This window comes from Cetorhinus maximus, chromosome 6, assembly GCF_964194155.1.
Source record: "Cetorhinus maximus chromosome 6, sCetMax3.hap1.1, whole genome shotgun sequence".
In the NCBI taxonomy this organism is placed as follows: Eukaryota; Metazoa; Chordata; class Chondrichthyes; order Lamniformes; family Cetorhinidae; genus Cetorhinus; species Cetorhinus maximus.
In genome coordinates, this window is record NC_135884.1 from 59,818,436 (window position 1) to 59,962,614 (window position 144,179).

General features: G+C 42.3%; 1 protein-coding gene across 1 annotated transcript; it reads right to left on the minus strand.

The window, feature by feature from the left end:
- Window positions 1-29,180: 29,180 nt before the first annotated feature.
- lmcd1 (LIM and cysteine-rich domains 1) lies at window positions 29,181-89,327 on the minus strand. The gene is made up of 6 exons (XM_078543752.1): window positions 89,147-89,327; window positions 75,201-75,286; window positions 66,074-66,329; window positions 41,783-42,157; window positions 31,539-31,754; window positions 29,181-30,358 (listed from the first exon to the last, which is right to left on the minus strand). The coding sequence occupies exons 1-6, from the start codon at window positions 89,186-89,188 to the stop codon at window positions 30,197-30,199; spliced, it is 1,137 nt and encodes a 378-aa protein (XP_078399878.1). The 5' UTR covers window positions 89,189-89,327; the 3' UTR covers window positions 29,181-30,196.
- Between the last annotated feature and the right edge of the window lie 54,852 nt (window positions 89,328-144,179).

A 144,179-nucleotide genomic window follows, 5' to 3' on the forward strand; every position in this document is an offset into this window, starting at 1 on the left:
AGGACTTGATGATCAAGGTGTATTGATAATGCAGCCAAACAGGTTGACTATCAGCCTGTAAATCCTTCCAACATACGCCAAAGGCAGGCGGTAAGACTGGGAGACACTCCTGGTTACCCATGTGATGGAAAGAAAATTGGAGCTGCCACCATCATTATTCATAGTTCTGGACTACAACATACATGTAAAAGTGCATATTACCACAGCAACTTGACAGGACCTGTCTCTTTGCCCTAGCAAGGTGGAGATCATGGCACTGTGGGTTGGACCTACCTTTGGGTAGAGAATAGAAGAAGATATAACTAATAGGAAACTAGTGAATTAAATGGGGACAGAGTGAGGGATAGGGATGAACTGGATTACTCTTCAAAAGAAGCAGCATAGAGTTGATGGACTGAATGGCTTCCTGCTGTATTATGATTCTATGATTAAATGCAACTATGCTATTCACCTCCGTATCTCCATGGGGTAGCAAGTTCCACATTCTCATCAGTGGTCTCTGGGTAAATACATTTCTCCTGGATAACTTGTTGGATTTATTGGTGAGTTATCCTATACTTATGATCACTAGTTTTGAACTCCCCCATCCCCACAAGTGGAAACATTCCGATGTCTACCCCATCAAACCCTTTCATAATTTGAAAACTCTCTGTTAGGTCACCTATCTCTTTTCTAAAGAGATCTCCAGCAAAATGATAAATATTTCGGCAAAGTTTGGGCCTTTGATTAGCTGATGAAGAGAATGTGGATGCCATGCAACACGTAAGCATGTGACCTCATGACACAAGTATACTGACTAAACTGAAGAATTGTGCGGAGCAAGTGAATCTCATCCCAGTGGAGCCAAAAGATTCTGTTTTTTCATTAAAGTAAATGTCTTGTGTAACCAGAAATGTGCTATCATTTGAATAATTGAAGTATATAAAAATATTCTTTACCTGGCACTTCATAATTTCTCACTTCAATATCCTTTCAGCTAAACCTACTTTCAGATTAAACATAAAGCCTTTGCAAAGTGTTGGATCTTGGCATCAAATTTAGCATGGCAGTTTCATTATTTGGGCAGTGGAGCAAGCAATGGAAAAAATAATCCCCTATTGCTGAGTTATTTTTGTAGAGGATGGTCAGAATTTAGCTCCTCCAAAAATCCCATTTTGCTAAGCTCAAATTTGCTGTTTGATGTTATTATTCCTTCCTATTCTTTTTGTGTCATTAGACCTGAATCTTCTGTGCAGTAGTAATACTGTAGTAGTAAACACATTGCCACTGCCCGTGAAGATTTTCCCAACCCAACACTGCTGCCCATTTCTTCCAGGATCTCCCAATCACAGCTGTCAAAGAAATGTGCAGCACACAGAGACCAGACCTGTGTGAGAAGGGCAGCGGTGGCAGGAGATAAAAACTAACGGCAGAGAGCCCCTTCAACTTGTTTCTACCTGTCAGAGCCGAAGTGCAACGTCAAAGGAAAACAGGTAGGTGATTGGTGGATATCTCTTCTGTGTCTCTTTTGATTGGCCAAGTGGTTTAACCCAGGAGATGTTATTACAGCTGAAGAGTACAGTTAAGAAATTAACTTCTAAAATATTTAACATTGAAATTAATTAATTGAAAAGAATAGAGATAGCTGGACAGGCAATATGTTGCACCTATAGTATGTGGGAGCTGGTGGACACTGGTGCGATCTACAGTGACCACCAGCAAGTGTTGGCTGCTCGAGGAACTTCAGCTCAGAGTTAATTAGCTGGATTCTGAGCTGCGGACACTGAGACACACCAGGGAGGGGGAGAGTTACGTGGACACTGTGTTTCAGGATAGTCACACCCCTTAGATTAATTACATCAAATTTGGACCGTGGTCAGGGACAGGAAGGTATGACTGCGAGTGAGGCAGGTATGGAGATCCAGAATTTTGCTTGGGAGGAGCCTCAGCCGATGCCCTTGTCCATTAGGTATGAGGTTCTTGCTCCCGGTGTGGATGAGGGCACAGACTGCAAGAAGGATGAGTGAACTGACCACAGCACCGTGGTACAGAGCGCCATTCAAGTGGGGGGAGATAAAAGAAATGTAGTAGTAATGGGATAGCATAGCTAGGGGAATAGATACTGTTCTCTGCAGCAAAGACAGAGAGTCCTGAAGGCTGTGTTGCCTACCTGGTGCCATGGTTAAGGACATCTCTTCTGAGCTGGGGAGGAACTTGGAGTGGGAGGGGAAGAATCCAGTTGTCATGGTCCACATAGGTACCAACGACATAGGTAGGACTAGGAAAGAGGTTCTGCTGAGGGACTAAGAGAAGCTTGGGACTAAATTAAAAAGCAGAACCATAAAAGTAATAATCTCCGGATTATGACCTGAGCCACGTGCAAATTGGCATAGCGTAAATAAGATTAGAGAGGTAAATGTGTGGCTCAAAGATTGGCGTGGGAGAAATGGGTTCCGACTCATGGGGCACTGGCACCAGTACCGGGGAAGGAGACGTTGGGACGGGCTTGATTTGAACCATGCTGGGACCAGTGTCCTGGTGAATTGTATAACTAAGGTTGTAGATAAGATTTTAAACTAATTAGTGGGTGGGAGGTTTCAATGGAAGGGAAGTTTAAAAAATCAAAAAGAAATGAGAGAGCAGAGGTGCAGGGTAGTGATGAGGTGAATGATAATCAAAGTGTGACAGAAGGGGCAGAAAATATAAGCAGAAGAGTGTAGCAGAAATTAGAGCTAGAATGAGTAATAATGATGTAAAGTCAAAGCTTAAGGCTCATTATTTGAATACACACAGCATTTGTAACAAGATAGATGAGTTGATGGCACAAATAAAAATAAATGAATATGGCTTGATAGCTATTACAGAGATGTGGTTGCAAGGTGACCCAGATTGAGAACTCAATATTCAAGGGTATTCGACAGTTCTGAAAAATAGGAAAAAAGTAAATGGAGGTGGGGTAGCTTTGTTAATAAAGGAAGGAATCAGTATAGTACAAAGGGGCAAAGACTTGCAGTAGTTGCGAAGTTTCTTGCTGGGGATGATGGTAATCTCCTCGCAGACCCTTTTGTTGGTGTGGAAGTCTACGGTGAGTAGTGATATATGTGCAAAAATTGTCATGTGAAATCAGTTTGAGTGGAAATAAGGAATAGCAAGGGAACGAAGCCACAGGTGGGAGTTGTCTATAGGCCTTCGGAGAGTTGCCTCACTGTAGGACAAAGTATGAATCAGGAAATAATGCAGGCATGTAAGAAGGATGCTACAATTGTCATGGTTGATTTTAAGCTGCATATTGACTGGACAAATCGGATTGGCACGGATAACATGGAAGACAAATTTGTAGAGTGAATCAGGGATTGTTTCTTAGAGCAATATGTTGCAGAAACTACCCAGGAACAGGCTATTTTAGATCCAGTAATGTGTAATGAGGTGGGATTAATAAGAGATGTCATAAGATCCTCTAACAGGTAGCAATCAGAACATGGTACAATTTCAAATTCAATTTGAGGGCGAGCAACTCGGGTCTCAAGCCGGTGTTCTCAACTTAAATAAAGGCAATTACAGAGGTATGAAGAAAGAGTTGTCTAAAGCGGGCTGGGAAAATAGACTGAGTGGAAGGTCAGTGAATGAACAGTGGCAGATATTTAAGCAGATATTTCACAACGCTCAGCAAAAATTTATCCCAGTCAAAAAGAAGGACTCGATGAGAAGGATGAACCACCCGTGGTTAACAAAGGTGGTCAAGGAGAGTATCCAATTAAAACTAAGGCATACAAAGGGGCAAAAACTAGTGGTAGGCCAGAGGATTGAGAATTTTTAAGGAGCCAGCAGCTGATGACTAAAAGGCTAAAAAAGAGGGAGAAAATTGATTATGAAAGTAAATTGGCAAGAAGTATGCAAACAAACAGTAAGAGCTTCAATGGGTATATAAAAAGAAAGAGTGGCTAAAGTGAGCGTGGGACCCTTGGAGGATGCGACTGGAGAATTGATAATGGGAAACCAGGAAATGGCAGATAATTTAATCCAATATTTTGTATCGGTCTTCACAGTGAGGACACTATAAACATCCCAAGGATATCAGATAAGCAAGGAGCTAATGAGAGGAAAGACCTTGTAACAGTCTCTGTCATGAGGGACAAAGTATTTGACAAACTAATGAGACTAAAGGCAGACAAGTCACCAGGACCTGATGGTCTGCATCCAAGGCTTTTAAAGGAAGTGGCTGCAGAGATAGTGGAAGCATTGCTCAAAATATTCCAGAACTTACTGGATTCCAGGAGGATTCCAGCAGATTGGAAAAACCGCTAATATGATGCCCATGTTCAAGAAGGGAGGGAGACAAAAAGCAGGAAACTATAGGCCAGTCAGCCTAACACATGTCGTTGGAAAAATGCTAGGATCCATTATTAAGGAAGAAATAGCAGGACATTTAGAAAAGCTTAACGCAATCAAACAGAGTCAAGATGATTTTGTGAAAGGGAAATCATGTTTGACAAATTTGCTAGAGTTCTTTGAGGATATAACAAGCAGAATTGATAAAGGAGAACCGGTAGATGTAGTGTATTTGGATTTTCAGAAGGCATTCAATAAGGTGCCACGTAAAAGATATTGCACAAGATAGGAGCTCATGGTATTGGGGGTAACGTATTAGCATGGATTGAGGATTGGTTAACACACAGAAGACAGAGTCATGATTAATGAGTCTTTTTCAGGTTGGAAAGATGTAACTAGTGGAGTGCCACAAGGATCAGATCTAGGGCCTCAATTACTTACTATCTATATTAATGACTTGGAGGATGGGGCAGAGTGTAATGTATCCAAATTTGCTGATGATACAACAATAGGTGGGAGGGCATGTTGTGATGAGGACATAAGGAATCTGCAAGGGGATATGGATAGGTTGAGTGAGTGGGCAAAAGCATGGCAGATGGAGTTTAATGTAGGAAAGTGTGAGGTCATGCACTTTGATAGGAAGAGTCAAAAGCAGACTATTATTCAAATGGAGAGAGGCTCCAAAAAAAATGCAGCACAGAGGGACCTGGGTATTCTTGTGCATGAAACACAAATGGGAAGAATTTTCCAGTCGCTGAGTGGGGGTGGAGCCTGCTCATTGATGCATAAAATGACACGCGGTGTCATTTAGATTTTCAGTTTGGCGGGCAGGCAGTCAACTTGGCTGCAAGCCTGCCGAATTGTCAAAGGCCTATTACGGCCTGTTAAAAACTAATTAAAATAGCTAAATGAGCTGCCTGTCCAACCTTAAGGTTGGCGGGCAGGCGAAGAGCCCAGGCGGCCTTCACATTTTTCATGAAACCTCATCCATGGGCGGGATGAGGTTTCATGAATTGTTTAAAAATTCAATTAAAATTTTCAAAAAAATTCTTTGACATGTCCCAGCTCATGTGGCACTGTCACATGAGGAGACATGTTTTAAAAGTTTTTAATTTCTTTAATTTGATGTTTAAAACTTAAACAAATCTCCCAGTGAAATCTCCCTTGAACAAATCTCCCTGTGCCTCAGGGAGATTTCTGCGTTCTTTCGTGTGCATGTGCGAAAGAGCGCAGGCCCTGACTCAGGGACTTCCCCCCGCCACCGCCCGCATAGGGTGCGCTCAGCGCTTCTGGGTGTGCGTCATGCTGGGCGGGCCTTAATTGGCCCGCCCACGTAAAATGGCGGTGTGGCCCCAATTGGGTTTGCACCTACCTCCGCACAACCCCCCTCGCCCCCCCCCACCCAAGGGGGGGAAATTTCTGCCCAATAAGTTAGCATGCAGGTGCAGCGAGTAATTAAGAAGTCAAATGGAATTTTGGCCTGTATTGCTAGGGGTTTGGAGTTTAAAAATAGGGAAGTCTTGTTACAATTGTACTGGGTATTGGTGAGGCCACACCTGGAGTACTGTGTACAGTTTTGGTCTCCGTATTTAAGAAGGGATATAATGGCTTTGAAGACAGTTAAAAAGAGAGTCACTAGGCTGATTCCTGGGATGAAGGGGTTGACTTATTAAGAACAGCTAAACTGGTTAGGCCTTTATTCATTAGAGTTTAGAAGAATGAGGGGTGATCTTATTGAAATGTACAAGATTCTGAGGGGGCTTGACAGGGTAGACGTTGAAAAGATGTTTCCACTTGTGGGGAAATCTCAAACTAGGGGACATAGAACAAGGGACACTCATTTAAAACTGAGATGCAAAGAATTTCTTCTCTCAGAGGGTAGTGAATGTCTGGAATTCTCTACCCCAGAGAGTTGTGGAGGCTAGGTCACTGAAAGTATTTAAAGAGGAGGTAGATAGATTTTTGAAATATCAGGGAGTCATGGGCCATGAGGAGCTGGCACGAAAGAGGAGTTGAGGCCCAGGGCAGATCAGCCATAATCTTATTGAATGGCGGGGCAGGCTTGCGGGGCCGAATGGCCTACTCCTGCTCCTATTTCTTATGTTCTTATAGTGTCTCCCGGGGAAGAGAGGTCACACCCCATTTTTATGGCACTAGCTGCCATATCCAGGTAAGTTTAAAGGTCCAGTCTTTGAGTGTGGGTTAGTGTACGGGAGGATGGTCTTGTGGCACAGACAGTCCCTGTCTCTGAGCAGAAGTCTAGGTTCAAGTCACATTCCAAGGCTTGATGGCCATGAAAATTGTGTCCATAACGTGGATAAACATTGTAAATCTTTCCAATATGCCTATGGCAGGTGGTAAGAGCGGGAGATTCTGCTGGTCAGCCATGTATGTTGTAGAGTAGGGCCCCTCAATCTATAGTATCTGGTGACAGGCTAGCAACCTGTTCCAGGAAAAACTAGCTATGGAAACAGGCATTAGAATGTATTTTGTCTGCCTCATGTGTCTCTAGGTGAGACAAGAAAATGAAGAAATGAATAGGAGAGTTCGAGAGTGGTTGGGGGTGGTGACTGGGGACGAGGGGTGGTGGCGCGGGGGTCGGCAGTTGTGGAGTTATCCAGGTGTTGACTAGGTTTGAACTGTCTAATATTTCCTGGGTAACCTAAGTACCCCAAAGCTGTCCCAAGTTTCCCACTCTAGCTCAGAGTCGGAGACATTCGCGCGCTCTCCAGGGAGCAGGAGAATTTCCCATCGGAGTTTAAACTTCTTGGCCAATTCCCAAGTATGTCAGAGCGTCAGGACAAATGCAGGATACTCACACACATCTTCCGTCGTACAGAAGAATTTGGCCATTATTATTTGACCTATCACTGACCTGTAGATGAATTTGTACAAGCAGTCCAATTCCTTTCGAAGAATATTTCATAATACCTGGAGTGGGATGTTTCTAATTACTTTATTATCTGTATTGTTGATATCACTGACTCAATAGCCAGTGCCTTCTTTTCTCCTCCAGTTCTTTGCTGTCATTTCAGATACTGATTGAAAACAGTCAGAAGGTTTTACCTTTACTGCTCGGATGCTGCTGTCACAGTTTCTGGAATATTCTTCCGCCGTGTGTCGGTCTTCCGTGCTATAGGTCTTTGGTTCCAGTTCTTAGATTCATGTAGAAATGTAAATTGTATTCATTCGTCATGGAGCAGTGCTAACATATGCAAACAATTGCTAAGAACATGGCTGAAATGCAATGTAAAGCAAGCTATGCTTTTAGCACAAGTAGCACAAGCCAACACTTGCAGCCTCACTTCCTCATTCTGGGTTTGGTTCCGTATGGGCATCTGCAGTTTTCAGTGCCTTGTCTAGGTGAATACTCTTCATGCATGAGCCAAAGATAGCAAGTGGGGGAAGGCTTTTCTGTTGCTGGGGGCTTGATAGCTCAACCTGATCATATTTTCACATGACATCCTTGTGTGGATGGTGCAGTAGGGGCTCAGTGGAAGATGAGCGGGAGTCAGGAATGATGACTAATTCTTCTGCTCCCACCATCTTTCCATTCATTGCTGGTCTAAAGCTGCAGTCAAAAAGAGCATAGGGCAGAGTGTCAGTGATGTGCTTGGCCGGCTCACGCTGCAGCCATTTAACAACCGTTGGGCTGTTAATTGTCTTGAGGTGGACCTTCTGGCCCATCTGGGGAGGAAGTCCCATCTCTGAGAGCTGCCGGACAATCAAATGGTCCCTTGACCGGACAGTGGCCTGAGCACTGAAACCTGCTGGGTTGCGCACTTGGCGTGATCCTCTCCTGCAGTGGGTAAAATCCCAGTGGTGACAGGAGGAGGCCCTTATGTGGCTATTAATTGGCCATATAAAGAACTCAGTTGGCCCACAGGCTGACAACCTTCCAATGCCTCCCCCGCCATTTGAGAAATTGTGGTGGGGGCTGGAATGGGAGTTAGCATATGTGCCAGAATGGTGAACATGGCATGGCACCCAATTTTACGCCCCCCTCCTGCCAACTTGGGGTATAATTTATACCCTGGGGTATAAAATCCAGCCCATGATATGGCATTAAACAATATAGATCAGAGGCATCCGAATCCTAGTCAGTGCTGAGTTATCAAGTCTTATTTGAGACAGGTATGGAGGTACAACACTCATCAATGATCTTTCTCTCTAAGGAGGGGAAATGTTACTTCAGCATCCATTCCTGATCATTTTTCAACAACTCTTTCTTAAAAAATGCACATGAATGGACACTGGTTAGGACAGGACTGAGCTAGCTCATGCTCCCCCACCACTGTCAGTTATTGTGATGATTGATATTACCATCTGGATTCACACAAGGAGAATGACTGTTTGGGTAAAGTGCCAGAGGATGTCTGTCATACTCTACCACAGCATGGTTCTCTACCTTCAGGACAGCAGGCAAGAAAAGAAAGGAACATGGGAAAAAATGAGTTCCTAAATCTTCGCTTTGAATTTTGTGATGTTCTATTTTGTGAATTGCAATTTATAGCTTTTACCTCACTGTCATGCACATAAAATGGTTATGTGGTGGAGTTCTCTCAGCCTCAGTAGAACATCTTCCAACTTTTTATATGCATTGGTTCCTATGAGCTGCACAGACCGTTCTTCCTGTAATACAGCAATAAACTATCAGTATCTAAGTATCTATCTATTGGGCAATGCATCTTTCTTAGTTTGCCTACTTGTGTGGGAAGTTGCTCAGCTGATCAACAAACATCTCTTGCTATAATATAACATTGGCCCAGACCTTCCAAGGAGCAGCAATCATCGTCGGATTGCCACTGCATCCGGAAATTTCCCTGACCCAATGCTGCTCTGCATTTGATTCCTAGATACCAACTTACCAACTGACCCCAAACCTTGAATATCATTATAATGAACGAAGGTCAAACTTAATAGCTCTGAAAGAAGCCAACATCATCATACTTCAGCAACACTGATAATGAAGAGCTTTCAAGTTTTATTTACAAAGTACTTATCAGGACGGGTGATGGGAGAAAATAAAATGCAGATTCACTGACAAAGATTTTATTGGGAGGCTTTTGAAAATGGTGATGGGGAGAATATCAATTAACAGACAAACTGTGGTCGAACAAACCACATTGCACACTAAACGACAAATGCGACCAATACTGATCCCATGGATTTCTCAGCAACCCACCCAGACATCAGTGACCACAGTGAGTCACAAAATCTTGGTAAAACTCTGTCCTCCTCATGAAGGATTTCAACTTTCCACTTTTGAAGATCTAGCTTCTGAATTCCCTTGAAAGCTGCTCTGATTCAGATTACCTCAATGACTGCTCACCTTCAATGGCTCAATCTCTTCTCCTAAGACTGTGTTTATGGGATTCTCAAAGCTGCATTCCCTCCTCTAATTACCAGCATGCTTCCAGCTTTTTCTCAGGCTGATAGCTTCACTAAGCTGGCACTGCCCCTGGATTTCTCTGAACTCCACTCTCCTGTCTGCATTGAGCTATAAATGGCCCCTGGGTCTTCTTCTGAGCCATAACCCTCTTCAGCATGGAACCAGTGATCTTTTTCCACTTTCACAGCCCCCTATAACTTCTTTAGAGTTCTAACTGCACCAAATAGCTCCCAGGGCTTTTCTGAGCTGCGAACCACATGAGGCCCAAACTGTAAATAACCCAGCTCCCAGCAAACACACAGATAAATTGAAACAACAGAGCCATCTTAAGCTCCACCCATCTCCATAACAACATAGCCCGCTTTGATCTATCCTCAAGCCAATTACCCCTCCATTACAATTTCTCCAGCTAAGTAAGACCACCTGCTCTTTTATGGCTCTTACCTTTCTAGCTGTTAACCCCTTAAGGCAACATGCCCCCAGCCTTTTAAGTGTAATAGACTCCAAGCTGCTTTGATTGCATTTATCCCATTTTCTATAATTAAACTTTAATCTTCCTTGAATTAAAAATTACCTCTAAAATATTAACATGAACTATGAACTAGATATTCATCATAGGATGACAATATTGAGACCAGGGAGTTAGTCGAGTTTGACAAGAATGGAGATGATGGGTGTGTGGGAATGTTTGGGAGAGGACTTGGATTGCATGCTTCAACATAATAAGCAGAAAGTATTTCATGGTCAAAGATGAGATAGGAGAAGCCATATTAACTTCCTCTGCCTGACAGTAAAGTGTAATTAGTTATAAATGTTTACAGGATGACTTGAGATATTTATCATACAACATTGCTAGCTATGACATCATTTCTCTTTATATTGGGATACCAAAATAATCTTAAAAGTCTTTTAAGTATTGCCTCATATTTGAAATGATTTTGATAGATCTAGTAAATGCTTGAAAAAGTATAATTTATGAAAGATTCAAAAAGGAAGACATAGTTAACTAACCTGCTGGAGGTTTTTGAATACACAACTGCTACACTCAATGGGGGAAAATACAATTTATACAATTTGAATTTTTAGAAATCTTTTGACAAGGTTTATACATTGAGAAGTGTTGTCATTATACAAAATCATGAAATATGAAGCAAAATGTGGGCTAATGAAATAGTTGGCTTTAAAACAGGAAATATACTAGGCATAAATGGAAACTTTTTGGCTGGAAGGAGGCTATGAGTAGGGTATCTTGGCTCAATATTTGGATTCTTACAATCCTGTGCATGTACAATGACTTGCACGAAGCGGTCACCAGACAGTATTCTAAATTTGCAAAGAGGGACAACAAATAATGAGGAACAATCCATCCAGATTCAGAAAGATATTGATTTTTTAAGTAGCTGGGCAAATAATGACGTGATAAAAATTAATAAGCTTGAGAAGGTATAGATACGAACAGCAAAGATTGACAGTGTCAGATATTTTGATGAAATGGAAAGGTCAAGAAAATCAGGTTTATTTGTTTTAGAGGAAATCTTAAATCAACCTAGTACCCCTGTAGAAGGTTTGAAGATCATTACACTGAATTATTCCATAGAATTTATAGCACATAAGTAGACAATTCAACCCATTTGGCCTACACTGATGTTTATGTTCCACACAAGCCTCCTCATGCCTTACATCATTTAACCCTATCAGCATATCCTTCTACTCCTTTCTCCATGTATTTTTATCTAGTATGAAGTAAATGTTCTTGGCAAATTGTTCACTTTGCAGAAATCACTTAAACACTTTGGGAAGCAGGTTAAAATTGAACAGTTGAAAGTAAGAAAGGAATTCAGGCCAGGCTTCTCACCCCTATGATAGAAGTTGTAGAATAAGTTACCAGAAACATTTGGCAGGATTTTCAGGTCGTTGGGCAGGCAGGGTGTGTGGGCCCGGGAGCAGCCGGGAATCGGCCCTTCGCCTGCGACCGGCCCCCGACCGCGATTTCACGCTGGCTGGCCAATTAACGACCTGCCAGCGTGAAATGCGCGCTGAGAAGCTCATCCTTGCTCGGTGGGGGTGGCAGTGGGAGGAGGGCAAGCACTGAAATCAGTGCGGGCACAGAGGAACGCAGAATGAAAGCTCCCAGAAGGCAGAGAGATGCCTCAGGGAGCTGAAGAGTATAAAGCCATCGAATAAAGATTTTTAAACGCAGAAAAAATTGTCCACACATCAGACTCACTCACCTAAACATGTGCATAATAAAAATCCTGACCAAACATTTAAAAAAAAATTAATTTAATTACGGAAACCTCATCCCGCTCTTGGATGAGGTTTCTTGAAAAATGCACAGGCCGCCTGGCCAATTCACCCAACCGCCAACCATAAGGTTGGATGGGCAGCGAAAAATCGCCGTTAATTAATACTTTAATGGTCTTAATAGACCTTTTAATTGTCAGCGGACGCGCTTCCGACTCCTGCGCAAGTGTGCGATGATGTCGGGACGCTCGCCCAACATCGTTGCCTGCTATTTTCCGCCCGATTGGGCCAGGTGCTCGCCCGCTGGTGGGATGTAAAATTCTGCCCATTAAAACTGACATAAGTTTATGAGCTAATTCGATACATTTCTGTAGGTAAGAACCTAAAAATTGTTGTGAAAGAGGGCAGGTAGCTGGGGCAGAAGTGTCAATAGATGAACTTATTTTGCCTAATAAGCCTTTGTATTCTTTCATCATTGCCTGGACACACAAAAAGAATTTGAAGTCTACAAGCATTTTAATGAAAACTCTATTAATGATCCTATGTGAATATGCTCCAGAATTCCCTTTTGTTGTTCAGAGAAAAGACTTTCTATCAAAAGATCTATACACTTGCCCAGAATAAATGATCCATTTTCTCAAAAACATGATTATCTTTGTGCTCTTCTGCCCAGTCATCAGCATACAATGTCATACATTCATTAATATATATATCTTGTTTGTGGTTGGCTAGGCACTAAATGTGCACAATAGCAACCAATATCTGATTGAGCATCATAACGTATTGCAAGAGCTCAGTATTCTGGCCTCGTAATAATGTCCTATGTGTGATGCATTCTCACAGTGGCAAAATAAGACTAAAAATAAAGCACCCTGCACTAGCTCATTTGTTCCCTAGACCTTCTAATTGCTGACTTCCCCCTCTGCCTTTCCTTTCTCTTAAAATCTACAGGCTTTTAAAACCCAGGCTTAGCATTGCCTAATCACTATTTTGTGCAGTACCCTGTCTTTTGCCAAGTTTAAGAATTTCGGAAATGATATCCAATAAGATAATTTAATTGAAGTCTAGGCAGCTTGCTTACAATCTGCAGAATGTTCTATCAGCTTTTGGTCAAACTTTAATGAAGCTTAACCAAGCCAAGGAAAGTGCTCCCAAGCAAAGATGTTAGGACTCCTTTCTCGCAAAATTATTATTCTACAAAAAAAAGTGAAAATAGTGTTAGTACACATTGGTGCAAATTACATGGAGCTGAAGCCTGAAGAAATGTATATCTCTATAGTATATTATTCCAAAACATTTTTAAACCATTGGCAGGCTATAAGTCAATATTATCAAGAAGACTGAGACACAGGAAGGTGATTTTCATCCCATTTCTTGGCAGGAATGAGGCAGTAACAAGTCAAAAATCATGGTGCGTAACTTAGCACTCGCTTCCCAATGCCCTCTGACCAGATATGATTTTAGAATGCCTGGTTAACAGATGAGCCCTAATGGAAAATCAATCCCCATGTGTTTCATTTTAGTAACTGGAGATTATTATAAAAGGGCATTAATTCTTTAAGAAGCAGAACTGTATATATATAGAACCATGGAAAAGTTACAATGCAGAAAGAGGCCATTCCCACAAGTGGAATCATCTTCCCCATGTCTACCCCTTTCATAGGAAACCCCTTCCTAATTTTACGGACCTCTATTAAGTCGCCCCTTGTATCATTTTGACCAACTCTGAATGTGGTATCCATATTGGACAGCTGATTAATAAAGTGAAGTCAGGACCTGGGTTGGAAGAAGGGGACAAATTTAGAAGAAGATAACTATTCAAAGTATATTAATGCTTTCCAGTCACCTTAACTCCTGGGATTCTGATGAAGAATGTCAGGTTTGTTCACACCCAAGGCCTTTACTCAGCCTCATGGACATGACTGGTTAGGGCATCTCTCAGACCTCAGCGCAAAGCCAGGGCAAAACAATTGTCACTCGGTAAATTTTTAACATATGATCCATTTCATATTAATTCTCCCTCCTGTAACCCTCTGAAGATAGTGACTCTTGCTGGGCTTACAGTCCCATAGTTTCAAGGTGCTCTTCTGTAGCATTCTACACACGGTCACCACACACTCACATGCACATACCCTCCAACAGGGTTCATAACAATTTCCCTCTCTCTAACCCAGAGGTGTGGAGGGCAACTACATCAAAGAGACAACTGACTCAGCGAACATCAGCAAGTTTATCTGAGGAGGGTGGGGCTGTGCTCAAACCGAGTGTGTATAATTCCTCAGACACGCATGAACTCACTGGGATGTCAGGTGAGTGAAATCTCCCTTCTAGAAAAGAAATTCCAATACAAAAAGAACCAATTGACAGCCATCTTTCAGAGATTTCCAAAGAAATGATGCAGGTGGGAGATAAAATCTTTTATTTAGAATAACACTTTTAATGTCTTATTTCAAAAGCATAACAAAAGAGTCTCTGAGCTGGAAGCTATTTAAGATGCTGATGATCAAGTCTTCACATTGTTTCTTTACTGGCTGTAAATAGTAAGTCATCTAGTGGGTTGCCTCCATAATTAACAAATTCTGCATAACCATTGTGCTGGCAAGTTTTGTATCCCATTCTGACAGAAGGGTCAGGAATAAAGCAGAATGATCAACACTTTTCTATGACCGTCCAACTGTAGACTAGATTAAAAGGTAGAATGTAGAGGGGCTGATCTCTTTACCTTGCAATGTACAGAAAAGAAAAAGACCATTCCACCCAAGCAGTCCATGCCAGCATTTATGCTCCACCTGAACAACCTCCTGCCTTGCCTCATCTATCAGCTTAATCCTCTATTCCCTTCTTCCTCATAAGTTTGCCTAGCTTCCCCTTAAATGTATCTATATTGTATACACACACACATATATATATATATATATTTATGTTTACATATATATATTTTAAAAAATTATTGCCAGTGTGTTAGCATCAAGCAAGGTGAAATTGTAAGTCAACAAGTTACATTGTTGTAAATTATTGGCAATCAGCTATACACTTTAACTGATGCCACTTAAAATGAAACATCTCTTCTTGTTGGTAGGGTCACTGGAAAGGGTTATACTATTCAAGGGATGTTTTCATAGTACCAAAGGCCAAGATCCATATCATGTTCTTTAAGGAAGTAGTGTCTGAAAAACCAACAATGGTGCCACCTTGTGGTGATAACCATAAAACTGTTTTACATGAGATATTTGAGTGTGAGTAGGCCAAATAGCCCATCGAACATGCACTGCCATTCTATAAGATCATGGCTGATCTGTGCCTTCAACTTCACTTTCCCACCCAACCCCCATATCCCTTGATTCCCTTAGAGTCCAAAAATCTATCGATTTCAGCCTTGACTGTTCTCAATAACTGAACAACCACAACCCTCTGGAGTGTAAAATTCCAAAGACTCACAATCCTATTAAGTGAAGAAGTTTCTCCTCATCTTAGTCCTAAATGGCTGACCCCTTATCCTGAAATTATACCCTCTAGTTCTAGACCCTTCAGCCAGAGGAAACATCCTCTCAGCATCTAGTCCTCTCAGAATCATATATGTTTCAATGAGATCACCTCTCATTCTTCTAAACTCCAGAGAGAATAGGCCCATCTCTCCACATTGGACAGCCCTATCATCTCAAGAATAAAGCTAGTGAATCGTTGTTGCATCCCTTCTAAAGCAGTAACCATTCTTAGGTATGAAGAACAAAACTGTACACAATATTCGAGGTGTGGTCTCATCAAAGTCCTGTACAATTGCAGCAAGAGTTTTTTTTATACCCCAACCCCCTTGTAATAAAAGCCAAATACCATTTCCCTTACGAATTACTTGCTGCACCTGTGTGTTAACTTGATGTGCTTTGTGTGTACAAACACCAAAATCCCTCTGAACACTGACATTTAACATTTCCTCACCACTTAAAAAATATTCTGGCTTTCTACTCTTCATACCAAAGTGAATGATCTCACATTTCCCCACATTATATATCTGCCACATTCTTACCCAAATAACCTGTTGACAATTCTGTGGACAGAAATTTCCAGCCCTGTGGAAGTACCTTTGGAGGCGGGGTGGGGAGATGGGACAGGAATTTTAGAGAAAACTGTGCAGGGATGGCTTCCGATGTGTTCCCACCCATTCACAATTTTTTCGGAGGCAGCGTCAGGAGACGACGGCTAAGCCAATGAAGGTAATAATTGAGTCAATTAGTTGCTATTATTAGACGAATTTGAATTCTTGCCATAGGTGCGTGGAACCCCTCGCTTTGTCTGCAGCTCACCTTTTCATAGGTGATGAGAACAGAGTGGGAGGTTGGAGCAGAATCACCGGCTTGCAGAATTGTTACAGCACAGAAGGGGGTCATTCAGCCTGACGTGTCAGCTCTCTGTAGGAGCAATTTACGTAGTGCCACTCCCCTGCCTTCTCCCCAAAGCCCTGCAGTCTTCCTTTTCAGATAATAATCCAATCCCTCTTGAACGTCTCAATTGAACCTACCTCCACCACACTGAGAGGCAGTGAATTCCAGATCCTAACCACTCATTGTGTGAAAAAAGTTTTTCCTCACGTTGCCACTGCTTCTTTTGTCAATTACCTTAAATCTGTACCCTCTTGTTCTTGATCCTTCTACCAATGGGAAGTTTTTTTTTCCCTATCTACCCTGCCCAGATCCCTGATGATCTTGAATACTTGAATACCTCTATCAAATCTCTTCTTAACCTTCTTTTCCTCCAAGGAAAATAGTCCCAACTTCTTCAATCTATCCATGCAACTGAAGTTCCTCATCTCTGAAACCATTCTCATGAATCTTTTCTGCAATCTCTCTAATGCCTTCACATCTTTCCTAAAGAGTAGCACCCAGAACCGGACACAATTCTTCAGTTGAGGAAAAAACAGTGCTCTATCCAAGTTTAACATAACTTCCGTATGCTGTGGTCACTTTAAAGGACTAGATTGGCAAGCCTCAGGCCATCCACCTGCAAAGGCTTGTAAATTTATGTGTTTCACCAGCAGATGGATCCACCAGATAGTGCTGGGTATGATGGATTGGCCAGTCCCAACATCAGTACCACACTTCCATCTTGTGCTCGCCTCTCCTGCTCCTTGCAATGCAGCATTGCACATATTTCACAGTGGTGCTGCAGGTTGTCTTTTACTTTGGGCACATCCTTGAGCTGCCCACCATCCTTATTTGAATGGTGAATGCAGAGGCAGCTTGCTAATTAACTGCCCCCGTAAACGTATCCAGTGGGCACACTGTGGCAATGAGTGAGGCCCTGACCAGGAAATGGTCCCACCTCCTGAATATTTTCAAAGTTGGGAAAATTTAAGTCCTTCGTATCTTCCTCACAGCTTACTTTCCCAACAAGCTTTGTATCATCAGCAAATTTGGAGACATTCCACTCAGTCCTTTTAGCTAGGTCATAAATATAAATTGTTAAAGCTGAAGCCTCAATACAGACCCTTATGGCACCCACTAGGAACAGCCTACAAATCTGAACATTAGCTATTTATTCCTATTTCTGTTTTCTGCCCTTTAGCCTATTCATACAAATATATTATTCCCAACCCCATGAGCCCTTTACATGGAAGCTTTATCCCCCCCCTGTATAAGCATGAAGTTATTTTCTGTTTCATTTTAAGGAGACTCATAATTTTTATGAGAAAAATATGATTGCAGTGTTACAAGGAGCTGAATGAATATCATTTTGGGAGCAGGATCAAAGATTGTAAAGTTAAGGGTAGACTGTTAACTCCTTTGGGAGTTATGGTGCCAATTCTGCAGGTGGGAGTGGAAGAAAATGTAATTTCTGTGGAGGATAAATCATTGGAGGCACACAATAGTGATGTAGGAATGAATAGGGAGGTTGGAGTTTTGTTTGATTACCATTGGGGATCAGGAGCTATTTATTCAGGACTTTGGTTCAGGAAATTAGAGGGTGTGACAACCTCTGTGGAAGGGTATGTTTGTACATGATTTACTGAAAAAGCATTTTCAAAGCACCAGATGGATATCCTTTTCATGCTTTCACATGCTGGCACAATAGGTGGTTAAAACCCTTTCCCTAGAAAGATTATTAGCTATTGACTGAAGATTATACAACGGTCATTACCAGCCTCGAAAGAAAAGAGCCCGAACTCATTGTACCAGAAAATTTCCTCTATACAGTGAGTGATGAAATTGTAGATCTATTTATAAAGAGTAGGATTATCTTTAATTACACACTGTAAACAGAGGAAATTTCCGCTCGCTGACTCTTTGCAATACCATAACTGTCTAAAGTACTGGAGGAAAGTCATCTTAGGTGAAGGTTATAATAAAACAAACTCTTTACAGCTACAGTTGTCTCCTAGGTCATAAAGGTGAATCTAAGTGTGCAAGGAATGTCTACACCATTCAGTTTATAATGTTATTACATGCTCCAAGTTAGAAAGGCAGGATTATATTTCTTCTAAGAAGTCAACAGCAAAATTTGTATGCAACGCTCTTGTACTTAGTACATATCTCAAACCTACTTCATTAATTTTCCATTTAGAGAACTTTTTCCCTCAAAAGAGACTAATTTAAAGAGCGTGGATAAGGATTTATACTGGAATGATTAAATGATTGACTATGTTTATCCATGCACCAAATGCTCAGAACAGGAATATCCTCGGGGGTAAGATCTTTATAAGCTTATAGTAAGTGTTAATACTACAACGTACCTTGATGCATTTAGTTGCTGATGCTGCAAGTGTTTCTAATTTTAAATACCTTATTACACAAGGTGATCTTTTGGGTAAAGTGAATAATGTATGAAAAGTAATTGACATATATGGGAGACAATCCATTATATTCTCCCTTCCTCAATTCCTGGTCTCTGTTCAAAGTTTCCCAGTGTTGTGGACATAAGATCAGGAATTTACTGGAATTGGATAATCAATGCAGTTTCCCCCTGTTCAATGCTGCCACTCACTTGTGCTCCAAGCGGTGCTAACATATTGATTAGCGGCTTCTCTTTCAATATCTGAGCACAGCACTCCTATATAGGTAGATCCTCGACAGTTTGTATCACAGTGCTTTCCCCGAAGTTGTTAAACTTGGTATTCTTTTTTGTGTGAGGTTTAATCATCACATATTTCTTCTTCGACTGGTCGATTTGTGATGCCGGGTAAGCGTATGATTTTCTAAGAACTTGCTTGAAGTGGGTGTCAGGAAAACAACGACAACACCGATTCTCCAACACCCCCCACCCACCACACTGCCGTGTCAAACAGAAAAATTCCTCCAGTAAAATTTCAAATTCATTCATCAAAATTATAACTTACACAAAATCAAAAACAGGATCTTACAATGCCAAAACAATTCAAACTTAGCTTCAGAGGAGAACAGGAAAAAGAAACAAAGATGTGCATTTACATAGCATTTTTCGCAAGCACCAGTTATCTCAAAGCACTTTACAGCCAATGAAGTGTAGTCACTGCTGTAATGTAGGGAATGAGGCAGCCATTTTGGACACTGCAAATTCCTATGAACAACATTGTGATAATGACCAGATAATCTATTTTTGGTAACATTGATTGAAGGATAAATGTTGGCCACGACACTAGGGATAACTCTTCTGCGCTTCTTCGAAATACAGTACTGCCATGGGATTTTTACATCAACCCGAGCATGCAGCTGGGACCTCAGTTTAACATCTCATCCAAAAGACAGCACCTCTGCATGGTCAGTACTGCATTGGAGTATCAGCCTTGATTTTATACATTCAAATCCTAGAGACTTGAACCTGGAAAGTTGCAATTTAGAGGCAAGAGTTCTACCAACTGAGCCAAAGCTAACACTGAAAAAAACCCCACTTCACTGCTTCAAATATTGCCATGGGATCTTTTGCATCCACCCAAGAGTGTAGACAGGCCTCAGTTTAACATCTCATCAGATTGCAAGCCTTCGACCATGCGTCATTCTCTTAATACTGCACTGGACTGCCAGCCCAGGTAATGCACCCTAATTACTGGAGTGAAACCCACAAACTCCTGACTCAGATGTAAATATGCTACCACTGAGCCATGGCTGACATACCAAAAGGACCTCACTAAATAGACTACTAATGGCTGCATTGGTGACCAGAACGAAAGGATTTCTGGATGGTAATGCAAGAGATGGAAGGGGATGTCAGAGCACCTGATTAGAGGCAGAAAATGTTTGGATACTTTGGAAGAAGACAGATTGCCTCACTCGCTGCCATTGTACATAGAGGTTACAGCCATTGAGCTCAACTGGCCCATGCCATTGTCTATGTTCTACATCAGTCATCCTCTTGCCCCACTTCATCCAACTCCAGCAACATATATTTCTATTCCTTTCTCCCTCAGGCATTTACATGTACTGTTGAGAGAGGATCTGAATATGCCACTAAAACTCATTCTGTGATGCTCCTCGTGATCGTATGCTTGATGGAACTGACACAATCAATACCCACCACTCTGGGCTCACATCCACATCTGCTGCAGCCTTTAAGTAGCAGATGTCTGTGGTCATTTTAAATGTGGTTAATGGGAGACTTCTGGCAGTTACTCTAGACACTGTTTAGTTAAACACAAATCAGGTTGCTCATGGGACTCAGTTCTTAAGGAGCTGAAGCACTCACTTAAAGTAAGGGCAAAACACTTGGCCTTTGTGTAAGTAAAAATACGAGAAGGAAAACCTGTTCCAGAAAACCCTCTTTTGGAAAGAAAGTAGGAAGAAAGTGTTAAACTAATAAAGTATGGAAATTCCTATAAAGCCCAAAAGCAAATTGCTTGCTAACCAAGAATTCATTGTTCTAGATTTTATTGCTGCTGTATTAAAGCACGCAGGTAATAAGATCCTAGATGGTTTGAAAATATTTTTTTTTTGAACACAGATGTTTGTCTATTGAGCATCTGCCAAATATAGCACTAGTTTAAACCACAACTTGCTTTTTCTCGGTAGATGGTGGCGTTGAAGTCCTGCTGTTAACAAAGATTTTAACTATTTTTCTTCAAGGGGGTGGGAAGAAAATTGGTTTAAAACTTCAGCATGAAGCTGGCATGGCCACAATCATTCTATTCATTAACTCAGGTCTGCTTTGCCGCCAACTCTGGCTTAGTATCAAGCAGAGAGGGGTGGCACCTCCTCAGACGCACTGTACACTGGCCTTCTGTTCTATAATCCCACACCCCTCCCACCCACCATACCATCCTCCCCCCCCCCCCCCTAAGAATTTATTGGTCCAATAACTAATGCAGCTGCTTCAACAAGATGTGTCTTTCAGTCTCTGCTGGCTTGTTTATTTCAACTGGCAAGGATAAATAAGCCCGCGCGCCCTCACAAGAAGCAATGATTGTCTGACTGCAGACTGCTCGTGTTTTTCTCACAAATCAATATTTTTCATTGGTGCTTACACAGGGAAACCCTGGTAATTTATTCCTGGCCGTTGGCACCTCAATCCAGCGTCGAGATGCCAGTAGACATTTTTATTGGTCTCCGTCAGCCTCTAATTCAAAGCTTTGAAGCTTTAAGAATAAATCTTTACAGGCATTCTGGAACTCAGGCCTTGAAAAAAGTGATGGAAGAATGCAAAATACCAATGACACTCAAAATTTTTTTTATGAGACAGTTAAGAATGTTCTGACATTGGCTATGAATGCATTGCCTGTTTGTCACACTGATCTAGATTCTTAGTGTCAGGTTAAATGGCAACCGGATGTTCTGTGATTTTATTTTTCAAAGTACTGTGTACTTGTTTAAAATCAATAAAACTATAAATTTATTGAGTGAATGTTTCTCTGGAAGCTATTGTGTTGTAAATATATATATTGAATCTCACCATTTAGGCTTAAAAGTGCAAATATTTTCACACTTAATATCATTTCCACTTTAAATAAGTCTGCTTTCAGTGACATATGGCTCTTAATAACCCATTTCAGCTACATTAGGCAGAAATGTTTAAGCATGCCAGAGTTCACCATTCAGCCATGAACCAAACTTAAGCTATATTAGCCATATAGAACTACTCTATTTAGAAAGGCAAGTGGTAAGGGTGATTGCATGCGAGGTGTATTTCTAGATGGGGTGGAATGAGAAGTGAGGAGTGGGGCAATGAGGAAAAGTGTGAGGATGGCCACCCAGATGAATCCTGTGTCTAGATTGGTGTTCAACTCTCAAATGTACCATTTTTAAAAAAAACATAATCTCTATACCTCTCCGTGCCCTGCAGAAACAGCAGTCTATTCTATGCATGGATGGTTGAAGTTCCTTTCCACTCTATCCCTAAACTATACATTATTGTGCAAAGCCAACAAAGCATGAATGAAATTATGAGTGACGGCAATGCCAGGCCTCTTAACCATAGAGGCATCATATTCATTTCAACCCTGTTCTCATCCTACACCCACACTGCCCAGCAAATGGTTTTGGATAGTGACCTGTTGCAGGATCTCTAGCTACTTTTCTGCTTCATTATCCAGAGGCATGGAGTCCAATGCAAAACTTTCACTGCCACCTCAGCTGAGGTTAGACAACTCTGCACCTGGGTCTTTTTGCTTCATTTTGCTCACTTCCATCCTGCCTTTATTGGCTAATCCACTGGAGGATCTGACCTTAATTACCTTCCGTGATTGCAGTCTAAAATGATCACTGCTGGTAATCAGTGAATAATTGAATATAGTCCCTGCTGAGCACACCACCTCATAGAGTCACACATGGCTGAAATCGTGTCAGTGATTGAAAGTTACTCCTGGGTTTAAAAACAGAACTGGCGCATTGGAAACATCTGGAACAATGCCAACACATAAATGTAATTCCTTCACACAGTCTGTCTCACTGGGGTTCACCAGTGCTGTGTGTGTTACACAGAATATGTCACCCCATACACATATACAAAAACAAACACGCATACACACACATATTCACTCACACAAACACACACTGATACGCATATTAATATTCGCACTCACACACTCTCATTTGCACACACTCATAGTAATACCCACTCATACACATTTTCATGTAGACCCTCTCATTCATTAACACATACATTTATACACGTACACAATTTTTTGCAGTGCATAATTTGTTAATCTATTATTTTTCTACAATGCCAGCTCTTTATTTTTCCTCATTAATCACTGATAACAGCTCTTCATTGTTCTGCTGTATTTACATAAAATACTATACATAATAGTTATGGCATTTGAGCATCAGGCAAAAACAGTCTATTCTATACACTTTGGTTTTTGACGAAGATGATCACTTGGACACCTGCACCTTTCTCTTTCCCTCAACCCAATGTACATAATCCAAAGTCCTAAACATTTAAACTGTACATTTTCCACAATAAATGCAATGCACACTTTTTCAAGATTACTAGAATCAGATTGTAAAAGTCAATGTAATCAAACTGTCTTTGCCTCTCAACTTCATCTGTTAAGATCACTCATAAGGCTTTATACCAAACTGAAGCGTTTGCGGTATCTCGATCCATAGACTTGATTATGTGGTTGCCTTGCTGAATCATCAGTTGTGAAATGTTATTTTAGAGTTTAATTCAAATCTATTTGTAATGGCAGGGTTTAATGGTTTAGTGAACAACTGCGCTGCCTGGTGTGAATCTGTCTCTGGCACATCAGAACAGCCCCAAGCTGGCACTGAATGAAGTGGGGCACTACCATTGGCCACAGTGTCCTGGGGTAAGGGGAGGGGATAAATTCAGCCAGATTCCAACTCCTGATGCCAGTCCAATGAGGTTCACTAGACAATGCCTGTATATGGATGTCAGGTGACAACACAGTTGTGCATGGCTGGATCATTGCCCGAGCATGAAGGACAGCCAGTTGGTGAGACACCAGAGGTTCAATGTCAATCATGCAACCTTCAGAATAGGTGGTGGAGGCAGTTGTGGGTGTAAAAGAAAATGAGAACTCAGGGAATAGCTTGCAGCAGCTATAATGGAAAAATGTCATGATACATGCCAAGGTCCCACAGTGGGATAACATGACATTGACATGTTCTACAGGAAAAAATACAAGAGAAGGAATGAATGCAGGAGAAATGCACCTTTTGACAGCACACCCAACACTTTTAGGGGGAGAACTAGAATTTATGAGTAACCAAGCAAGATTATTTGCAGCTGTCAGTCTGGGAAACAGTTGAGAAAAAAAATGTACACGTTCTAATTAAAAAAACCCTTACAAATTGAATTCGAAACATTCTGTTGAAGAGTCATACGGACTCGAAACGTTAACTGTGTTCCTCTCCGCATATGCTGCCAGACCTGCTGAGTTTTTCCAGGTATTTTTATTTTTGTTTTGGATTTCCAGCATCTGCAGTTTTTTGCTTTTATCAGAAAGTTCCTTCTCTGGTTACAAAGCAAGTCCAGATGGAGCAAAATGCAAAACCCAGGGGGATAATAGTGAGAAATGGTGGGCAGAATTTTATGGCCCCCTCCCGCTGGCGGGGTTTTCCAGTTCTGCCGAAGTCAACAGACTTTTGAATGGCTTTCCGCATTTTATAGCCCTCCTGCCGGGGCCATAAAATTCCGCCCTATGTCTGGGTTAAAATACCATTCACCAGGCACAAGTGTGACTCTGTAAATTATAGGCATTTCTACCATTTAGGACGAAGGATAGATTAGACTGAGGGTCTCAAGTTTAATTGTAAAAGAAATTTTAAAAATCAAGGATAATAGTGTCACTTAAATTTGTTGTATAAATCTCTAACTGGAAGGAATTGAATTGGCTATTAAAGGTGCCATGACTGGCTGATCATGTGACTCAGTTACTTGGGATGCCATGGTCAGTCAAGATGGCAGTGTGTTGAGATACCAATGTCTTAAGTTGGCACATTTGCTGCCCTGTGCCATTGTTCAGATGAGACATTAAACGAAGACCCTATCTACACTCTCAGCTGGATGGAAAGATCCCATGACACTATTTTGAAGAAGAGCAGGGGAGTTATCCCCTGTGCCCTGGCCCATATTTATCTCTCAATCAACATTGCTGAAACAGACAATATGGTCATTATCACTTTGCAGTTCAGTGGGAGCTTGCTGTGCAAAAACTGGCTCTCACGCTTCTTGCAATGCAACAGCGACGATCTCAAAAGTACTTGATTATTTGCAAAGAGCTTTGGGAGGTCCTGAGGTTGTGAACGGTGCTATATAAATGCAAGGCTTCCTTTCCTTTCATTAGTATGTGTGCGTGTATGTGTTAGAAACCCACTGGGCAGTGGCGTTTTACATTTCAACATACTTACCCAATATATTGAGACGACAAGACAGGCTGGACCTTTCACTGCCATAATAAAACGTCAAACTTTTTAACTGCAGGCTGGACAAATAAATTGACCCTAATTTGATCTGCCTCTAATATTTTCTAACCCATTGTGCCATACAGGGTCATTTTCCCCCCTTGTCCTTTCTACATATGTTCACAAGGCACCTCTTTGCAACCGGCAAATACAGTGCCATCTCATACCGCCAGCTCACATCTTCCTTTTGGGTATCTAGAAATAAAAGGCAGAATGATCGCCTAACAATTTAATTGCAAATTTCCCTCTTTTACCATGGGCCATTTCCCAGCTGAGAGATCAGGGAACCCTCACATTTCCCTTTCTCTTTGTGCATTGGTTGAGTGGGAGGATTTGGTCGATGATTGACCTGACATGAAGCCAGATCCTACCACCCTGTGGCACAGCAGGTTGAAGTGCCAACACACCAAAATCCTCAGTATAACCCATGTACAACCAATCAGCTTGATTTCCAAGGTGATCCAGCTGCCAGGATTTCAATTTGTCCTATAGGCAAGCTTCTGGAGGGAGGAGTGAAGATTCTCACCCGAGTCATGCTGTTGGCTTTCTAGCATCAATGGCCCTGAAAGAACGCTTTGAACAAGAATTTGCTAGGACAGGGAATAAAGCTAGTTGGATACATTCAAGGTAATGTGTACCTTTGAATATTACTGTGGAGCCTGCACCACAGGCACATCCCGTAATGTGTGCAAAATTGTGATGGAAATAGGTACAGCAAAGAGCTAGAACATGTTTAGAATGAAACACAAAACGGTTTTGCTTTTAGTTTTTACTTGGGTTTTCAAAAGGGTTAAATAACTACAAAAGTCTGCATTTTAACAAGTCATTCATAGCTGCACCAACACAGACACAGCCGTTAACTTACACAAACTTTATAATTTTCACATGTAGAAGAAAAAACTCAAAAACATCAGATAACATTTCCCTTCCGTGCTTTAACCCTTGGCGACAAGTTTCTGGACAGACTCAGCTCACCTCCTGGAGCACACACTTGCAGCCCTCTATGCCAAACTGTGCTATAGGGCAGTGTTGCTGGACTCAAAACACTGAAGTCAATGTCATGGAGCAATTTTAACTTAAGCTCTGTGGGGGAACTCATTTTACACCTGCCCAATTTTACTCACCGTTGAAGACAAAGGAGTGTAATGCCAGGGGGATATAAAACTGGTGTTCCACTCCTGGCAATTTTGGTTAAAATTATTTCTCCCCCCACCCCCCCACCCCACCCATGAGTCACTTGTCAGCCTAGGAACAACATTGGGAGATGTTAGCATGAACATTCAATGCATTAATACTTTGTCCATTAATTAAAAGAGGGGCATTAATTCATGTACTGTGAAGGATTTGTGCTTTTAAGCTAGACATCCATCCATGTCTGCAGAAACGCACACAGGCCGTGAACACATAGCGTCTGTAGCACATGTTGAACATTTTACAGTCAACAAAATAATGCAAGGAAATATTTTAAACTAAGGTCACCCAACATCTCAATGGGATATGGTTACCTCAGTAAACAGCACAAGTACCAAATCAATGTATAGATTCACATTGCTGGCTTAAACTACCAAAGAGAGTCTATGGAGGAGAATTTTTGGTACACGTGCCAATAGGCCCAATGGGATCTAATGGACAGAGAACCCATCATGCTAACTGAGCCATACATAGGCTCCAGTTGCCAGCATGTGTGCCTCCTTGAAGCTCTGAACCGGCAAAGTGAATTCATAACTTTTTCCTTATAGACCCAGCCGCTACATACTGACTCATCTACAACTAAGAATTAATGTATCTTTAATTTAGAAAACTTGAAGTGATTCCTATGTCAAGCAACAAGATACTCTTCCATGAGTAATTACATTAAAAAAAAATAAGCACAACTTGCTTCTGTCCATGTCTGGGGTTGAGTGACTGGTATTTAGACTTTGCTGTGTTAATAGATTGTACAGGGTCAGGCTCCACACATTTTTCTCTGAATCACCTACAAAACATTCAAGAAAAGGAGCATTAAAGGATATCACAAGATGGTTCAGACTGCTAAGCTGCAGTCATATCGTAGTAACGGCCAGGCTGTAACACTGTCACCTTATCTGCTGCAAGAGCAATATGGCTGAGAGGATGCTTTATTAGCAGCCATGCAGTAATATCGTAAACAGAAACAATCTCAGCATGAAGACACCAAGATTGGCCCCTGCACACCCTCCCCGCAAAAAAAACAATAAAATTACCCAAGAGCTATATCAAAACTCACCTTTGGAAACAATGTGCCATTCTGACTTTCTGTGATTTGCTCAAATTAAAGCTAAACTTAGTTTAGATCACCTCTGAGGTGGTAATCTTAAACCAGTGCTGAAAAGTAACAGACATGATGGCTGTATATTTTCTCTCTATTTCTCTGCAGGAAATATAGGAATATAAGAACGTAGGAAATAGGAGCAGAAGTAGGCCATTCGGTCCCTCGAGCCTGCTCCACCATTCAACTAAATCTTGGCTGATCTTCTACTTCAATGCCATTTCCGCACCTCCCCCACATACTATTACCATATCCCTTGATATCTTTAATATCTAGAGGCAGAATTTTTAGCGTGTAATCGCGCGAGATGATGAGAGTATCCCAATGTCGTCCCACGATATTTCAGTTGGCGGGTGCGCGCAAAGGTTGGAAGCGCGCCCGCCGACAATTAAGAAACCAATTAAAGTAATTAACGGCACAATTGTCTTTAATTTTACGTTGCCTGTTTAACCTTACAGTTGGCGGACAGGTGAATCAGCCAGGCGGGCTTTGCATTTTTCATGGGCGGGATACGGTTTCTGTTATTAAATGAAAGAAAAAGAAAAATCTATGGACAGCATTTTTATCATGTACACGTTCAGGTGACTGATTGTAATGCTTGGACATTTTTTCCTGATTTTAAAAACTTTATTTAATGCTTTTCAAACATGAAGCTCCCTGAGGCAGTTCTCTTGACTTCAGGGAGCTTTGTCAGCGCCTGCCCACCTCCCACCCCCATTCCAGCAGCGCTGAGCATCTCAGTGCGCATTTCACGCTGGCTGGCCGTTAATCAGCCAGCCAGCGTGAAATCGTGGTCGGGGGCCGATAGCGGTCAGCAGTCCATTCCCTGGCCAATCCCAGGCCCACCCGCCAACCTAAAAATTCTGCCCTAAAAATTTATTGATCTCTGTCTTGAACACACTCAGTGACTGAGCCTCCACAGCCCTTTGGAGTAGAAAGCTCCACAAAGATTCACCACCCTCAGTGAAAAGGTTCCTCCTCATCTCAGTACTAAATGAACTACCTCTTATTCTGAGACAGTGTCCCTTCATTCTAGACCACACCCCACCCCATCCTCCAGCCATGGGAAACATCTTTCCTACATCTACTCTTTCCAGCCTCTGTAAGCATTTTGAATGTTTCAGTGAAATCACCTCATTCTTCTGAACTCTAGAGAATACAGGCCCAGTCTCCTCAATCTCTCATTCTGAGGAGGTAATGATTCCTTTATGGGGCATGCTCAATGGATTCTGGGGCCCATTCCTGTGTCTTGCCCACATGATCACTTATCAGTTTTGCAGAGTGCCAACAGGCTATTTAACTGAACATTCAGCTATGATATCCACATAATTTATCTTCATCCTGATGTGCACCCACAGACAGGGGTTACCGGATAGTGATGTGGGAATGTGAATCCTGGTTGACTTCATACTGTACAGCCATGAAGCAGTGAGGCTAACAGAAGCGCCCCTCCTGCAGCACTAATACTAAGACAGGCTAGTTAAGCACTGACCAAACAAACAAACTATATGGTGGGCCTGTTCATTGCTATCACAAACTGAGGCAAGAGCAGATCTCCTTGGAAATTCTCAGGTTGCCTTTTGACATAAAAATGCTTGGTCAACTTAAACCACAAACTACCAATGGCTTGAATAAGTTTAATTCCAAGTACAGATTCTTTGTCAGCAATGATCCAATTAAGTGTTTACCTTTACAGTAATACACAGCTCAAAATTCAATTCCAACAGCTGTTTAATTTTAGCTCAAAACACCCCCACAGGAATGCCAATACAATGGATTCCAGGTTAATTTTTCCACGAGCCCATTTCATGCCATGTCCTCAGGTTGCTATATTTATTCTATACATAATATATACCAACATTGAAAGAAATATGGTAGAACTTCTCTACAAGATGGGATTCAGAGACTGTACAAAGCATTTTGAGAATTTTTTTCCTCATCCTGTATAAATACTCCTGGTCTTAGGTTGATGGGTTCCAAAAGGTGGAGTTATATTTTGGGCCCTGACATCCTGGAATTATTTAATTTAAAAAAAATCAGAGTGTAAACTGGCACCAAACACTTTACATTTACATCCTTCTTTTCCATTGTAAGTGGTAAAGAAAAGGCTTTCACAGCCTGACCAGAGAGCAATTAGTATAACAGGATTTCTGGGCATCAACACACTGCATGTCTAACCCATACAAACACTTTCAATGTTTTCTGTCATCCACCCAGCAGTGATCTACAGCTGGACATCGTCATCTCTACATATGTAAACCTATATCTACAACGATTTATATAGAAGTATTTCTTCTAGAGCAGTTGAGGTTGGATGTGTTTTACGAAAAAAGGTGATTACTGGGATTCAGCACTTTATACAAAAAAAGGGTCAATTCTATGGATTAAAAAGTGTCACTCAGAGGGGCATTGCAAAATAATGAACTAATAACACAAGCATCACCACGGTCTTACAGATGAATCTTGCAGAGCTTTTAAAGAATGCCCGCTCTATGGAACTGCTTTCACTCATAGAAATTGGTTCCTGTATTATAGTTAGATTTGCATCCTATGCTCTAGCTGACTAAACTTCCTTAGCTTTAATGTTTTTACTGCATATGAAAAACACAACAGGATCCTTGTTCCAATGAAAGGCCTTCACATTTTCTTGATGTTTTTGTAACAGGATGTGCACAGCAGCTTTGCCTGCTCCAGCTCATAGGACTTTCCCAGCAGTGGCTGCTCACACTCCAGGCAGCAGAAATGTTTCTTGTGCCACGTCAATCCCTCGCTTTCCAAGTAATCTTCTGAGAAAATTAACTGAAATGAAAATAAATCATGTTCAATACAGGAATTTATTTCCTCAAAGCAGCTCTCATTCATTTCCCCATCAGACCCACTCCGGAGACTTGAGTACCAATCTAAACCGTCACTTCAGCACAATGCTGGTGGAGTGTTTCATTGTTGAGTGAAACTGCTGAAGTTCTGGATTACAAGCCCAAATCCAATGAGTAGGACTTGAACTTGTGATCTTCTGACTCAGCGAAGCACATCCCTCCATGACCAACTAAAAGTAAAGAACCACAAAATTATTATGGTGCAGAGTCGTCCCATCATGTGTGCACCGGCTCTCCGAATAAGCATTATGACTCAGTGCCAATCTCCTGCCTTTTCTCCGTAACCTTGCACATTGTTTATATTTAAACAATCACCTAATGCTCTCTTGAATGCCTTGATTGAACCTGCCTCCACCACACTTCCAGGCAGTGCATTCCAGACCCAAACCACTCGATATGCGAAAAGTTTGTTCTCACATCACATTTGCTTCTTTTGCAAGTCACTATAAATCTGTGCCCTCTCGTCCTTTTCCAAGCGGGAACAGTTTCTCTCTATCTACTCTGTTCAGGCCCCTCATGATTTTGAACATCTCTAGAAAATCAAAAACTGTAGCCATACAGTTGGCCACTACTTCCGAAATCATCCCATTCCAAAAAGATGCGTCCCATTGGGTCACAGGGAATCTTTAACCTTGGATGCAACCGTTTCATTCAGGTTCTTTTCTTTGCTGGTTAGTTTATATATCTTTGAGCGGCTTATAGTTTCTCGATGTCTGTAAAAAAAATAAATGGTGTAGAAACATTCTGAAGCTGGAGCAGAGTAATTTTGTTAATGACTGACCATACAGTTATAGCTATAGAGTCCAGTAGCTCTAGGTATGGGTATTCCTTTGGACATAGCTTTTTCCTTGCTAAGTCCAGAGGAGGGGAATGAAGATCACAGGAGGTTGCACCTGCTCCTTTTGGACCCATCCAAAATGGTGTCACGACAGCATTGACAATGGTCCCCCTATGAAGTTTAATTTGAAGCCAAATACCCAAATGAAAGAACATGTAACTTAGTTTTTTCTTGTGGTGGAGGAACAGGACAGTGATATGAATACATTTTGCTACATGCCAGAGGCTTGCAAGATGTTAAACGCTGACACTCCCCAAAAACCCACCTCATCACAGGCAACACAGCGGGACTTTTCACTCTCACAGTAATGGCGACCACACAGGAGCTTCCCGCTCTTCCAGAAGTAGATGAGATCCACCAGCGGCTCTTTGCACCTGGTGCACAAAAAGCACGCTGGGTGCCAAAGCCTGTCGTACCCAGCTCGCTCCCCATATACCACAGGGCTCTCAGTGCTGACTGCTTGCTTGCAAAGCTCACAATGCTGAAACAAAGGCGAGAAACACAGATCATGAATCGTGCCAGCAAAAAGACCTCAAATAAACATTTTTAAAAAATCAATAAAACAGTTTGTAGTTTCCCTGCTCCTTGCACCTACTGAAACAATGCCTAGAAATTAATAAGACTTGAAATCTATGTGAAAAATGGAATCACATGCAGCTGCATGTGATGCTGGGATGTGTATCTGAAGCAGATCACCAGTGGACTAAGCTCCAAAGGCTGTGCTACAGCAACGGCAGCTATGCACATTTCAGTTTTCATCCAAAGCACCATTCAGTCCAAGTCCACTGAAATCATAAAGGATCCCAGCCCTCCAAACCAAGGAGAGCAACAGTCCAGAAGTCACGATATCCAGATGCATGGAATGGTTATTTAAGAATTAAAAATTAACTTCTGAAGCATTGGTCAATTCAAACCTAAAGAATTGTGAATACTGGGGCAAGGCTCACAAACATTAACAATAAGAGGTCCTCTCCAAAATACATTCCATTGATTGCGATTTTGTCTTACAGAGCTACTTCAAGTGGAAGTGGCACTGCTTATCCAGGCTGACAGTGCCGTGGCATCCACCCTGTTTATATTGCAAGTGAATTCCACAGCACCCTCAGAAGTAGCTGGATAACTGCACCCTCCCAAATGTAGACCTGCCCTGTTGGTTGCAGAAGGGCTAGACATGTCAATGACAATATGCCTACACTGCCCTGGGAGGGCAAACTGAGCCCAGTCCTAATAAATGGCAGTCGTGCCCTTGGCTGGGGCACATGTTTGGACATTTCATCGTTAATACATCATAGAAGTACACCACTTTCACGAGTAAATGAGATGAGACTTTATTCTGTTAGCTTACAACTACAGGAATGAAACTAGGACTAATTACGACCTGTGATGTGACCTACATCCCCCAAAATGAAAACGGCACATGGTTCTTCACCATCCAGACAGATAAAACAAAGTCTGCAAACATTTTTTTCTGAAAAATCTATACTGCATTTTGTATATTTACCTTTTGCTCAATTGCACATAACCAGATAATTACTCAAGAGCTAAAAATCCAGGACTTACTACCACCACTTCTGGTGTAATCATCATCAACTGAAATTGGATACACTGTGTCTAAAGCTTTACTTGGTGAAATGTTTTGACTTTCATGTGCCTTTCAACTGCCTATTCCTAAGTTTCCTTGCTGCTTGGTGTCTGGGTTCAACCAACAGTTAAATTGGCCACTGATCCGTGATTGAAAGAGGGAAGAAAGTAGGAGGGAGGGGAGAGGGGGGAAAAAAAGGAGCTGAATAGTGAATGAACAGTTTAACTGTTTTATATATCATTGGCTGTGAGAGGAATATTGGCCAGTACACAGGGAAAATTCACAACACTTCTACTAAAAATGCCAAGAGATCGTTAACACTAACTGCAGGCTCAGACAGGTTTACTGTCTCATCGGAAGGAAGGAAAAGACTAAACAAGATGGCAGAAAAAAAAAGCAACTGGGCCATCTAATTTTTTTTACATCTGCAATTTGTGCTGTTTTCTTGACAGGCTTTAGAAACAACTATTCCAACCCAGAAACAAAAATCTTTGGATTGAAGGATTGAGATAGGGGGAAGGGGTTGGGGGTGGGGGTGGGGAAACAAAATCTCACAATCTCTTCAATAGCTTGCTTAATCATCTCCACTCCCAATATCGTGTAAATAACTTGCAGCAAATACAACTTGGTCGTGAGAAAATTGTTCCTATCTATATGTATATATTACTTCCAAGGCACCATTCCTCATCTACACTCCATATCATTCATCCACATTTCCTTTAGTACCCCTCAGATGCCATCAGTGATGGATGTTCAACACCTCTGTGTTCAATATACTCTGAGAGCAGTATTAGTGCTTCAAAGTGGCAATAAAGCTGTCAGGAAATGGGAAGAATCTTTGACTCAAAAGTCTTGTAAATGCATTTTCCCCATGGCCACTCCCACTCCTTCCTTTGCCTGCAAAAAGCTTTTGGCATTATCAAACTCATTAATCAATCAAGACAGCTCATTTCAATTTTCCATCTGCCCTCTCTTGCACAGGTTCTATTGTTTTAAAAAAAGCATTTATGTCAGAAATTGGCAACAGTTGGCACCTATTGAACTAGATCAGAGAGACAGAAACATCAAATGTTCTTAACATGTGGTGTTAATATTTACCTCTCAATGAAAGTACTGGCACAACATCCAAAACCAAATTTTTACAAAGGCAACCTTCAGATGAAAATTAAAGTGCCAACATTTCCTTCACCAGCAGGTGCACGATATTCAAGCTACTTGGCAGGGCATGATCACCATAGAGGAGCCAAACTCACCTGCCTTAACAATATATAAGGCCTGACATTTTGTGGACCTGAAGAATGGTCTCAGAGACAGGAGAAAACACCAGTCATAATCATATCAGCCTCTTGGGGCAGTTAACAGAAACAAGCAGCACTCTAAATGGTTAAGGCGCAGGATTCCCGTTGCAGTACTCATGTCACTGCAGTGACAACGTGAGTGGAACTTTGAGGAAATTCCAAGCCGTGATACTTCCAGTATCATCAGCAATCATAATGCCCTTAAACAGCAATTGTGCATCGTGGCTGGGACGTGTGCTTGATGCCCTCATACAACCCACACACAAACCATAAACAGATATAAAGCAAGAGGGAAGAGTAAAATAACGAGCTCAAATATAGAATGGCAGAGGTTTATGGCACAGAAGGAAGATCATTGAGCCCATACCAGCTCTTTGCTCGAGCAATCATATGGACTGCAGCAGTTCAAGAAAGCAGCTCACCACCACCTTCAATTCAAGATGGGCAATAAATGCTGACCTAGCCAGCAATGCCTACATTCCACGAATGAATAAAAAAATCCTAAACTAACCCCATTGTTCTACTCTCTCCCTATTGCCTGCATCTTCCTCTGAATCCAAGGTTTATCCATAATAACTAAACAGCACGGTTATCCATAATAACTAAACAGCACTAACTAAACAACCAAACAGATTGTAACTAAGCAGCACAGGAAGACTTTATGGTTTTCAATTCATTAAAATGCTGACCAACAAAGCTTTGAAAGAATTGTTGACCATGGGCCTTCTCTTTACTGGGGTAACATGTGTACTTGTTTTTAAGGTCAGACCATGTTATTCATCAGGAGATGTTAGTGTATATAACATGTACACATTCATACATGGGGCATGACATCAGGTTTCTCATTTCACCTTTCAGGGAAACCTAAAAATTCAGAAGGAAGACTCAAGGCTCAGATGTTTATCGTAAAAGAATTTTTATTCAGCTGTCGGATATTAGGAAGGTATTTGGAGATTATGCAAAAGGTTGGCATTCTGGCCAAATGAAGTCAGAAAGTGCCCAGCAGCAAAACTGGATGATAATTTTTTTCCTTGCAGAGATGGGCTGTATCTGGAGAGAATTCCTGAAGGCGAAAGACACTAAATAGAAGTAAGTCTATTACATTGGTAAAAAAAAACGTATTCTTATGATAAAGGCAACAAACAGCACAATATAAAATCTTTAAACTTTTCTAAAAAGGAAGCAATTACAGATTGGCCATTATAGTCAGCTTTTTGTGTCAGATGCAGTGAGCTAGCCAGTGACCAGGGATGGTACATTGAAGCAACTTACACTTGTTTATTCTCTCAGAGTCATAGATGTTTGCAGCACAGAAGGAGGCCATTCGGCCCATCGTGTCCACGCCAGTCAACAAAGATCTGTCTACACTGATCCTATTTTCCAGTGTTTGGACCAAAACCCTGGAGGCTATGGCAATGCAAGTGAATATCTAAATACTTCTTAAATGTTACAAGAGTTTCTGACTCAACCACCCTTTCAGGCAGTGAGTTCCAGACTCCCAACACTGGGTGAAAATATTTCTCCTCAACTCTCCTCTTAGCCTTCTACCTCTTAGCTTAAATCTATGCCCCTTGGTTATTGACCCCTCTACTAATGGAAAAAGTGCCTTCCTATCCACCTTATCCATGACCCTCATAATCTTATACACCTCTATCAGATCCCCTCTCAACTTTCACTGCTCCAAGGAAAATAACCCCAGCCTATCCAATCTTTCCTCATAGCTCAGACCCCCCAGCCCAGGTACTATCTAGGTAAATCTCCTCTGCACCCTCTCCAATGCAATCAGATCTTCCTATAATGTGATGATCAGAACTGCACCGCTGTACTCCAGCATTTTATACAGTTCCAGTATAACCTCCCTGCTCTTGTATTCTACGCCTAGACTAATAAAGCTAAGTATTCCATATGCCTTGTTAACCACCTTATCTACCTGCCCTGCTGCCTTCAGAGATCTGTGGATATGCACACCAAGGTCCTTCTAATCTTCAGTGTTTTCCAGGATCCTGCCATTCATGGTGTAATCCCTTGCCTTGTTAACCCTCCCCAAGTGCATTACCTCACACATTTCCAGGTTGAATTCTATTTGCCAATGCCCTGCCCACCTGAGCAGCCCATTGATATCATCCTGCAGTTTAGGTCTATCCTCCTCACTATTTACCACTCTACCAATTTTGGTGCCTTCCGCGAACTTCTTGATCATACCCCCTACATTTAAGTCCAAATCATTTATGTACACCACAAACAGCAAGGGCCCCAGCACCAAGCCCTGTGGAACCCCACTGGAAGCAGCCTTCCAGTCACAGGAATATCCCTCTACCATCACCCTCTCAGCCAATTTTGGATCCAACATGTCAATTTGCCTTCCTCCCTTTGACAAATATCCTGGTTTCCATTTTGGAAGTCTGATTTATACAAGCAATGAATTCCTGCCTTCCATCACTTTCTAGTGCAGCTATTACAAAAAGTCATCATCTTCTGCTCTTCACTGTGTATCAACCGTAAACAGCTAGAGATCTGGGATAAATTCTCCAGCTCGTAACTTAAGCCCAGTCCATGTAACCGGTTTTAATCAGGATTGCAGCATCCGTGAACTCTGCTTATTATGGCCCACATTTTCACACATGGTCACAATTTTCAGCACAAGATGACCACTAATCAGATTAGAATCAGAAAGGAAACTGCCTGTGGAGCAGGAAAGCCTCCGAACATTGGAGAAAAGTTGACGTATTATTTGCAAATAATACATTCAGTTCCAAATAGGAGGTTTCAAAATGTTATCTTGCAACTTCTGCAACTGGTTTGTCTTTCTTTAGGAGGTTGAGTAATTTTCCCCCATCCTGCGTGGTAAGATTTTGAATGGATTGCCCATCCATTGCATCCATGCGCACAATTATTTCACTGACATGGGAATGCAAAGGTAATAAATTGCTTTTTTCCAGCAACAACAAAATTAAATCTTCTAAATACTTTTTGGTGAAAGCCATGACATTTCATATTTGCTGTCATGAGCAGAAGTTAGCAATCCAAAAATGTGTTATTTTCTTAGGGAGTTATATATTTGCAGTTTGATGTTTGAAATTATTGTACGTTTTAAAAATCAGTTCACTTCTACTCCTGCCAATTAATCTTATCAATCGGTAACTCTAGACATAACTTCAATTAAGTTAAACTCTGGTAATCCTACTTTTTTAATTAGTGGTACAGGGGAGGGCAAGGGTCAGAGTTCACATTCTGTGGTTTTATCAGAAAGCAGTTGAGATAAGTCAGGTTCTGTATTGCAGCTGGACAGTCTCAGATTTTAGCGTATTCCATTCATCATTACAAGTGCTTTCAAGTGGTTGTTTCAAGTAACTACTATATTCCCTCTGGCTACAAAGTTCAACTTCCAAGTGAATAATGCAGATCTGGCACTTTACCTAACTTTGGTAGCCATGCTTGCTCTCCTAGGAGGGGAAACCACATTGTAGTGAATTCACTGACAAGTCTAAAACAGTTACAAAAAAAAACAATCAATCTGCATGCTTATTGGTGCTGTTGGTCGATTCCCACATCCCTGAATTTTAACACTGTTGCCGAGAGAAATTGCGGGCTCAGACTATGGAAAGTGTGCTCTTCAGCGATGACATGAGAGAGAGAGCCAGCAGCTCTCTCATTTCACGAGATCACCGGAAAGAAAATTTGGTGAAAGTTCTGACCCCAGGCAACTGCTTACCAGACAATACACTGTGTGACGCAAATCACAACCTCTCTTTCTACTCTCTCGTTATGTGTCAAACATCCCTTTTGTTCCCCATCATTCAATCCCATGAGGCTCTGTAGTCGTCACTGGTTAAGTTTCACCAGCAGCTCACGTCCTTTCTCTGAAATAAGAAACTCATTGTTCCTTGATGTGTACACTTTCTTTGAGACCTGTGAGCAGGCGGTCCCTCTGCACCAAGGCTTTGTAGGATGTCAAACCAAGACACAGCTGTGCACCTTAGGCTGCTGCTCAAGGTTAACTGTGTTGAGGTTTAGGAGCTGGTGGTCCCTCATGGGAGAAAACACTGATAATGAGATTAGATGGAGTTTTGTTGGGTGCGGGTATCAAGGGTTCTGGAGCCGAGGTGGGTGAATGGAGTTGAGGTACAGATCAGTCATGGTTGAACTGATTGGCGGAACAAGGGTGAATAGCTGAAAGAGGGAGGGGGACAAAGGGATAGTTGAATTGAATGCTACTGAAAGCATTTGAATTTTTAAAAAAATATATTTCATCTCAAGTTACAAAACCATTAAAAAAATTGAATATGAGTCTCAGTGTTCCATCTCTCACAAGGCTTAGAACTGAGCAGCACTAGCTGAGCTAGCCAGGTCAGGCACATCAGGCACCCTGTGCAAGCTGCAGCTTGTTGAAACACATTACGTTGGCAAAGTTGTAAATTTATAGCATGCTGGAAGGAGCCCTTTCTTTTAAGTCTTCTGGAAAGGATCAGTTTCTTTTTACAACTCGCACTGAAAATATAGAATCAAAAAGTTCTTCAAAAAAAATGTGAAAATAAAACCCTGGTTCTCTGTACAAAGGCGCTTCAGGAGAGAATGGAGGTGGTCCAGAAACTAACATTTTTCTGTGAACTTGAGCCAGACTGAGGTGTAAAAACTTTAAAGTTCATCTCATTGGTACCAAAAGTAAAAAAGAGGGCAGACTGACAAATACCAAAGATGGATGAAAGCTGTCTTGTACAAATCATGGCCTGTTTTCCTTTCCCTTATCTCCTGAAGAACACATCCACTTGCTAGCTTACAATTCCATGGATTCTCCAACCCATTCTCATTTGGCCACCCTTCACATGTTAACCTCACTAGTGAGCATTGTCATGGAGAGATTAATGTCTATAATATTATCGGAAATTTTTTAAAAAAATTTATTTGTAGTAGGGTCTGTGTCTGTGTGTGTGTCTATGTGTGGCTTAATTGGGTTAAGGCCAGCCAACCTGGGTGTTTTGATGTATAGTAGTTTGAGATGTTAATTAGATAAATGTAAGGATAGAAGGTAAAGAATACATTTGCATTTGTTGAATAAACCATTCAAAAGAATGGGTAAAATCTTGCACCTAGCTGGGAGACACCAAGCAATGTGTTTATATTACTAATAAAATTGGTGGAATGAAAGGATTATTGTTCAGAGAGGTAAAATTAAAAAACCTAGTAATACAATGGAAAATTTACATTCAAAAGGAAAGCTAGGTATAAACAAAAAGGAGTTTGTGTAACAGAGTCAGAGGCATTTAAGATCTAACCGGCTTGTAAGCCCTACAACTGTGTCTGCAAAGGACCCAAATTGAAAGGCACCTCATTTTGAATTTGTAATGTCAAATGTGCTTTGCTTGGTTTCTGTTTAAAGTCTAGGGGTTATTGTTGCCTTGGTAAAGATTTACCTGGGAGTGATTAATTTTGGGATTTGTTTAAAAGTTATTATGGTAGTAATTTATAGACATGTATATGTGTTTAATTTCATTAAATTAATAAATGTTTAATTTGGTTCTATGTAAAGAAACCTCTTGAGGCTTGATGGTTTTATTTCTGAATTCAGAGTTGCATCTCAAACATACCAATCGAAAATATAAGTTATGACAGTTGTTTCAAGTTTCCCTCTGGGATTTAAACAACTCAGCCTTTACCAACTGCTGTGTCATAACAGCACTGACAGGCTATGTGGACATCACAGTCTGGATCTATTTCAAAGAAATAATTCCATTAGTGTATCAAACACATAGGGCAGAATGTTCCCCCCATCAGGAGGGGGGCGGGGTAGAGTTTAGGAGCACACGCATGGAGGTGCGCCTCCAATCGGCGCCCCTGATTAGGGGCGTGCTGCCATTTTACGTGGGCGGGCCAATTAAGACCCGCCCAGCGTGACGTCCACCAGGAAGCGCTATGCGCTCCCGGTGCGGGCAGGGGGGGGGGGGGGCGGGTGTGGATTCCCTGAGCCGAGAGTGCGCTCTTTTGCGCATGCACATGAAAGAGCGCACTCATCTCCCCGAGGCTAAGTGCTGCCTCAGGGAGATCGGCTCCACACTAAAAAAAAATCTTAAAATTAGAAAAAAATTTCCCTGACACTGTCACATGAGTTGGGACATGTCCATCACTTTCAAAGACACTTTTATTATATTTTTAAAAACCTACATGAGGCCTCATTCTGCCTATGGATGAGGTTTCATGCTTTTTCTAATGCCAGCCAGGGTTCCCGGCCTGCCCGCCAACCTTAAGGTTGGATGGGCAAGTCCACTAATTACTTTAATGAGTTTGTCAATGGCCTCAATTGGCCATTGACAGGTCAGTGGGCACACAGCTGATTCTGCTGAGCCTCCGCCTACCTGAAAATTGAAATGGGGTGGGGTGACACCGGGAGTTCTGCCCAACGTCATCCCGCATCATTTTACGGCCTCTCCACCCCCTGTCCCCGCTCGCCGACCGGGAAATCCTGATCATAATAAAAGTAAGTAACAATGTTTCTCCAGATACCCATTTGACTCATCAAGCTGGGAGGTGTTATAAAGCACAGGGTTCAGCTGTGATTCTCCCGGTGTTGAAGAGACCATCCAACATTATTGCCTGAGATAAATACGTGAGGAGCGGCCATTTAAGGAAAGTGCCGGAGGACAACAGTGCCTTTGGACTTATATCCCAGTATCTTCAAGAGACTATGGTGGAGTAATGGGAACAATTTGCAAAAAGTTGTCAGATCATACAATGTACTTTCATACACCTTGGCAATCCCTCAATGCACAGCTGAGGGTTGCTGCATCTCAGTCTTGTCAAATCCAAGTAAAAATTTAAATCAATTGACCACCTCTGTTCTCTTTCAAAATACCTTTGCACAGACAGTGGTGTTTATTAACAGGAAATTCAGGCTTTATAATATGTTTTGTAAATAATGGAGAGAATACATGTACTGTTACCAGATCTAGAGTGGACAAGAATACTGAAAGAGAATAGTCCAAAATCAAGTCAGTATGGTAACCCATCCTTAACAGTGCAACTACAAGATCAGTTTTTCTTGAATCTAGTAGTTTTCTGTTAAGGTAGAAAAGCAACGTTACACCTGTAATAATAATATTCATGATTGTAAATGCATCATGGTATGCTTAAGTAAAACTTAGTTCTTCTGCAATGATTAAATCAGCCAAATCATAGTGTCACTCACTAGGCCCAGACGACTGTAGGGGTGAAACAGAGACAAGCTCAAAAAAGATGGCCAGCTGAGTTATCCTTTGATGCTTGCAGTAAATGACGACTGCATGAAGTTCCGATTCTCAACATTGTGATTACTGCAGATAGTGGTGGAGCGCACGCAAGAGAGAATGAGAAAAAGATAGGAAGGAAAATAAATACATTTTGAAGACTTTCAGAGTTCACAAAACCTAAGCGTCAAATAGTTGTGCTGAAATATGCAATTATCATAAAAGAGCAACAGGAATACATTTCCTGATGTGTACCTTGGAATAATTGGTTTCACATGGGCTAAAAGAAGCTAATTTCTTTGGGGGAGGGAAAAAATACACATGAAAGTCAAATGGATCTACAAGTATCTTATTTCTTTCATATTTTGCTGAGTGACCTTACTTTTAAAGCCAAAGTACACTAATTACTCACATATTCGCTTTTTTGTTGGGCCTCTGCCAGTGTTCCATTGGTTGATGCAGGGCCGTCCTGAGGCTTCCCCTTTGCCACCTTGCCATTGGTAAATTGTCCCGTGGCTTCAGTTTTCTGCTTCTGGTTAGCTTCTTCTTTGGCACTACCCACTTGGCCAGGCAGCGCCACTTCTCCAACTCCCAGCGAGTCACTCTTGTACTTCCTGACAAACTCCTCCATGCTCTTCAGCTCGCTCTCTGACAAAGCATGGCATTGAAAGGGGTCCTGGTCATAGACTGGCAGCTGCCTTACTAGTTGCCTACGGCGATAGTAGGCCCCTTCCGTGCCAGCAATTGGCTGCATATCCTTCGGAATTAATTCCATGTAATGAATAGCCTGATGAGGAGAGACACAAAAATAAGTTTTGTGATGTATAATAACCAACATACAAAATTAATTCTTGTTAAAATAAAGCTAGAATTTAATTATAACATGCATGGGAATAAAACAGTCATTTCATTCACTTCCAACTACAAATACAAAGCTCTTTATATTTTACAAATATTTTCTTTAACATTGTAAAGTTTTACTATAAATGGTAATAATTTATTCCCAATAGTGGTGCCTGCATATTACTCATGCTGAAGCATTAATGGAATTCTACAAATAGTGTGTTGTTCGGAACATTTCTCTGCTGATTACACTGTCCATTCCTATTAAATGAAAATTCAGTTTCTATTAAAGTGTTGTTATTTATTTAGCAAGCCAGATTTATTCTTCAAAGAAATCACGCTGACTATATTTGTACGAGAGTACTATTGAAGAAAATTTTGGAATACTTTACATCTAATTAAAAGCTCAAATCTAAAAAAAAGATTTTAAAAGATAATTCTTATCATTTTAACCTGACATTTTTTTGGCAGTATGAACACCACCAGACTTATTACACATGGGCTACATAAGATTTCAAAGGAGTTGGAGTAGAGTAACTGGACAGGAATTTACTTGTATAAAATCAGGAAATGTCTTTCTTGGCTGCTGTCCAGCCACGTCGAATTAATAAATAAATAATTGGAGTGGAATTCCCAATCCCACATTGACACTTGAGCTTCCTTGGGATAGGGGGAGGAGATTAAGGCAGCAGTTTTCTATTCTTCCAGCAGCTTCTACCTGGTGTTCCTCAGGTAACAGAATACTCCTCCCAAATTGCTGGAGTGCGTCTCATGGTTACTGATGCCCTAGTGCTGAACGGTGTTGGTATTGTAATACAGTCAATGATGGGTTGCAGACTGAGCGTTGTATCCACAGTGATCCTCAGTGCAGGTTCCCCATGTCAGCTGGGTTGCTCTGTAGGTAGGGAACAGAAAATATTCTTCGCACTGCTTGCCTTGCTCTTGTGTGCTCTTCAGCAGAATGCTGCTCTGCTGACTGGAGCAGAAAGCAGCCATACAAAACGCCTGGATACTGTCCTTAACACATCAATGTAGATAATCAGTAATACACTGAAAATCAATATCTGCACAAGTGGCCCCTGGATCTGAAGAAGGGTCATACAGACTCAAAATGTTAACTCTGTTTCTTTCTCCACAGATGCTGCAAGACCTGTTGAGATTTTCCAGCATTTGTTTTTATTTCAGATTTTCAGCATTTGCAGCATTTTGCTTTTATATGACAAAAGATTAGATCCTCATTGCTGCTAAGTAAACATGTGATAACGATCAGGAATATTCCAAAGCATGTTAAACTTCTGACCTGAAATTTTCTGATATCTTGCACTGAAACAACAGCATAAGTGTGGCGTATTGCCAAATATCTGCATTAAAAAATGAGGAAATTTGGCTATGAATGACTTGTGCTCACTTATACATTCACAGAATTTCTTTGACCTTTTACACCAATTCCCTAAAATTCCTGTCAAAACTATCTCTCTCTCTGCTGCTCATGAAATTAGCTCTGTGCTAGCCCCCAGCCCATGCAAAAAGTGGAGTTCCGCAACAATTTCCTAATTTTTATGCATGTTTTGAACAGGCTGTAAATATATGCACAGAATTTTGGGTGAAAAGGGCCCAAAATTGTATTTCTGCTATTTTGTGGTGATCTTATTCAACAATTTTTTAAAAACTTCTCAGCGAGAACAAAAATATATTGTCTGCACTTAAGGGATCAGATTGATTGGCATTAAAAATTCCACAATTCAAATTTCTTCTAGGTGCGATTTTCACTGACAACTTTACACCTAAAGAGCCTGCCTCTGAGGTGGTCAAGATGGGGTCTTAATCTACAATGCCAGTTTAGCCAATGTGTAGCCCAAGATGTCATCTTGGTAAAAAGAGTTGATGCCTAAGCTGGGAATGGCCACCCATAGGCTCATTAAATAGCTAATTGCTACTAAGATGCCAGGTAGCACTCATGAAAGAGGCTGAACATTTTGGTGACTAACATTTCAACTACTGCCCTTGCCCAACAACAACCAGCTAAAATTAGGCGTAAAGACAACATTGATGTCAATTTCAAACACTTGCTGCTTGAGCTGTGAAAATGATCACAGGCATATTGGCAGACTTTATGGACTTCACCAACACTCGAGCAATGTTTATCCTGGAGATTTTCTGAAGACTCCACCTAAAAGTAAGTCAATGCTGTGCTGCTCCACGCTATAGGGGTCATCGGGAGAATGAACCATGGACATCTGGATAGGAATCCCCCAGGGTGGGGAACGGGAGGACGACATGAGACCATTAGAGCCGCACCATGTGCCCTTGGAGGGCAGGGAAGAATTGGCTTCATATTGGCTAGACAGAATCTCTATATATGTGGATTTCCCAATGCTTTAGCTTGGAGATCTCATAATATGGTGATGTGGGACGTTGCAGACAGCTGGCTAAACAAAAAAAAAAGTATGCTGTGTTGATTTCTTTCAATTCGCTACGGTTGTTAACCAACGTCAAGAGCATACTAGATACCGTCAAGTGCTAGACACACACATTGCAAAGCAATGTCCACAAACGTTACCCTTGTGGGCAAACCTTTGCAGCCTTCTACACAGTCCAAGGCCCACGTCTATACAGCCTTGTCAGCTTTTTCTATGCTGAGGCAATTTATTATTAATCTGTACTATACACAAGGAACCACTGCAGCTGAAATATTAAAGAAACTGCACAATGCAATGAATAGATGCCAGCTCAGCCAACATTTGCTGAAGGGTCCCACTTGAACTTTGAACTCTTTTATTCCAGAGATCCAAAAACAATTACTGGCAGTTCAGAAGGAAGATCAATGCTCCACATCTGCCCCTTCTTCCTGCGTGCGCACACACACACATAGCCAGAGACATGATCGTCACAGCAGACGGGATGAAGATCTTATGAGAATTCTTGCAAAATATAGATTGTAGGGCCAACTAGAGATGATTTATAGCTCCTAGTGGCCTGAACTAATAACTAAAACATGTGCAAGTAATCTCCATAGGCCAAGAGCAGGAATGAAAATCTCTTCACACTGTCCCCACACAGCATTTGGTTTAATTTGTTTGGCTGAAGAAAAGTCAAACTTCTTGTTTGCTTTTTTGCCCCCCCCCAAAGTGCCAATGTTCTGCACCTCTCCTCTTGAAGATACAGATTCAGGAATACCAGATGTTTACAGCAGAGCCATTCTTTATGCAAGGACTTCAACAGCGAGTAACAGCAGCTTACAGTATTTAAGTGTGCTATTCAATTCCGTCCCTGCTCAAACCTGGTGCTTGTGCATCTCCACTTAAATAGTGGATGTGAATCTAAGGCACAGTGAGAAATTGCAAAAACTCCACTGCTATTCCAGTTGAGATCAGTTATCTCAGCACAACCAATGCTATTTCTTCTTAAATGTACACTAGTGAATCTCCTATGGCCATGATTAGCTAGATTACACGTTAACTCTCCTGTTGCTGGGGTATAGGGTGTGTACACATTTATTTTCTGCTCAGATGCAGCATTTTTTAAACCGGCCGTTAAGTCCCTTTAAAGGCAGTAAGTTTAAGTGCTGGAAATCTTCAGGTAATTTAGGGGTTAATTGTTGTTTACAGGGAGGTTTGCAGACAGAGAGATACTTGTAAATGTCCAGGTCTCAAAATGACTGCCTTTCTTTCTCTTTTTATAACTTTAACAGTTAGCAGAAGGCAGGTTCAACTGCGGTATTCAAGCAGATTTTGGATTATTATCCAAAAAGGAAGAACGTGCAGGGTTTCAGGGGTAAAAGGCAAGGGAGTAGCACAAAATGAAATTCGGAGACTTGTGCAGACACAATGGGCTGAATGGCCTCCTTCTGTGCTGTAATAATTCTGTGCAATGTGACAGTCATACTCAAGGGGCAGAATCTTCTGGCTGGCATGCGGGTGGCAAAGTCCGCACGCCAGGGCTTAAAATGTCGCGAGCGTCCCGCCGTCAGCGCACGGCATCGTGATACGTCGGTCGGCAGGCACGCTATGCAGCGGGATGTGTGCCCACCATTAATTAAAGCCTTGTTAAGGCCATTAACTCTCCAATCGACCAGGATTTTGAGGGGCCCGTGTGAACTTTGGCTCAGCGCACGGGCCCAACGGGCAGGCAGGTAAGTGATTTTTTTACAAACCTCATCCAGTAGCGGGATGAGGTTTGATATTGGGTTTAAAAGCTTTTAATAAAGTGTTTGTGTTCTTCACTAACATGTCCCATCTTGTGTGACATTTTCACGAGGGGGAAATGTTAACGATTTTTAAATTTTTCAATTTTAGAGTTTCACAGAGTTTCAGTGATCTCCCTGAGGCAGCACTTTGCCTCAGGGAGATGTCCGCTCTTTCGCGAAAAAGCGCACTCTGGCAGTTGGGGAATCCCCCCCCCTCGCCTGCACAGGAAGTGCTGGGCAACATGCTGGGCGGGCCTTAATTGGCCCACCCACTTAAAATGGCGGTGGGGCCCGTTTTGGCAGCAGCGATCGGCTGCCCACCACCGCCAAGTCGGTCAGGCCCGCCCGCCCATCAAGGGCAAAATTCTGCCCAAGATGTAATATGTTTACATATGAAGGGCTTGAATAAGATTTTCTTCAGGAGCCAAAGTGACTAAGTTCAAGGTAGTGAAACTAAATGAATAGGCAACTCAAGATAAAATTTTATGAACGGAACTGTGATTAATTTAGCAAGTAAACTGCTAATGCATACAGGAAAGGGATAAGAGAATAGAAAACTGAAATGGATTTAGAAGGAGGAAATAGACAATCATCTGAGAGGAATTGTTATTAAATATAAAAGTGAGGTATCTTCTTGGAATGGGCAGGACTGATTTGATTAGGAAGCTAGATCGTCTTGTCATATTTTGGTATAATTAGATAATGTACAGAATAGAATTCTTGTTCTTCAATGATTGCCAAACAGCTAAGAGGGCTGTTCACTTACCCATAGACAGCAGTGCATAGGTTGACCCAGAGTAAAAGACAATCCCATTTTTTGGCCTCAAAAACCATGTTTTTGTATAAACTTGGACTGACTTTTCAGCCATGACACACCATACTCGCATTAGCCTCAATTCTTTACCCCACAAATGGATGTTTTACCTATTGATCCATTACACCCAGTTATAAGGTATCAGGCGGGCGATATGGGCTGTGTTGCAAAGGTATACATGAATTTAAGACACACCCGCACAAAGCAGATCATTTTATACTCTATGTATAAACCAAACCCGTTTTGGGAGAGATCCTGAGACTTCAAAGGTCAACTTATATGCCAACATCTAAGGTAAAAATTATTAAATACAACTTGCATTTATATGCAGCCTTTTTGTAAAGTAAACTCACAGGTCAGAATTTTGCCCTAGTTTTGGGCTGGCTCAGCAGGTGTGAGCAGGAGCAGTTGGGAAGCCGCCCGTGATTGGGCCGCGACTGCGATTTCACACTGGGGGGCCAATTGAGGCCCACCCAGCAAGAAATGCGTGCTGCAGCACTACCTGTGTGGTTGGGGGTGGGGGTAGGTGATGGAGGAGGGTGAGCGCGCGAGTTCGTGCATGTGCGCGAGTGGCACAATGAAGTTTCCCTGGGGCACAGGGCTACCTCACAGAGCTGAAGATTTAAAATATGAAAAATGAAGACTTTTAAAATGTTAAAACACATGTCCCTGCTCATGTGACAGACTCTGTCGCATGGACAGGGACATGTTAATGAAAATTTAAAATTTTAGATTAATGTTTTAATTGCTGTTGGTGGGATGAGGTTTCCTAAAATAGCCAAAGGCCGCTTGGCCTTTTTGCCTGCCCGTAAGGTTGGACAGGCAGCAAAAAGTCTCTTTAATTGGTACTTTATTGGCCTTAATCGGCCTGTTAATTGTTGGCGGGCACGCTGCTGACTCTCGTGCATGCCCGCCAACCGAAATACCGCACGAGTGTGCAATGACATCAGGATGCTTGCCCAATGTCATCATGTGTCACTTTATGACCATTCAGGTCAGGCGCATGCCCTCCTGACGAGCGAAAAATTCTGGCCGTAGAAGCTTACAGCACAGGAGGCCATTCAGCCCATTATGTCCATGCCGGTCAACAAAGATCTGACTACACTAAACCCATTTTCCAGCACTTAGCCCATAGACCTGGAGGCTATGGCAACACAAGTCAATATATAAATACTTCTTATAATGGAACATTAGCAGTCCTCCAGCCCTCTGGCACCTCACTTGTGCCAGAGAGGATTTGAAAATGACTGCCAGGGCCCCAGATATCTCTTCCCTTGCCTCCCTCAACAGCCTGGGATACATATCATCCAGACCTGCGGATTTATTTAAGGCCGCTAAACCCGCTAGCACCTCCTCCCTCTCTATGTTAATTTCCTCTAATATTTCACAGTCCTCCACTCTGATGTCTATACCTGCATTGTCCTTTTCTATTGTGAAGACTGCGCAAAGTATTCATTGAGGACTGTACCCACATTAGTCCAGGTCCACACACAGATTACCTCTATGGTCCCCAATTGTCCCTACTCTTTCCCTAGTTATTCTCTTGCTCTTTGTATATTTAAAAAACCCCTTTGGGTTTTCCTTTATTCTACCCACCAATGCTTTCTCATGCACTCTTAGAAAAGGAGATTAGGAAAGTTAAGATCCCCCCTGCACTTCTTATAGTCCTCGAGGGACTCTGCCGTCTTAAGCCCTCGGTGTCTGCCATAAACTTCTCTTTTTTTCTTAATCCTAACCTTTATGCCCCTTGATATCCAGGGTTCTCCAGATTTGATCCCCCACTTTGTCTTTACAGGAACATATTTGCCCTGTACTCTCGCTATTTCCTCCTTAAATGCCTCCCACTGCTCTGACACAGTTTTATCTGCAAGTAGCTGCTCCCAGTCCACTTGGGCCAAATCATATCTCATCTTAGTAAAACTAGCCTTTCCCCAGTTTAGAACTTTTATTCCTGGCCTAACCATATCCTTTTCCATAGCTATCCTAAATCTAACTGAGTTATGGTCACTTTCTCCCAAGATGCTCCCCTACTGATACGCCTTCTACCTGGCCGGGCTCATTTCCGAATATTAGGTCCAAATCTGCCATGTCCCTTGTTGGGCTTTCTACATACTGGCTAAAAACGTTCTCCTGGATGCAACTTAAGAATTTTGTTCTCTCCATACCTTGCACACTAAAACTTTCCCAGTTAATATGTGGGTAGTTAAAATCCCCTACTATTACTGCCTTATTATTCTTACACTTCTCTAAAATTTGATTACACATTTGATCCTCTATCTCTGACTGTTTGGGGGCCTATAGTACACACCCATCAGTGTTTGACCCTTTTGTGTTTTTTGCTTCTACCCATATGGCCTCATCTGATGGTCCTTCCAAGATATTATCCCTCCTCACTGCTGTAATTGATTCCTTGATCAATATTGTGACCCCCACTCCTTCTATCCCCCTTTCTATCTCATCTGAATATCCTATAACCAGGAATGTTGAGCTGCCAATCCTACCCTTTTAGCCAACTCTCAGTATATAGCTATGATATCATACTCCCACATGCCTATCTGTGCCCTCAACTCGTCTGTCTTATTCCTCAGGCTCCTTGCATTAAAATACATTCCATTTAACCTTACTAAACTCACTTCTTTCTTATCTAGCCTATGTTTCCTCTGCCTTCCAGACTCACTTACTAGTGTTTTAACTTCTAATTCCATCTCAGCTTCTCTCCCCTCTGAACTACTTTTCAGGATCCCATTCCCCTGCCAATTTAGTTTAAATCTGCCCCAACAGCATTAGCAAACCTCCCCACGAGGATGTTGGTCCCGTTCCTGTTCAGATGTAACCTGTCTAACTTATACAGGTCCCACCTCCCCCAGAAATGGTCCCAATGCCCCAGGAATCTCAAGGTCTCCATCCTGCGACATCTCTCCAGCCATGTATTCATCTGCCCTATCCTTCTGTTCCTATACTCACTACTGTGTGGCACTGGGAATGATCCGCAGATTACTACCTTTGAAGTCCTGCTTTTCAATTTCCTACCTAACTCCCTAAAGTGTGCTTGCAGGACATCATTTCTCTTTCTTCCTGTGTCATTGGTCCCAACATGGACCACGACCTCTGGCTGTTCACCCTCCCCCTTCAGAATGCCCTGCATCCGTTCCGTGACATCCTTGACCCTGGCACCCGGGAGGCAACATACCACCCTAGAGTCATGTCTATGGCCACAGAAGCGCTTGTCTACTCCCCTCACCAATGAATCCCCTACCACTATTGCCCGTCCACACTTTTTCCTCCCCTTCTGAGCAGCTGGACCACCCACAGTGCCATGGCCTTTGCTCTTGTTGGCCTCCACAGAGGAACCGTCACTCTCACCATTTTCCAAGGCCAAAAAATGGTTTGCAAGCGAGATGCACTTGGGGGATTCCCTCACTACCTGCCTGGTCCCCTTCTTCTGTCTGGCGGTCACCCATTCCCTCTCTGCGTGCACTTCCTTAAGCTGTTGGGTGACCACATCCTGCAATGTGCTATCCACGAACCTCTCAGCCTCATGAATGCACCATGATGTCCCTAGCTGCTGCTCAAGCTCCAAAACCCGGAGCTCAAGTTACTCCAGTCAGAAGCACCTCCTGCACACATGGTCATCCAGACCGCCAGGAGCGTCTAGGATTTCCCACATTGTGCAGGATGTGCAACTCACGGGACTGAGCTCCTCAGTCATATCTTAACTAAACAGAATATAGACCCCTTGCTTTTATTTTACCCTTACTCCTACTTGAGTATGAACTAGATGCTAGATTCTCTGGGTGCTGCAGACTGCCTGTCCCAGGGACCTCCTCTTGCACTCTCCTCTAAACAAGATGCCACACTGTAGAAAAATAGAGCAGTGGAGGAAGCAGATGACAATGTATGGTCAATGAGGGATTTTGAAGCAGCTTTCAAATGTGAGAAGAGAAGCAGCAATAGGGAAGGGTTTCGAGACAGTAGGACTTGAGATGGCTAAAGGCTCTAACACCAGATGTGGTGGAGAGGGGGAAAGGGGTGAATCAAACAGGATGGAGTTGGGGAACTGAAGGGCACAGGTTGAAGTGCAAGGCTGGAGATTTCAGAACAAAGTCAGCAGTTTTTATTAAGTGAATTATATTTATTTCACAATCAAAGCATATTTGCATCGCTGCTATTTTGCAGATCTCTTCACACCTACCAGGCAAAAACAAGCTGCAGTACCCAAATTAAGTGTGAAAATTCACACCGTCTAGATGGATATTACAAAATATCTAAACTTTGCAATTTGACACCTCATTTATTTCTTTCATGGGATGTGGGTGTCACTGGCTAGACCAGCATTTGTTACCCATCCCTAATTGCCCTTGAGAAGGTGGTGGTGAGCCACCTTCTTGAACTGCTACAGTCCATGTGGTGTAGGTACACCCATAGTGCTGTTAGGAAGAAAGTTTCAGGATTTTCTCCCAGCGACAGTGAAGGAACAGTAATATATTTCCAAGTCAGGATGGTGAGTGACTTGGAGGAGAATTTGCAGGTGGTGGTCTTCCCATTTGTCTGCTGCCCTTGCCCTTCTAGGTGGTAGAAGCTGTGGGTTTGTAAGTTGCAGTTGAAGGAGCCTTGGTGAGCTGCTGCAGTGCATCTTGTAGATGGTACACTCAGTCGCCACAGTGTGCCAGTGATGGAAGGAGTGAATGTTGAAGGTGGTGCATTGGGTGCAAACAGGCTGCTTTGTCCTGGATGGTGTCAAGCTTCTTGTGTTGTTCAAGGCGCAGTCATCCAGGCAAGTGGGGGGTACTCCATCACATTCCTGACCTGTGCCTTATAGATGGTGGACAGGCTTTGGGGAGTCAGGAGGTGAGTTACTCACCACAGAATTCCCATCCTCTGACCTGCTCTTGTAGCCACAGTGTTTAAACTGCTGATCCAGTTCAGTTTCTGCTCAATGGTAACCCCCAGGATGCTGATAGACTGACATTACAGTTTGTTTTCTCAACAACGTGGTTCACAAGTCTGAATATCACTGATACTGGGCCTTGGGGCCTCTACTCTCTTGTCCTTGTGTCCATGTAGTTTTGCACATTAAACAATTGGTTGCTTTTCTGACAGCAATGGGTGAATTTTGCAAATTAAAAGCGATCAGTGTCAAACTCAGAGGTGGTTCTGTGAACTGGGCTGGAGTGCAGGGTGGGGAGGAGGGACAATAAAAGACAAAAAAATAAATAAATATGAAAACATTATGGGCCACATTTTCGCCATGATGGAGAGACTCTTTGTCATGGTGAAAACCCTGGAAATGGCTGAATTTTTGAGGTCCTGCCCTTGAACCTGGCATTCCCCATCTTCATGGGGGTGGGACTGGAGTCAGGCCAGGGTGCATGAATCGCAGAAGCAGCTGGCCATTTAAATCATCAGCTGCCACCACTGACTTCCGATTTTTGAATTCTTTCTGTGAGAATCCCAGGGTGCGCAGTGCAGACCAGATAAGAGGAGGTATGAACTTGGTGGATTTTTTTGGATAGCCAGGTCCTAGGACATCTTTGAGAGAGGTAAGGCACCCTTTGGGATTGGCAGAGTTAAACATAATTATGCACTTTTACTCGCAAACTCACTGGAACTGTCCAGTTATCAAGCAATTGTCAAGCTGTCAAGGAACTGTCCAAGAAGTGTCCAAGTATACTAGGTGAATTAGCATGGAGGGGTTAAAGCAAAGGGTAGTGTGTGGGGCATGGGTTCGCACACATGGGGCATAGGGAGTGTGTGGGGTGGTGGGGTGTTTTTTGTATGATCATTATTTCTATTTATTTAAACACGGTGCCAAAGCACTGAGGTAGGCCTTGTGCCCGGCCCACCTCCGCACCCGGGGAAATCTTTGTTCCAGAGTTGCTTGCTATTTCTACTTCTGCTCCTCAAACCCCACCCCCAACTGAAAATCCAAACCACGGGTGGACATTTTTAAAGGTTGGGTTTGCCGAGCAGGGAAATCTAACTTTGTGCACCTGTTCCATGGAAGAAAATCTGTTTTTGTTTGTTTTTTTTTTAAAACAGCTGACAAGCAATACCAACATTCACAATAATTTTCCATAAGCAATCAGCAAAATATCAACTATTTCCCAATAGCACTGGAATTAGGGTTGCCAAATCTGACTAAACATATTTCAGCATGACCTTCTGCCTCCAAACTCCTGTCAGTGGCTGCCCATCACATCCATCTGCACGATGCATCACCTTCATATGCCAATTGGAAAGCAGAAGAGCTCTTCATTACCAAATGGGATGGCCCTTTTCATATCTTCAAGGCTTTTATAACAAAGAGAAGCTTAAAAAAAATTTAAAACTTCTTTTTCAAATAAAAACCGCATCAATTTCTGCAGACTCTAAGCCAATCCTGCAGATTTGGCAATCCCACCCTGTAATGGCCATTCAAAGAAATGCCACTGTATATATTTAACCCCTTTCTTCCGCCCTCCTTAGGCAATCTTGTGCTTATGAATTGAAACCTTGCCTTGTGCATGCAGCATCTGGGATAATAGGCCAGAGTGAACAGTCAAGGGTGTTACAATTCCCACTGGAAATAGTTTGTGATACTATGTATTTCTTTAAAAAAAAGTGAAAATAAGACATCAGAACATGCTGATCGCTGGCACTGTAGGCCAGGCTAAACTATTAATGTTTCATATATAAATGTGATTAATCAGAGAAAATAGTTGAACAGAAGATCAAATAGCAATATGCTAGTTAACTTTCACAGTTATATGATCAATGTAATAAATCACAAGTTTCAGGAGTCCTTTTGTCAGAATTATTTATAAGAAGAAAAAAGGAAAGACAAACTTGCATTTAATGCACTTTTCACGACCATGGACATCTCAAAGCACTTTACAGCCAATAAGTAGTTTTGAAGTGTAGTTACTATTGGAATGCAAGAAATGTGTCAGCCAATTTGGACACCGTAAACTCCCACAAACAGCAAGGTGCTAATGACCAGAACATCTGTATTTGTAATGGTGATTGAGGGATAAATATTGGCCAGAGGACCAGGGAGAACTTCCCTGGCTCCTCTTCAGAATAGTGCCGTGGAATCTTTTACATCCACCTCAGAGGGCAGGCAGAGCCTCAGTTTAATGGTTCATCTGAAAGATGTGGTACCTCAACAGGCCCCTGCACTGGAGTGTCAGCCTTGGTTTTTGTGCTGGAGTCCTGAAGTGAGGCTTGAAGCCCAAACCTAGTGACTCAGGGGCAAGAGTGCTACCAACTGAGCCACAGCTGACAGCTTTAATTGAGATTATATGCCAAATAAGAGTTCTAAGCACCAGGGATTTCTGGCTCATTGCCACAATGTGGAGCAAAACATTTGCATTACATGAGCTTTCAAACTGACCAAAAGCTGTTTCATGATTGGTGAGGGCGCCTCAAAACAAACAGCTGTCAAAAAATAGCTAAAAGCTGTAATGGGCCAGAGGCAGTGACAATGACTGCCTGTCCCAGCAAGAGAATTCTTTAAGGGAGAACCATCACAAACAAACCTGTATGTTAGCATGCTTTCTTTGACACACATTTCATGGGAATTACTTATGTTTAACTTGAGTAGAAGGGCCTGTGCATGATGTCCTTTACAGTGGAGGGCCTGTTGCACAGCAGGCACCACACTGTCTTTACAGTGCACTGCCTGATTACAATGATCAGACAAGCTTGTATAACTGAAGACAAAGGCCTGCTGTAACCTTCCATCTATCTTCACAGTCATTAGTCAATGTACCGTTGAAGGATTTTGTTGTGGTCGGACTTAATGAATGGAAGCCTTTGCTTGCCTTGTCACAGAGTGCTGTAAAGAACTTAACATTCAATCATAGGTTGTGGACATTGCTGGCTAGGCCATTTAATGCCCATCCCTAATTGCCCCGGAAAGCAATATCGGGGTTTTGAAAGGTGTAGAGGCACCATCCCTTATCTCACCCCACCTGAAACGCCCCTCCACTGTGATCCGCAATTGGTTATTCTTCAAGAGAGGTCCTGCTTATTTTACAGCTAGTCTCCATCTCTAGAGGTTATTCCAGCTATCCACCAGCCACCAGTAGGATGGGTAGCAGCAGCTTGTCCCTAACTTGACTGATTAGAGTTCAAAAGGGCTTCTTGAACTTCAAACCAAATCAGTTGACTTTGCGTTCCAAGTTGCAGCAACAATAACTTGCCGTAGAGAATCAGTAATTGGAGTTCATTTCAAAACTCCTGCAGCACTGTTTAGCTGAAATTTCATTTTTTTAAAAAGTGTTTATGATATGAAACAAGACAGATTGTCAGGCTGGTTACAAAAGGTTCTTGCTGATAATGACAGAAGATGTAATTTATTGCTCACTGTGATCATTTGATCCATTGATGCCATAGAACTCTTTCGGAAAGCTATTAAGCAGGGCAGTTTTACTGCGAGTAGTGCTGATCCCGGTAATCCCTGCAACAAGCACAGCGACCACCACAGGGACTTGTAAAAGGCAAACGGTCACTCAAAGACTCATGACAGCGGCTCAGCTTGTGCTGTTTTGAAAGAGTCAAGGAAAGCTGCAGGCAACCTTCCACCAGCCAGACTTTAAATGAAACTCTCCCATAGAGAGCAAAAGGGAAAGCAGGCCAACCCCACATTTATACATGCTTTACTGCCTCTACATTCAAAAGGTGGGTTGTGAAGCTGCCCTAATGCCTGGGAGAGCACGGTTTGCAATCTTCATGAAGATTTTGAGTACTCTGAAATGCTTTCCCGTTAGTATTTTTTTTAAAAACACGGATCTCGTGCTTTAAGGTCAGCTGTAGCTTGCAGAGATATTGGCTGGGATTTTCTGGCCCCATTGCGGTGAGAGATTCAGCGGCCAAGCCAAAAGTTCATTGACTTTCAGCAGGAACGGATGATCCTGGCGGCGGGTGTGGCCGGGAAATCCCGCTCGTTTTTCCGAAAACAATGGAATGTAGTGTATTGAAAATTGCAACGTGCATCTTGTCCACTTGTGGCTACAATACACACACAGACCAACAGAGGGAGTCTGCTAGGAAATAAATAAATTAAAAACAAATCCATGTTTAACAGCTTGTGCAGCTCTAATTTTAAGAGTTTCTGGCTGACTATCTGTTTCTATTCCACGAACTTCACATGGCCCTAAGACAGTACCAGAGTAGGAAGTCGTCCTTGGACATGGTCACAAAGTGACCATTTATGGCTTGTGACATTACCTAATCATTTGTACTGGAGAAATGCACCGACTTGGGTAAAGTTGAGCAGCAGAGATCAAAAAGCCCCACATGTTCCTGATCTCATCCAGGAAAGTGGCTGAGGCAATTCAAACATCCTCAAAATCCCTGGACTAAAAAAAAATAAAACTAGGGGTTCCATCTCTAATCGCTATTCATTGTGCTCTGCTGGTTAACGAATTTGTGCATATTAAGAGAGAATGTTGAATGGAAACATAGGAATAGGCGTAGGTAATTCAGCCCTTGAGCATGTTCCGTGATTCAATTAGGTCACGTTTCCTCTAGATCTCGATTACCCACCTTGATTTCATTATCCCTTAACGAACAAAAATCTACCAATGTGGGTTTTGAAATTTTCAACTGATTAATTCATCAGTTTTCGGGGGTGGGGGGCGGGGGGAAGCGCCCCAGATTTCAATCATCATGTGTGTGAAGAAGTGCTTCTTGACAACACCTCTTAACAGCCTACCTCTCATTATATGGCTGTTGACACATTGTTCTGGACTCTCCTACCAGATTTGCAGAGGGATGCTTTTACACTTTGCCATGCCCTGTACCAGTAACACTGACTCCCAATGCACAGGTCTCGTGCAGCCAGTTATATTCCAAAAGGAAGCCCACTGGGATTCATCTTTTGAGCTGCAGGTTTCACCAAATCCCAACAACTTTGATTGCAGCTAATGCTGTCAGATCCACACAATGGGAACCAACAGCACGAGTACGGTTCCAGTCAGATAGAGTGCACTAAAAGTACATTCATTTTGACAACATATGAACTCAATGGCCAGAATCTTTGGGTCGGCGCAGTGACGTCGGGCACAAGTCCTGATGTCATTCAGGTCTTCAGTTCAGCAGGTAAACACTGGAGTCAGCTGCACGCCTGTCGAACTGTCAACCCGCCTATTAAGGCCATTTAAATATCAATTAAACTAATAAACTGAGCTGCCCATCCAGCCTTAAGGTTGGCGGGCAGGCGAAGGGCCCAGGCGGCCTTTGCATTTATCTTGAAACCTCATCCATGGGCGGGATGAAGTTTCATGAAGGTTTTTAAAAGTTTAATAAAAAATTTTAATAAAATTCATAGACCTGCACCAGCTCATGTGACACTGTCTTATTTTTTTTTCTTTATTTAAATTTTTCAAATTCAAACTAATCTCTGGGGCAGCTCTGTGCCTCGGAGATTTCTCGAGACAGCATACTCTTCCCGCCCACACTGGGAGCGCTCAGTGCTTCCGGGTGAGCATCACGCTGGGCGGACCTTAATTGGCCCGCCCACATAAAATGGCAGCGCACAGCTGATCGCAGGCGGCGTTCGGCTGTGCAGCCCGCCCACACCGCTGCCACCCCCCCCACCGACGGGGAGAAAATTCTCCCCAGTGTCATTTGAATTTGGCAGCTCTTAATCCTGTAGAGCCCACCATCTGGTTGGACCTAAGGCATGGCATGGGGGAGGAGATTTGGCTACTGCTGTAGTGGAAATGGCCAACTGCTGTCCAAAAATAGCAGCCAAAAAGCTCCAACCCCAATCCTCCCTCTTGATGGTGCTGAAAATGCTGCTTGTCCTTTGCCTGGCTCCCACAATTAACACTCAGATCATGCTCACATCATTTAATTGCAGTCGGGTTAGGAGCAAGGCCCAAGTGCTGGTTCTTCTGAACATATCTTTAGTTGAGCATCTGCCCAGAGTTGAGACTGGGAAGTAACTCGGGATACTTGTGGCCAGTTAAATGCCATCACACCTAATCCAGGTGCAAGCCTTCCACAAGCGAGATTAGGAAATCCTCGAGAAACACCAAGGTGTGAAGTCTGTCTCCTCTGCTTTGTAACAGCTAATTATATTTTCCCTTGATGTGAAACAGAGAAAATCAGTCATAGGATCTGTTAGAGGACAGAAAGGCTGTCTGATCTAAAAATATCACAAACAGCATTCAGCATTGAAATCAAAGATTAATGTCCAAAGTCCATGGCAGTGAACTAATGGGAAAATAAAGTCAGCCAAAACAGATGACGATGTACTTGGGTAATACAATTAGCCTGGATTATACAACAGTGCTGGCACAGTTTGATTCATCTCATGGTCATGCAACCATTGAATGCTTTGTAGGACATTATATCCTTGGACTAAAGAATCATGACAGCCTTAAGTGAGCTGCACCATCGAGGCAGGGGCGTAATGTCCAAAGGAAAGCATTGTATTATTAGATAACATGGTTTACAAGCACACTTCCCCAATTATCGATAGGATTGGCTGACAAGCACTTGTAGCAGGTAATGAATCTCAGTAAATATACATGGTGCTCAATAGCATGTTGGCATGACCTGCAAGAATCCAAAAGTCAGGACAATACTGGTGTCATAGATAGTGGGCTGACTTTATTCAGAGATTAACTGTCAATGTTTAATGACTGTTGAATTCATCCACTATTCCCAGTAGCCCCAAGCATTTGCTGATGCTCTATTATTGCAGTTTGCCTGCAAAGAGTCTATCATTGAAGTAGCATGGCACAGGAGGCCATTCAGCCCATCAAGTGTTCTCTGTCTCTTTCGAAGAGCAATCCAGTTAATCCAATTCCCAGTCTTTTCCACAGATACCTGCAATTTTTTTCTCCTTTAAGTATTTATCCAATTCACTTTTGAAGGCTAATTATTATCCAGCACCCTATCAGGAATTGCATTCCAAATCCTGATTACTCGCTGCACAAAATGCAAAATTGCACAGAACAGCATTTCCTCTTGCCACTTATGGCTCTTTTGCCAATCACCTTAAACCTACAATCTCTGCTTATCGGCCCTTAAGCCACTGAAAACAGTTCCTCTTTTTTTTTAACTCCCATGATTTTAAACACCTCTATCAAATCTCCTCTAGGCCTTCTCTACTCAAAAGGAGAAAACCCCAGCTACTCCAGTTTATTCATATAACTGTAATCCCTTATACCTGGGACATTCTGATGAACTCATCCATTCCCTTTGCTAAGCCTTCATGTCCTTCCTAAAAAGTCATGCCCAGAATTGCATGCAATATTCCAGCTGGGGTATTTGACAGTGAACTTTTTCCAGCCGACTTGTGTTCAGCGATGCTGGATGCCAGAGAAGACGGTGCTTTAGACACAATGGACAGAATCTTCCGTTCTGGAGACTAAGTCCGGTGGTGGGAGTGGAAGTTGGAGTGACGGCCGCTGCAGGGTGGGGTGGCTGAACATGCGAGATCTTGCGATGTTCGGCTCCTTAATTCGTGAGGAGCATATCTGCGAGTGAAACTCATGGCAGAGCAGGCCACTTTCCATCATCACCTCATCAGCTCTATGTCTGGACGCCACCTTTAAACGGCGCCCTACTGCCATTCACTCTTCTGTTCTGCTCCAACTCCACACCCCATCCCCAAGTCCTGCCTTGGTCTCACCCCTCCTCTGTGCCCAGCCTTGATGCAGCTTGTGCTATAGACAGCTGATATTGCTGTGGTGGTGTGAAAGGAAGGCAAAAGCAGTGTCTACTGACCTCAAAGTCCAGGAAGAAGTCTAACTCACCAGGTGTATGCCACTTATGCACAGTCTTAAACCTGAGTGTTCTAAATTCCCGCTGGTTGGGCACTTAATTTGGCGGGAGAACAAAATTCCAGTGTGTCGGTCTTTTAATGAGCATTCATGAGATGCAAATGGCGTTCCCGACATAGTTCCACAGGACATTTGACCTGCCTTTAAGCCTCCAGGAATGTCATGAGAAACAAATTCCAAGTGAGTTTCCCACCGTCGGGAAACTGATTTTTGTCCTCCCGCCAAATATTGCTCTCCTGCCCAACACGGTTCCCGCTGCTGCTGCAAGCGCAAGTTTCTGCCCAATGGTTCTGATTTTAAACTGGGAACAGGAATGCAGCACATGACCCTTGAAGTGGACCCAAAGCCCAATCTTCAATAAGGACCCCACTTTCCTCCTATGGGCGTCCTGCTTACCTGTCCAAAAAGAGCCAGTTAAAAACAGGACATGATGGGAAGGAAGCTGGCCCTAAAGGGGTAAAAAGCCAGCCTCATTTTAACTGCATCCTGCCCAGTTTCCAGCAGGAGTTAAAATCCAGGCCCATATCATCTGTTTCAATTTAGTTCTTCATTAAAAAGAATAATTTCTGGCAGCAGACACAAATTGTGCCAATTGCATCAAGGTGTTCATCTCCAAGTACAAATATGGTGCAACACCATCCTAGTCTCTCAGTTTACTACCATTACCCTGGGGTCAGGCTTTTAGCTGCACTGCCTGCTCCAGCCATTGATAATTGCACAGTGGTGGAGAGACTCCGCAGAAAATTCCAGATTTGCACCAGGTGTTTGGAATATGAAGCAGCTTTCCAGTGCCACAAAACTCTGAAAAATAATTTATAAATCTCATCACATGACAAAGGGGATTCTCTGTCCTGGAGATTAATTTCACCATGCTGTTATCATAGGACAACAATTCTTTACTTGAAAAGAGATAGACAGATAGGTTGAAGCACATTAAAAGGGTTGTTATGTTTTCAACACAAGTTGCTCAGGATTCATGGGATTGATGAGATAATGGCAGAGGCTCTTGTGGTAATCAGAGTTCGAACCTTCTGAACAGGCTGAATTTTATCACATTATTCCTCTGGCAATATAGCAATAAAAATAATTTCCTATGGTTCGCTGACAGTGGGCAGAATTTTACTGCCTTTGAGAATATTTATCTATCGGGGACTAATGCAAGCCCCGACCCCAATGTTCCAGGAGTCTCGCCCATCTGTCAGATCCTCCCAGGAGGTGGCTAATTAAGGGGCTGCCTCCAGGAGCTCCGTCCAATTAGGAAAGGCGAGCAGGTTCCTGAGGCCTCAATTCCCAATCAGTGGGAATGTAGCTTTGGAAGGTTGGTAGAGGTGGGTGTTGCTCAGGCAGCGAGGAGAACGCAAAAGTCACCTCAAAGGGCAGGCGCCCTCTTAAGGCATGCATCAAATTCATAAATGTTGAATGCCAAAGCCAACAGTCTCCATGGAATGGAGGGGAAAACCCTCCATAGGGATTATTAGATTGCAGCTGTGGCCTTTCCTGCCTGTGGCCCTGACTTTGGGGCATGGAGCCTCTAGCTCCGATCGCTACCTACCACATCCATGGAGCTGCCAGGCTCAGCACTCAGCAGAGGCCACTCCAATGTCAGGAAGATACCGGGAGAATCCTCCCCCTCCCTGCAACAGGTTCCCGTTTGCTAATTATTGGTTACTTGTCTCTGCTGGATGAGTAGCCACTTCCCTTGTTCGCCTGCCTCTGGCAAGCTTGCTGGGAGGCTGGAATGCATCGGCCTACTCTGCAAGTTTGCTCCCAGTCCCACCTTCCAAGCTTGCCACCACAGGTCTAATAAAATTCCACCCATTGTCTTTTGGAAGATAGAATAGAGAAAATCCCCAGGTCTGGGCCTATATTTGAAAACTGTTACAGAGAGATGGAGGGACAAATGCATGACTATACGCCTCCCAATGCGGCAGTCATTTACACCCATTCTTTCACTGCCTAGTTAAGCGGATTTTGCCTGGGAAAAACGTGGAAGTTAATTGAGCATAACATTCACAGACAATTGCCCTGATATTTATGGAGCGGTGGAAGGGAGTGGGGTAACTTTTAGCAATCTGGAATCCTAGCAATGCGGAAGTCATGTTTATTCTAATGACAAGACCTCATCATTTTTTTTCCATTTCTCACCAGGCAGTCAGCTAGATTGAGACACTGGTTGGCTGACGGATGGGGAGCCCTGTGGTGTAAGGCAGCAGCTAGGGACTGCTGGGGGTTTAGATAGGAAGTGATTGTGTATTAGTATCAGATTGTGGGGATGAAGGTACAGCATCAGTGTATGGTGGGGTGGGGGAAGGTGATGTGGGGGAAGCACTCCTGCCCTTCCTGGTCCACAAGCAGTGCTGGGAAAGTTTTTGTAACACCCTTATTCAAAAAGGGAGGGAGACAAAATACAAGTAGCTACAGGCCAGTTAGCATAACATCTGTCATTGGGAAAATGTTAGAGTCTGTTATAAAGAATGTAATTTAGAAATGCCTAATCTAATCAAGCAGAGTCAGCATGGCTTCACGAAGGAGAAATCATGCCTGACCTATTAGAACTCTTTTTGAGGTGGTAACAAGCAGGATAGATAAAAGGGGACCTGTAGATGTAATGTATCTGGATTCCCAAAAGGCATTAATAAGGCACATAAGGCTACTTAATAAGACAAGAGCCCATGGTGTTAGGTAGTATGTTAACATGGATAGAGGATTGGCTAACTAATAGAAGACAGGGTTGAGATAAGGGGGGGGGGGAGGGGTGCATTTTCAGGATGGCAACCTGTAACTAGTGGAGTGCCACAGGGTGTTGGGGTCACAATTATTTACAATATACATTAATGACTTAGCTGAGGGAAATGAATATACTATCACCAAGTTTGCCGATGACACACAAATAGGTGGGAAGGCAAGTGGTGAGGATGACACAAGGAGTCTACAGAGGGATATTGACAGGAGTGAGCAAAAACTTGGCAGATGGAATATAACATGGGAAAATGTGAAGTTATGCACTTTGGCAGGAAGGATAGAGGAGCTGAATATTATTTCAATGGAGAAAAACTGCAGAAAGCTGCAGCACAGAGGGATTTGGGGGTCTTCGTGCATGAATCACAAAAAGCTAACATACATGTTCAGGAAATGGGGAAGGCAAATGGAATGTTGGCCTTTATTTCAAAGGGAATGGAGTATAAAAATAGGGAAGTCTTGATAAAACTATGCAAGGCACTAGTTAGACCACACCTAGGATACTGTGAACAGTTTTGGTCCGCTTATCTGAGGAAAGATATACTGGCATTGGAGGCAGTCCAGAGAAGGTTCACTAGGTTGATCCCCAAGTATGGAGGGATTTTGAGGAAGAGAGGTTGAGTTGGTTGGGCCTGTACTCATTGGGGTTTAGAAGAAATGAGAGGCAACCTTATTGAAACATAAGATTCTTAGGGGGCTTGACAGGGTAGATGCTGAGAGATTGTTTCTCCTCATGAGAGAGTGAAGTCCAGAGGGCATAATCTTAGAGTAAGGGGTTGCCCATTTAAGACAGAGATAAAAGGGAATTTCTTCTCTCGGAGGGTAGTGAATCTCTGGAATTCTTTACTACTGGGGGCCGTAGAGGCTACCAGTCATTAAAGTATATTCAAGGCTGAGATGGACAGGTTTTTAAATCATTAAGGGAATCGAAAGTTATGGGAAAAAGGCAGGAAAGTGGAGTTGAGGATTATCAGATCAGCCACGATCTCATTGAATAGCGGAGCAGACTTGATGGGCCGAATGGCCTACTTCTGCTCCTACGTCTTACGGCCTTATGGTTTGATCTGGCAGTTGTCACCTCCCTTTAGCTGCAGAGTTTCAGGAGCTCCAGAAAGCCTGGCTCAAAATATTTATATCCGAGGGAGTCCCAAAAGAAAAAATCGGAGTCATGCAGTCTAATTAATATATTAAAACTACAGGTCCATCTCTTGATGGTTGCTGTCTCAGGCATTCCTTCCAACCTGTCCAGGTTAAACCAACAGTAAGTGTATCCGTGGCAGGTTGGGAATCCAGTTCTGACAAAATTTAATCCCTCCTCCCACTTTTCCTCGGGAGTTAAAATCCCTCCTAATGGCACCCAATATCAGAGCTTTGGGAGCAAAAACTAGAAGCACTGTTTTCTTTTAATTGTCAAACTGAAATGCACCGATTTAAGCAGCAAACTGCACTTCTGCCCAATCTTTTCTCTCATTTTCTTTGAAATGAATAGGCTGCATACAACAAAGCATGGTTACCTTTAAAATGATAAGGCCTGGCCGCACAAGCATGTTATTTTAAAATGGGGCTTCTTTTGAGCAGCCTGTGCTGTATCTTCTGGGTTGCTGCACACACTCTCCTTAGAGGGAACATTACTTCTGCCAAAGTTTTCTAAACGAGTTAATAACCTCCTTCTGTCCTCCAGCCAAACTTATTTTTCAGCAACTACGTTCTCCTCCCTCTCTCCTCAGGTGTCGAATCCAGCGGTGGTATAATAGCCAGAATAGGGCCTGTGGCAAATTTTCCACTCCCTGATCCGTGGAAGCTGGAATCAGTGCAGCTCCCTTCTCACCAGTCCAATAGAAACCAGCTAAATTACAAACTACTAATCAAACGTAGATCATCCATGACTAAACTAACCTGTACTTCATGCATAAGTCAGAGAATGATCGCAGGTTATCCAGTCATGGACAAACAGCATCAACCAGTCCTGTCCTTACTCAAGGTAAACTTTTCAGCAACCAGCATTAATAGTAATGAAGGGAGGGAGCCCTGACTGATTTTCCCTTCTCTAGGCCAGGGGTTCTAGGTCAGTTGAAACAACCTGGATGCATTAAAGCAGCTTAGACTAGGAATGAAGCATGGAGCCATTTGGTGTGGATGTCTCTACTACACATGCTCTTCACAATTCAGATATAACCAAGTCTTGTTCTGGGAATGTTTGCTCAAGCACAGTGAATGAGTGCAAAAGGTTAAATACCTGCATTTTAATATCTGAGTGGTGCACCCAATTCATTTTGAAAACATCACTCAGTTGGTGGCACTCTTGACACTGGATCACAGGGTTCCAGGTTCAAGTCTTACTTCAGGATGAAGTACAAAATTCTAGTACTGAAGGATTTCTGCAGTGTCAGAGGTGCCATCTTTCAAATGAGACATTAAACTGAGGTCCAGCCTGCCATCTTGAGGTGGATGTAAAAGATCCAATAGCACGATTTTGAAGAGCAGGGGAGTTATCATCAGTGTCCTGTCCAATATTTATACTTGGAATCAACATCACAAGAGCAGATTATCTGGATATCACCACCTTGCTGATGGTACAGTGTTGGCTGTGTGCGAATTGGCTGTTGTGTTTCCCACAATATGACACTGAACACACTTTAAAAGTACTTAATTGGCTGCAAAATGCTTTGGGATGCACCGAGGACATGAAAGGTACTATATAAGTGCAAACCTCTCTTTTCTTTTGAGTTAACCCTTTTCTCTGTAATCTCCTCCAACCCCACAACCCTCTGAAATATCTGCTCCTTTAATTCGGACCCTTGTGCATACCCAGTTTTTCTTGTTCCACCATTGGTGGCTGTGCCTTCTCCTGCCTAAGTCTCAATCTGTGGACAACACTACCTACACGTCTCAACCTCTCTACCTTGCTTTCCTCCGTAAAACCTACCTCTTTGACCAAGGTTTTGGTCATCTGACCCAATATCTCCTTATGAGGCTCAGTGTCATACTTTGTTCTATAATGCTCCTCTCAAGCTCTTTGGGGTGTTTCATTACATTAAAGACCTTATATAAATAAGCTTTTATATAAATAAGTTTTGTTTCAAAAGTTTTCTGGTTTGTAAAGAATATTGTTTTGTTTAAATCATGGGGGAAAAATACTGATTTTTTTAATGCTGATTTTCAGAATGTAAATTTAGTTGGCTGCTCAGCATAGCTTTACTTCTATAAAAGAATTCTCTTTTCTAATATTTTGTTTGCCCAATTTCCCCATATATGTCAAGAAATTGCGTTATAGTCCTTTGATGTTTATAGTAAGACAACTTTGTGAAATATATGCCAGCTCTCCAGAGTGGATCGGCTTACCAGTTTCTGGGTCAAGCCTGGTGGGGCCCACTCATATGTGACTGTGTCAAAAGTTGGATCTTTCTTCGTTACATTGGGATTGGTAATAATCATTCGGTTCCTTTTATAGATGCGGACTCCGTCTCCTCCCTTCACCCGCGCAGTCAGGTTGGAATATTTAGAGTCAGCCAAAAGGCGGCCGATTTTCCGATCATCCTCAGCATCGGAGTGCAGGCTGTGATCCTCATGGTTGCATTTGCACGACTTGCATATCTTCCTGCGCCAAAAATAAAAAAACATTAAATAGCTTGCATCACTCTGTACAGGAATGCCCATTCATTTGACTAATTCCATTGATCTGTCAGGTGACAGAATTAGATCAAAATACATCTTTGTTTGAGCCTTAGCACATTTGATGGAAAACCTGCACTTAGTACAAGCCACAGTCTGCATTTTGGAAGATGGGTTGTACTACAAATACTTTAGCATCTGTACAACAAGGCATTATCTAATGGGACTGGGCGGTACAGTGTCTAAGAACATTGCTTTATTAACATCGAGTCAGAATTCAGGCCAGATTGAAATGAGCAATAAGATGATTCCCTCCCTCTTGATGTCAAGAGTCAACAAGAATTGGCATATTCTTCTGCGTTATAGGAAAGAGCATACAGCACAAACACTTTTTTGATTTGGCAGAAATGGGATTATTAATCTGTTAACACCTCTTAGGCTTCGAGAATAAAAACCCTCGAAACTGCAATACCACGCAGGTTCAGTATAGAGCACCCTTCTGAAATCAAGAACAACAATTGTATCAACACAGGAACTGAGCTGTATTGAACCTCTTCCTGAGTACAAAATTATGGCTGCATGGCATACAGAAGTGACAAAATGTTCTTTGCTCAGTGTTGCTTGCATCCACAGACATCAAAAAATGAGAAAGCTGCAAAACAAAAGCTAGCAACAGGAGAGATCTTACTGAATGGTGGAGCAGTCTCAATGGGCCAAATGGCCAACTCTTGCTCCTATTGCTTATGATCTTAGCAGTCCTAGCTGGATTCCAACACAGTCCATCTCCATCTGAATGGTATATATTACGTACACACACACACACACCCCCCCCCATGTGAAGAACAAGAAAGAGACATCTTCATTTTAATCCCTGCAGCAAATCAAAATGGCTTAGCCTTATTAGGTCATCCACCCCACAGTAAATAACTAAACAAATAAATTTTAAAATCACATTTCCCAAGTTAAAGTCACAACTGAAATCTGGATTTGTTTTGATCTTTCGTCAGTTAAAATTGTGTTGGCAGTGGACTGTTCCGATAATGTCAGCTTCAAATAAAATTTGGCAGGAACACAACAAGAAAGAAATTCGTTTTAGCTCAGCACCAAATTTGTAATTTCATTGAGGCAGATCACAGGATAGTTAAAGCGGTAAATTAAAAAGTGTCACACTGGTGCTGCATGGGCTTTCATTATCCTCCATGCATGCCCAATGCTAACTCAGACTGGTTGGGTCAAATCACCAGCTTCAGTGTTGTAACTTAATTTATTTTCAGGTATTTCTGCAGTGTTAAGGCAGAAGGTGTTTAACTCTGCATGTTGCTGAACTACACAAGACCAATGAATGCTTGATGTGTAACCCAACATCTAATGAGCAATGGGGCAAACTGGAGGTGGTAAGATCTTCTGCCTGTCCATTGAACTCACATCTTTGACATCCATATTGGGTAAATGTTGGGCCTAGCATATCTAAAAATGCCTAGGGTCTCACATTGGTGAGCCACAGCCAACTCAAGTTTCATCCGTTAGCCCCACACTCAGAGTTAAAGATATGGGCTCTCAGAGCACTGTTTTCTTTAAAATTGGAAAGCAAAATGCTGTGGATATTGGAAATGCAATCAAAAAAACACTGGAAAAACTCAGCAGCTTAGGTAGCATCTGTGTCGGGTGCAAGTCAGAGTTAACAGCCTGGATTTTCACCAAGTCAGGATGACGCAGGAGCCCTTTAAAAATGGCATGCAGGTTCTGATTCCAGGATACCTGGCCCTATTCCCGAGTTGTCTGATTTTTGGGAGTGCTAAAGGGCGTGGGCTGGTTCCCGTCAAAATCCCGCTTCCGGCACTCCTGACATAGCTGCTTCCATTGCAAAGATAGGCATCTTGCACTCCTCCACAATTTTCATGGAACTGGGCCAGGTTTTTAAAAGAATCATGGTTTATGGCCCCTCAGAGGAGTCGTGAACCCTAGTCCGCACAAGGGGACCTTCAAAAGGTCCTCCGCGTGCTCTGTATGCCAGGCTGTACCCTTCCACCCATCCCCCATGGCCTCTCATGCCCCCTGTACCAAGCTCTGCCCTTCCACCACCAAGGCCCCTCATGGCCCCTATGCCAAGCTATGGCACTTTCATGCCCATTTACCCACTGTATTCTGTCTAGAACCAATGAACCCTATAGTGTATAGTGGTTTGTGTTTAAAAAACTTCCAGACCCTTTAAAGTATCAATAACAAAAAGCCACAAACCCTTGAAACCATTTAACTTACATTAAAAATCATTGAAAGATTGATAGCAGAGATCAGAGAGCCTGAGCTGTGAATCAAACAATGTTTTCTCTGGGGCGCAGATGTTTTAGCACTAACTGTTGTCTGGGCTCTCAGCCAAGCATGCATAATGAGGCTTGGCTGAGAGCTCAGACATCCATTAAGCTTGTTGAAACAGCTGCACCCCTGGGAGATATAATAGCTTATGAGTAAGAGATGGGTTGAACAAGGACAAAAGGAAGGTCTGTGATAGATTGGAAGTCAAAAGAGATTAACTGACAGAAAAAAGTTAGTTCTCCAGAGCCAAAGGGAATGGTGATGGGGCAAGAAAAGAAACAAAGTGTGGAATTTTACAGACCCATTGCAGCAGAGGCAGGGCCAGGGCAGAAAATATGGTGAACCATTCAAAAGTATATTGACTTCAGCAGGACTGGAAAATCCTGCCGGCAGGAGAGGCCATAAAATTCCAGCCAAAGCAGCAAAAAGATATGCCTGGAGCAGGTATGCTGCTGGCTGAAAGAAAAAAAACTGAAACAAAAGGAAAAAAGGAAACAAAATGGAGGACAGAGTTTAGTCTGTACTTGTTGAGTCCGTTACGGTGTATCATGCCTGATTGAAAGATGAGGTGCTGATCCTGAAGCTTACATTGAGCCTCCATTGGGACAGTGTAGCAGGCTAAGGACAGAGATGTCAGTGTGAGAGCAAGGTGGAGAATTAATATGACAGGCCACCAGAAGCATGGGGTTATATTTGTGGACAGAACGGATGTGTTCTCATGTAGTCATCTGATCGGGAGACCAAAGCAGATTTCTTGCCCCAACATACCCTTTTCCCAGCATTTTGTTTTTATTAGTTGTTTAATTAAATTTATTCATGAGATATGGGCATCCCTGGCAAGGTCAGCATTTATTGCCCATCCCTAGTTGCCCTCAAGAAGATAATGGTAAGCTGCCTTCCTGAACCACTGCAGTCTATGTGGTATAGGTATACCCACAGTGCATTTAGGAATGGAGTTCCAGGATTTTTACCTAGCAGTAATGAAGGAACGGTGATATTGTTCTAAGTCAAGATGATGTGTGGCTTGGAAGGGAACTTGCAGGTGGTGGTGTTCTCAATTGAGTGGCTGCTAGGCCATTTCAGAGGGCAGTTGGCTGTTCCGTTCCCCAACTAGCATGACTCAATATAATTTCCCTCTTTCTGGTTAAGTTCAAATAATTAATTCATAACTAAATAGATTCCTGCTTAGTCTTTGACTTGTCTCTCCTTGCATCCCTCGTTACATCTCCCATATAAACAAGCAAGCCTTCGTTCACAGGGGTCTTTAATATCCTCAGAGGCCAATTTTTAAGTCTTCAAGACCTCCTATTTCAGAAAAAAAATAATCAGCGGAGATGAAGAGAGCTTACAGACTTTTTAAAAAGTCCCAATGCAATTAGATCAACATTTTTGAGATGTGACTCTTGTCTCTCCCGGAATTTAACCTTCAGTCCACTGAAATCACTGTTTCCTCGAGAGAGGAAGAAGCAACATTGCAAAGTCTCTACATAATTGCATAATTTTATGCATAGTCAAAAATTCTGAAGTCTGTGTGCATAAGTTAATATCTGTATGTCTGTGTGGATCTCACACCAGCCATTCATGCATTGGAACAAAGATGAGCATTTGTCAATAACATAAGGAGCGGAACTTCAGCCTGTTCTTGCATTCAAGCAGATCATAGCTGATCTTCATCTCAACTCCATTTACTCTGTTTTCTTTAATATCTTTACCTAATAAAGAGCTGTCGATCTGAAGTCTTAAACATTGTAATTCACCCAGCATCCATAGCCTTTTGGCAGTGAGAATTCCAGAGTTCCACTATGCTTTGTCAAAAAGTGCTTCCTGACCTCACTCCCGAATGGCTTAGCTCCAAGATTGTAACATTTTATTCTGGACTCCCTTACCAGAGGAAACTGTCCCTTTGTACCTATTCTGTTGAAACCTTATAATAATTTTAAAAATATTTCAATTAGACCACCCTCAACCTTATAAACTCAAGGAATTACAAGCCAAGCGAATGCTGGCTTGATAACTTAACCCTTTAAGCACTGATGCAAGTCTATTGAATCTGCACTTTTACCTCCTCCAAAGTTAAAATTTCCTTCCTGAAGTGCAGTGCCCAAAACTGAGCAGTGCTCCAGATGAGGTCTGCCCAAGGTTCTGTACCAGATTCTGAAGTGCAACTTTAACCCCAAAAACAACTTCTCTTCAGATATTACCTTTAATATAAAACATCCCATGGCATTTCACAGGAGCATTATAAAGCAAAATGTGACAGTGAGCCACTTGGGAGATATTCAGGCCAATGACCAAAAATGCGGTCAAGATGTAGGTTATAAGGAGTGACTTAAAAGAAGGAAATGTACAATCTGTACACTTGTGTTTGATTCCATTCTCACTCAGAAATATTTCAAATACTTCTGACCTAAACTGTGGGCTATTATCTGACACCAACACCTCTGGCAACCCATAAATTGCAAACCAACTTCTCAAAACCTCAATAGGTTTTGATGCTTGTGGCATTGGGCGTACACTCATTCATCCACTTGCTGTAGCTATTGGCCAAAACAAGATACTCTTTCCCTTCAACTTCAAAGAAATTAACATGTACTCATTCCCACAGTGTCTCTGTGTTTGACCATGGAAGGAAAGGAACTTTAGTTGGACCATTTCTCATTCTGAGGCACACTTCACAATTTTTCACAAACTCTCCAATATCTCCATCTACCTTTGGATATCAAAAATAGCTTCTTGCTACTGCTTTCATATGGACTATTCCTATGTGCTCTTGATGAAGTTCTTCCAACAATCTTTCTAAACTTGGTGGAATAATGATTGTAAACCTCATAGGAGACAGCCTTGATCTACACTCTATTCATTTGTGTGTGAAATACTCCTGCAATTTCTCATTACACTCTTTAGGGCAGCCGTTCATGACATAAATCGAGCACATTACTGAGCGCTACACTTTGCAAGTTTCTTCATTAATTTCTCAGGCAGACACTGGCATGTCAATTGTGTATGTAAAGAAATTCACAAGTAACTCTGGATAGAAATTAATCAATCAGTCTTCACGGGAAATCTTGGAAGGGCATCCACATTTACACGGCCTGCTGAATTATGATATTTAACCTGGCTATTTTATCATTTGGTCCTCATTGTTAAAAGACCACTTTATGCTCCCTTATCACTTCCTCAATGACAGATGTACTCTTACTGATCCCTACTGTAAATAACTTGGCTGGATTTAACCATATCTTCTTAAGCCAATTCTGACCCATCAGGGAGACTTTGTTTCCTCCTACTGCTACCAATGCGAAGTGATAGGGTGGAATACGATGATGCGTCCTATCATTAACTTCAGCAAATACTGGAATACCTATGTTGGAATAACTAGCCAGTTTCACACCAGTTTTGTGTAAGAGAATGGGACTTATGAATTTCTTGCACTTTCCTTCTGAAATAATAGACACTGCTGCAGCTGTGTCAGCGATGAAAGCAAATGAATCTCTGACTTCCACAGTAAAAATATCTTCAGGCGTATTGCTCATCTTCCATGTGCTTTTCTTGCTTTCTGTTGGAGAACAACTGTTGACCTTCCTGCTTGATAACATCGACCTCTGCTTTCATATCAACGAGATGCACATTCGAGAATTTCCAGACTCCTGAACTAGCTTTAGATCTATCATGGCTTCAGTCTGATGCATGGCTGCAACCTGTTTCCTCGACTCCTGCATGCCACCTGGATATCACAGACTTTTCCCACAGGCATAGCACTTTGACTGGATATCAGGGCATTTACATGGTTGGTGGTTATCATAGCAGCGGTAGCATCTAAAATTTCTGACTCGGAGCCTGTGAACTTGGCTGCTGTGGCCTGGATCTCACCAAAATCCAGTGAACAACCCCTGCTGACTCAGGTTAAAAAAACTCCCTTGCAATCTGCAACTCTCTTTCTGACATTTCCATGGCTGTGGCTTCATCGCAGATCTCCTTTCACGTTAGCTTATTGCCTTTGCTCAAAAGCTTCGCCTGGATTTGAACCTTTGGTTAGATCTTTTATGAACTTGTCTCAAAGGCTGATTTCTATCCTCATGGGTTTGCGCCACACCCCAGTGACGAGAGCGTTTCTTTAACTCCAGAGTGTAATCTGCAACAGTCTCACTTCGCAACTGCTTCCTTTGACTGAATGCAACTCTCAGTGCAATTTCATTCTTAATCATACATTAATAGGAGTCCAGCATTTCATTAATTTCAGCACATGGAAGTTCCTCTCCAAGCCACTTACCATCCTAACTTTGAAATATATCGCAGTTCCTTCACTGTCACTGGGTCAAATTCCTGGAACTCCCTTCCTCGTAGCACTGTGGATGTACCTACACCACATGGACTGCAGCGGTTCAAGAAGGCAGCTCACCACCACCTTCTCAAAGCCAATTGGGGATGGGCAAGAAATATCAGCCTAGCCAGCTATGCCCACATCCCATAAACGAATAAAAAACATTGGTTAGACATCACCTCAAAAGCATCTGGCCCCATCATAGCGAGGAAAATATTTACTTTATTTTCATCACCTATTTTATTCACCTTCATCCAAATTATAAATCTTCGTTCATAATTACACCAGCCCTTTTTGTTAGGGCTGAATTCCCCCTAAATATGCCTTCAGTGCCATTTTTTTCAGTTGTGTACCATACTGACTCCGTGTACTTGGACACGATGTACACACAGAGCAATCTTTCAAATTGCTCAAACTTCCTCAAAATCAACTTTAGGAGTTCCAAAAATGCGTCACAACATTCTTCATTGCTTAATTTCGCAAAAGAAATGTAGAAGAAAATTCCATCCTTGCCTCGTCACCATCATTCTGTTGCCCATTGCACTGAGTAAGACGAACACATGCTCAGATGAAGTCAGCCATTATTGAACTATCTTTATTTACACCTCCCCAACAGAGAAGGCAGTGTAACTAAATGCTTCAATATACCACAGGAGGGGTGTAGTTTTGCATTCAGGAAATCTAGAAGAACAGCAATTCCTCAGATCCTGCAGTATCTGACAGGATGACAGGGTTAACATCTTTTGTCTCGGTTTCTCAGCCGCAACCAGCCAGATTGGGACTGGTTGGTTGTTGGGCAAGTAGACCTTCAGTATCAGGTCGCAAGCAGGGAATACGGAAGCAGAAGGGAGGGATTGAAAAGGCCAGGCCAGGGGATGATTGCAGAGGTTGGGCCAGTGGGAGATCAGGGGGTAGGTTGTGAAGGGGGCTGCTGGTCACTCATGGGAGTCGTTTACAGGTAACTTTGGTGAACAGGAGGGAAGTACTCCTACTCCTCCTGGCTGATAAGCAGTGCTGGAAAGGCATCTAGCTGCAAAAGCCCACAACTTCCCTTAATTGCCAGTATTCTCACCTCCTTGGAGCATGCTGGTTGCCTGCCACCTGCCCTCTCATCTCACCTCCATTAAAACTAAGTGGACAGGTTGGCTTTGAGATTTTTAATATTTTCAATTCCACCCATCCCAACCCAAACCCACCCATTTTGGGGGTTAAAACACTTCCTTCCCACCCCCACAATTATCACTATTAAAATAAATCTAAATCAATTAAGTCCCAATATTGCAGCTTTAGAAGTGGAATGTCGGACTATAATTCCAATCGCTCATGGTAGGCTCTCTCAGTAACAAGAACTGCGGCAAGGTTAGCACGGTGTTATTAAAGAATACTGCAAAAACCTGACCAAAAATCCTCCAGTGTATTAATGCAAATGAAGATAATTCATATCTGGATTTATGATTCGAGCCTGACTGTTAGTTTTATGAACCTCAGCAGGAATAGATTAAAAACCCACTTCATGTTGTGACAGCTGTCAAGACAGAGTGGCAGAATCATGGGTAAAACAAGTGCAAATTTACACTTTGTAAAATTAAAATGGCCACTAAATATCACACCTCCTTAGGAACGAAAACTATGTATAAATTTCTGGTAGGCTGCTAAATATTTGACAGACACTCACTTATAAGTACCAGATTACTTTCTGAAAGAATGTTCAAACAAGCATCCTTTGATGGAATTTCTGGAATTTGCTGCCTGAAAAGGGTGGTGGAAATAGATCCAACAGTAATTTTGAAAAGGGAATTGAATATATATAGGATATACAGCAAACAAACAGCCAATTGGTCCAACCTGTCCATACTAGTGTTTATGCTCCACTCGCGCCTCCTCCAGTCTTTCCTCATCTAAATTTATCATAACTATCTATTCCCTCCTCCCTCAAATGCTTCTCTGGTTTCCTATAAATCCATCTATACTATTCACTTCAATAACAACTCCCTGGAGGTACAGAATTCCACATTCTCACCACTCATTGGGTGAAGAAGGTTCTTCTGAGCTCCCCATTGCATTTCTTGGTGACTTGAAACAGAAAAAAATTGCAGGGCCATAGGGAAAGAATGGAGCAATGGGACTAGCCGGACAGTTCTTTCCAACAGCCAGCACAGGCACGCAGCTGAATGGCCTCCAACTGTCCTGTAAAATTCTATTATTGATATACATATCACTTACCTCCAAGCATGTGGCTCAAACGTTTTACACATTCCTCTGCATCCCGAACATGGAGATCCTTTCCCTGTTTGATGGAGAATGGACATCTGAAAAGAGAATATAAAGAAATACAAGAATGAGGTGGTCAGCCCATCAAGCTCAATTAGCCCACAAAGCACATATAATCCTTTCCACCATTGACCCCATCCAGTCCATCTCTTGAGGAAAGCTTCTGTAAAACTTTTCCATGCCCTTTAGAAGACCAATAAGCAAACTCCAACATATCTATCCAGCGTTATCAATACTCCTGTGAATTCAGCTGCACAAAAACAATCCTGTTATAATCAAAGAATGATACAGCAGAGGAGGTCATTTGGCCCATCATACCTATGCCATCTCTATGAAAGAGCTATCCAATAAGTCTCACTCCCCTGCTCTTTTCCCCATAATATTTGCCCTCAGTGACTAAGCAGTGGGGTACAGGGCACCACAAGTGACACTAGGATCAGAGTATATGAATCTTTCATTGAACTAAACTGCAGTCTATATATATTGTCCACAGGCTTGAAGATTCTGAAAAGCTCAGGATATTAGTATGACAAATGTTAGGTGAATTGGGCTGAGGGATAAAAGTATAAATTTTCCCTCTCTGTCCACTGATTCTGTAATGCTTTCCCACATCAGGAGCAGTTTTAGTTCACCCGCCTGCCCGTCCGTCCATCAGTCTAAAGCAAAGCCTAACATGTTCATACGAAATTCAGAGTTACGATATTAGCATATTTTAATATTCTATTACTGCCCATAAACATCAGGCAAGAGGCAATGTTTAGTAAAATTCAGCTGTGTTCCTGCTGTTGTGATGCGGAAAGCTTTACAGTAAATGCAGCCTCAATTCTTGGCATTAAAGATTGGCGAGTTCAACAAGGCACAAACAGATCAGTGCCTGAACTAACCACCTTCAGTTCTTAAAATGACGTCAAGTCAAAGTTTCACTTGGGTCGCCTTTTTGTACCTTGTACCAGTCATGAATTGTAGCATTTTCACTAATGTAGGTCTTAATCCTTTCAAAATTCAATAATAACAAGCTGGCCCACATGATACTGTCAAGACAGTTCACTCAGATCTCCTGTTGAATGGTCCAAGTGTACCTGAAAATGATTTATGCTAACATTGGACTGATATTTATTCTACTCAGACTCAGGAAAGAATGAAGTCTGAATGCTTGCTTTGAGTTGCAAATATATTGGATAGAGATGAGCAGAGAACTATTCTTGATAACAGGCAGCATTCCAAACTGGAACATCGTAGGCTAATTCATGAATACTCAAACATGGCTCAAGTTCTATGATTTTAGGCAAGCTGTCAAGTGTGAAATTTATATATCCCTCCATATATTTCCTGTGCTGTTACAGTTGGTGACTCATTACCATGTATGATTTTTGAAAACATATTTTTGAAAGGTTGCCCACACAGAAAGAGAATTGGAAAACTTCCTCAATATCAGCACAAACCACCATTGGGCATCACTCCCTGCTTATCTGGGGAATTACTGAGCTCTACAGTCCCAGGTTTGACCCCCTATTTGGGCCAATTTAAATTACTTAGTAGAGATAGCAGAGCTGGCAGCAGGTAAACTCATTGAATTAGAAAAACAAAATCAGCAGGGCACCCACCGCTGACTAATGTCCAGTGACCCATGTTGGCAGGGATATGTCTGGTAATGATAGGATTGGCTGGAGCTCAAATGCCCACATTGTTAAATAGTTCCAATATTCACTAAGGAGGCTCACCCTACTAATGACAACTTGGATAAAAGTACCTGAGGCTGAGGGGCCCTATGCAGAACTGTTTCCCAGCAATGAGCCAAAAAATTCAGGACAGATGGGGAGAAAAAAGGAACAAAATTGGCAAGTTTAAAAAAAAAGGATTAGCTTGGATACATGGTTTAAAGTTGAATTAACTCCCCCTTTACATTGCCTCACCTAAAAATAATATTCTCAAGAGACCATTCTATGCTGGCAGTGAGTTTTACTCCCCACACCAGCCATACTTAAGAGCCTTTTGAGCTTACCAACTTAGCACTAACTTGCTGGCAGCTTTGTGCTTTGCCCTCTTAACTAGAGTGAGGTGCCCAAGGTCTTTTATTATAGGATAAATTAAACAAGCAGAGAAAGGCAAACTGCAGCCCACCAAATTGGGACTGGATTCCCAACCAACATTTTTTTGCAATTAAAACTTTGCATTAATTGATTCACCAAGTGGTGAGGGGATGGGACGTAACCATTAATGACCAATAGCTGCTACTCTGGACTATTTACACATTCACAGGTCCACCAATCTGCAGCCATTACTCTGTCATGCATACATGTAGGCCAGCCCATAGGACCTCTCATAGTAAACACATACTGACCGCATGTTGGCCTATCACACATGCAGGCAGACAGACCGCAATACAAGGTAAACAGCTCCACACATTGCGTCATAATCCATCGCCCGGACCTCACCCCCCAATTAACATTGCTAAAATGTCTGAAAACATATTTGACATTAGATTGTACTAAATCACTATTTATCATGATAAGCTAAGCCCTCAATCACTATTCATCTAATTACTGTACCTCTAACCTTAGCTTTAAAAAGAAAGCACTTAACACAACCCTGGAATTCTCCAACATTCCACAGTACTCTCATCACAACTTAGTGTGTAACAAGCTCTGCTCATCAATCACAGAACATATTTAAAACATAACCTTATTCTTATCTAGCTAAAGGAGTATGAACATCTCAAGAGGGTATGAATGTGCTGCTGTTTCCTTTAGTGCCTAACCCCCCAGCCACCACAAAAAAGGGGACTTAGTCTCTTAAGCAGTGACTAATATTATTGGTTTACTCAGATCCTGGCATCAGCCTCCAAGCAGAACCCACAAGTGGGAATGGAAAGCAGACATCCCTCCCACAGTCTACTCTTTACAGAACTCCAGAAAGAGCAACAACCCACTGTCACGTTAACCCTTTCAGCCTCAAGGGAAGTCCGCACCCTCTTAAAAGAACTCTCAATCTGTTGACTATTTTCACCCTCATCTGATATAGAGAACATATGAGCAGGAGTAGGCCTTCCAGCTTGCCCAGCCATTCGATAAGATCATGGCTGATCTGGTTGTGGTCTCAAGTGCACCTTCATGTCTTCTCCCCCATAACCCTTGACTCCCTTGCCAATCAAAAGTCTATCCAACTCAGCCTTGAATAAATTCAATGATCTAGCTTCCATTGCTTTCTGGGGGAGAGAATTCCACAGACTAATGATCCACTGAGGAAAAAAATGTTCTCCCTCATCCCTCCACGGCTGGGATCCAACCAGCAACGGTGGGGGAACTTGCCTTGCAGGGAGCCTGACAATCAAAACCCGCTCAGATTTGCTTACAGGCTCCCTTGTCAGTGCCTGATTGAGGGATCCAGCATTAGAAAGTTGGGGTGGGGGGGGGGGGGGGGGGGGGTGTGTGTGTGTGTGTGTGTGTGTGTGTGTGGAGAGCACTGAGGCCAATTTCCTGCCCTTGCTGCTGACCCCCACACAGCAGCCCCAATTCTGCCCTCAATTACCTGTGGCCCAAGTCCTGAGTCTCGCGCTGACCCTGAGCCTTTGGCGGGTGCCTTGCTGGCAGCTCCCACAGCTCCCGCTGGCCCCGCCTTCAATGGATAGCTGCTGGACTCTCATTGATCAGCAGCTCTTGGGGGCCCTGATCCAAGGGAAGGCCACGTAAGTGCCCAGTTGGCAGGGCCTCCCCAAAGGAGGCAACGCAGGGCTTGTGCCAGCTCTCCAGCCAACAGATAAGACCCCCATTCCCTGGATTAAACTCTGATCAACAATGATCTTTCATCAAAACTTGCATTTATATAGTAGCTTCACAGTAGTACAACATCCCAAGGTGCTTTACAGAAAAGTTATCAAGAAAGATTTGTCACCGAAGTTACAGATTATCAAAAGCCTGGGCAGTTAGACAGTTTTAAGAGCATCTTAAATGAGGTCAGATTGGGAGGAAATTCCAGAGTTAGAGTGCCTAGGCAGCTGAAGGCACAATTGCCAATGGTGGGAGTGAATGAAATCAGGGGTGCACAAGAGGCCAAAATTGGAGAAATGCTGAGATCTTGGAGGGTTGTAGGGTAGAATGAGTTTATAGAGATAAGGTGCAGCAAGGCCACTGAGGGATTTAAACATAAGGACGAGGATTTTTAAAACATGGCATTGCCAGGATGGAGGCTAATGTAGGTCAGGGAGCACAGGGCTGATGGGGTGAGTGAGTTAGTGTCCGCACTGCAGAGTTTTGAATGAGCTCAAATTTACAGTGGGTGGTAGGATTTGTACATCGTACATTTGTACATCCTGTACACCTTTACCAAATCGCCACGCGGAATGGCAACATTTCTCCCTAGTACCCAGATAACAAAGAAGGGCCTGCACATCAGTGCCACCATTATTCAAATTTTAACCAGCGCTCCAATGAGATGACATCAGGCCTGAATCTCTTGTGAGCTTTGTTGCTCATCAAGGAGCTGTCACCAGTTCAACCTTTCACATAAACAGAAAATGCAGGGTGTTGGAGTGTCGGCTGGGAGCCAGCAAGTCTGTCAGCGTCTGTGGAAAGGGCAGACGAGTTAACGTTTTAACGTTTCAGGTTTGTACTCTTCTTCAAAACAAAAGACAGTTAGGTGTAGTAATATAAAAACAGAAACCAGAGAGGACAAATTGATAGGTGATCATTCTCCTCAGTTTTTAAACAGATTTATTTTTCTCTCTCCCCTTTATCTGATCGAGCTGTCATGTCTTTCTACTTTCTTATTTTTTATTTTGAAAAGCCCACACCCTGTTCTCGCCATAGGAGTTGAGTGATGTCTGTGTTCCAGCATTTTCCATTGCTGTTTCAGATTTCCAGCAAATGCAGTTTTTTTTTAACTCCAATAAACCTTTTGTTTTGCTTGCCAACAGGTAAATCTAGAAAAATAGATTTTTGCAGGTAAAAATAGAAAAATATTTAATGTTGATATTAAGGAGCTTCTTCCCAGACACACAAGAAATTTCATCTAATTTCTCAGTTGTTTAGAGATGAGGGAAATCAGAAGGCTACAGTGTCAGAGCACTTTCAATAAGATGCCATAAGTTACAGTTTCTAAAAATGGGCTGTACACTGATCAGTTGTATAGTGACTGCAAGAGTAACTTAACACTAATAACCTTAAATTCCAACAGTGAGGTACTCAGGCCAAAACAAGCTTTCTTAATTTAATCGGAATTTGTGTTTTTCTAATACAAACCCAAATGCCTTGTACTGGCAGCATTCTCGTGGTGCTAGCTTACAGTTTTATATGTCACACGAGAGCCACACAGAGGAAGTAGTTTTGATTTGGAGGAAACTGCATTTGATGAGGAAGAGAGAAACTGGATCAACGTTTCCAAAAATGCTGGAAAAACTCAGCAGGTCTGGCAGCATCTGTGGAGAGAAACAGTCCGTATGACTCCTCTTCAGGGCTCTGAAAGAGCCATATAGGCTCGAAATGTTAACTCTGTTTCTCCCTCCACAGCTGCTGCCAGACCTGAGTTTTTCCAGCATTTCCTGTTTTTATTTCAGATTTCCAGCATTTGCAGTATTTTGCTTTTATCAACATTTCAGGTATTCTTTATGAAATGGAAAACTTTGATTAACTTACACCAACAGCTCTTCTTTTCCAAAACAAGTCCAATTTCCTCCACTTTTCCATATAATTGAAATGCCTGCTGCCAGGGAATTGTTGCCTATGCCCTTACCATCACGAGGGCAATAATATTTCCCCTACAATTAGGTTATCAAAACTGCACAATGTACTCCAGTTGGGGTCTGACCAATATCTAACTGGAACAATATAACCACTTTTTATATAACTCTATCCTTCTGCAACCAATATCTTAATGACCCTTTTCAGTATAAATTGTATCTCAGCACAGAGCTATAGTTTCATAGATTTATCCACTACAACTCAAACTCTTTCCTAATCAGCATATTATAATTGACATATCCTTTGTTTCCTTACTTATTTTTACACTGATCTACAAACTACTTCTGCATTACATACCACAATTCTATTTCTATGGATTATTCAAGTTAGTCATTGTTTACTAAAAATGGCAAAAAAAAAAGTCAAAAGACTGGCCACTAATAAGAATGGGGTTCATGGCAAAAAGTGATACAGTTTGACATAAATTGGCAATGTCACTCAGAGGCCAAGAGAGCAGCTGGTGTGGGAATCATACCCAAGGGTGATGTTATTTGTTGACTGGATGAATGCACATTGTTGGACAGAGTGTCTGATCCATGCTCCAACTGAGTTTAATCCTTACACTAAGAACATAAAACTAAGTGCTTCAATACAGTTCGAACCATGCTTCAGGGAATGACCTTGCTGATGTCCCCATTCTCCTGGAGTTCTGCTATCTCTTCCATGCTCTTCTTTCTTCATTCCAATGATTAACTCCATTTATCATTGAACTGTATCCAACCTTTTGCTGAGAGTGGATTTGAATCATCAGCAACCTCTATTAGTTGTGTCCTAAGTCCTACTCCTTTTGAGGTGCAACTGTTGTGTCATTGCACCTTAGCCCTCTTTATGATGGTCTAATTAAAACTCTACTTCTTCCAATTTTTCAAAGAAAGGGTTTCTTCACACTCCTGCAAGTCCAACCAGCAGGTACTACTGAAAATATTGAGACCTCCATCTTAACCCACTATATTCTCGTCTGTACAAATTCTTCCGATATGAAACGCAACTCCAAAATCTCCTTCACTTCTAATGCTGTCACCAAGGTACTCAGTTTCCCCCTCTCCTCCAACCATAAACCAATTCCCTTTAAAGTCCAAGTCTATTCAATATTTGAAAACTACTCCAATGTCACTTTACCCTCTCACTCCTCTCGACAGGATACAAGCAAGAGCTCATCATCTCATAAGCAACCCTCGAGTCACCTCCAGTCTGTCTGTCTCTCTATTTCATCGATACTATTGTGGACATGCCTCCTCTTAACCTTTAAATGTTCTGTTCCACATGCTCATCCTTCTCCCTACATCTTCACCAGGTTGAAATCATGGCTTCTTGCATTACCCCTTATTTCACTAATTTTCCCCCAGTACCTTGAAGCTGTGGAATTCTTCACATACCTAAATCTGCTCTTGCATCTTTTTAAACTTAAGGTTGCCTGCAACCAATGGTATCTTCTTGGTAAACCTCTTTGCCTTTTTCTTCAATTTCAGTCCCGAAATATGGACCTTGACCATTCACCTATATTTCTCAATTGAAAATAAAAGTGCCAACATCCCTTATGTTTTAAGTGTAGATTTATCCCTGGCGCCAATAATATAAACTTTGAGAAGGAACCATCAACAGAAGCCGAATGATTCTCAAGGCTGCTGTCTATGGTCAACCCATCAGCAAGATGGTTTACTGCCAGTCAATCTCTGAACATTAGGGCCAGGCTTTTCCGGCCTCGCTGTGGCGGGACCCACCACGGGAGACACGGCGGCCCAGCCAAAAGTCCATTGAGTCACTGCAGGACCAGACAATCTCGGCAGTGGGTGGGGCCGGGAAATCTCACCTTCAAAATCTCACCTTACACTGGCAAGATTTTATGGTCCCAAAGTCAATGGACTTTTGAATGGCTCGACACATTTTACGGCCCCGCCCCCGCTGCGACAGGGCTGTAAAATTTCACTCATAACATTGACAGATGGCCCACTCTTCTTCCAGCACACTGATCTGCCTCCTCTGTCCTGCTGTATGACTAGTTCTCTAACTGCACTAGCAGCTAAATCTTGCCTGGTGACTGTCACAGATGGTGGTGCAAAACTCCAGTTCAGTCCTCTCCCTAGCACCATTCCTTTACCTCCATCTTCAGCCTGAAATACAATGGTACCTGTTTCATAAAGCAAAGTACTGCGTCATCAGCTGTCCCAACAAGCGGAGAAAGGATGAAATTCAGCGCACTCATGACACCTAGACTCCTAATAGCATGTTCAGAGGGTTATTATTCTCTATGGAGGAAACTTAATTTCTTGTGCTTATAATAATGAAAATAATATTGTCAAAACTGCCATATAAATGCTATAAAATGCAAAATTTGACCACTGCAAACAGCCAAAACTTTTTATTCATGGCCTATTAATGCTGATAAAACAGACCAGTACAGTTCTGGCTATTTTCTGATTTAGTAAGGGCTTTATGATGTGAGTGATATGAATTCAACAGCATTCACCCAGTGGCAAACATCACTCATCCAACACTACAAAGTGACAAAAGGTGCTTTGATAATAATATCCAGAACTATGCAACCAAATCGTGGTGGCTAAACAACCATCTCTCCTGGGTCCTAAAACCCTGACCATCAAACTAATACTGTCAAATCAAATGGAGAAGCTCCACAGACAGGTGCAGGAAAAAGATACTAGTATGGATGAGGTTTAACTGTGTTCTTGACCTCGATTACACTGAGCCATGATACTCGAAATGTGTGCAGAATGAATGCTATGCCACTCCATCATTCACCACTGACATGCATTCCTGGTACATCCACATTCACTAACACGTGCATTGATAACCAGGCATCTGCTCACAAGCAGAAGGGACGGGAGAGATACTTTGCACCAAGAGCTCTTCACTATCCTTATTTCTGCCATGTCTGTGATGGCCCTTCCATTTCTCCTTACCTCTCAAACTCCTGTACAGAGGGTAAGGGAAAGCTTGGTATCATCCAATCGCCTTCTTTAATTTCCAGGCTCTAACTTCTGTTGCTCCGCTGTCATAACTGTTGACTCTATTTTATTGATACTAATAATGGCCAATGTTTCTCTGAACTTTCCTGTCTTGTGCTGCTAAGCTCTACATATGTCTCCCAATATGCTCTTCCCCTTTTCCACAGTGCTGAAATCAAGACCTATTGCACGCCCATTTATTTTTGCCCAGGAACTCAATTGTTCTTACAATCCTTTAGTTTTCAAGACTCAAACTGATCATTAGCCATCCATCAATACTCCTTTTCACTCTTCAGAGCCTTGATGCTGTCCTGCGTTGTCAACCTTGACCCTGGATCTAGATTTCTTTCTTAATTTCTACCTAAGGCAGAAATTTACTTGTTTTTTTTTTAAAAAGGAGAGATTTCTAACTATGACGGCTGAAGTTCCAAGATGATGAAGGGATCAGGACAAGCCAACAGCCTTTTATCATTCTGAGTCTCTTGCTACCAGACCGAAATGTTCTGTAATGTCCATATTTCAACACTGCGGTAAAAGTGTGCTACATGATTGAAGCAAAGTGAATGCGAAAAACTGTGAAAAATGGATTTCAATATAGGCAAATGTGAGGACGGAGGTAGTGGGAAGATCATGGCTTGCATATCTGCTTTTCTGCAGCTGAAAGTTTACCGAAAACTCAAATAAATAATGGATCCACACAATAGGATACAGAATTCATGTGGTGAAAAATTGAACCATTGCAAAAAAAGTGACTTTTGTTGTTTGATTTAGATATTTTTGAAGCTTTTAGAAATTTGCTAGCAGCCATGCTAATAAACAGAATCTTCTGAGCAGTTGGCTTGTATTATGATATGGCAGATGTATGCCAGGCGGACTAAACCCACAAGGGAAACTTGGTTGCGCTGACACAATGGTTTTGCAATTTGTATTGATTACGAAAAGATGTGTGCACTGAATTCAGAAGTAATAAGTCCACCAAGACCTTGAGATTTTAAAATTAAATTAAAACAAAATAAAAAAGATTTCAAACGCATACTTAAGACTACAGTTACTACTATAACAAATCCTAAAATTCCTAATTGACCTGACTCCCGGTTACACCCCACTTTAAGCAACAGTCTAAAATAGATTTTAGATTTAAAAGGAAACCAGCAAGTTAACACAATACCCATTTGACAGTGGAATTCCAAATGGCTTCCCATCTTCAGTTACTTTACATAACAGACTTACGCACAAATAGCTGGAGGCTTCTTGAAGGCTATTTCAGGATGCTCCTGTTAGGCCATGCATGGCCTTCTCCACATAGCCTTTCACTCTCCTTTACATAGGTTTCCCTCTTTTTAATATGTAAATTCTATCATTTCATATGTCTTTGAAACTGTATCTTCCTCACAATATAAAAATATTCATGTTGCCAATAATGCTAGTAACCTTTGGGAAAAATAAACACTGCTTAGCCTTGCTTATCTGGCTAGCTGTAAACAGACAAAGATCCCGTTAAAATCCAACAATCCCTTCATTTATCTAAAAATGCAAATTCCCTTCACACCTTACATGCTAAGCTAGCATCCATGTTTACTCATAGCATGTCAAGCACATTCCTACACCTAGCTTCTTTTGATGATTTCAAGCTTGCAGTCTACTTGACTCCAAATATAATTAAATCACATAGCTAGACCCAACTATAATCACACCTATAAATCTACTTCACAGTTAACCAGAAAAAATATTATGAAAACCATTATACGTTTGTCATACTTGTTAAACATCCTTTCCTGAACATCAGCAAGGTGAAAGGCAAAAGGAAGATAAAGGCAAACGGTCCTTGTGTCATTACACTCACCCTTGTCTCTTGTTCTTGCTGCAATGCGAGTTTGCCTTTTATCAGGAGGTACTCATTTTTAACTCTACACAGTTTGTTTGCTGTGTTAATATCATGTTTGCTTCATGGCAGTGGTGCACTATATTAAAGCTCTTTGAAGGTCCAAGAGTGATCAACTAACAGCTCCACAGACATTTGAGGATGGTGGTGGAGGCAGCCCTGTCTTCTGCCTGTCAGTGGGCATACAGTCCGTCCATACAGGCCAGCAAAGCCATGACATGTACCAACCTCCACAGCCAAATACCTGGCTCAGAGTAGCAACTTAAATATAACTGCACATAAACTATTTTTTATTGATATAGGTAGATTAGGTAGAAAACAATGATTTGTTGTCAAATAATGGTGAGACTAATTATTTGTGTAAATCATACAACAACTTCAGGGGAGGAGCACATGCATGCTTAAATGCCAATATCCAAAAAAGTTGCTGTCGGAGAGATGCTGCTTTGCCATTAGTTTCATGAAAATGCCATTTTGCCGTCTGTCTCACATTAAAATGCATTGGCTGCTGTAAAATTGCTGCAACAACTACAAACTAAGCTTGCCACTGAAAGCTAATTCTTGACATTTCAAGTCTAACTACATTTTTAATGATGTGATAACTGTTAATTACTGCCAGTCAACCATCCTGGCACTGAAAATTAACTACTACAAGCGTGGAGCCTCATTTCTTCAGGTATTAATTGAACCATAGACATTTACAGCACATAAAGAGATCATTTGGTCCATCATGGCTGGGCCAGCCAGCAAGTAGCCATCCAGCCTAATTCCAGCTTCTGGTTCCTTACCTTGTAGGTTATGGCACTTCAAGTGCCTATCCAAGTACTTTTAATTTGTTTAAATTGCAGTTTGAGACCTGCAAAATGTCATATTTAACATTTTTAGATTCATTACCTTTCCTTTGTCTTTTTCCTCTCGTAATCCAATCTCTTTCCATACCTGATTTGACATCAACTTAACCCACTCCAACTCATACTTCCTTCTTGTTCCTTGCTTTATATATTTCACAAGTCTTGAATCTGACTGGTTAAAGGAGATACACAGATGGCTGCCCTGCTCACCCAGGTCCCTCACTGCATTGTTTTTAGTTTGAACTTTCAGCAAATTGCCACACAATTCCTTCTGAACTTAAAATGCGCAAGGGCAAGAATAAGTAACAGCAGATGCCGCTACATGCCTTGCCACAGCAAAATCAGCCTATGACTTACTGAAAACAAATCAATCCCGTGTGACTGCTGCAGGCATTGGGATAGAGTAATGACTACAGCACTTCCACTTCTCTGGTGCCTGCTGGCTGTCCAATTACTTTCACCACACACCAAGTTTTAGCTTCAGATACTTGAACAGGCATGACTAACAGCCTAAGCTGAGAAGTGGAGAATGGGCAGCAAGCATTTCTGCTAACACACAGCTACTCAGTTTGGTCTCAGCCATGTTTCAGCTTCTTTAAAATGATTAGAGGAGATAGATCGCAGTACACGGGTCTGTATGCAAACTTAGCTCTTGAAACAAAATAAGTTTAATTCAAACAAAATTCCAGTATCTGTGGTGAATTCTTCTGTTTACTAATTATGTAAAGCTTATTGAAAAAGGTTTTCTAGAAACATTTATTTTATCAGTTGCAACTCCTCATTTAGTAAAGTAATTTTTGTGACTATCCAATGCTACAAATGAAGGGCAGAAAGACTTTCATCTAGTGTTTTTCACACATGAAGTATTTCAAAATACATTTAATGTTGTGTTGTAGGTGGACATAGTAGCCATTTTGCACACAAGGTCCAGCAAATAGTAAATAAGATCAATAACCAATTAATCCATACAATATAAAAGCAAAATACTGTGGATGCTGGAAATCTGAAACAAAAACAGAAAATGCTGGAAAAACTCAGCAAGTCTAACAGCATCTGTGAAGAGAAAAACAGAGTTAACGTTTCGAATCCAAATGACTCTAGTCATGCGGATTCGAAACGTTAACTGTTTTTTTTCCCTTCATATTTTGGTATGTACAGGATAGTGGGAGAACTGGCTGCTGTTCTGTAAGTGGAGCCTTGGAATCTTGAACGACAGGAACAGACAAGGCTTCGATTTAAAATCTGACCTCACGGACTGCGCCTGGGACACTGCCGCACCCTCTCGGCACTGTGCAAGTGTCAGTTCCCACGTTCAAGGACTGGCGCGGGGCTTAAACGCAAAATGCCTTGGGTGACAAGTAGAGATCATTGTCAGAAGAGACAGAGCGACCATTCAATTGCTTATAAAACAATATTTTTTTTAAAGAAACTTTTTAAAAAGGCGTGGAGATTTTTTTAAATAAAGAGGCAGATGTAATACCCTCGAGTAGCACGGACTAAAACTTTGTTAAGTGTTCGTACAGAGAAAGTGGTTTGGGAACTGAGAAAGCCTTGGAGTCACTGAGCAGCTGCAGTGAGCATTGGCGGCTTCAGGCTGTCTCTCGCTAGCAATAAACCAGAGGAATGAGCGGTCACCTCGGGGCTGTCCCCAGCGGTATAAAAGCGCCCTGAGCCACCCTTTGGCTTCCAGAGGTTTCATCGCAGAGTCAGAATAAGGCAAAATAGGCCTTTACAGTGAGTGCAAACGGCCCGTTTACTTCCAGCCCACTGTTAGATTCATTCCAAAGAATAAGGTGGCTGAACAGGCAGCCGCCCGGCGAGTGAGGTCGGTTCAGAGAGAGATTAGAGACTGAGATCAATGACACCGGTGCGAATCATTTGTTCTGTTCGCTGTTTGGGATAGGGGAATTTTTAGCAGCAACCCCTCCCTCACAAACCTGCGAAAAGTCAGCATAGGTGGCAGCCTGTAACCATGTTCCGACAGGGAGAAGACTGGTCTTCCTCCCAATTTCTCCGCACTTTGAGGCTGTGAATGGTGCAATTTCCTAACGGTGAAAAAACAGGAAGGATAAGGAGCCTCGAATTTTTACCTTGAGGAATACTGGATAAGACATTTGGGGTTGTATCAAGTGGTGGGTTCTATGAGCGCCAAACTGGTCCCAAATAGTTGGTATTAAAGGCAGAATAAACCAAAAAGAGAATTGAATCCCTAGCACCTCGAACAGGAAAGTTGCAATTTTCCCACCCAAGTATATTCATTGTACAATCTGGGACTAGGGCGCGGGTGAAACTCGACATACAAAATCTAGTTATCGAAACCAGGAGCGACCTGTTGCTCGTAAATAAGTGCATGCCAAGGAAATCCCCATCTGCTATACTTACCACCACCCAGGTTATTCCAGATCACCTCGGAGAGCGACCTGAACAAGCCCAGTGACAGCGGATATATATTAAAAAAAAAACTTACCTTCTGCATCCCCGTGTTGAGTTCCATGTGGCCAGACTGCATCTTTTTAAACGGTGGATCAATTACTGAATGGGTTTCCCCCACCTCCTTCCTGCCCTTAAATCTACCTGGGTGACCAGTTTACAAAACCAGCAGTCCTGATATTTTACGTGTGTATATATATTTGCCACTTGCCGACTGCGCTTCTGCAGCTGAAGTGCAGAGGTACTTTTATTTGAGAGGGAGGGCAGGGCTTCGCCACTTGGAGAAGCGAATCAGGACGTGCAGGGGATCTGCTTCCCCGCCAGCCCCGGGGGGAGGGGAGGGGAGGGATTGCCTGTTTCCACCCAGTTGGGGAACGCCCATTTCTCGCTGGCATGATGTCAGGCTGGCCTCTGAGCTCATCTGATGGATGCATTGTCGAGAAATGCTTGACTCATTCTTTTCAAAACCCAGCACCGAGAGGGAAGCGGGGCTACTTCCTGCTTCTAATCATTTGTTCTTTCCTTTCAAGGGAACGATATACAGTAATTCAGGCCAGATATAAACAGTAAACCTCAGGCCAAAGGATGGGTTTTGTTAAAATCAGTGTGGACTGACATTTGTGAGTTGAATTTAAATTGCTGTTCCTAGGGCAAAGTGTGGCAATTAACTATATTCATTCAGTACAACCCACTTCAGACAGCAGTGAAGTGTAAAGGCATATGTAGTTTGTGTGTATGTTTTTTTTTACCATGTTGCACATTTGTAGCTAGGTTTAGTTAAGGGAAGATCATGTCTCACTGACTTGATTAAATTTTTGAGGAAATAACAAGGAAGGTTGATGAGGGTAGTCAGTTTGATCACCTCCACATGGGTTTTAGCAAGCCTTTTGATGTGGTCCCACTTAGTAAACTAGTCAGTAAATCAAAAACCCATGGGATCCAAAGGAAAGTGGCAAGTTGGATCCAAAATTGGCTCAGAGGCAGGAAGCAAAGGGTAATGGTCAACAGGTCTTTTTGTGACTGGAAGGCTGTTCCCAGAGCGGTTCACTACTGTCCCTTTTTATGGTATATATCAATGATTTAGACTTAAATGTAGGGGGCATGATTAAGAAGCTTGGAAATGATATAAAAGTTGGTTGTGCGGTCGATAGGGACTGCAAGGAGAGATCAATGGCTGGTCAGGTGGGCAAAAAAGTGATAAATCAATTAATCTTGGGAAGAATGAGGTACTGCATTTGGGAAGGACAAACAAGGTAAGGAAATACACAATATATTGTGGGATTCTGAAAAGTGTAGAGGACTTTGGAGTGGATGTCTATTGATCTCTAAGGGTAGCAGGATAGGTAGATAAGGTGGACACGAAGGCATATAGGGTACTTCCCTCTATAGGCCAAGGCTAAAGTATGAGACTGGGGAGGTTATGCTAGAACTGCGTAAATCAGTAGTTAGACCACAGCTAGAGTATTGCTTGTAGTTCTCGTCACTGCATTACTAGAAGGATGTGACCATACTGTAGAGGGTACGGAAGAGATTTATGAGGATGTTGCCAGGAATGGAGACTGTTAGCTATAAGGAAATATTGGATAGTCTGGGGTTGTTTTCTTTGGAACATAGGAGGCTGAGGGCAAAATTATATTACATGTTATTTCTAATGTATAAAATTATGAGGGGCCTAGAGAGAGTGGATAGGAAAGTAATTGTTCTATTAGCAGAGAGATCAATAACCAGGGGCATTTTTAAAAAAATTCTTTCACAGGGTGTGAGCGTCACCGGCTAGGCCAGCATTTATTGCCCATCCCCAATTGCTCTTGAGAAGGTGGTGGTGAGCTGCCTTCTTGAACCGCTGCAGTCCATGTGGCGTAGGTACACCCAAACTATTATTGGGAAGGGAGTTCCAGGATTTTGACCCAGCGACAGTGAAGAAACGGCGATATATTTCCAAGTAAGGATGGTGAGTGACTTGGAGGGGAAATAGATTCAAAATAATTGGTGGAAGGATTAGAGGGAAGCTGAGCAATTTTTTTTTCACTCAGAGGATGGTGGGGTCTGGAACTCACCATCTGAAAGGGCGATAGAAGCAGAAACCCTCATTGCATTTAAATAATACTTGGATATACACTTGAGTTGTTGTGACCTACAAAGCTATGGACCAAGAATTGGAAGGTAGGGTTAGACTAGATAGCTTTTTTCTTGGCCAGCAGAGACATGATGGATGAAATGGTCTCCTTCTGTTCAGTAAATCTTTCTATGTTTCTATATCACCAATAATGCACTGTACCAAAGTGTGGTAGGAATGGACTGTATGTTCATCTATGTAGTTCCCAAGCCACTGACTCCATCCCTCTTTCATCCTATTGCCTGAGACTGAACCAAACCATTCACAATTTTAGTATTATTTGACCCCAAGCTAAGCTTCCAACTCCAGACCCTCTCCATTACAAATAGTACCTACTTCCGCCTCTGTAACATCACCGGTCTCTGTCTGTCCCTCAGCCCATTTGCTGCTGAAGCCTTTGATAAAATATGAAATTTATGGGCAAATGCATCATAGTATATTTGCCACTGATCAGCCCAAGCTGAGTTTACAGTTTGGTGTCATCTGGAAACTTATATGAAGACTGCAATTTCAGAATCATTATGTAGACTGGGGAAGTTTACACCCTAAAGCAGCCTCATGGGATATCTGACTCAATAGTTCCACCTCTGCCCTATAGCATCCGAGCTCCCATTTTGACCCTCCTCCACTTCTTTCACTTTAGCCAGTCCACACCACATCTTATTCATGGTCTGAACTTACCCTAACTTGTTGGAGAATATCTTATGCAGCACTTTATCTAAGGCCTATCAGGAGATACTATGTCATATCACACACGGTACATTGAATAGCGCAAGGTATGTAAATGAACTATGTGATTATCGACAAAGATGTTTCAGATTCCTTGCTTTGTTTCTTCTGTGTGGGTGGTACATATGTTGTTATTGCTTTTCATGTGACAGCTTGGAAGAAAGCGTTGTCAGATACTGTCACACTTAAAGAAAGATGAAAAGACCATTTATGTTAAATACTTATGAAGATAGTGGTGAATTTATTGAATATATGGCTAAGGGAGTCAGTGGGGGTTAACTGTGTCAGTGTAAATTCGTGGATGAGTTGGTAAATACCTAAAGAAGAAAATGAGTAGAAGGATATGATGCATACCATTGAGTATAATATTTCTTAGGCTGGCCAGATAAATCACAATGGTCAATTGCATAATTCTGTATTAAATTGGTGAGTCATAATTTCAACTTCTCTGATTAATAGAAATCTTGATGTTGTGCAGGGGGCTTACACACCATGACATTGTATCATGCAGTTGTAGGATTCTGGGTCTTGCTGAGGATAACTACAGTAATAAGCTTTGACAACAATATATGAATTGGAATTTTTTCCAAATTAATTTTGGTAAAATTTAAATCATCTTGATTGGTTCCAACGAGATAATTAACCCCAATTCCATTCTCCGGCAGAATGGTCAAGCCTAACATTCAGTAACCTTGGTGTCCTATTTGGCCTGGAGCTGATCTTCATACTCTATATCCCATCCACCATCAATAATATTTCATTCCACCTCTGAAATATTGCTCTCTTTCGCAATTGCCTCATTCATATTAATGTCAAAAATCATCAACAATACATTTGTCACCTCCAAGCTTGGTCTTGGCGCTCTACTCAGTGCCATCCGAAGCTTCAATCTGTATTAACTCCAAATCATCCTAAACCATTTCACCCACATGCTATCCCACACTTAAGCCCTCATGTGTATCACACTGTTGTCGACCTCCATTAGTTCCCAAATTGAATTAATTGAAGTAAAAATGTTCATTTGAAAGCTACTCAATAACCTTATTTCTTCCTATTTCTTATTTCTTCCTAGCTGTGCTCCATCTGGAATCCTTTCCCTAACCTTTGCTACCTCTCTTTCCATCTTTGCAGGGATCAGCAAAATCTCTCTCTTTAGACCTGCCTTCAATTACATTCTGTAACTTTTCTTTCATTGTTCAATGTCTGCTTTTTGCCGCTTGGATGTTTACTGCATTGTTGTTGTTCATACACAGAAGAAGGTGCTGAGCGAAATAATTTTTTTTATTCATTCACAGGTTGTGGGCTTCGCTGGCTGGGCCAGCATTTGTTGCCTGTCCTTAGTTGCCCTTGAGAAGGCAGTGGTGAGCTGCCTTCTTGAACCGCTGCAGTCCATGTGGTGAGGGTACACCCACAGTGCTGTTAGGGAGGGAGTTCCAGGATTTTGACACAGCGATATACTTCCGAGTCAGGATGGTGAGTGGCTTGGATGTGAACTTCCAGGTGGTGGTCTTCCCATCTATCTGCTGCCCTTGTCCTACTAGATGTTAGTGGTTGTGGGTTTGGAAGGTACTGTCTAAGGAGCCTTGGTGAGTTCCTGCAGTGCATCTTGTAGATGATACACACTGCTGCTACTGTGTGTTGGGGGTGAAGGGAGTGAGTGTTTGTAGATGTGGTGCCAATCAAGTAGGTTGCTTTGTCCTGGATGGTGTCAAGCTTCTTGAGTGCTGTTGGAGCTGCACTCATCCAGGGAAGTGGAGAGTATTCCATCACACTCCTGACTTGTGCCTTGTAGATGATGGACAGGCTTTGGGGAGTCAGGAGGTGAGTTACGCACTGCAGGATCCCTAGCCTCTGACCCTGCTCTTGTCGCCACAGCATTTATATGGCTAGTCCAGTTCAGTTTCTGGCCAATGGTAAGCCCCAGGATGTTGATAGTCGCGGATTCAGTGATGATAATGTCAATAAATGTCAAGGGATGATGGTTAGATTTTCTCTTGTTGGAGATGGTCATTGCCTGGCACTTTTGCTGCGCGAATGTTACTTGCCACTTGTCAGTCCATGCCAGGATATTGTCCAGGTCTTACTGCATTTGAACATGGACTGCTTCAGTATCTGAGGAGTCACAAATGGTGCTGAACATTGTGCAACTATCAGCGAACATCCCCACTTCTGACCTTATGATGGAAGGAAGGTCATTGATGAAGCAGCTGAAGATGGTTGGGCCAAGGACACTACGCTGAGGAACTCCTGCAGTGATGTCCTGGAGCTGAGATGATTGACCTCCAACAACCACAACCACCTTCTTTTGTGCTACGTATGACTCCAACCAGTGGACAGTTTTCCCCCAATTCCCATTAACTCCAGTTTTGCTAGGGCTCCTTGATGCTACACGGTCAAATGCTGCCTTGATATCAAGGGCAGTCACTCTCCCCTCATCTCTTCAGTTCTTTTGTCCATGTTTGAACCAAGACTGTAATGAGGTCCAGAGCTGAGTGGCCCTGGCGGAACCCAAATTGGGCATCAGTGAACAGGTTATTGCTAAGCAAGTGCCACTTGATAGCACTGTTGATGACCCTTTCCATTACTTTACTGATGATTGAGAGTAGACTGATGGGGCGTAATTGGCTGGATTGGACTTGTCCTGATTTTTGTGTACAGGACATACCTGGGCAATTTTCCACATAGCTGGGTAAATACCAGTATTGCAGCTGTACTGGAACAGCTTGGCTATGGGAATGGCAAGTTCTGGGGCACAAGTCTTTAGCACTATTGCTAGAATATTGTCAGGTCCCATAGCCTTTGCAGTATCCAGTGCCTTCTGCTGTTTCTTGATATCATATGGAGTGAATTGAATTGTCTGAAGACTGGCAACTGTGATACTGGGAACCTCCAGAGGAGGTTGAGATGAATCATCCACTCGGCACTCCTGGCTGAAGATTGTAGCAAATGCTTCAGCCTTATCTTTTACTCTGATGTGCTGGACTCCCCCATCATTGAGGATGGGGATATTTGTGGAGCTTCCTCCTTTAGTGAGATGTTTAATTGTCCACCAGCATTCATGACTGGATGTGGCAGGACTGCGGAGATTAGATCTGATCCATTGGTTGCGGGATTGCTTAGCTCTGTCTATCACTTGCTGCTTATGCTGTTTGGCATGCAAGTTGGCCTATGTTATAGCTTCACCAGGTTGACACCTCATTTTTATGTAAACCTGGTGCTGCTCCTGGCATGCCCTCCTACACTCTTCATTGAACCAGGTTGATCCCCTGGCTTGATGGCAATGGTAGAGTGGAGGATATGCTGGACTATGAGGTTACAGATTGTATTCGAGTACAATTCTGCTGCTGCTGATGGCCCACAGCGTCTCATGGATGCCCAGTCTTGAGTTGCTAGATCTGTTCAAAATCTATCCCAATTAGCACGGTGGTAGTGCCACACAACACGATGGAGGGTATCCTCAACATGAAAATGGGACTTCGTCTCCACAAGAACTGAAAGGTAGTCACTCCTATCAATACTGTCATGGACAAATGCTTCTGCGGCAGGCAGGTTGGTGAGGATGAGGTCAAGTATGTGTTTCCCTCTTGTTGGTTCCCTCACCACCTGCCGCAGACCCAGTCTAGCAGCTATGTCCTTTAGGACTTGGCCAGCTCTGTCAGTAGTGGTGCTACCGAGCCACTCTTGATTCTCTGCAAATATGAGGACTGTATTACTTTAGCAATCCTTAGATGTTTCTATGTAGTTGATCACAGTTTACAATACCCAACTTCCTCTAATATACTAGGTCAACATCAACACCAAATTATGGGACTACACTGGATTTTATGAAAGCACTATTGAGCTTCTGTTGGTAATCCTATATCAATTTTAACTAATATTAAATTTCTAATGTTTTCATTCATTGCATACAGGGGCAGAAATCGACAAAAGCTGCAAGAAAGAATGCGTATTTGCATTTATATAGCGCCTTTCACAACATCAGGCTATCCCAAAGTGCAACCAATAAAGTACTTTTGGTGCAGTCGCTGTTGTGATGTAGGACACATGGCAGCAACATTTTATAATGCAGTTTACATTATATCAGCTTAGGTTACGTGGTAGCATTTATAAGCACTTATGCCTTATGTTCATTGGGTGAAATGAGAATCCAAAACGCACATGTTCATGTGTAGGTGGAATTAACTGGTATGTGTGGTGCAAGTAAGTCTTCTCGTTCTGATCAAATAAACTCAGGACAGGAGTTGGAATGTTGTTTCACATTGAATGACACTTGTCGCATGACTCTATCCTCCCAAATTTCCTTTCTGTTTTTTAACTTGTTTTGGGAAGGGGAAAGGTAATGGAGGGAGGGGAGACCAGATGTCATTTCCCTCCAATATTCTCTGGGGTGTACAAGTATTTTTTTTTGGCATGAGTTTCATGCGTATGTACAACAGAGCCTTTGGGCGTGGGGAGGGGCCCCATTTAATCAATCAATATTTCCACTAATTTGCATACATCTTCAGTTGCTGATATCAACAAATCTTGGTTTCCTTACTTTAGGACTTATACATCAGTGGGCTAAAATGGCACCCTTCAAACTGGTCAGCTACAATTTTCAAACAGCACAGACCAGACGTATGGATACTAATTAAACGGAGTTGCCTGGCCTCAAAAGTTGAGTTGCAGGGTTTGGAGGATGCATTTTGAACATCCCTGACATGAAACCATCCGCTTGTGGGCTGACATGGGAATTGTATGAACAGTTTCCTCATCAGCATTTGAAACCAGCATGGTCTTCTATAGGAAGCAGGACAAATAATGCAAATGGGAGATGATGGAAAAAAAATACAGCAAAAATATTTCTTTTCAGATGAATTTTGGTCACATCAAACCCTTTTTCCCCGCTGGGGAAGCTCGGTTCATCATGATGTGTTCTAGAAGCATGATGTACAACTGGGCTCCAGCTGATGCGATGGTTGTTGATCCTGGTTTCTGGCTATTCGTGTTCTGTGACGGATGAGTTTGGGCATTCTCAACCTAGTTCTGATTGGAACTATATCACAGCAGAAAGCTACTATTGGTAGTTTGATTCAGATACCGCAGGAAAATTATTGGGAGCAATTTCGGGGCAAAGTATCACACTGGTGCACCACAGGGTGCTATTCTGTGGCTGGAAACCATCAACATTCCTGGGATAGAGTAACAAAAATTTAAATAGTGCCTTTAAAGTAGAAAAGGAATTCCACTTCGGTCTAGATGTTCCATATGTTACTTGGTGCTGATATCGGTTGCCCCTATTGCTCACCTTGAAGAACGCAAACTAATGTAAACATTTAAAAACAAAAGTTAATTCACTATTATAACAGTGGGATAAAGGAGATATACCTCCCTGTATGAGCAGAGACACGCAGCAGCACACCACTCAAGCTGCAGTGTATTGGCGGAGTGGAATTTGGAATCTCTCTCGCCTGTCCTTTTCGTGTGTTGCATAGAACCCTTTGCCGAGTCCATCAGGAAGGATCCGGGCATAAGAGGAGTGACGATCCCAGGCAGTGGAGGCACTCAGGTGAAAGCCTCCCTGTACATGGATGACGTCGCCGTCTTCTGCTCGGATCCGCTGTCGGTGCGCAGACTGATGCACATCTGCGACCAGTTCGAACTGGCCTCGGGAGCCAAGGTAAATCGTGGGAAGAGCGAGGCCATGTTCTTTGGGAACTGGGCTGACCGATCCTTTGTCCCCTTCACTGTCAGGGCTGACGGCCTGAAGGTGCTGGGGATATGGTTCGGAGGGACCGGGGCATGCGTTAGAAACTGGAAGGAGCGAGTGGCTATGGTGAAAAGGAAACTGGGCATGTGGGAGCGACGCTCCCTCTCCATTGCGGGTAAGAACCTGGTCATCAGGTGTGAGGTACTCTCGCTGTTGCTGTACGTGGCGCAGGTCTGGCCCATTCCAGACTCCTGCGCGATGGCGATCACTCGAGCCATCTTCCGCTTTATCTGGAGGTCGAAAATGGATCGTGTCCGCAGGGACGCGATGTACAAGCCTCTAGATAAAGGGGGAAAAAACGTGCCCAACATCGCCCTCATACTGATGGCCACCTTTGTGTGTGGCTGCATCAAGCGGTGCGTAGACCCTCAGTACGCAAACACCAAGTGTCACTACGTGCTGAGGTTCTACCTGTCCCCGGTGTTGCGAAGGATGGGTCTGGCCACGCTGCCGCGGAACGCTCCAAGTAGTTGGACCGTGCCGTACCACCTGTCCCTGGTGGAAAAATTTATGCAGAAAAACACCTTTGACCACAAGTCCATCAGGCAGTGGTCAGCACGTAACGTCCTAGAGGCCCTGAGGGAAAAGGAGAGGGTGGACCCTGTGGGATGGTTCCCCGAGCAGACTGTCAAAGTCATTTGGCAGAATGCCTCATCGCCAGAACTTTCCAACAAGCACCAAGACGTAGCTTGGCTGGTGGTGAGAAAGGCCCTCCCCGTCAGATCCTTCCTACACGCCAGGAGGCTCACCCCCTCTGCACGTTGCCCTCGAGGTGGCTGTGGTGGGGAAGAGACCGTTGTTCACCTCCTTGTGGATTGTGCCTTTGCAAAGAAAGTCTGGAGAGAGATGCAGTGGTTGCTGTCGAGGTTCATCCCGAGCAGTTCTGTGACACAGGACTCTGTGCTCTACGGGCTGTTCCCAGGGACACACACCGAGACAAACATCGACTGCAGCTGGAGGATCATCAACTCGGTGAAAGACGCGCTTTGGTCTGCCCGAAACTCGTTGGTCTTCCAGCACAAAGAGTTGTCCCCGACCGATTGTTGCGGACTGGCACAATCCAAAGTCCAGGACTACGTGCTGAGGGACGCACTAAAGCTTGGGGCAGCTGCCGCAAAGGCGCAATGGGGAAGGGTCGCTGTCTAAGACCTTTCTACCACAGCGCACCGAGAGACTGGGAACTGTTTAAAGCCCCTCGGGCTGTACAGATCAAAATGAAAGGCTGTAAATGATTGTAATATTGTTTGTACTGATGCACCTGGTGATACATTTTGTAAAAGTTTAACCTGGATTGTACCCTTGTAATGTTGTTATTGAAATGGTTTGGAATGTGATTGAAGATATTTTATGAATAAAGTATATTTTTACAAAAAAAAAAAATTTTCTATGGAACAATTTGTTGAAAGGCTTTGTGTACCACTACTGCTTCTCTCAGTTCTCTCAAGAGTGCATTCCAGATGAAATAAACCCATGCTTTCCAATGGATTGTACAACATCCACATGTTAATGCATTGTCACTGTGATAGACAGCAATTTGGCCAAACTGTATGTTTGTGGCTTGGGCAAACAGAGAGTCAAGATGTTCAGTGTTTTTCTTTTCTCCTTCTTCCTAGTGATTTAGACAGATCTGTACTGGAATCCTCTTCTGGGAACATTTCTTCTACAGAGTTGTCAGCAGTGGAGTCCCCTAACAAACTGATTTATTAAAGGATGGGTGTTCACATTGGATTCAATACATGGATTTGTTTCCAATTGCCTTCCCAGAGAGTAAAAAAAACGTTTTTGTTATTAACTGCTGTTGCTTGGAACTGTGAGGGAATACTGTCCTTAGACACAATCAGACATTCTTCAATTTTGGATGGATTTGGATTCAGAAATCCCATTTGGAAATCATTCACCACCTCCCACATTAATAATCAGAGTTTTTTTTTCTACGATTATGTTTTCAATAAAAGCTGTGTTAAAAGGTGCAGACTGCTTCTGCCCTACCAGACCCACCGACTGCATCTGTGTGGCTGTGGGTCTGGGTTGCAGTTGTGCGACCAGTAACATATCCTGACCCCGTTTCCCTGATGTTGCTAAGTGATGCCTCTAACATGGAGCCTGACATTATTCATTCTCAAAAATCTGTGGGACCAAGGGGAGTTGAGGGTGGATCAATGTTCAGATTTAATTTTGAATGGTCTCCATTTAGAATGAAATTCAGAAAAGTTATCTTTTTTAATGAAAATGAAGGAAAGTGCTGCTCCTATTAGATCACTCTCTGGACTGCCATCTAGATCAATGTCCCAGCGTTTAGAAGGGGTCCTGAACATTCCACGTCCCCTGGACCTCTGTTGGCTCCTTTGTGAATGTGCCATTTATGACTGATTCAAATCCTTTTATGTTTGATCTGTTCTATCTTTTTCTTTTAAACAAAGTGGAAGTGTTTGCCCAATGACCTTTCACTGTTTCTTTGCTGGGAGCCAGATGCCAACTGTGGCTGAGGTGGTGACAACCTGCCTATGTTATTTTTATTCTGCATCAATGGCAAAGCAAAAATAAATGGAAAGGTTACAGTGTATAATGGAGATTGGGCAGTGCTTTCTGGTTGAGAATATGCCCAATCTCTTGACTGAGGGCATTACTTTGGTTGATCCGGACTGTTTCAGAAGAATTCCAATAGTTTCACATTAGTAGTGGATGAAGGCATCAAGTACCCAAATTCTGGATTATTAAAGCTGAATTTGGATATCTCAGTCTTTCATGCCATCTGTATGTTGTATGTGCTGGAGTGTTTTAACAGTTTGTTTTCTTCATTCTACAGAATTACCCATTGCAGGCTATTGAAAACCAAGGATAGGCTCCCAGTCAACTGAGATTGATCCATAACAAAACAAATTAGTTAAAGTATTAAATAACATTGCAGTCAAGCGTATTTTTCTGCTGGTTGCTTCTGCAGGCACCATCCTTTTGAGGCCTCACTCAACTGGCTATTCTTCAATGAATGTTAGCAGAGTATTTGAGAGCATCATACTGCAGATGCTGGAAATCTGAAATAAAAACAGAAAATGCTGGGAATACTCAGCAAGTCAAGCAATATCTATGGAGAGAAAAATCGTTAACGTTTCAGGTCTCTGAAAATTCAGCTGGAAGGTTACAGACCTGAAACATTAACGCTACTTTTCTCTTTAGAGATGCTGCCTGACCTGCTGAATATTTCCAGCATTTTCTGGTTTTATTTGCAAACATTCCAACTGAGCGCAATATTATTCAGTGTGTGCAAAAAAACTCAACTTTGTAGCAGAAGTGTATGTGGGGTAAGAAACCTTGTTGACGAATTGTACGCTGACTGCAGTCCAGGCTGAGAACTGCTAACTGTAGCAAAATTTAACTAACTTGCTCTAAGTAATGCTTAAGGTCATACTTGGCTTTCAAGGAAAGAACAAATTCACATATATGTCTGTAGGGTAACCAAAGCATTTCATAGTCAATTAATTACATTTGAAGAGGAGTTGTTTTTGTTAGGCAAACAGTGCAGCCAATATATACGCAGCAAGGTCTCACAAACAATAAATTTAATGAATAAATGGATTGGTCTTTATGGCACCACTTAAGGAATAAATGTTAGCCAGAACACTGGATGAACTCCCTTGTTCTTCAAATGATGTTGTGGGACGTTTTTATTTCCATAAGCAAGTGGAAACAGCCTAAATTTGGTGACTAGTCTGAAGGACAATACAGTTGACAATGCAATACATCTCTTGAAGGAGTATTATCTGATTTATGGACTTCTGGACTTGACCCCATAACTTTCTGACTAACAATGACTGGAGTTCAAAAACAGCCCTATTATGGTAAAACTGAGGACATGATAAGGTGTTACATAAATGTGTGTTTTTAATTTCATTGTTCTTTCCTGTGTCCCTCTTATTCTTACCATCACCTGCAAGTTTCCCCCCAAACCACATACTATCCTGACTTGGAACTATATCACCATTCCTTCACTGTCGCTGGGTCAAAATCCTCGAATTCCCTCCCTTACAGCACTGCCGGTGTACCTACATGACATGGACTGCAAAGGTTCAAGAAGGTGGTTCACCATCACCTTCTCAAGGGCAATTAGGGATGGGCAATATAAATGCTGGGCTAGCCAGCAACTCCCACGTCCCATTAAAGGATAAAGAAATGTTGAAAAAAAGCAGAATTATCTCTTGAATTATTAAGTTATGGAATCAAACCCCATTTCAAGACTATAACCTAAACTGGCATTTCAGTCCAGTCCAGTACTGAGGGAGTTCTACATTGTTGTAGGTGGCATCTTTTAGATGAGGTGTTAAACTGAGGGCCCGCTTGCGTGTTCAGGCAGACATGGAAAGTCCTATGACTATTCAACAAATAGTAAGAGAGTTGTCCAGGTGTTCTGGCAACATTCATCATCATAAGAATACAAATTATCTGATCATTCATCTCATTTGTTGTTTTAAGATTTGCTGGGTGCAAATTAACTGCTACTTGGCTGCACTAGAACAAAGCACAAGAATTAGGGGCAGGATTAGGCCACCTGGCCCTTCAAGCCTACTCCACCATTCTATAAGATCATGGCTGATCTGGTTGTGACCATTTTCCTGCCTGGCCCCCCATATCCCTGGACTCCCTTGTTGATCGAAAATCTGTTAACTCAGACCGAATATATTCAATGCCCCAGCTTCCACTGCTCTCTGAGGAAGAGAATTCAACAGACTAATGACCCTCAGAGGGAAAAAAACTGACTATACTTCAAAATTCATTAGCTCTGGAGCACTTCCTGAGGATGCAAAAGGTGCTGTATGAATGCAAACTCTTGATCTTGTTAATCCTCCATTGTCTTCTCCACCTGTACTTTAAAAAAAAATTCATTCACGGAATCTGGGCATTGCTGGCTGGGCCAGCATTTATTGCCCATCCCTAATTACCCTTGAGAGGATGGTGGTGAACTGCTTCTTGAACCACTGCAGAGCATGTGGTGGAGGTACACCCACAATGGTGTTAGGGAGGGAGTTCCATGATTTTGACCCAGCAACAGTGAAGGAATGGTGATATATTTCCAAGTCAGGATGGTGAGTGGCTTGGAAGGGTACTTCCAGGTGGTGGCATTCCCACGTACCAGCTGCCCTTGTCCTTCTAGATGGTAACGGTCATGGGCTTGGAAGGTGCTGCCTAAGGAGCCTTGGCAGGTTTCTGCAGTACATCTTGTAGATGGTACACACTGCTGCCACTCGTCAGTGGCGGAGGGAGTGAATGTTTGTGGAAGGGGCGCCAATCAAGCGGGCCGCTTCATCCAGGATGGTGTCAAGCTTCTTAGTGTTGTTGGAGCTGCACTGATCCAGGCAAGTGGAGAGGATTTGTGCCTTGTAGATGGCGGACAGGGTTTGGGGTGCTACAAGGTTCCATACTCACACTGAGTACTTTCAGGTCTGCTTCATCTCAGCTCTAGCTGTGTATATCCTCCCAACCTCATGTACCATTCCATGGCTTTTGTTCCTGAATATGTGTCTTCTCATGTGTTGCAGTTTGTGGATGAAGAAGGCAGCCTGTCATATGTTTTTAAACAAGTTAATATTTTGAAGTTCATTGAAGAGGTTCAGCAAAAGAAGCAGTGGGACTATAAAGCTAGCATGGAGATGGGCCTCTGAAACACAGCTTCCCAATTTCCAATTTGTTTTTCTATAGGTGAACATACAAGTTACGACATGGAAGGAGAGCATTCAGTGTCTATTTTACCATCCAGGTGGGCAAATAGTCCTAATGACATTTGCATATACTGTTTCCAAAGTAATTGATCCCCTTTCTAGAATAGATCAGCTAGATGGTATAGAAAATGCTGATCCTGATGGTAATGGAAGTGACCCAAGTGCATTGGACTCTTTTAGAGTCATGGTCAGGTTGCTGCTAAAGGAAAAAGAGACATGACCTTGAGTCCAGGGTAATTTCTGCAACTATCCAAAGGTTGAAGCGTTGGGATAGGTCTTTGTTTTCATTGCCTGGCCAGCGTTCTGATGGGGTGGTTCATCTGTCCTCTACAGATGGAAGCAAAATCAGGTGGGTGATTGCTTTTGCTGGATTACCACCCAGCTGTTGAGGACTAAATCTTACCCTGTTAAGATTCTCTCCAGGTATCTAGAGGAGATGAGGAAGGAAAGAAGAGAGCAAGTGAAAGGCAGAGAGACATACCCATGCTGAAAGAAGAGGTGTAAAAGTGTGTAATAGAGTGGGAGGCAAAACAGAAAGAGACTGACACACACATACACAGGGAAGAAAAACAATGCGAGAGGAAGGCATAGTTGAAAGGAAATGGGAAGAGGCGGGTGAAAAAGAGGAGATTTAGCAGGAGAAAATGAGACAGAAAGCCTTGAGAGAAACAACTGAGAAACAGTGGAAGTCAAACTGGAAAACTAATGGAGAATTTAAGCTCTAGACATCTCAACGTTTTGACAATGATTTGTTGCAGCAATATGGTACAGATCACTGATATAATTTGTACAGTAATGACTGTCTATAAGAAAGATGGTGGTAGAAATTTCAGGTCATAATGATGATTGTGTTCTTCTGTCATATGTGTGCATTCAGATGACAAACATGGCTGCACAGAAAACTCACTGTGCTTGTAGCTTTGGTCTTCACTAGCAGTAGGCACAGTTTTCATATAGACCTTCCCCTTCACCCATCTCTTCCATTTAGACCTTCCCTTCACCCACCCCTGCCACTCACTGGCTTTTTAAGTGCACCAGTGGTTTTGTGGAAAGCACCATGGAGGCTGTTGTGGTTCACTGCAGTGCATTTCCATTCCCCCAACATTCCGATAATACCAAACCACCGCTATAATTGGCTTTCTTTTAGTTAAAAAAAAAGACAACAAGCATTTTACCTCAGTTTGTCAGAGTACTGAATGTCATTTTGGTTTTCAGTCTATGAGTAGCTCATGAGGTTTGTGAGCTGGAGCTGAAGGACCAGTGAGACTGCCCCCTGGTGGTGTATAAGAATATTTGGGAAGAGTTGTTTCTAGGGATTGCTTGCTGTGGTATGAGCTGTGAATGGGGATTGTGTAACAACATCCTGAAAACTGCTGGGAAGTGTAATACAAATCAATGTTAAACCTGCATTTTCTTTCTCCTCCCTGCCCGTCCACCCCCACATTTTTAAAGGAGCACAGACTCCTGGAAAATGTTTTTGGCAACATTATTTTTTGTTTGTTGCCGGATACTCAACATGTGACATACTGGGGAGTGAAATGATGCCATTTCCATGTGACTTCATTAAGATTAAAATGACACATCTTCTTCCTACAATGAAGACTGTGCTGTTTAAAAGTTACTGGCACGAGGAAAATCATGTTTTATAGATGTAGTGAATTATAAATTCACTGCTTGGGTGTTAAAGATGCTTGCTCCCTGTTTGTATCAGTTCTGTGAGGTTGGCTGACTGTCAATCATGTCTAAGATGTGAGATTGATTGTCATTGGTCCTCTGACAACGTCATCATCGATGACTGGCTGTCTGACCAACCAAACAGCAAGTGCCTGTACTCATGGACATTGAAGCAAGCCATTCAATTGAACAGATTAGAATTAGATTAGACTAGCTTTCTATTAAACAGGACACAAAGCTTTGGAAGTTGACCTGCTAAATATTTGCACTGATGGCAATCAACCTTTGAGTGAGGCTGAAACTAGAGAGATCTTAATCCTTGGATTGCCATCATCCACTTGAATGGTAGACAATCCAATGCACTTGTTTGAGGCCAATACTCTCATTAAGCAACAGCAACAAGTATTCATTTTTGAAGGGGTACGCAATTTACTAGCATATTTTCCATCAAATTGTATAAGTGAAGGGTTTATGACAACCTGATGCTCTTGGGAGTCTGAAACCCCAGCAAATGTGATGACACCTTGTATTATTTTTCTGGTGTTAGAAGATCTGAAGCTATGGAACAGATTGCCACACTTCTGGGTTGCAATTTCAATCTGATCAGGACGAGTGGCAAGAAAATTGAAAAATCTTGTCTGAGAATTTAAAACTGCTCTTTTTCAAAAGTGTTATTCATATAAGAGCTAAATTTCTTGATATTGTATTTGTGTTGGTAGTTGCCATGTAATATAACTTCCTTCCGAAAGAAGCCACCAGAATGCTTAGCTTCGTAATTTTAAAATAATGGGCTGTACTTAAATCAGAATGATTCCTTTGTAATGAAAAATATTAGTAGCTATAGCTATAACAATACACACAGTCACAAACCCCAGGTAAGCAGAGAGGCCTGATGCTAAAATGGAGGCTTTTGCAATATTGAAAGTCAAATCACATTCCATTTTAAGTTTAAAAAGGATGGTTTAGGGTGGACTTGTGCCTGGAACCAGAATAATCGCAAATGGATTTTGGAATGAGGTGTGTCCTTTAACCCTCGTTAATCCAGAAAGTTAACTAGTTAATAAGAGGGTATTGAGCCCAGCAGGCTAATGTTGATTGGAATTTGTATTTTACACAAGTAAGATCATCAACACTAAAATTAGACTGAGCCAGCATAAGGTCTATTTAACATGAATATATTAATACATGAAGAATGACCAAAAATTGAACAATGCATTAGGTTAAATTGCAAGGCAAGGGCAAAACCTTGACTTTGTAAAAAGTGAAAGGTTGGAGAGCTCTGTGACCAGCTAGCTGCATTTGAATAGCTTGGTGCCTGCGTGTGGTGCTGAAATCAATGGCTGTAACCAGAAACGTGGTCTACTTTGTTCTATGAATCACCAGTAAAGTATGTTCCTCTGTGCACAAAACCTGGGACCTGGTACAGAGTGTTTCATTAAATCCTTTGCAGTTATATTCAGCACCCCAGTGGGATATTACAAATGTATTGTCTAATAAGGTCATCAGACAGCTTTATTTTTGTCATGCTACATAACAGCTACAATAGGTCACCAGTTCAGGCACCAGAACTGCTGCATATTAACTTACAAGGGAAGAATAAATACTATTCATTTCTTCAACACTGGCAGTTCCTGCAATAAGTCGTTATCAAGGTGTACTAAGAATTTCTGGCTTGGATGCTAAAATTCTTGAATGACAAAAACAGTAGGTTTGTAAGCGCCAAAGAAGGACAGGCAGGAGAATGGGAGCTGCCCCAGATTTTGCAGTAAATATTTTAGAGCAAGGTTTGGTGCACTATACATTTCAAACTCCGCACCTTCCCAGAAGATATACACATGGCAAGTGGGATTTAAAGAGGAGGGAATGAAGACACTTCCTAGTAAATGGCCAGTAAAAGGTATAGACAATCTAAACATTATTTAGGGTTTTATTACAAAGAGAAAAGTCCTGGCGTGTTCACAGAAATAGAACTAGAAACTAGTGTTATATAATACTGCATATCAGGAAAGATGACACATCAACAGATCAGGCAGGTTGAGATAGTTGTCATCCTATGTCATTTACACAGCTTGAAGGTGGTAGGACGAGTTGTCATGAAATATTTAGATTGTTGTTCTGATGGACATCAAGTGCAACTAATATCTTCTCAAGAGCAATTAGGGATGAGCAACAAATGCTGGCCTTGCCAGCAACGCTTACACCCCATGAAAGAATGGAAAAACAAATCCCACTCAAAGCCTGGAAGAGTTGGCGGCAGGTAATCCAAATTATCTGTGGGTTATCCCACAAGGAAAAATTAGGAGCTTTTGGGAATATAAAAGGGACATGCTGTAGATTTCTGAAACATATTGGGATACTGTTGTTGAGGCATTGCCATCCATCAAAGAAGGTGAAGAAAGAACTTGCTTCCATGTATCGCCTTCTGTTACTCAAGATCTCCTGAGGGCTTTACAAACAATGGAACACTTTTTAAAGTGTAATCCCAATTGTAGTGCAGAAAAATCTTCCTTTAATTGCAATACTCTTATAGTAAATGTCAGTGGGGAAAATACATTTTTATTCGAGCACGAATTTTGCTAGATCTAATGGATATTTTGCATTATGTTTCAATATTCGTTATTTTACTTTCTCCGCATTGCTTTTTCTCCCCAGGCATTGGGGTCAGCCAAGAATAGTTAAAAACAACTAACTTAATTAACTAAACTGAAAAAAAAACAAAAATTCTTGGAAAATGGGGATTTTCTCGGCAAACCAAACGCAGATATTAAATATACTGCCTTAAAATTATTTCCATGCTTCCTTTCAGAGAGAGTGAACACGCGAGCTTTGCCTGTAAGCATCAAAGAAATAGGCTGACCCATCAGGTTATACAGTGTGTCTTGAGCAGACATTTAATACCTCAAAAGTAACGATACTATTAAACTAAACAGCAGCTTTCCTCCTCAAATATTTCTGCAACATGACATATTGGTACTAAGAGTGCCTATTTATGGACCCTACATAAATCAGGGCTTTAACAGAGAACTCCTTTCCTGAACTGAATAATGCTGTTGTCATTCCAGAATATTCTCCTTTAAATCAATTCATTCTCTGCTGTTTTTTGTGTTCTTTTTCAAATAGAAATGAATGAAGCAGCTCATCCACCCATGCACTCAATACATTTGAAGGTAAACAATGCAACAATCCGAATGTAAAAAAAGATTTGCATTTATATTGTACTGTTCATGGCCACCGGATGTCTCAAAGTACTTTTCAGCCAATGAAGTAGTTTTGAATTGTAGTCACTGTTGTAATGTAGGAAACATTTTGCATTAAGTTTCATATAAAGACATTTTACTGTTTTTATAAATATAAGATGCTTGCACAGTGGTGCAATGATGTCATTGGCTATTGGAAAATTACTTCTCTATGTTTCATCATGTTAGGTTGCCAAAGTATCAACTCTGTACCATGGCAGAGCTCACTGCAGTGACCAGCATAATGGTCACGAGGTTCTGGGTTCAAATCCCACTCCAGAGCTGGAGTGCAAAAGTCAAGGCTAACACTTTAATACAGTACTGGCAGACTGCTGCACTTTCAGAGGTGCCATCCTTCAGATGAGGTGTTAAACCGAAGCTCAATCTGCCTGCTTGGATGTAAAAGATCATGTGGCAGTAGTCCGAAGAAGAGCAGGGGAGTTATCTCTGGTGTCCTAGCAAATATTTATCCCTAAATCAACTCACAAAAAACAGATTATCTGGTCATTAACACATTGCTATTTGTGGGAGTTTGCTCTGGGCATATTAGCTGCCACATTTCCTACATTACCACCGTGATTACACTTCAAAACTATTTTATTGGCAGTAAAGTGCTTCAAGTGGTCCTGTGGTGAAAAGCTCTATACAAATGCAAGTCTTTCTTTTTTTTCAGGTCCTTGTGTAAACTTGAGGTAGTAAGGCATTTAAACCTATGAACTATAACTAATATTTTATTAAGATAATATTTTAAACTAGTTAATGTGTTAAAACCACTAGAAATAAACCAAGTAAATGAGTTACAAATGGTCAGTTGATAGTACAGAACTTGAATATTGTTGAAAAAAGAGATGTGTTTTTTTTTGTTCTTTGATGGGATGTGGGTGTCACTGACAAGGTCAGCATTTGTTGCCCATCCCTCATTGCCCTTGTAAAGACCAGGTAAGGATGGCAGATTTCCTTCCCTGATGAACATTAGTGAATCAGATGGGTATTTTTTTTTACAACAACTGGTAATAGTTTCATGGTCACAATTACTAAAATTAGATAATTCCAGATTTTATTTTAATTAAATTTAAATCCCACCTGTTGCCAAGGTGGGATTTGAACCTATGTCCCTAGCCTGAGCCTCTAGCTTATGAGGTCTAGTGATATTACCACTCACCAACATTTGCCCTGTTAGCTGCAAATGAAAGGACTATGTTCAAGTCTTGCACCTTTTTTGAAATACCCAGGAACTTGGGGAACTGATAGTTCCTCACTGCTTTCTCCATGGCAATGCCTCAGCCAATCAGAGTCAACTTGCTAACCAATCAGCACCCTTTTCTCCTGTGGTATAAATTGTTGCGATTGTTTAAAATTTGGCATTCTTGCTTTTGTCCTGATAATTGCTAGACAGAAAGCTTTGACAATGGGTCTCTCTTTTCAGCAATATTGATTTGATTATGTAAAGCAGTGAAGAAATATATAAGCAAGCTTAGATATAGGTGGCAGTGCAGGAGGTGTGCTACATCTGCAGCATGTGGGAGTTTGTGGAAAGCTAACCACATCTGCAGTAAGTATCTGCAACCTGAGGAGCTTCAGTTCAAAGTTACTGAGCTGGAGTCTGAGATGCGCACATTGAAATTTATCAGGGAGGGGGAAGGGTTACTTGGACACTTTGATCCAGGAGGCTGTCACACCCTGTACGTTAGGTAGTGGTTTATATTGGGTTAGTAGTCAGAGACAGGAAGATGCGACTGTGATTCAAGCAGATGAGGCGACCGCAGATGCGGTGGTGGAAAAGCCTTAGTCTTTGTTATGGTCCAACAGGTATGAAGTACCTGTTACCATGGTGGACATGAACAAAGACTTCGGGGGGGCGGGGGAGCATGGCACTGTGGACTGGGAGGCTATTCAAGTGGGCAGAGCAAAAAGGCATGGAATAGTAGTATTAGGGGATAGTATAGTCAAGGGGACAGATACAGTTCACCACAGCCATGACTGGGAATCCCTAAGGCTGTGTTGCCTGCCTAGTGCCAGGGTTAAGGATATTTCCTCTTGGCTGGAGAAGAAGAGGAAGGAGCCAGCTGTTCAGGTCCACGCAGGAACCAACGACATAGGTGGAACTCAGAATGAGTTTCTGCTAAGAGAGTTTGAGGACCTGGGGTGCAAAATTTCAAAAGGTAATAATTTCTACCTGTGCCATGCACAAATTGACATAAAGACCTGCAGTTTAGAGGCTTAAGAACATTACTGAAAGAGTAATAATAAAAAGAGAAAGTGCTGGAAATACTCAGCAGGTCTGACAGCACCTGTGGAGAGAGAAACAGAGTTAATGTTTCGAGTTGAATGTGACTTCTTCAGGAGAAGCGTTCCGAAGCAGAGTCATATTCAACTCAAAACATTGGGCCTGAATTTCCGCAGAGTGGCAATCAGTGTCTGATATATAGGGCAGAAGTGCGGAAGTGGGCATGGCGGGTTTTCATGCCATAATGTCTAAAACCCACCGCATTACTTATGCATTTCTAGGAAACACGCTGTTTCCATAGTGGGCGGGCTCTCATTTGCCTGCCACGCCATCACCTCACTGCTTCATCTCCCCGAGCGACATATTTAAAGTCCAGCCGTGCGCACACGTCTCAGTGCTTCCAGCTCAGAACTACTGCAGGGAGGATGTCTGCGAAAGGCAAAAAGACTGCAGTCCCCAGGTTCTATGACACATCACTGGAACACCATTTGGACGCCACGGAGGCCCACCACGATGCCCTCTACCTCCTGCTCTGGCCGCAGGACAGGCAGCGGCATTACCAATCCAGCGTGGTAGGCGGTGGCAGCAGCGGTTAGCGCCAATGCCCTGCAAAAGAGGACAGCCACCCGGTGCTGAAAAGGGATGAATGGTCTCATCCATTCCACCAGGGTAACTCATTCTTCTCATCACTCTCAACTCACACACTCAAATCCACAGGGATCTCACACCTCAAGGGACAACACCACTAACTCTCTCACACACCCTCACATCTCCATCAGGCTCATATCCTCTGGAGCTCGCGTCCTCATCCCGTCCATGGCTCTGCTCACCACACAAACATTCCACACAGCGCCATGTGTCCTGCTCACACTCTCTCCATCTGTTTCCATGCAGGAGAAGCCTGCTCACATCAGCAGGGATAGGTCCCAGACCTGGGGTAGAGTGGCCCACATTTGACCCCTCACTCGTGTTGAGGAGTGTACCATCATGCTGACTAGTGAGGATGTGGACCGTGCCTACGGCAGGGGTGAGGTTGGCAGCAAACACCCACCTGAGGATCCTGCGCCATATCATCCCACCCTCAATGCAACTGTGAGAGCTCTCTCTCCTGCTTTTGACTCTGCTGCCATACACTACTTACCTCTACTTTGGTTCACAGGGAGCTCTGCCAAGCGACCGACACTCTCAGCGAGACAGCCCCCCAAATCCATTCAGGTCCTCATCTGTAGCCAAGAGGACACTTCCTCCAATGAAGAGGTGGAAATAAAGGAGGAGGAGACAGTTTCAGCTGAGCTCCCTGGCACTCAGAGGACTGCTGGGGAGGAGGCATCCATAAGGTCCGAGTCAGATGATGAACCTCTGGATTTGGCTTCCAGCTCATTCTGCAGAGTCAGCAGAAGGCGGGGGAACATCATGCAGAGCTGTTGAAAGCCCTCAGAGTGGCATGTGAGTCGGAGAAGTGTGTCTGCCTGCTCTCTCATGAGGTGGTGCCAACATGTGTACGTATGGAGGTCTCCATGGGGAGGATGGCAGATGCCATGGAGACCCTGGTCCAGCAGAATGCAGAGATGCGCGCATAGTGAGTTCCTGCATTGGCAAAGCGATAGGGAAATGGGGCACCTCGACATTACTCTAAGTGCTCCTTCACCTCAAGGGGTCATGTCAGGGAGGAGGAGCAACACTGTACCCCCCCAGGTTATCCACTCAGGAATCTCAGAGGCTGTCCTCTCCCTCTGAGTCCCCTTCCCTCAACCTCGTTCACCTGTCACCGCCGAGGGAGTAGCTGGCCCACGAGTGATTCTGGAGGGAGAAGCCTGTGTGTGACAGAGCCTTTCGGAACCTTGGCACGCACTCTCCCACGCACGCGAACCCTTCACGTTTCACACTCACCTCAATGTCCTGAGCATTTTGAGTGCTGCCTGCTGGGGTTCGCTTTCAGTTGTCCATCTGAGCTGAGCTGCATCTCCGCCCACCCACTGATCACACTCCCATGCAGCACCTGATCTCACTCACCACCACTCTCTTTCACTTTCGATTTGGACAGCATGGTCTGGATTCAGTTTTTCGTGCGCTCCCCTATCTTTTCCCCTCCCCCGGTCACCCAATTCTTTTCCCCCATCACAGTTGAGCCCCCTCCAGGCATCACCTTCCATCTCCCCTCGGTGGCCTACGAGCCACAGCCCTTTTCCTTTAGGAATGTCCAGGTGAATGTACACGTTCCCTTCCTTCCTGAAAATCCCACCCCCATCCACATTCACCTCTCCAGCCTCCTCCTTCCTACCCCCAGGTCTGTGTCTGCCTCCGGGTCCCCACCAACCACCCTGGCCATCCCTTCTATCTCTACAGTCGAACCCTCACCCTCCCACCCTACCACCTCAATCTGCCCTCGGTCATTCTCACCCTTCCTCCATGCCACACCCATCCTCAGTTCACTCCCCAGGAGGCAGACATGGACCTATCCAAGCCCTACCATGCACTTTCACCTGCATCGCCTCCACCCCCCCGCCCCACAGTCCTCCTCCTCCTACCCACCCCAGACTCCCCCCCACGTAGTCCCTCCCCCTTCCTGACTCCTTCCTCTGACCTTTCATCTTTAGCCAACCTTAGTCCCTCCCCCGAGTCCTTCCCCCAGCCTCACCCTCTAGCTTCATTTTTTTTCTCCAGCCTTACTCCTACCCCTTTCCTGACTCCTTCCTCCACCCATTATCCCCACCTCCCCTCCTCCCCATTCACCCCCCTCTCCTAATCTCACGCCCCCGACACTTTCATTTTCCCCTTCCAACCTCACCCCCTTGGCACTTTCATTTCTCCCTTCCAACCTCACTCCCCTCCCAACCTCACTCCCTCCCGACACTTTAATTCCCCCCTCCCAACCTCACCCCCTGGCACCTTCATTTCCCCTGCTCCCAACCTCACCCCCTCGAAACCACTTCCCCTCCCAGCCAATCCTAGACCTTCCTCTCCCACCCCCTTGACCATCACCCGTTGTGAGCATCAATGGTGACTATCCAACTTCCGTGCATTGCATCATAGCAGAGCCATATCCATGAGAATCCAGCATGCCATGGATGTTCTTCCAGTGTACGGTTGGTGTCGGGTTCCAGCATCTTCTGCTCCTCGGATGTCCACAATGTTATTAAGGCCCTGGCAGGTAAGACCCACACGTCACACTTGTCGAGACGTGTTCTACAGCAGTGTGTTTTCCCGCTGACGTGGGTGGATGATCCAGCCCATGGGGAGGAGGGGGAACAATTCCGGCAGGCAGACCTTATAATGATATGCTAATATATTACAGTGAGGTTCCCAATGTCCAATGGTGGGGAACGTGGCCTGCCATCAGCAGGCTTAGCGGACGATTGCTAACTGTGAAACCGATCACGCCATATTGTCCACTCACGCCACTGAACATGCCTGACGCCGGCAGGCACAGAAAATTTTGGCCATAAAGTCTGATTGCCACTTCACTCCTAGTTCTTACCTCAAAATCCTTTTGATCCCATCTCGCCCGACCTTGCGACTCTGGCGGATAGAGAACTGTGTAGCACAGTGCGCTCCTGAGGCCTTCTGTTGAGGGCTACAGAGTCGCTGGCAAAGGAGGCCTCATCCACTTCTTTACAGCACTAGTTGCTGTAAATCAGGTAAGTTCAAAGGTCCATTCACTTTCAAGCCAAGAAGTGGTGGGTTTGTAAGGTAATTGGGTAAGAACTGGGGGGATCGGGTGGTCCGTTGGCGGGTGGTGGGGGGGGATGTGCAGAGTGGCCTGGAGGGCTGTGTGCAATCGGGGTGGTGGGGAGTGGGGGAGGGCAGTCCAGCGGGGTGTGTGGTTGGTGAGAGGTGTGGGGTGGGTCCCCTGGCGCGGGGGGATTGGGGGAGGTCAGTACAATAGTTATCCAGAAGCTAGAAGTAGTTTTAATTTTTCTAACTTTTTCAGGGTAACTATTGCTGTATGACAGTCAGAATTATCCAAAGTTTACAATTTAAATTGTATTTTTGGATGATTTCTAGTGTGGGTAAAATGCCCATCGGAAGTTTGAACTTCCCGGGCAATTGCCATGCAACCCTTAACTGGTAACATCCGGAGCGGGTTCCCCAGTGCATCTTTGGTTACCCCCCAGATACATTGCGCCAGAGCTTGGAAGTTACAGGTCGTTAACTCGGTTTCTCTCTCCACAGATGCGTCAGACCTGCTGAGTATTTCCAGCACTTTCTCCTATTATTTCAGATTTCCAGAGTCTGCGGTATTTTCCTTTTATTTCACTGAAAGAGTGGTGTTCGAAGCTGGCTTTCAATACAAGGGGCACTAAATATTTTTTCACTCAGGAGGATTGTGCATATGTGGAACGCTCTACCCCAGAGGCCTGCAGATGCTCAGTCGATGAGTATGTTCAAGGCCGATGTTGATAAATTCTTAGATGGGGAGCCATATGATCTGCTCTAATTCCTATTTCTTATGTTCTTAAATTTTTTCAACAACTCTGATCTTGAATTAGCACAAAAGCAAGTTACTACCAGTTTCAGTAGATGTTAGCGACAGTAAATTAAAAATGTTCCTTCTTAAAGTGCTGTTTGAATTCATTTATTTCATTTTCCCATCACATGCACCATCTAACTGTAAAATCCTAAAATTAGAAGCTTAAGGCACTATTTATATTGAGCTATCAGGATCATTAAAATTAAACTTGCAAATCCTCAAATATTTAACTAATGTGTTTTGTGTGTTTGTGCAGGTTACTAAAGGTTGGACAATATTACCATATGTTTTATTAAACAGTCAAGCCCACACTCTCCTTTCAGGCTATTTAAGTCTCTGAGCTATACTGCTGAGATGTACTTGGTTTGCAAACACAATGGCCTTGAAATCAAGTTATGCAATATTGGCATATGAATGCTTACTGCACTCAAATTCCTTTGCCTGTTGTTTTAATGAAGGCACTTATACATTTTTTAAAATGGGTAATGCCTCTGCTAAAATTAATTTCCTACAAGGGTTTCAAATTAATATTGCACAGTATAATATCAGGTCCAAAGTCTTTTTACAACCGCAACAATATAATTGTGTGCATGTGCGAGCCGGATGTTAAGTATGTAATTGCAAAGGACCTGGACTAAACAAAACTTTCAGTTTTCCAGAATGACACAGCCATAAACCAATGAGGCTTTATACATGAAAGTATTTAGAGGGGGTCTTTCTTTATGGAAGAATTGGCTGGAAAGTCATGTTTGTCAACATGCAGCCCAATTATGTAAGTGGCGTTGAAATATTTCTTGGCCAAAATTTAAAAGGCTTGCTTGGCACTAGCTTTATAATAAACTGACTAGACCTTTCTTGCCTTTTACCATATGACATCACAGAAAATTAACTGGAACGACGCATGGGCGAGAAGTGTTCCCCCTGCCCTTTTTGCTATTCCTGATGGAATTTCAGAAAGTAGGTGTCCGTCCTTCTTAATGACTTCCCCAGTCAGTTATTGGCAGTACGGCTGCCAATAATGCTGGATACTCCTCTCTCACTCCAGGAGTGGATTCTTAGCTCATGTCAAAAGGCCAACCTAAGGATTACAGGCCTCAAAATTCAGGGAGGTCTCAGTTGAGATATTGTCCCAGAGCATTGTGTAACAGCTTCTTCAATGTCTGTCTCATTTGTGTTGAAAGTGCTCTTTGCCTCTGTGGCTGCAGCATATTTGTAGCCTCACCTGCTGAGCGATGTGTTACCGTTTGACACACTAAAGTTCTAGTTTACGTCTGTTGGCTTTATGAAATTGGCTATGGGCAGAGATGAAGAAGAAATCTTTGGATAATCATAGCAGCATCAAGTATTCAAAAAGCATACGGGAAGAAATTTCTTTACTCAGGTGACGAAGAATGTTCGGGATAACCAGTCAGGCAAGTTAGTACGAGTGGAGCATTTAAAATGCGGTTGGACTTAGGGCTGTGGGAATTTAGAGTACCAAGCTTCAATAGGATGAGCTGCTTCACATCAACTTCAGCAACCAGCTACAGTATTGGATAAACCAGTCCTTTTTGCCATTTAAGCATGAGATTTAGTGACATCTAGTGGCAGAGTGTATGCTCTGCACCATCACTTCTTTTCTAAAACACAACACGAAGTATATAAAGATCGATGAAATGAATTTATTTTAGTCAGCTGATAAGATTACTGATTTTCAAAGGACAGATTTTATTAAGATATTTTTTAAAACTGAAGGGCTTGGTTGCAGGGGATGCTGTGCCAATGATGATGTTGCATATTAATCTTTTATGATTTCTATACATTGCTCTATTTATCGCAATCTTATCACCAGGATGCCCTTGATAGTCGAGAAATTGATGTCTTTGGCAGGATTATTGCACATAAACATTAATGTGGTATGACTATAATTAAAATGAGAGGCAATTTTCTCTGTACTTGCAAATCGCAAAGATGTCCTCAAGGTACAGCCGTCAGTCAGTGGATGATGAAACCATCATTTTAGTCATTTATATTTTACCCATAGACCTCATTCTGCTCTATTTGTATGCAATTTAATGTCTATCAGTAGTTAATTCAAGGTGAGTTAGAGGATACAGTGTTTATACCAACATAGCATTGTAGTTAGAAACAAAGTATTAAACTTAATCTCCCACAGCATCCCTCTCGGGCAAAAAATAATAATATCTCTCCATGTAACAGTTTATCTCTTTTTTTCATTCAATTATTTTATATTCTCTTGCTCTCTTTGTGTCTCTCTTGCTCTGGCTGCGAAACAAAGACAACAATTAGAAAAAAATGTATTTAATGCTTCCTTTCTCACTGTATCTAATTCACTTTTTCATTTATTCTTTCATGGGATGTGGGTGTTGCTGGAAAGGCCAGCATTTGTTGCCCATCCCTAATTGCCCTTGAACTGGAGTGGCTTGCTAGGCCATTTCAGAGGGCAGTTAAAAGACAACCACATTGTTGTGGGTCTGGAGTCACATGTGGGCCAGACCAGGTAAGTGTTACGACCGGGATGGGAGGAGTTCGCGTGCGATCCAGCCCTACTACACCGCAGGCTGTCCCATTCATTTAAAAGTTTAATTTTCTCACCAAAATAGCCAATCTTCTATTTCACTTGATGCCCAGAATAAACCAGGCTTCTTTCAATAAACTCAGAACGATTGTTTATAATGAAACGAAACTTCTTTTTAACAAGTTACAAGTACTGGTTAACACACAATTGTAATTAGGAAATATAACTATCTATCTCTTCTTAAAGAATTCCCCCGGCATACACAAAGACAAACAAAGAACAGATAGGGCTGAATTTTCTGGTTGGCAGGGGGGCAGAATGGGCGTGGGCAGGCACGGACTCGTGCCGCCATTTTATGCGGGGGGGCCAATTAAGGCCCGCCCGGCGTACTTCACAACTCCCGTGCATAGCGGGAGTGGGCGGGCGGCGGAGGGCACGCTCAGGCCGCTGGGTCCAATGGCGACCCGTCGGCCTGTATAAAGTAAGGCCCTGGCGGCCTCAGAAAGACTGCTCGCAATGGCTGGGCGAAGGGCTCTGCAGAGAGGCAATGAAGTTAATGCAAGTCCGGAGGGTAGGTCATCAGGGTAGGCCAAGCCGGAGGGTAGGGCAGGGGGGCCAGTGTGCCCTTCGTTTTTTGGATGAATGCCTTGCTGCCCCCCTCGAGGAGGTGGCAGCACGGCGGGAGGTGCTGGCTCCCCAGGACAGGAGGAGGCCCCCCCCACATGACCAAACGTGCCTGGGAGGAGGTGGGGAAGGTGGTGAGCTCCCGTGATGTGGTGCGGTGCACCTGGATCCAGTGTCGCAAGCACTTCAACGACTTGTTGCGCTCTGGCAGAGTGAGCACCATGTTGGCATTGGTCATGTAACCCAGCATGTAGGCTTTCCCCCCTGGTGCCCACCCAGCCCCCAAGTCTGAGTGTGGTGACTGCATTGAATCATTGACAGCATTTACCCTTTGCTGCGTGGGCCAGCAGGTACTGCCCATGCCGGGGTCAGCCTGAGAGGGTGATGAAGAATGTGTTTTGGCCCCACAGCATTGTTACACTGAGTCCCACATAACTGGTTTGTGGGTAACCTGGAGGAGCTGCACCCAGGCGCAGTGCTGGAACTCCGGGACATGTCCAAGTCAGGGTGATGACAGGCTGGGAGGGGAGCTTCGAGGTGCCGTGGCAACGACCCATCTGTTGCCCTCTGCGCTCCATGTGCTTGCGCCTCCTTGCTTTGGAAGGTTAGACCATGTGGTGCCTAATGTGATGTAGGCAGCATGTGTCCAAGGGTCTGGTTGGAGTGGGCCGCGCGCGAAACGAGTCCATGTGCAATTTGCACTAATCAATGCTCGTCTCTCATTTTCAGAAGAATGCTCATAATGCTGCAGAGCGGGTGAGGACTGGCGGCGTTGGCTCTCTCCACCACAGCTCTTGTGGAGACGTGGCTCCTATTGTATCGCTGCTCAGCTTCTGTTCTTGGATGGTGGAGAGGCGTCATGAGCCACCTTCTGAGGAGATAGCCCTTGTTACCCAGCAGCCATCCATCTAGCCGGGCTGGAGCACTGAAGAGCCCCGGCATCTGGGAGTGTCTGAGGATGTAGGCGTCGTGGGAGCTGCCTGGGTACCTTGCACAGACTTGTAGAATCTGCATCCTGTGATCACACACTATCTGCACGTTCATGGAGTGGAAGCCCTTCTTGTTGACGAAGGCACCGGGCTCACCTGCTGGTGCCTTGATGGCCACATGTGTACAGTCTATTGCACCCTGGACACGGGGGAAGCCAGCAATGGCCGCGAAGCCTCTGGCTTGCTGTGTCTGGCTTGTCTGGTCCCAACGGTAGTGGATGAAGGTCAATGCCCGTCTGAACAGAGCGTCTGTCACCTGCTTGACACAAGTGTGGACAGCTGATTTGGAGACACCGCAAAGATCACCCACCAACCCCTGGAAGGAGCCAGAGGCATAGACGTTGAGGGCAGCTGTAGCCTCCAGAGCCACTGGCATGGGGTGTCCACCCACACAGTTCGCAGAGATCTCAGGCCCGATCATCTGAGAGATGTAGTTGACCATCTCCCTTGAGAGACGGAGCCTCCTTCGGCACTGCACCTCAGACATATTGAGATAGCTGCTTCGCCGCCTGTATACCCTGGCAGCAGGATAGTGGCATTTTCTGCAGCCCCTTCCACCTTGGACAACCTCTTGGTCATGCGCTCCTTGTGCCTGCGCCTGACCTCCCAAAGGTGGCTTTCCTGGAGGTTGAGTGTGCACTCCTGGCCTCCTCCCCCTTCTGGCCCTCCCTTCCTCAGAGGAGGAGGTGCCTCCAGTGGAGAGTTCAGCTCCCATTCCCAGGCTAAGGAAAGGCTTCCTGAAACCTGCAGGCCCCAAAAAGATTCCTCACTGCAGAGTGCTGACCTGAAGATTATGAGTCCAGACAAAGCAGCTGGTATGCGTTTTGAAGTATTGCAGATCACACAGGCAAGTATCAGCAACTTTCAAAAATCAGTACTTGACTGTGCACACTCGCAACCCCGCGGAGCCCTCTTATCCCGCCCGTGGATGAGGTTTATACAAATGTGTCCTACCCGCTTGCCTGTGGCGCCCATGTGCCGACCCAAAGATTGCATGGGTGCCGAAAAATCGCATCGATTGGTGAGTCAAGGGCCTTAAGTGGCCCGTTAATTAATGGCAGGCGCGCAGAAGAGATATCGTCATGCGCCCGCCCAAAAAAAATCATGATGGCGCGCGGTGACCGCCCCCTCACGCCAACAGGAAAATTCTGCCCATGGAGTCTCTCTGCAAAGATGGGCTTGAGAGAATGGGCGTTATAAAATAAAGGATAAAGCTCGCAGGGTCTCGATGCTGTCAACCTGGAGTTCCCTCGTGTGATGCTGATCCTGGTGGATGTATGGCAGTTCTCACCAACTGGTCTCAGTTTTGCAGGCCCAAATGCAAACCAATTACACTCTGGCTAGAGGTTGATAGTCACACACAATTTCAGGCTAGGTAGAGAGAGAGAGAGAGGGGAAGACACAGACAGGGTAGCCTTCCTTCCTCACTTGTTCCCTGACAAGATTGTCTTCAAAACCAGCAGCTTCACACCTTAACTTTTTAACTCTCTCCCATTAGATTTCCAGCAAGTTACCAACCTTTGCCTTTTCAGATTTTTCCCCATCAATGAAAGTGACTGCTGTTTAAAACAAACAGTCAGATCTTCTTCAAGTACCATAAAGGTCAGGTGATTTCTTGGAAGAGGCCGCTTGTTGACAGTTCCAAGGTGAACTTATGACCTTGTTTAAAAAAAATCCCAGGCTAGCATCGAAATGCACAGATAACACCTTTCATTTTGTATAAGAAAAATTCATTCTTGAGAGACGAACATAAGGGCGGCAGATTTCCTTCTATAAAGGGGACGAGTGAACCAAATATGAAAGTTTCATGGTCACCATTATTGAGACCAGTTTTCAATTCCAGATTTATTAATTGAAGTCAAATTCCACCAGCTACCAAGGTGGGATCTGAACCCATATCCTTAGAGCATTAGTCTGGGTCTTTGAATTATTAACCCAATGATATTACCATTATACCACCATTTCCTCGCTCTTTCTAATAACTTGGACATCCCTTCTGCTGTTTCCTCTCTTCTGCATTCTATGGGCAGAATCTTATGGACCCCCAACAGCAGGAATTGTGGCAAGTGGGGGCCCAAGATTTGGCAAGAGGCCAAAAATCAATTTCCCGATGGGAAATTAATTTGGAACCTTGTTCTCCCGACTTTCATGGCGTCTTAAGGGCATGGTGAGTGTTCCACGGAGCTATGTCAGGAACCTACTTGAATCTCATGAATGCTCATTAAAAGGCCAACACACCGGAATCTTGTTCCTCCTCCAAATTAAGCGCCCCGCCAGTGGGATTTTAGAACGTTCACTTTCACGACTGTACCTAAGAGGCATGCACCTGGCGAGGTAGGCTTCTTCCTGGACCTTGCCTTCCTTTCACGCCATCACTGAGAGATATCAGCTGCCTGTAGCACAAGCCACGCCAAAGCTGGGCACAGGGGAGGGGTGAGATTGAGGCAGGATTGCGGGGAAGTCAAAGAGCAGAGTGAGAGAGTGAATGGCTGTCCGGGTGTCGTTAAAATATGGTGCCTGGACATTGGAGCCTATGAGGTAATGGCGGGGCCCTCCCTGCTATAAGATTTGACGTGCTCCTCATGGATGCATAATTGTTGAGCTGAACAGTGCAAGCTCTCACATGTTCAGCCGCCCACTCTTCACTGGAAGTCACTCCGACTTCTGCTCCTGCTACTGGACTCAGTCTCCAGAATGGAAGGTTCCGCTCTGTTACAACAGTGACTGCACTTCAAAAGTACTTCATTGGCTGAGAAGCACTTTGGGATGCCCTGAAGTTAGGAAAGACATTAGATAAACAAGGAGATAAGTTTACTTATGTGATCCTCACATGTTTCTTTATTGATGCACACATTAGAAAATCATGACCAGCATGTGTTCAAATTCCTGTTATACTTTGCTGGTGGGCTAAGTCCCTCTGATTCCTATGTCTTTTACTTTTTTTTAAAAAAAGGTCCATCCTTCAGTGCCTTGGAGGTAGGTGATGTAGTGGGCAGACAGAGCATATTGGAAATGTATTGTAGCTTATGCTACGCATTTATATAGCACCTTTAAAATAATAAAACATTCCAAGGCACTTGATGGGAGCGTTATTAGACAACATTTCATACCAAGTTACATAAGAGATATTAGAACACAAGCTTGTCCAAAGAGGTAGGTTTTAAAAAGAGCGTCTTAAGGGAGGAGAGAGAGGTGGAGAGGTTTAGGGAGGGAATTCCAGAGCCTCGACAGCTGAAGACACGTTTGGCGATATTGTTGTTTGAAGCCTGAGAGGTCTTCATGGGGAAGGATGGAGGAATGGCTGGTCACTGGAAGGAACTATATTGGGGGAAGGAGGCCAGGTATAGGATTACTTGCAAGCAGTGTGGGAGATATGGGAGAATGGGGAAAGAGACTGTTGCTGGGATTACTTGGTGAGCATGGGAGAATTCCAGGCCATACTCAGGCAATTAGGCTTCTGAAAGTGCTAACAGCACTAGCTGGGGTCCATGGTGTCAGGCTGGTGGCACATGCTGCTGCAGTAAGGAGTAGTTCAGTGGAGTCAATGTGGGATAGTTGAAATGATGGGTTCCAGAGTACTGAGGGGAAGATGGGGCCAAGAAGATTGAGAGGGGGAGTCTAAGTTATTGTCTGGGAGCAGGCAGGGAAGAAAGAGGGACTGAAAACATTGAGAGGGTTTGGGAGCACTGATGGGGAGAGGATACAAGCTCTGAGGAGCCAGGTGAAGACGCATCGCTGTTCAGGGAGATGGGAGCGTAGAGCTGTTGTCTTAGATTATGGACTGCTTCATGGCCAAGTGCTGAGTAAGTTAAGATGCTGGATCAGTCAGACCTGGAATTGGAATTAAAATAGAGGAATCACAGAGAAATCACAGCTGAAGGGGCTGTGAAGATGGTTTAGATGGGGAATAGAGAGCACCCAGTCTGACAAGAAAGACCATTGCCATCAATGGAAAAAAAATTGCCAATCACAATAATGATGATCTTTTAACATTTTCAAGCAGCTAACCAGCTATTTGCCATTTAGTGATCCAGCTCTGGATTATGTAACTAGTGTTTGTAATGATGCATCAAGAACTCCGAAGATAAGAATTCCGAAGAATGCCTATAGCGTGGCCATAGCATCTTCTTTTGGAGGAGAGGTGATTGTGTTGGCTTGTGTGGTGATGCATAAAATATTGGAAGGGAAACCTCCACTGTACAAAGCAAGCTCTAGAAAAGGAGCAAAATTCAAGCACCAGAACCTTGGGAGATGGTAGACCTCTGTATGCTATAACTTAACAGATAATTTGCCCAAATCCAGCTGGAAACCTAACAGCTTCTTTAAAAGATTCTTCCTCAGTCCCTGGCCTCATTGAGTATTTTCTTTATCAATATTACACTTACAACCAATCTTTGAAATAATGGCATATGGTACTTGCCAAATCAAGTAAAACCTGTGGCCGTTCAACCCAATTAGCGCCATATGCTGCCAAGTGTTTTCCCAACATTTCCCACTTAGTGAGGCCTACTGCAATTAGCCTGTCCAATCATGATTTCTCCCTTTCAGACATGCTTTGTCTGTGCTGTGGGGTTTCAAATTCTTCCTACTATTTCAAGCCATAAAAAAGGTCCAAAATCAAGATGAAATGGGTGTTACAGACGAGGACAGAGATGGCAGGATGACTTTTTTCCTTTCTCCTCACCTCTTGGGTGTCTGCAACAAGATGTGTGTTTTGAGAAAATGTTGTACCTTTCTAGCGTTGTGACTTTTAGTAATAGACATGAAGCAGGCTTTCAGGTAAGTTTAAAATCGGAAGAAAAAGTAATGTTTATTCATACGACACCGCGAAATGTAAATGCAACAAAAAACACTCACACCCTCATGCACAAAGACACACATAGACACGCACATGTAAAGATGGATTCTAGAGAATGAAGAATGCAGTTAGATTATTAACAGAATTACTGTGTCTCCTGCCAACAAAATAAGGCCACAGAAGATGGTCTATGCATGCAAACAAATCCAATGATGTCACTGCTGGAGCCTGCAGCCTGGAACTCAGAGTGGCAGAAGAGGAAAGAATGAGGAGAGGCAATATAGCCTAACACACACAACAACCTACAACCCACTTACATTATTGGGATAGTGAGTCAGAGTTTCCAAAGTGACTGCAGTAAAATTTCCCAAAAGGAAAATATTTTACTTTCCTTCTCCTGCAGCCAGGATCAGTGATGCCCACAAATGAGCCCTGCTGCACACTGCCCCCAATAAAGATGACGGCTACTAACCTGCCTCTGTCATCAGCACACAAGTGCACATGCACGGCATTGGCAGTAAATGCAGCCTAACAGAATGCAAGAAGCAAATCACGTTCAAATTTGGGTGCAGGCTAGATAGTTTTTCTCTCATGGTTCTTTGGAGATGAATGGAAGTTGGACATTTTGGGTTTCCAGATGAGGTTATGGCCGAGTTTTTGTAGAGGTGAATCTTTGCAGGTGAAATTGAATTAGTTCCCCCTTGCACTGCATGAGTTGACTGGTTGCTAGGCAGGGTTCAATTCTGCTGGCTGGAGGAATGATGCCTCTTGTTCTGTTGGTTTCCAGATTTGCCTGATTCTTCGAGTAATAAGATTCCTATCTGTGGCCAGTTTCAGTCACATGATCAATATTGTCCATCCCAGAAGTTTGAAGCCCTAGCCACACAATGGGAGATGGAAGATGGTCAATCACACCTACTCATAAGTCCACAAAAAATAGGTGTGAATCCCACAGATGGGTTCTGTCTTGGTATGTCCATTCAAATGGGACACTCCACTCATGATTATTCAATCGTGAACTTTCTGGACATTTAAGATCATTCTGAGTCTATGCAGAAATTGCAAAAGTCACCTGACCCTCAGCAGCCGTCTTGGCTTCCTTTTTAATGTCCACTTTTAAAAAGAAAAGGTGGTCCCAGAAAAGTATAAACTGAATGTCGTCTATGTTTGAAGTTATGAATATGTCGTGCCTTTACTGGGCATGACATTGCAGATTAAAAAGTATATTTTTGACACAGTAAGCACATTCCTGTTGGGTGATGTACGTTAAAAAAAAGTGCACACCAGACATTTTGTTGCAAGTTTTTTAAAATTACCATTAAAATTAGGAAAATATAACTAAAGCGTTCTCAATCTACTATCACCTAATTTTGGAAGTTCACAATGTTCACTGTCTATCCAAATCTGAAAATCCTGTTTATCTTTCAAACCTTTAAACAAATTCATCCTTGCACAAATCAACCCTGATGCTCCAAATTATATTGAAAAATTCTATAAATGATGGAGAACTACAAGAGGTGCCATCCATCCTTGTCTTTCATGAAGTTCCGCAGCATGCATGAAGAATACATTGATTTACTGTGATTTATTCCTCAAGCTTCAATAAGAACATAACCTTTTAACAGAGAAACGGTATCTTCAAGTGAAATGGCCAGTTACTGATTGCAGTACTGATTAAATAGTGAGGAAAAGCTAAGTAAATTATAAGCTTGAAAAATGACTGAGAAGATGATGCCAGACTTTAAAACAATGCAGGGAATTAACAATCCATGTATGGAGTTGAGGATTTTGACGATAAGTTGACAAAAGGTTATTTGCTAAATCCGTGTCATTTCCTGAACCCTCACCAATGTATCAATGTGCCTTTGAGAGTAAGATATAAGACGCAAGCAATAGGCTAAAATAATGGTCAGAAGATTGTGAGCGCCAAAAATTGCCTTCACTGCTCTGTATGTTCCATTGTCTTAGCAAAAGAGAGTGCGGCAGGAGGAGAGTCAAATTTACCCTAACATGTATAATGATCGGCTTTTCTTCAGAACCCAGCTACATGTGCAAAATTGACAGTAAATATCTGGAAAGCTTTTAAAAATACATAAATTATGTAATTCTACAGCACAAAAATAGCCGCTCATCCTAATTGAACCATGCTCGTGTTCACGCTCTACACAAGCCTCCCCCATCCTAATTCATCTAACTCCATTCAAATGTCCTTCTATTCCTCATATATGTGCCCAGCTTCCCCATTCATACATTTATGCTGTTCACTTCAATTACTCGTAGCACATTTCACATTTTTACCACTCCCTTGGTAAAGTTTCTCCCGAATTCCTCGTTAAAATTAACTGTAAATGGATAGCGTAACTCAATTTCCAACATGTCTTCAAGCAACTTTGACTAAATGCAAACATGTCACGTCCATGTCAGCAATCAATGCTAATTGTATGTTAATTGGATGCTTAATTGTATTCAGGTGGTGGGCATTAACTGGGGATTCACCTATGTTTATCTTTAGAAACAGGCTGAAACTGTAGTCCGGCCATTATCACATTTTGCTTTCTTAATGCCACCATTAGCACCTCCTTTAGCCAGTACAACCACCATTAACAACTCTTTGACCTTTTGTTTATGATATCTTTTGTCAACTCTCCTTTGCCTCCACCTATCACTGGCCTTCTATCCAGCTTCACCGATTCCACACCTCTTAATCAGTATATATTTCACCACACCTCTACCTCCCTTTAGATCTGAAGAAGAGTCATACAGACTCGAAATGTTATCTCTGTCTTTCACTCTCCACAGATGCTGTCAGACCTGCTGAGTTTTTCCAGCATTTTTTGTTTTCGTTTCAGATTTCCAGCATCCGCAGTATTTTGCCTTATGAAACTGTAGTGGTTGGATAATACATAATGTATGTCTCTGTAAATAAAAAGTTGTAAATGTACAAAGACTAGGCTCCAGTTCTATCCTTCACTGTCTGGCTATCTGAGATGTAACAATCAACATCATATCTCATCGTCAGAAAGCTGAGTTCAGCATTCTGCTTCAGATCCAGAGGTACCTCTTAAAGTTGCAGTCAAGCAGCCTGCCTGGTAAAGCATTGTAATGGACAAGCATCATAAAATCTGCACCCATACTCCACTGAGGGCAGCCTATTGGCGGAAGAGCACTTTCATCAGGCAACAAAGGTTCACATTTTCAAAGAAATCAGAGAGAAAAAAAAAGCTACTTGTTACAAACTTGAAATTGGTATGAGACGAAAGAGAAGCACAAAGAAAGGATATTAATGAACAATCACGGAGCAATTCTCAAAGAAGGCATACCTGATTTATGATGAATTTTATGCGCAATGGGTACAATGGACATGAGAGGACAAAAATCATTATTTGATTAAAAATATATAGCTCCTGAGCATTGCCAAAAAATGAGGAGGCTGTTTAATCCTGCTCAGCAACACTACTGTAAAGCAAACAAAAGTCCATTACAATGCTATATATTGGGATAAGCAAACTATAGTAATTCAAATTGGGACTTTGCATCAATAACCAGATGAACCAAATAATAGTTATTAAACTAGAGAAAATAATTTACTCTTGCTCCTCCCTCATTTCTATTAGTTACCGCATAAAATGCAATCAAAATCCCTCTGGTGACAGTTGACTTCACTGAAGTACCTAACCCCAAACAATGGATTCTCTAGGTTATAAGTAATGCACACAGGAAACAGAAAGGTGCCTTACTTTTACAGATAACCTGAAGATTGGTTATTTTACCCCTGCAGGAACTTGCTAAGATTCTCCAATTTGATAATGGGTTAAGATTTTCCCGTCAGATACTCCAACCTCTTCAATCATAGGTTCAGCCTTCACCTTGCAGTGCTCCAAACTCCTTGGTAATGGGTTAAGGCTTTCCCTTGTACACGCTCCAGCCTCCAGTGTAATGGTTCAAAGTCACTGTAAGATTGTCCAGATTCCCCTGTGGGGTGCTGCAGATTTCCCAGATGAGTGTTCCAACATTCCATCTTTTTGACAGTCCAGCATCAAAACAAATAAGATGATGATAATACCTTTGAGTTTTGCAGAACGAGAATCTGGGAGGCTTTACCCGGAACTAACACCAGTCACCTTTCACTAAATATAAATGTCTTGATCAGGAAATTTGTATTTTAAGAGCAGATGTTGAATGCACTTTTATATTGAAACAACTTTATTAGGATATTTAGGATGTTTGATATTTATAACAATACAACTGGCTAAAGAAGTTGAAGCATGATGTTTACACTGATGAAAGTATTGCAGACAGATGAACAATTAGCATTTACAATGGGAAGAGCAGGAGAGGCAGCCTGGAAAAAAAATACTTTTTGTCATACTTCAGCAGGTTTCCATAGAAATAAACAGGAGAACATACTGGCTTGTGAAAGCACAAAGCTGTATGCTTTGAATTGATTGTACAGTGGAGGCTGCATTTTATCATGGCTTCCCTCATTTACTTAATTTGACGACAGGAAAACAGTTCCTCAGAGAGGACTCCAGGGCTTTGGGAAGAATATTAACGAGATGCCCATTTGTTGAAGGCACCTGCTTCTTCGTAGAAATTTCACTACAAAATAGGAAGCCTTTGTACAAATTTTAATATGTTGGTTATTGCAGAATCATAGAACCTTATAGCACAGCAGGAGGCTATTTGACCCACTATGCCTGAGCTGACTCTTTGAAAGAGATATTCAATTAGTCCCACTCCCCTGTTCTTTCGTTGTAATCCTATAATTTTCTTCCCTTTAAGTATTTATCCAATTCCCTGATAAAAGTTGCTAACACTATCTTTTCTGGTAGTACATTCCAGGTCGTAACAATGCACTACAATTCCCCCCACCCCCATCTTTTCCTAATTAGGAATAAGGAAGATTGCAGGCTTTTTGTGCAAGATCCATGGTATTCCTGTGGTCTGTCAGATGAATTCTCCCCCTCCAAAAATATGCTCAACGTTACTGATGGGACAAAATGGAAAAGTCTGCCTCAATAAATACCTTTCGTTTTGTCTTTCTCCAAGGTCCTGAGGAAACCAACAGTAATAGGCTGTGTCATTTTTATGCTGTGTTGTAGTGGCAGCAGTATTAATGGTTGGTTGCTCATTTGTGATCACATCTCTGTACCTTGGGGCCTGCATAGAACATTTCTACATCTACCTATTGATGCACAGCTGGAGATTTTGGTTATTGTTCCCAGTTAGAAACTTGTTTATGTCTCCTACAAATTGCACTTAAATTACTGACCGTTATAATTTTGTTTGAGAAGGAGGTTATTTAATAGGATAAATTTTATTGAGGACTATTTTAATTCCATGCACTGCCAAACTTTTTACAACTTCTTTACATCTGGGTTCACGCTCCAACCAAGCCAACATTTAGCAGTATTCTAATTTATGAGCGTGAAGATGCAGTAACATGTGCATTCAGTATATTTGTTTTTCAAATATTTTTCCACAAGGACACAGATTCATGCCAGGATACAGCTCCACTGGCACCAGCAGCCCCCTCAGTTCACACCATCCTTACATTGTTGGTCTTCGTGAAGTGGTTGTTTGGTTGATGCAAGGCTGTTCCTTGTTGGTGTCTTTTTTGAGGGAATAGCTGCAGTCAGGCTGTAGTTTGTGCTTTGAATCAAGATCCTTGCACAACATTTACATCTGAACTAATCATTATGTTAACACACCTTTAATTAACTGCAGATTGTCTCTTTTTCACAACCTGAGAAATGAGGTTACAAAGGGTTTACGGGGAGAATAACAGCACCATTCAAGAATGTGGAGCAAAGGACAGGGACCATACAGACAACTGCAATGTGCACCAATGACTTGACTAAAATTAGAAATCACACATCAACATACTACCGAATGTTAGAAAAATACCAACAAGCACAAGGAAAAGATGATAAGGCTCAAATCTAACCTCAATTTTTCAGTAGGTTCTAAAGTGCCTGCCATTAACCCTCAACGATTGATAAAATTTGAACCTTTTCATTAGGTTGCAGTTAATATCACTCTCAAGTGTCCATTATTTTATATTTGATCAGTGCCTAACATATAGTAATTTGTTTTAAAAATAAATTTTGAGATCTTTACTTTAGTCATTTGAGCACTATTGTTGCATTTTGTACACAGAGGCCATAGAATCAATCCTAATTGCCAGAAATCTTTGTCTCGATCATGTTTTTCCTTAAGTGTGTTAGTTTTGGAACGAGAATCTGGAATTTCCTTCCCCAAAAGGTCGGAAATGCTGGGACAATTGGAGCTATTGAGAGTGAATTAGAAAGATTTGTGTAAGATAAGAGTATCGAGTGAGCAATGGAGATGAGGTACAGCCCAGAAATTGAATGGTGGTAAAGACCCATGAAGCTCAGTGATCTACTCCTGTTCCTTTTTCTTAGTAACAAAGGAGCTAGTGGCCACAGCCTTTCAATTTTTGGATTTGAAGTTTAAATACAGCCTATGTGGTAGGATTAAAGTTCTCTTTCTGTGTTGCTTCTAGCGGTCCAAAGTAGATGAGTTTTCTCAACCAAACTGGGTGTAGGCCTATTGTCTATGGCTCCTCCCCATCCTCTCCTAGAAAAGACAATAATATATCATATTGTCCTTTAAAAAGTGAAAATTGAATATGCATGTCTTTAGTGTAATGGTGAATGCCAAAAAATTTGGATAACTTGAAATTCAGCTTCTACATTAAGAGATCAAAAGTGTTGTGCATGGTCTACATGATTACATGGTCTGAATCTACTGGTTTCGAGCACATGGTTACTCATCTAACACTTTCAGCAAAGCGGAGAATATATTCCAGTAAATAAAGCCCTGAGCATCTAGCAGAGGCAATACTACACCCACCACATGAGCAGCTGGCACCCCAGAAGGAAAAAAATAGCTCAGTACCCTTATTTTCCAGTTTTTACTGGCGTTCCATTTTAAGATATACAAGACCAGTTCAGACCACTATTCTTATTTCCCAATTTTTACAGGTTTTTCCTTCTGGGACTCTGGGTTCAGCCTTCTTTCAATTATTTAGACAGAGATTGAAATGGTAAACACAGGCAGTCCTAAACACAATGAAAAAACGCCACAAACTTTGTCTCATCTGTATTTAAAAATTGACTTGAAGACTACAGTTTGATTTTTCAATGGCCCTGAAATAAAATTAGCGCCAGCCCCTGTCATTGTCATTTTCCTTAACCTACTTAAAGTGAATTACTTATTGTCGCAACCATTGTTCCCATGGTAATTAAAATCCCTTTCTAGAGGATTTGTTGACAATTTAAAAATTGAAGTTGCTAAGGACAGATAAAAAAAAACATTGCATCTTTAAAGGGACTAATCTGACCTACATTTTAACTTCTAGTCGCAGTTGGTTCATTTAGAATTGATCTAAAAAATAAGAGCATTAGGAACAATGAAATTTATCTATCTTGTTCTAGTTTCCCGACTCACAATTGAGGGTTCAGAAAATTGAAATGTTGCTCCTTAGAGCCCCAAGTTTTAGAATCAAAGTGAAAATTTTTAATTGGTTGACTATGTTGCATTACATCTGATCTAGACTGTCAATTGCAGTTTATTTCAGCTTGTTTCTCTCCCTTTTTAAAAAGTAAAGCATAGAGACTTTGTATTACTTGGCTCACTCTGACCTGTATCTATTGTTTTCAATTGTTATTGGTATCTTATTGCATAGTGGTAGAACACACGGATCTGTATGGCTGGCATAGAAATCAGAAACATGGGATTTATTTATATTCTTAAAAGTAAGTCTCCAATAAGATATATATGAATAAGGAAAGCCATTCGATCCTTCTTTGTTTCTAATTATAGAAGGAAAAGCACAGAAGGAGGCCAATTAGCCTCATTTTCCTACCCTTTCCCCATAGCACTGCAATATCTTCCCCTTCAAGTATTTGTCAACTTCTGTTTTGGAAGTTATCCGTGTATCTGTTTCCACCACCCTTTCAGACAGTGCATTCCAAGTCATAAACTCGCTGTATGAAAGGATTTGTCCTCACCTCAGCTCTGATTTTTTTGCTAGTTACCATAAATCTCTACCCTTTGGTTACCAACCGTTCTGCTACTGCAGACTGTTTCTCCTTAATTACTGTATCAAACCGATTGTAATTTTGAACAACTCTATTAAACGTCCCTTAACCTTTTCTGCTCTAACCCCAGCTTCTCTAGCCTTTGCACATTACTGAAGTGCCTCATTCCTAATATAATTCTAGTAAATCTCCTCTGCAGAAAGTCACTGATTCAAGCTCCACTCTGGAGATTTCTACTACAGATTTGTAATTTTTTTCCCCTTCAAGTATTTATCCAATACCCTTTTGAAAATTATTTTTGAGTCTGCTTCCGCCAGGCTTTCAGGCAGTTTATTCCAGGTCATAAGTCGCTGCATGAAAATATTTCTCTTCATTCTACCTCTAGCCCTTTTGAAAATTACCTTAAATCTGTGTCGCCTGGTTACTAACCCCACTGATGCTGCAAACTGTTTCTCTTCATTTATGTTTGTCAAAACCATTCATGATTTTGAACACTTCTTATCAAATCTCTTAACTTTCGCTGCCCTAAGGAAAGCAACCCTAACTTATCTTGTTTTTCTACACAAGAACATAAGAAATAGGAACAGGAGTAGACCATTCGGCCCCTCAAGCCTGCTCCGCCAACCAGCATCCATGATACTAGTCTAGCACATCTCCTCTGCACCGTCAAAGACATTGACATCCTTCCTGAACTCTTCCATCAAGAAAGATACCATTGCCCTTCTACCTCTTGCTGCAAGTCCTTCCTTTACTGGCAAAGTGAATCCAATGGATTTGAATCATTTTAACTACTGAATTATGTTTCATGCACAACAGTGCAGGAACAAACTTTATTCCTTTTCTAGTTGGTGCTCAAAGTTTTTAGAACAGGATTTCCTGTTTCCAACTGGAAGTAGTTGCAGAAAATGCCCGGTTCACAATTACATCAGCAACTAAAAGATGAAAACAATGTGGGGCACGGATCTAAGATCATTCAAAAAGGGTTAGTTTGCATAGGTTGGTTACTTGGTCATTTTGGCACTTCTGTTTCCTACTATGTAAATGTGAACCAAATTATAGTTAGCTTTGACTTATTGCCATTGCCAATGCAAATTGAAACAGTGCATCCTCAGAAAATATTAGGGCCTGAAGCCAAGAAAACGAGTGGGTCAATTATCAGGGCCTGAATGCTAAACTAGTTATGCTTTGGAACCAAAATCCCAAAGCATTTTGTTTTCAGGAAACAGCTAGAGTCACCTAAGGTCCAGGACCCCAGGTTTACTTTGAAGTATAATATGGAACATCAAAGCCCCCTTTTATTCTGTGAGGCAGAGACGGATGTCGCTTTGATAGCTGTTGAATTTTTAAATAAGAATTTTAAATATTTAAAGCTTTTTAAATTAACATGAAGTGTTGGAAAGAGGTTCACGTGGAGCATAAACACTGGCCTAGACCTGTTGGGCTGAATGGCTTATTTCTGTGCTTTAAAATTCGATGTAATTCTATAATTACTGTTTATTTTTTCTGTAACATTGTGGGGGGGTGGTATTGTCAAAATTTAGGATATCAGGGACAGGACATTCCTTTCCACTCTTACATGGTAATTATTAGATCTTGAAAGTTTGATCTGTAGTCATTCACCCACCAGGAGCTGATTCAGACTTCCCAAACTCATTTCACTTAAAACATTTATAGTAAGAGAATTCTGCTGGATCCAAAGCCAGGTCTCAAAGGTGAACAAACAATCATGACTGTAGATTAGTTCAGTCACAGAGCTATCAGCACACTGTAAGTAGTTCATTACGTTACATGGAAATCAATTACATTTTTCTCAGCCTAAAGGTTTGCTTTAACTAAAGCCCATCATTGATAAGTGTTTCACAGAGAGAACATGCATCTCTGACATAACCATGGAGCTATATTTATATTTTCCATTATATCACCATTTAAATAGACTTTAAGTGGAACTTTTCTACTCATGAGATCCAAACCTTTTACTGTGCTCAAAATTGAATAGGCAACCAGGATTATCAATATGCAGACTTAACAACAGCAATAAGACAGGTTCAGAAACCAAACAGAAGCTGACCAATAGCCTCAAAGAAGCTAATTGTTCAAAGACAGTGCTGAATATAGGCCTTTCACCCATGCAGATAAGGAGTTGGGTGGAAAGTGCAATGAGATTGTGGGCCTGTTGTAACATCAATGATGACAATAGTGGATTAATGCTCAACATATTTATATTTACCATATTTTCTCTGTTTTTAACAGAGGGATTAATTAAATAAATGAGTCAAAGCCTCATCCAATCTTGTTGGTTCTGACAGTCTCCACTCTTGCCCTCTAATCAATTTGATTGGTTCAGAGAAGCTAGTTCTGCCATCTCACCAATTTGGTTCGTTCTAATGGCCTCAGGTCTTGCCTTCTAACTTATCTCATTGATTCATCCTGACAATGTTCAATCCTAGAGAACAAAAAGGCTATCTTTTTCTTGTGAAACACTACCTAACTGAAACAAGAGTTGAAACATGGAGACCACTGAGAGCTAATCTGTATTTGGAGTGCATGTTGGAGTGTGTGCTGAGCATAGGGCATGAAACTCAGGTTATTTCCATCTCAGCGCACCTGTTTTAACAAGCCTGGGTTGGTGCGATTTTTCTATCAGCAATAACATGCTACATCCAGACATCTGTAGGAAGCTGGAATGCTTTATTTTTTACTCAGTGGAGGCCCCTATAGCTGAAACAGGAGGTGACTAATACGTTCCAAATCTCCTCCAATGTTCAATAATAACCCAACAGCAACCTGACACAAGCTGTGGCTGAGGAGTAGCTCCACCTCTGGTTTGCTTACACTGCATGGACAGGCACCTGGCCTGTACCCAATGCCTTCCTATTGCGCTGCAGCCGAGAATGATAAATTAGAATTGTTGGGGATGAAACATATAAATCCATGTGCTGTTATTTTGTTCCATCTGATATCTAAGTAAAATAAAAACGCAACATGTTAGAAATCATTGACAGCTCTCTAGTACCTTGCTAATGGCTAATGTCAAGTATATAGAGGGATATGGAGCCAAGGCAAAAAAAAACTAAGTTCAGGTACAGATTAGCCTAACTGAATGGCAGAGTAAGCCTGATGGGTTGATTATCCTTCTTCTGTTCATGAGCTTGTGAATGAAAGACACCATAGTCCCCTGTCTCATTAGAGAGACTGGTGGTGAGTTTAACCCAAGGGCCTCCATACCTCAGGCAAGGGGAGAAGTTGAGAAGGCAAGGCCTTCTTGGATGATCTCAGCTGGTGTAGGAATTGAACCCACACTGTTGGCATCATTCTGCATCACAAACTAGCTGTCCAGCCAACTGAGCTAATACCTCTTTTAGGGAAGAAACATTACTCTAACTTTCCATTTTTTTCGTGGGTTTTTCTTGTGTTTGGTCAGGTTTATTTTGCAAGTTCCAACGGGCATAAATGCTGGCTAGAAGTTTTAGAGGAGGTTTGGACAAAGCTTTATGTATTTCTTCAAAAAAATCTACAAAGACAATGCACCAGCAAATGAACAGAAATTAATGCTTGCCCCAGGAGGAGGATCCTTGGTGTTTAACCACCTCATTGCTCAAAGTTTTTTAAAATGAAGTTCATCTCAAGACACGTGAAGCAACAAGATGGATGCCACCCTCTGCTATGAATGCTCATTCCAAATGGACTGAGTTCATAGAGACCAGGTGCCTTACAGCACTTGTTAAAATGATAGCTGTAGCATTTGCATGCCAAGCTATTGAGCAGAGAAAGTGGGGTAATATCCCATTCTATCTCCTTCCTCCATTATAACAGTGACTACACTGCAAAAGTACTTAATTGGCTGGGAAGTGCATTGGTCGTGAAGGGTGCTATATAAAAGTAAGTCTTTCTTTCTAACTCAGCTTAAACATTAGATAGCAGTTTCACAGTTCTCATGGCAACAGAGAGCCAGGGGAAGTGTATTAAACCATCTTTATACTCCCCCAGCCTTGAACAGTGTTACCTTGTGCTTTGCACTCTTGTGTTGAAAATAAAGTATGGCAAGGGTATTGGGTTGTGCACTCGGCATAAAATCCATTTTGCCTTTGGAATTTGGGATTGATTCTTATGGTTGCTATGAAAGCATGGCGACTCTCGTGCAAAAGTGACACCAAATTTGTAGCGTACCTGGGGCAAAATATGCCAACATTATACTGTACCATTCTTTACCATTTAATCTAACTATTCTATTTGTACAACAATAAAGAATCTGCTATAAATGTGTTAAAGGAAACATCATTTTTTCCTAATATTACTGCAAGATACTGAAGCAGGCACATGTGTGGATATTTGTTTGTGTGTCTGTGATTAACTTCATTAAACTAAAGACAGTCAGACTGCAAGGTTTGAATGATCAAAGGGATTAAGTGGAAAACAGGTATTTTGATACAATGCGAATAGAATTTACATTTGTGGATAAGATGAGAAGATGTTTGATTTTCAAAGGGACATGATAAGATGTTTTACAACTGGCAAGATAAATAAGGCAAAGTTATTAAGTTTATTTTTCCCAAAAGTGCTGGCCATAATGACAACATGAAAGATTTTATATTCCGGGAAATGTAACTTCCAAAGCAAAGGTGAAACAATGGGATTTACAGATCAAAAGGGAGAAAATATATTTAAAGAAAGATGGAAAGCTGTATGATGAGTGGCCCTGTGTGATCTTTAGAGGTGGACTATGTGAAATAGACCTGTGAAAAAACAGCCTCTAGCCACCCCAGAGAAGTGCTGGTTTGGTCCAGAGTGCAAGGTTTTGTTAAAAGCTTTGGAGTTCCATTGTCGAGTGAGAGGGAGAAAGAAGCTGTGAAACACCTAGCTTATAGTAACAGTGGGTGCTTGTGGTAATATTGCTGGATGTGTTATAGATTAAGAATCTACTTGGATTGTTGCCTGAAAGGGGCGTGTAGTTGGGAGTCCAGTTAAGTAGAAGTCTTATAACAGTTCCCAACAGATTAAGTTTAACTATGTAATGGTAATCTTGTGTGCTTAACTTTTTCTTTTCTTTTGTTAATAAATCTTTAAAGTCTCTAAAAGTGGTAGTGGACTCTTTACTTCTGATTTTAGTGCACAAACCTTCTTGTAGTAAATACAAATTGAAAAATCATTCTGATAGCTTGACCAAGTTTCCCTTTTAGATTTGGTCAGTCTGGACATTACCATCTACCATATCATAACAGTTGTGTATGACTCATTTGTGAATCCACAAAACTGTTGAATTAATGTTACTATCCTACCATTTGTTATTTAACACTTGCTCCTTGCACCATAAAATAGAAACATGTGATTGTCACTACTCTAGGCCCAAAATCACTTACCAGCTAAATGGTCCAATTAAAAGCAACAGCCAGGATCTCCAGCCCCAATGCTGACTCTGCTGTTTGTGTTTGTGGTGCCTCTGGGTGTTTGATGTCAGTCCCTTCTCAAAACCCCCAATCAAAAGGCACTTGGTGCCACAATTAAGGCTCATTTGCTGTGGGCATAATTAGGTCTAGGCCTCTAGTAAATGGATACCCAGGAAAATGAGGTGAGAGGTAAGCTGACATTCCCACCTCATTGCCATCACATTTACGCTTTTTCAGCCATTTCAGGTCCAAGTGATTACCACACCCCATCTTCCAGGAAAATACAGGAAGGGGTCAACTGCAAAGGAGCAGAAAAAAAACACACCACAGGGATCCAACCTTTTTGACCTGCAGTGTACCTTGGTGCCACTTGGAGGAAATTAGTCCATATATGTTGTTGCATTTATTTGAGTTTTAATTTATTTTCTGTTTCTGTTTTCTGTTCAACATTGACATTTGATGTGTATGCTTGGCTATTTAAACAGCACATATAACATTGGTTCAGATTTTTCTATTACACTCTGAATCTTTAAGAAGATAATCCATCTTCTGAAATGCCTCTGTCAGAACTTAGTACCTGTGTTGGATCCTTGAATTAGAATCACAGAACAAATAGGCTTACTATCTGCCATTTTGGATTAATAGTCAAGCCTTGGAATGGAATGTCGGGAAATTCCATAAATAAAAGCCAAAATCAAAAGACTGTTTGTTAGTATAAGAAGACATTCTTTTCCCTACTGACTTCTGTATTGAGAGACATACGATGCAAATGCTTTAGTTCATTCCAGTTTCTGTGAATGTCACATCGGCCACAAGAGATTTTTGATCAGTCCTAGGCAATGCCTTGCCAACCATTAACCAATACAGCTGTTGCCACTTGCTGCACAAGTGTGGGGGTGTGTATGGGTTATTTAATTAATGATCAGACGTTCAGGCAAGCTGTCATGTTCCAAGAGTTTACTAAGGAAATAGTTATAACTAGAACACAAACTAACTTCACACTGTGTAATTAACATTAAGATACATTTATATATAATACGCTAATTATGCAGAGTATACAGAACAACAGTGTGAAGCTCGTTTTTTGTTGTGGTTAGAATAATTTCATTAGTGATTTCCATATATTATTACACATAAAGTAGACTGTCTAGAAATATTATTCTTGTGCTTCTAATCCATTACTACACCTCCTTTATTAAACCTGTATTATACCGTTCGATCAATTAACATAATGAGGTCTACCAATTTTTGTTTCTACTTAATGCCTAATTATAGTACTGTGACATACTGTGATATAACCTATTCAGAGCCTCTGGAAAGAACAGCACTCAACACATTCCAGAAAACTACAGGAACATTCCCTGACCACACTCCAACATTAAGGATCAACCCTGTCAATTAAGTAAAGGGTAACAAATCAGTTGATGTGCTACAAAGATGCCACTGAAGAGCTTGAATCAACTGTCATAGTCCCTGCTATCTAGTTTAAAAAAAATATATACACACCATTTTTGTTTTTTTTTAAAAAGTCCATGCTTTTCTGTTGCATGTTACCAGTGCTTCCTTGACTGTTTTTAACTATGCACCTTTGCATCATGTGAGAAGAGGGACTTTTTTATTTTGCAAGATCATGGTCCTAGATGAATACTATTCTGACAATGTGTGCAGGTGGGTTTCAGAATGCAGCAGAACTAAGCACTACTGAAGAGTTTTGATCGAGTAAATAAAGAAAAATTGTTTCCACTGGCAAGAGGACACAGAGCTAAAGTAACTGGCAAATTGAGGGGATTTTTTTTTTTAAAGCAGCAAGCAGTTAAGACTTTTCCAGCTATAAATGGGTGAAGTTCAAGAGGAGTAAAGAGAGCTGAAAGATGCACTGTGGAAATTCTAAAAAAAAAATGGAAATTCAGACAGTTCATTGACTACTGTTTGTCAAAGAAAGGAATCTCTGAGACAGTAGAACTGTATGACACGTGGTGTCAGAAGCAGCATCTGTATCTCCATGAGAGGAAGAAAGAGCCTGGCCTTAATGACAAAAACGTTTGGAGAACTGGGGTGGATCACGCAAACTCTGCAAAAGGGCCATAAAAAAGGCAAGACTACACAGTGCATCTTTCAGCTCTATTTCTCTTGAACTTTGCCTTGGATGATATTACACAGCTCTCTACACAAGATCAATCCTGCAGGCTTGTCAAAGTCAACATTACTCTGGCTATGCATGAATATCCATTTAGTCTTCTCTGATCACTAATAATGCCCAATTTAAGTAAATAGATGGCTTCCTTTGTGGCTTTTTCATCGACATTCAACGTTCTGACCTGGCCTATACTGCACACAAAATGTTTCCCTGGTCTTTTTGGGAGACCCATTAGGCATATTTCTTTTCCAGTCATCTCTTCAGATAAGTACAGAAGAAGATTTAAATGGAACCATCAATCTTTTCCTTGCCATGCTTTCATAGCAACAGACTGAGCAGTTCCTTAACACATTCCAGAAAACTACGGGAACATTCCCTGACCACACTCCAACATTAAGGATCAACCCTGTCAATTAAGTAAAGGCTAACTAATCAGTTGATGTGCTACAAAGATGCCACCGAAGAGCTTGAATCAACTGTCATAGTCCCTGCTATCTAGTTTAAAAAAATATATACACACCATTTTTGTTTTTTTTTAAAAAGTCCATGCTTTTCTGTTGCATGTTACCAGTGCTTCCTTGACTGTTTTTAACTATGCACCTTTGCATCATGTGAGAAGAGGGATTTTTTTTATTTTGCAAGATCATGGTCCTAGATGAATACTATTCTGACAATGTGTGCAGGTGGGTTTCAGAATGCAGCAGAACTAAGCACTACTGAAGAGTTTTGATCGAGTAAATAAAGAAAAATTGTTTCCACTGGCAAGAGGACACAGAGCTAAAGTAACTGGCAAATTGAGGGGATTTTTTTTTAAAGCAGCAAGCAGTTAAGACTTTTCCAGCTATAAATGGGTGAAGTTCAAGAGGAGTAAAGAGAGCTGAAAGATGCACTGTGGAAATTCTAAAAATTCCTTAACCGCTTTGGTTTCAAACCCAAAGATCAGCAGCTCTTTCTTACTAAACTCTCTCTCAGTCTTTACACTGTATGCGTGTTTGGAATCTTCCTTTCCAGAATCTTTGTTGAGCATTATGCCAAAGAAAATGATGCAACTCATTCTCTCTTTCCCACACTAGATATCAACATGTCCTCCAGCTCTCATTGTTGTACATGGTTAAGCTGCAGTTAATCTCATGATTCAACACAAGTGGTCATCTTGATCCACAAGGTTATCTGCTCTCATTGGAACTGCAGGTCTGTTTTTCATAGCACTGGGACCTTTATTATAAAGACAATACCTTAAGTATTAAATATTACAGAAAACTGTCACATTCAAAGCTGGAACTTAGTATTATTAAAGGTGGATTTTGAACCAAATTTACGCTGAAAAAAACTTACTAACATAGAGCAGCCCAATTGTATTCAGGCCAACTAGGGTGTTTTGACACTAGGGCAACCTTGTGCTTTATGTACAACAGCAGAGCACCACAGGATCTAATTCTGATACCTCCAACTGTGGAAGGATAAACTCTCATGAATGCATAGAATCGTACAGCACAGTAAGAGGCTATTCAGCCTTTGTGTCCATACTGGCTATTTGAAAGAGCTCAGCAATTAGCCCCACTCCCCTGTTCTTTCCCCATAGCTCTGCAAATGTTTCCCCTTCAAGTAAATATCCAATTCCCTTTTGACCTGCTATCATCACCTTTTCAGGCAGTGAATTCCAGATCTTATTACTCACTGCATTAAAAAAAATTCTCCTAATTTTCCCCTGGATTTTTTCGTCAATTTTCAAAAAATCGTGTCCTCTGGTTACTGACTCTCTTGACGGTGGAAACAGTTTCTCCCAATCTACTTGATCAGATCCCCTCAGAATGCTTGACAACTCTATTACATCTCCCTTGACCTTCACTGCTTTTCTTCCTTACACGTATGAGTCTTTGAAAGAGCTGGTGTAAATTTGATGGGCTGAATGGCCTTTCTCTGTGCTGTACTGTTGTCTAATTTTATGTGTAACCAGTTGATGCAGCTACACTGTGTATTCTAATGTTGTACTCATGTGCCTGAGCACATGACTTGACATTTGGAGGTTTGAACGAAACTGCAGAGTCAGTTACTTTTCCAGCTAGATGGCCATGGTTTACTCATGCCAATGCACTATAGGGAGGAATATTTTTGAGCTAACCATTACTTAATATGCAGTTACTCAAGATTCAGTCATACTTGTCAAGATATTTTGATTAGTTGTTGACTGTTTAAATCCTCTTGAGAATATTTCAGCACAATTAAACTCCTCTGTTGACATCTGCACAAAAACATTACTGGAAACACCTTGCAAGATGAATAGACACACACAGATGCACATCATCTCTTCTGTGTTCAAAAATTCCACAAAGAATTCCATTATACAATATTTGGAGAAGAAACATTTTTACTTTCTTTCGTGCTTTTGCAATTACTCCATAGCTCAAAATGACAACAAGCCCGCATTAATATACAGGGTACATTAGGATAGTAATGCACTCCAGGGCACAAGTCAAAATGATCACAACTTCCAACATCTGTCAATTGCTGCCCAAATCTACAGAAAAACAATAAGGCATTGGACTGATGCCCCGTCTTCCCTCTCAGATAGATTAAAACAATCCCATGGCACTGTTTGGATAGAAGAGTAGGGGACCTCACCTGGTATTTATCCCTCAACCAATTACAAAAACAGATTATCTGGCCATTATCACATTACTATTTGTGCTGTCTAGCTGTGCACAATGCAGCTGCTGGGTTTCCTACATTACAACAGTGACTACGCTTCAAAAATAGAGCATTGGCTGTAAAACACTTCAGGACATCCTAAGATGGTGAAGTCACTATATAAATGCATAAATTTTACTTTTCCTTTATTATCTCATATTGCGGAGCTGAATTGAAGCACGAAGAAAGGACATAATCTATTAATATACTAGGGCATGGGTGTTCAAATTGCAGCCCACAAATCTTAGGCATCTCGGTCATATCTGTAGTTTCTCTTATTCATTGTCTTCTCCTGTTTGACTTTATAATCCTTGGAGGCTTGGAAAATGTTGTTTTTAGGTTTGAAAAGGACTGCTACCTTCGTGATAGTTGAACCTTTAACCAGGATAACTAGATCTGTATATGTATATATGTTACACCCAATTTATGGTACTGCCCATTTCATGAATTGGCCAGTCAAAATGCCCATTTCGTGAAATGGGCAACCTATCTGCAGAGTTCATGAAACTGGCAGTTTGACAACCCAGTTCATGAAGTCGACATTGGAAAACTTGTCTGGTTCATGAAATGGCCAACTTTTATGAGTGAAAAATAAAATTTCATTCACAAATGTATAATCTGCTTAATTCTGTTTACTGTCCTCTTATGTTTCGTCCATTATATCCAAACTATTCAGATATAGCTTACATTCATCAATAATTACAATACAGCAAAAACAAATAAAGAGACAATTCATACATGCATAATGTGCCTTTTCTGTTGAGGAACTCATCTGGCAACTTTGATCCGAGGCCACACAATTGTTTGTTTCCAGTGAGTGCTTGGTAAGCAGCCATCTTTATAGCCGCATGGTAACTGCTGTTCATTGCCCACTGAACAAAACAGACACCATAGTTCCACTGAGCACAGTTGTTGTCACGCATCCAGGCCATTAGCTTCAGCTTCATATTACTATTACTGCGTTTCATAGAGCCTCGACCCTGGGGATGTCCGGGATGCCCGCTGACCAACACCATTTCACCAGTGTTGCCAGTTTGTGAATGATCTGTGTTGTGAACTCCCTTCCCTTATCTGACTGAAGAATATGTGGAACTCTGATGTCTGGAAATATGAGAAACAGCTCATGGGCAACCTCAGCTGCTGTCTTGGATTTCAGAGGACGAATGACATGGAACTTGGTCAGGTACTCCAGGTAGTGCAGTATGAAATAATAATTTCTGTCCTTCACAGTCTGCATGTCAACCAGGTCTACTTGTCCACGTTCATTCAAGTTATTGACAGACTGAGGTCTCAGAACCACTCCTGTTGCTGCCTCCTGCCTGCAATGCTTTTTTATGCATCTCTCATAGCGACTGATGTACTGTCCCCTAAGAGGCCGTGGAGTGTTTGCATAATTTTCAGAAAGTATGAGAGTCTTCATCACCATGGCCAGTTTCAATGTGTGTTTGTTGCATGATGTCTAGGACTGCTTCCTTGGTAGCCAGGTACTTAGCATTGTTCTTGGTAACCTTGTCCACACCACCTAGAGATGTAAGCATGAACGTTTTCAGGATGTGATATTCATCTCTTGGGAGTTTCTGTCCAGTTGTCCCCATGTTTGAGGACAGTAATAACCTTCTGTTCATATTCAGCAGATCACAAAACAGCACAGCTCTCAATACAGTCATCAATGTTCAGTGTTTGCAAGGTTTATGGTGGATAGTATAGATTTCTATGCTTATATACTGGTTCTGCAAGAGGAGTGAATGCCATCACATTTTTATCTGGATACAAAGGAGGGGTGAACTTGTCACCAATGAAGCGTTAAGTGTTACTTTTCATATGAGCCTTTGAAGTCAACACCATGTTATTTTCACCTTCAGCATGGAATTCCACACCTTTTGTGAGTAACTTAGTACATGATGTTAAGCTTGTACACTGCAACAGGCTTGAGCAGCAATTCCACAAATAAGA

Bases quoted from the DNA above. Each gene is read 5' to 3' on its own strand.
- lmcd1 (XM_078543752.1), bottom strand. From the start codon at position 89,188: ATGCAGTCTGGCCACATGGAACTCAACACGGGGATGCAGAAG. The intron at 75,287-89,146 runs GTAAGTTTTTTT...TTCTCTTTTCAG, and splicing joins TCAACACGGGGATGCAGAAG to ATGTCCATTCTCCATCAAAC. The intron at 66,330-75,200 runs GTAAGTGATATG...TTTTTGGCGCAG, and splicing joins TTTGAGCCACATGCTTGGAG to GAAGATATGCAAGTCGTGCA.